We start from the raw sequence: 141916 nt of genomic DNA on the forward strand, positions 1-141916 counted from the left end.
ATTAGCCAGCTTCATACAGACACCGTATTATTTATACCTAATGTTGCTTGGCCACTTAGTATGTATCTGCCACTGAGCTCAAAATTTATATCCTTACCTTAGTTTAACCCTCATGACAGCTCCAAGAGGCAGGCATTCATTTTAGGGAACCGAGGAACGTGAGGTCCGAGAGATAGTGGCCTGTGCAGCATCATCCTGGGGGTCAGCAGCAGGGTTGTGTTTTGGACCCAGGCTTGCTCCTTCTCCAAGTCCAGCCATGTAACCGCTTCTCTATGCTGCTTGCCCTCACCTTCCTTGTCCCTCTCCCACTGATGGGGAGGAGGAAAAAGAGACACCTGGGCCCCGCTAAGCCCCGGGGTGGGAGGAAGGCAGGAGCATGCTGGGAAAGCCGGGGCTGTCTTTCAGGTGTGCCCGCTGCGTCAGGCGGCTTGCTAGAACTGAAGTCCATGATTGAGAAGGTGACGGGGAAGAACGCCCTGATGAACTATGGCTTCTACGGCTGTTACTGTGGCTGGGGCGGTCGAGGGACGCCCAAGGATGTTACTGATTGGTGAGCTGATTATCATGACTGCCCTTCATGCTCCGGGCTCTGCACCCACATTCCTCCTCTCATTCCATGTCATTTCTGGAACTGAAGCACCATTTTACAGATAAGAAAACTGAGTGTCAGAGAAGTTAACTGACTTGCCCACGCTACATCTAGTAACTCCAAATCTCAGTGGCCTAATGTATCGGATGGTCTATTGCTACATAACAACCATCCTAGAATGTAGTGGCTTAAAGCAACAATGGCCATTGATTTGTTAAGAATCTGCCATTTGGGCCGAAACCGGTTTGGCTCAGTGGATAGAGCGTCGGCCTGCGGACTGAAAGGTCCCAGGTTCGATTCCGGTCAAGGGCATGTACCTTGGTTGCGGGCACATCCCCAGTAGGAGGTGTGCAGGAGGCAGCTGATCGATGTTTCTCTCTCATCGATGTTTCTAGCTCTCTATCCCTCACCTCTCTCTTCCTCTCTGTAAAATATCAATAAAATATATTTAAAAAAAAAAAAAGAATCTGCCATTTGGGCAGGGCTTGGTGGGGTGGCTTGTCTCTGTGCCACCCAGCTTCAGCTTGGGCGCCTTGACTGAGGCTGGATGAGTCATTATCCAGATGGTGCACTCCCATAGCTGGCACGTGGTCGCTGGCTGCTGGCTGGGAGCTCAGATGGGGCTGGGGGCCTCAGTTCCTCTCACCCAGGCCTCCCCAAGATTGTTTGGACTTCCTCACAGCACGGTGACTCTTGGGTTCTAAGAGTGAGTGCCCCAAGACTGCAAGACACAAGAGTATAGCATTTTTATGACTAAGCCTCAGGAATTTCATGCTGGTCCTTCGTTTTGGCCGAGGCAGTCATAATGGCTTTAAGAGGGAGGGGACCTAGTTTCCACATCTTGATTGGGAAGTGTAGAAGTTCCAGAACAGGGGGGGATGGGAGAAATTGTTCTTTGGAAAATGCCACCTGCTGGGTTAACAATTCTGAGACTGCTAGACATGGATGATGGAGTGAGGCAATTCAGGGAATGGATGGCAGATGGTTGGAGCCGAGTTCCTCGCTGCTGGAGGGGGAGTTTGCAGACAAGCTAGGACAGGAAGCTAGAATGATCTATGTGGTGGTGGATTAGAGTTGGAGACATCAATATGAACTCCAGTTTAGCTTAATACAGATGCAGATGGTTACATATAGAAATATGTACACATGTGTATATACATGGGGTTAATATAGACACACAAACACACACATGCATATATAACATATATACATATATACATATATACACATATACACATATACACATATACACATATACACACACACTATCTGCTGAGAGGACCTACAAGAAACAACCCCTCAGTAGCAATAAGCAACACCTAGCGTCCAGATCTGGTTTCTAATACCATTCTCCCAGGAACCAAGGTTCCTTAGAGAAATGGCTGATGCTAGGACTAGTGCAGGAAATATACGGGGTGAGCCTGGAGCTTCTTATACTGTAAATCAGAAAGGAAGGAAGTGCTCAAACAAAACAAAACAAACCCCAAACAGACACCACATTGATGGAAATGCCCACCAGCACAGGAACCAACCCAAAGAGCTCCCAATGGCCAAAGCTGGGACAATTTGAGGAAAAAAAGAAACACATAATATGAGACAAATGTCAGAGAAATCCCAATAGTAGGGCATCCTAAAATACTTGACCAGTACTCCTCAAAACTGTCAAGGTCATCAAAAACAAGGAAAGAGTGAGAAACTGCCCCTGGTCAAGAGGAGTCTAAAGAGACATGACGACTCAGTGTCATGTGGGGTCCCGGACGGGATCCTGGAACATAAAAGAGGACCTTACGTAAAAACTAAGGAGATCTGAAAACGCTATGAACTTTTACAATTAATGAATCAATAATTGTATATTATTATTTAGTAATTAGTTAATATTGGTCTGTTACTTCTAACACATGTATCATATTTTTAAATTAAATTAAATTTTTTTAAATTTTATTGTTTAAGGTATTACAAATAGTAGTACATATGTCTCTTTCTTTTTTTTCCCCCCACTGACCTCCCCCAGCCTCCCCCTCACCTCCCCCGGCACTTACCCTCGTCCCCCCGCCCCCAATGTCTTGCATCTGTTGGTTGTGCTTATATGCATGCATACAAGTCCTTCGGTTGATCTCTTAACCCCCCAACCCTCCCCTACCTTCCCGCTTTAGTTTGACAGTCTGTTTGATGCTTCTTTGTCTCTGTCTATTTTTGTTCAACACACATGTATCATGTTAATATAAGATGTTACTAATAGAAGAAACTGGATGTGGGGTAAATGGGAATACTGTGTACAATGTTCTCAACTTTTCTGTAAGTAAAAAAAATTAATGCAACCTGCTATACCTAGCATACTGGAAGTTTATTTTTTGATCTTATAACAGTTCAATCAAACATGTTGATTTTGGGACCCAGGTCCCTTCCATCTTGTGGCTCTGCTATCCCCAATGGCCTCAGAGTCCTAGGCTGGATCTCCTTCATTCAGCTGAGGTGGAGCAAGAAAGAGAGTGGAGGATAACATGTGAGGTTTTTCTGGGTAGGTCTGAAAGCAGTGTACATCACTTCTGCTCAGTTTCCTCTGGCTGGAACCTAGTCATGTGACTACTTGTACCTGCAAGGGAGATTGGGAAATGTAGTCTCACCATGAGCTTAGGAGGAAAAAACAGAGCTGCTAGCCAAAGACAGGCAGCCCTAGAGGAAGGGCATATTCTTATTAAATTCTTTCTCTGCCAGACCACACCCACCGATGTGGCCTCTGCTTAAATGGCATGCCCCTTCCACTCAGGATGGAAGTGTGTTGCATTGACAGGTGCTGTTGGATACATGACCACTGTTATGGGCTGCTGGAGGAGAAAGGCTGTCACATCCGGACACAGTCCTACCAATACAGAGTCTCACGGGGCCTGGTCACCTGTGGTAAGGCTGGGGCTTCCCATTCAGGCCACTGGAAGAGCCTGGGTCTCTGCTGGCTCTGAGTTCAGCTGCCCCTAGAGGTCAGCCAGCCTATATCTTGGGGGGCGGGGAGAGGGAAGAACTGGAGGTAAGAAGGGCCAGAATATTGCAGCTGTATCTGATGTCTTAGATTGAGTATTCAATAGGTGCCAAATGTTTGCATCCTTCCTTTTACTAGCTCCCTGAAAATACCCCATGAGTAGGTTTAGTCTCCCCATTTACAGATGAGGAAACTGAAACACAAAGGCTTGCCAGTACACACAGCTAGAGTTGGGATTCAAGTTCAGGTCCATCGAGTTCAAAGTTAAGTCTGAATGTGGTGTCTCTATGAAAAGTGGGGTTCCTCCAGGGCAGGAGCTGTCCCCGCCATCAGCTGAGGGAGCGTGTGTCCTTGATGAGACTGGAGCTCCCAGGGCAGGAGTTGTGTCTCTCTAGGCTGCAGTCTCACCCCGGACAGTTGGGCCTTTCCCATCAGATGATGCATTCCCCCGGTGTAGACGCTGTGCCTCCCTCACAGACTGCGTGCTCCAGCAGAGCAGGAAGCAGACGGGGAGTCTGATCAGTCTAGAAGCAAGTCCTGACTGAAGCAAGCCTGGGAGTCAATGTCCGTACAGGGTATCTTCCTCATTCTGCATTTGGCGTCCTGTTTGCAGAGCTGGGGGCCCCCTGCCAGATGAAGCTCTGCTCCTGTGACCGGAAGCTCGCCTACTGCCTGAAGAGAAACCTAAAGAGCTACAACCCTAGTTACCAATACTTTCCCAACATCTTCTGCACCTAGCGGCCCTCAGTGAGCGCCTCCAGACCATGACTTTTGCCCCCTTCTCCTGCCACACGGGACTCACGGATTCTGCTGGGCTCCCGAGAGGGCTCCCAGGTCCTGCTCCTGGTTCTTTCCTGATGGTCCACTGGGCTTGGAGGAGCCCCATAGACACTCCTCACCCTCCAGAGAATCCCCAGAGTGACTGGTCATAGGACTTGACAAGGTCAAGGTCCCTGGCTCACTCCTAACACCAGGCCAGCTGTCCTTGCCTCTGAAGATAGTGCCCTGTCTCCAGGAGGAAGACTTTCTGGGATGCATTTCCTCTCCGGTTTCTGCCACCCTCTGGAGAGTCTCACTCAAGGAGAAGCTAAACTGACTCCATAAACCTGCCATGTGTTTATTAAATAGCGTTTCACCTGAAGACTAATAAAAGCCACGCAGGCATATCCCTCTGCTGTGGGACTGCCTCTGCCTCTCTCGCTGCCACTGGGCCGCTAAACGCAAAGTTAGCCGCGTTCTTCAGAGATAGAAGGTGCAGATCAGGAACCAGAAGGTTTTCTGAGATGAGTGTCAAACCTTCTTTGGGGCTCATGTCCTCAAATCTTGGGGGGTCCCCTGGAGCCAAGCATTGGGTCTCATTTTTCCTTGAGGGGTTGGAGAGAAGGTGATTGACAGTTATGCCAGCCTGGGCTTCCAGGCCAGAGAGGGCCATGTTCAAATCCCAGCTACATGGATGTGAGAGAGAAACATCAATAGGCTGCCCCCTGCCCTACCCGGTTTGGCTCAGTGGATAGAGTGTCGGCCTGCAGACTGAAAGGTCCCAAGTTCGATTCCGGTCAAGGGCATGTACCTTGGTTGCGGGCACATCCCCAGTAGGAGGTGTGCAGGAGGCAGCTGATCAATGTTTCTCTCTCATCGATGTTTCTAACTCTATTCCTCTCCCTTCCTCTCTGTAAAAAATCAATAAAATATATTTTTTAAAAAATAGGCTGCCTCCTGCACACACCCCGACCGGGGATCGAGCCCACAACCCGGGCATGTGCCCCAACCAGAATCGAACCGGCCACCTTTTGGTGCACAGACTGATGCTCAACCAACTGAGCCACACTGGCCAGGCTCTGACACTGTTTTTGTTTTGTTTTGTTTTTTTTAAAAAAAAAGAAACCGTAATGTTTCTTGCGATGTAAATTGGGAAGCCCGAAGCCACCTTGATGCTGACGCAGAGGTGCTGAGATTCTGGGATTTCACAGAGAGAACGTTTTCTTACAGAGGGTTCAGCTATGGGGTTTATTTTTACCAAGAAAGGACATTAAGAACCCCAACTTATCTAGTATTTGTAAATGAATACCGAGACAGCAGGAAGAAAGGACATATTTTAAAACAAAGGAGAGTCCCGCCCAAGAAAAGACCTTTGGCTTCTTACCACCGACAAACCCCAAAATAGCCACATGATAAATGGGATCTATATTTAAAAAGTGCCAATGTTCAACATTTTCAAAATAAAATTTGATTTTTTGATTACTCTACATGTACTGGTGTTTCAGAAAAGTGTGATATAGTCTTATGTCTATATTTTACAGGGGTCCTCAAACTACGGCCTGCGGGCCACATGCGGCCCACGGAGGACATTTATACGGCCCACCGGGTGCCGCTGCCTGTCCTGCTTAGCAGCCAACTCGTCCCAAGCCCGCAGTGCGCATAGGAATTTGTTCATAGTTTTTTTTTTAAACTATAGTCCGGCCCTCCAACGGTCTGAGGGACAGTGAACTGGCCCCCTGTTTAAAAAGTTTGAGGACCCCTGTTTTACAACATCATACAGAAAATGGGGCTCAAGTATCCAATTTGCTCATAAAATTTTTTTGATCAAAGCCATTTCCCAAGTCCATTTTAAAACAGGTATGTGGGGGAAATGGGGAACTTCAATCTTGATGCCATTTCTCTTCAATCGCAGTATTCTGGATGATGGAGAAGAGACTCAGCCCAGGCTCCTCCCTTCCCTCAGGGCCAGGGGGCAGGCAAGGTGGTGTCTTGCTGGTAAGTTCTGCTGGAAGGGACTATAAACAGGCCCTTCTCCCTGGGGCATCCCAGCTCAGAGATGCAGGATTCAGACAGGTGCCAACAGGCATCTGTAGACCAGGGATGCTGTGAGGTTTTGAAAGCAACATTACAAGCTGGCGTGGGTTTAAGCTGGCAGGGTCCATGGAGAACCTTCTTTTACCTACCAGGACATTGAGGCTCAGAGAGGTTAGGAGACTTTCCCGAAGTCACACAGCACATCGACAACAGATGCTGGTTCTAAACCACTGTCTTCAACTCCAGCCCACACAGAGAGAAAATGGAACCCGGAGTGGTTCAGGGACTCAGCCACATTGGGGCTTCTCAGGAGCACCCCTGAATTCCACCTGAGAACCAGCTCCCTTCCTTCTCTGCTCTCACTGCCTCCTGGGAGTCTGTCCTGGGCTGGTTAGTCTGGCTGGGGCTCTGGGCTTCATCTTCAGTGGAGGGGACCCCACTGAGATCCTCCAGGCCCACTGCCCTGGATCCACCCTCAGGGCTGTGAACAGCTCGGGCGGAAATGATGAAAGCTAAGTGATGGCTGAAACTCGGGAAGAGGTGGTCTCCTTGACTGTTTTATTGGATTCTGTCTTAGCTGGCAAGAGAACCAGCAGGAAGGTCATCTCTCTCAAAACTACATAGCCCTCCTTTCAACGGAGATGCTGAAATGTACAGGTCAGACCATACATGCCTCCCCGGGTGGGGCTTTACGTAAAAGTAGGCAGACAACACAGACACATAGACATTGAACAGCAGGTTGCCTTAGAAATATGGGTCGTTGACTGGTGTTTGAAACTGATCCTGCCAGGTGGCCTCCTTAGCTTCTCTTGTTGGAGACTTGGATGTGGTGAGAGGCTGAGGGGGTCCCAGGTTGCCCTCAGGGATTCCACAGTTCAGTTTGCCCTGCCACGTAGGCTGTAAGACCTCAGGCAGCAGTACCAGCACAAAAAGAAATAGCCTCTCCTGTCTGGCATGGCTCAGTGGTTGAGCTTTGACCTCTGAACCAGGAGGTCACAGTTCGATTCCCAGTCAGGACACATGCCTGGGTTGCAGGCTCGATCCCCAGTGAGGGGCGTGAGGGAGGCAGCCAATGATTCTCTCTCATCATTGATGTTTCTCTCTCTCTCTCTCCCCCTCTCCCTTCCTCTCTGAAATCAATTAAAAATATTTTTTAAAAAAAGAAAGAAAGAAAGAAATAGCCTCACGCAGACTGTTTTACTGGCTCCCACAATCCTGGAAAATAAAATCACTGTAAAAAAATCCCTTATTTTATACATAGGCATCCCCTAGTAGTTCTGCAAGTACTCAACACGTGTTTGTTGAGTGACTGAGTAATTGAATGAACAAATGAATAGTCCCTGCCCTCAAAGACTTCACAGACCCACCTGGGAGCAGGAACTGAGGGGCTGAGCAGGAAATATGGGGGTCATGGCATTTTGACTTTTCTGGTGGGGCGGTCTGGACAAGCGCTGGGCTCACCCTTTGGCCTCCCAGTCATGGATGTCTCCCTGGTCTGGGCTTGTGCTGGATGAAGGGATGGGCACCCCATTAGACTGCCATGCTAGGCCGTATCCTCAGGGGACCAGGGGAGACAACTCAGTGCCCTAAGGTCCAAAAGGGGGTGTGGACTTCCTCCATGTCTTGCTCCTGAAGATGAGGTTCCAGCCATTGCATGTGCCCAGATGCTGCTCAGACACAAGGACAGCTCTGGTCACCTTGCAGATCTGCTTCTGGCACTTGCTCCGGCACTCGTACCAGCCTGGGAAGGAAACTGGAGCGCTCATGTCTGCTTAGCCAGAGAGACCATCCCACTCACACATCACCCAGAGAGCAAGAGCCTCCCCAGGAACCTCAACAATCCTGCCACCTCCTAGAAACCTCCTCAGCTGTCAAATGGGCTAATAACACCTTTCTCCCTAGATTGTTGGAAATATTTGATGATACTGTGCACACAAACAACCCACTGTAGTGGCTGGCACACAGTAGGCACACAATAAATGGTACCTGCCATAGGAGAGAACCACCAACCGAAGCCCAAGCGTTTTGACTCCAAACCGTTGGCCCTAAACATAAGCCCTGAGGGCCAAGGTCAGTGTCCAGGACAGAAAGTGACCCCTCTTCTCCTACTCTTCCCAGGCTGCCCGTGAAACACTGACCACACTGGGTGTGGCCAGGGGTGACACTGGGGTTGTAGTGGTCCTATTTGGGGAGCTTTGGGGGGCTCTCAGGAGGGAGCAGCAGCACCTGTGGGGAGACCCAAACCAAGCCCAGGACAAGCAGGTGCCACAGCCCGTTCAGAGGCCTCGCGCTGATGCACCTCCAGCCTTTGTTAGTGCGGTGGGTGCCCTGAGCCAGGAATGCCAAACAACTCCCCCCACCCCACCGCCCCCTGCTAGCTAAATCCCTCCTGTCCACCAAGGCCAGGCTCAAATGCTACCTCCAGGTGACATCTTCCCCAGCAGAGGTCATCATCCCTCTCTGGGCTCCCAGATAGTACCCGTTGTTCATTCACGGAAACACCCACCATCAGTCCTTCAACACACATCGATGGAGCCCCTGGCTGGGTCCTGGGGATACGGAGATTGAATAATAACCACAAAATACAAATTTCTTCCTCAGAAATGAGGAAGAAATCAGAGCCTGACAGCCGGGGGAAGGGACTGAGATGTCGGCTGTTCACGCCTGCTTGCCGGCCGCACACCCACTGTGGGTTGCCCTCTGTGTGTGGGGCAATTGGTGGGGTAGAGGCTTTGGCCTGGCACCGCCCACATCCTCTGCCACATACCCCCAGTTCCCTGTTCGTCATCGGGTGATTGGAGCCTGCTGGCTGGGGAAAGGGACCTAAAGGTGGTCAGTGCGCCTCATAGTGACTGGTTGAGCTGTCATTCTGGTTATTCCTCTGTTAGCATCAATTTGTATATTACCCTTTTATTATATAGGATAGAGGCCTGGTGCATGGGTGGGGGCTGGCCGGCCTGCCCTGATGAGGGCCCCAGATTGGGGTGGGGGTCCCCACTGGGGGGGGAAGGCCAGTTGGGGTGAGGGGCCACAGATGATTTTCAGGCTGCCACGCCCCGATTGGGGTGGCAGTCCCCACTGGGGGGCAAGGCCGGCCATGCCCACGATTGGGGTGGGGGTCACCCCTGGGGGGGTGGGGCTGGCCGGGAAGAGGGGCCATGGTCGTTCTGGTCTCTGGTCATTCTGGTCTTTCTGCCATTTCGGTCGCTGGGCTTTTATTATATAGGATATCCGCTGGTACAGCCCAATGACGTCCACAGGGACTGGGCCAACCTGAGGTCATGACCCTCATTTTACACATATCTATATTTGGGACAGTGCACCCAGGGGGGAGTGTAAGAGGTGTGTCCTCCTGATAAATACAAAATTATACATCACCCTTCTCATCCACCTAGCAGATGCACATTTTGTAACTTCCTCTTTTAGTTAAAAATGTATTTAGAACATTTTTTTACATTTTATGATAGAGCATTTTCTTAAATGTATTACTCAGCTGTCTGCTTTTTAAACCAAGCACAGCCCTGTCAACTGACAAAATGTCCTTGACCAAACTTCAGTCAGGGCCTCTGAGCTCTTTTTTTTTTTTTTTTTTACTGGGCCCTCATTGGGTCCTGTCCTCCAGAGCAAGAATCTTGTTCAGCCAGTTTCCGGAGAATCGCCCACCCTGGCTATCTGGTCAAATTCCTCATCCTCACCATCCCCAGGTGGCATCTGGTCACCTGGCCTGCCTTCAGCAGGAATCCTGTGGAGTTAGTTAACATGAAACCCCCTGAGCCCATGACACTTCCTCTCAGTAATTTTCCATCCACTGACCCCCAGCCTGCTCCCTGGCTCTAAATCCCCCCTTGTCCCCGCTGTATTTGGAAATAAGCCCCATCCCAGACTGAGGTCTCTTTCCCCCTGTTGCAATCATTCCTGGTTAAAAATCTGCTTTCCCCACTTAAGCTACTGTCCAGCTCTGTTTTGTTTTTGTTTTTTTTTAATATTTTTTAATTGATTTTTAGAGAGAGTAGGAGGGAGAGGGAGAGAGAGAGAAACAACGATGTGAGAATGGAACATGGTTGGCCGCCTTTGGAAAGCCCCCCACTTGTGATTGTGCCCTGACCAGAAATTGAACCCTCAACATTTCAGTGCATGGGACAACACCCAAGGCCCAACCAACTGAGCCACACGGCCAGGGCCAGCTCTGGTTTTCTTTAATAGTTATGTGCGCGAGACCCAGGTAGGATCCAGGTCATCGCTGGGCCCCCGGACCTCTGACCCAGGACCCTAGGTATGTGCCTGGGAAGCCTTTGTCTTCACTCCTGACTGACACCACAGGGTCCACTGATGAGCAGGACTCCTGAGCCTGCAGCGCGGTGAGGACTGAGTATACTCTAGAATAGGGATCGCCAACTGGTGGTCCGTGAGGTCTGAAAGGTTGGCGACCGCTGCTCTAGAAGCTAGGGTAGAGCCCGAGGCATCTGTGTTTGTAAGAGGCCAGTCTGGGGAAGGAACAATTGCCGGTTAGAGTCTCAAGTGCTCCTGTGGACAAGGTACAGGCACACTAATTCAGAATAAAGGAGCTCTCAGTGCATGGGAAACTCCCTTCTCCAACCCCTGATGACTGTCGGCTCCACCAACTCTGTCTGCTTCCTCTCCTGGTGACATGACTTTCCCAAGGATAATATGGAATCTCAGTGGCCTCTTTGGGAAATGAGATGTCCCCAAACTGGCTCTTCTGAGAACTTTCCTTCCCATCTCCCCTTCTTACCGCTTTAGTTCCCTTGAATCCTTTGACAGGACCCCCTGCAAACCCCTACCTTCTCCATCCCTCTGCCCACCTCTATTAGACCTTTTCCCTGCCCTCTCCAGCCCCTTGGTCACTTGAATATTCAAACCCCTTTACCCCGCTCTGGGGCTCTGAAAGGCCTCAGGGACCCCCAAAAGCTACTGAGGCTGAAAAGGAAAAAGGCGCGTTGGAAACAGACTGGATAGTCATCCATTCACATGGATTTGAAGACATCTAGGCAGCTACTTGTGCGGTCAAGCTGGCGAAGATTGGATAGATTTATTTATACGTTCTTTTAAAAATGAACTTTGATATCAAAAGTACACTGATGCAAAACTAGACTGGTTTTCTCTCTGTTAAAACAACCCAATTTTCTTGGATTATTTATCTGCTGTTAACAGGAGATTGTAAAAGATAATTGGCCTCGGGACCAAGGCCTTGTCTTATCAGAATGATCTCTTGCACAGTATATTAATCTTTATCATGTCCTTGGCTGTTGCAAAGGTCTAAGGTTTTTTACATTGTTGACAATCTAGACTTCCCAAAATCAAATCCTAAGTGAAACCTTCTTGTTCTTGAAGTGACCTTGAGATTTCCCAGAGGACCCCATCCCCACCCCCAAAGGAAGTTGCAAATAATTTGGTTTATTTGATATGTTAGGTTGCATGGACAGCATTGTCAAATAAGAGATATTTAACCTTCCCTAGGTTATATTTGTACATGCAAAATGTTATTTCAGAAATTGTGTGAATTTCTAGAAATGGATCAATGTCCTTGCTGTTCACGGCATATTATGATTTGATGTTATCAGTCATATTTCCAGTTGTTATTTTAAAATGTTGGGTGTCACAGAAATAGCCACATGTTTTTTTTGGGGGGGAGGGGGTCAAATGCACTTGCATCAGATATTTAACCACAGCCATTTTAATCTGATTTATGTGTTTTTTTTTTTACTCTGATTCTTCTCTGAAAACATTTGCAATCAGCCACAGGGCAGAATCCTTCATGATGGAGCAGATTCTAGATGAAGATTAGCCTGCAAAGGTCAATTACCACTCATGCTGCCTTTAAATAATCTATTGAGATCAGAGACTTATTTTGAAAGCAAGAATAGCTTTACTTTTGTTATCTTTTTAAAAATATGTTTTTATTGATTTCAGAGAGAGGAAGGGAGAGGGAGAAAGAGAGAAACATCAGTGATGAGAGATAATCATAGATCAGCTGTCTCCTGCATGCCACCCACTGGGGATCGAGCCTGAAACCTGGGCATGTTCCCTCACCGGGAATTGAACCATGACGTTCTGGCTCACAGGTCAACACTCCATCACTGAGCCACACCTGCCAGGCTACTTTCGTTATCTTTGATCAAAAAAGGAGAGGACTGCAGACAGCAATTTTGTGTTTCAATGGAAAACTACAGTACACCCTGTGGGTTCCCCAATGTCTGGCTACAAGTCTCCAAATTAACGTTTCTCATTATTCTCCTGCCTTCCTGACCTTTGGCCTCACTGAGCACTAAAACCGCCCTTTTCCAGATGTCCAGCAAACAGAAACTGGACGATTTGATGTAAACTTCAGAGAAATCTCCACAAAAGATCATGAATGAGCAATCTTCATGCCTGTTGTGTGGGCCACTCAGAGAGTTCAGTGGAACACCCGATGCCATTGACAATGACCTTGAAACTGCAAAGCAGGAGACATGTTGGATCGCTGCTGCTGTCCTCCCTCCACCATCACCTAAAGATTAATTTATACACTAAAGGCCCAGTGCACGAAATTCGTGCATGGCGGGGCAGGGGGGTGCTGTCCCTCAGCCCAGCCTGCACCCTCTCCAATCTGGGACCACTTGAGGGATGTCCAACTGTCTGTTTAGGCCTGATCCCACCAGGATTGGGTCTAAACAGGCAGTTGGACATCCCTCTCACAATCCAGGACTGCTGGCTCCCAACTACTCACCTGCCTGCCTTCCTGATTGCCCCTAACCACCTCAGCCTGCCAGCCTGATCACCCCCTAACCACTCCCCTGCCAGCCTGATTGATGTCTAACTGCTCCTCTGCCAACCTGTTTGCCCCCACCTTCCCTCCCTTGCAGGCCTGGTCCCTCCCAACTGCCCTCCCCTGCTGGCCCTCTTGTGGTGGCCATCTTGTGTCCACATGGGGGCAGGATCTTTGACCACATGGGGGCAGCCATCTTGTGTGTTGGAGTGATGGTCAATCTGCATATTACTCTTTTATTAGATAGGATAGAGCAGGGGTGGGCAAACTTTTTGACTCGAGGGCCACAATGGGTTCTTAAACTGGACCGGAGGGCCGGAACAAAAGCATGGATGGAGTGTTTGTGTGAACTAATATAAATTCAAAGTAAAGGAGTGGAGGGGAGAGCAAGAGAACCAGATAGAACAGCCGGATCCGGCCCTCGGGCCGTAGTCTGCCCAAGGCTGGGATAGAGGCTTGGTGCACCAGTGGGGGCCAGCTGGTTTGCCCTGAAGGGTGTCGCAGATCAGGGTGGGTGTTCCCTTGGGGCGTGGGGTGGCCTGGGGGAGGGGCCTGTGGTGGTTTGCAGGCCAACCACACACCCCGGCAACCCAAGTGAAGGCCCTGGTATCTGGGATTTATTTATCTTCTACAATTGAAACTTTGTAGCCTGGAGCGGAGCCAAGCCTTCTGCTCCCTCCATGGGAGCAGCCATTTTTTTTTGGATTTATGTATCTTCTATAATTGAAACTTTGTAGCCTTAAGCGAAGGCTTGGGCCGGCCAGGGTGTGCGGAAAGCTTGGCTTCCTCCATTGCCGGGGAAACCCAAGCCTCCCTCCTGCTCTCTCCGTGGCCGCAGCCATCTTGGTCAGGGTTAATTTGCATACTCGCTCCTGATTGGCTAGTGGGCGTGGATTGTGGGCATGGCTTGTGGGTGTAGCGGAGTGATGGTTAATTTGCATATTACTCTTTTATTAGATAGGATTCTTTTAAAAATGAACGTATAGTTCAACAGCTAGTAAGCTTCTCAGCGGGCTGCCCTCTGGGTTTCCAGCTACTAATCTCTGTTTTTCTTTTCTTTTTATAGATATTCTCCCATTAACTAACTGGCTGCTACACTACAGCCAAGTCTCCACGGGTGGTCTAGCTGATCCTTCCTGAGCACAAGGTGACCAAGTGAGAAATGGACTTAAATTGTTCAGAGGAAAGAATGTCCCTTCTTTCCTCGAATAAAAGGGGGACTGACAAGGACTCTTTCCTTGACCAAACTTTAGTCAGGCTCCTCTCAGACCTATTTTTGAGTAGGCCTCGTCCTCAAGAGCAGGAATCCTGTCCTGTTGGTTTAGCCTGAACCCCCACCCTGGATATCTCATCACCATCGATATCTGATCAAATTCTTCACCCCCACCCTCCGAGGTGTCTGATCACCTGGCCTGCCTTCCATAGGAATCCTGTTGAGTTGGTTTAGCCAGAATCCCCTCTGCCCCTGAAACATCCTCTCAGTAATTTTCCATCCACAGACCCCTTGCCTGCTCTGTGGCCCTAAGCCCCCCACCCCACCCCCACCCCCACCCCGCTCCTGTCCCTGCTGTACTGGGAATGGAGCCCAGTTCCACATGAGGTCTCCTTTCCTCTATTGCAGTCGTCCCTGGTTAGAAGCTGCCTTTACTGCTTTAACTACTGTCCGGCTCTCCTTTGACCTTATCCTTTCTGAAAGATTCCCAGCCATTGTGTTAATTCCTCTGCACTGACCTTCCCAGCCGTCCCATTCCTATTCCAGCAAGGAGCTGGGGAGAAAGTGAGATGAATCATATGGAAGAAACATCTCAAACTCACTAATCCATTATTTTCAGAATGACAGAGCCTGGGAGTTGGCCAACAACTCATTTATCAAGTCTGAGAACCCCTGATTTAGAGAATCCAAAACTGTTTCGTTGCCGTGTCTAAAACTCTGTGAGTCATCCGTTCTAAACAGCTGACTTAAAACGCCGGAATGCCGCCCAATTGCTTTTCTAAAACGAAGTGAGCCAGCTGCTGGACGCCGAGATTACTCAGGTTTCAAATAAACGAGCTGGCTGTAAACCTCGAACCGGCTATTATCTTCTGTGAAGATCACTTTATCTAAGACGGGTGCTGTCAGGTCGAGCATCCAGTCGAAGTTCGAACGCGTTCCAGCTTGTAGACTTCCTTCCTATGCAGAACACCCCAGTCCTCATAGTTTATGCTTTTTAAAGTGTTTTAATATCCATGACCCACTATAGCCTCAGCACATCCCATGTTGCAGAGTTCCAGCTTGTAGACTTCCTTCCTATGCAGAACACCCCAGTCCTCATAGTTTATGCTTTTCAAAGTGTTTTAATATCCATGACCCACTATAGCCTCAGCACATCCCATGTTGCAGAGTGGAAAAGTGAGACAGAAAAGCATCTTGCTGAATTAAGATCACACACACGTTAGCGGCGCCGGGACCTGAACAGGTTCGCAGGCCCTGAAGTTCGGGGCCGTCTCCCCAGCCGAACTGGTTCCATATAGCAGCGTCAGAGCTTTTCATGAGAACGGGGACATCCTGAGGATGGGGACGGGGACTCCTTTATGACCCGCACTGCTTGGCCTGGTGCCTGGCTCCTGGAGCAGATCCCAATGTGGACAGCGTCCTCCCATGGTTTCACCGCTTCTCATAGTCACCCGTGAGGGAAGTACTACGAACGGGGATCCCCGTCCTGTGTGTGAAGAGACAGGGGCACAGAGAAGTCAAGGCGTTTGCCCCAGGAACCACAGCAGCGCAAAAGGGTACCAACCCCAGAGCCTACCTCTTTGCCCGGAAAGTGTGCTGAATCAATGTGGCTGCCCTGCTTCAGGTGACGCCCAGGCAAGGTTTCAGTTCAGACCTTGGCAGGCCTGCCTGCTGTCCCAGGAGGGGAGAGTAACTCGTCAGTGGCATCCACAGGCTGCCCCCAGCCCTGCAGGCAGCTGAGGCAGGGCCCCTTCCCCGTGGCCTGCTGGCCTGGGTGAGGGCGAGCCCTCCGGGGAAGGAAGAAAACACAGTGATGCTGGCAAGGCTGATAACATTCATTTAACAACCAGACAGTCCCGACAGCTACCCCGGGATCCGCGGGCTGGTCTCTACATGCCAGGCAGGCCGCTAAGCTGCCCTTCATCTCTCACAACACCTTGTGAAGGTGGTATTAGAACCCCGTGTTATAGTAAAGAAACTGGGCTCAGAGAGGTTCTATAACTTGTCCCCAAGTTTCCTCCCCCAGGAGTCGGGAGAGCCCAGACGGGCAGCCCTTGTGTGCGGGACCCTGAGCCACACTCCTGACTGCTTTGTTAGAACATTTCTCTCACCACCTTTCCTGTGGCTCATTGCCCTCAGAGAGTCAAGAAGAATATACTTACCTTTTATTTCAATCCTCACCCGAGGACATTTTTATTGATTTTTAGAGAGAGGGGAAGGGAGATTGAGAAAGAGAGAGAGGGAGGGAGAGAGAGAAAACAAACATGGATGTGAGAAACTGACTGGCTGCCTCCCACACGCACCTGAAACCTAGGCGTGTGCCTGACCTGGAGTCCGACCTGAGACCTCTGGGTGTTTGGGACGACGCTGCCACCGACTAACCCACCCCCGCCAGGGCTCCTGCTGCTCACCTTGCTGGACTTATTTTCCATAGAACAGGAGCTCTTTCACTCGGGCCCTTGGGTGTTAGTGGGGAATTGCGGGCCAGTGTTGCTGCGGAAAATCTTTCCCTCTGTGCTTAGGTGTGGTGAATGAGGGCCTGGGAAGTGAACGGGCAAAAGACAGATTAACAGGCGAAAAGGCACGTGCCATTTACTGCTATTTACATGCCTGGCAGTTCACAGACAAGCCGTGAAACTCAAAGAAGTGGTTCGACTCGGGCTTATCTACGTTGTGAGCAAAGGAAAGAGGGTTTAGACGTCAAGGGACAATTAATTGGGGAAAAGACTAGGAAATATAGGAGGAAACCCGTGGAAGATAAGGGCTATATTCGTAAAGTCTGTTTATGCAAATTCATCTTGGGGTGGACGCCCCATCTTTGAAGATAAGAGCTGTTCTCCTCTCCCTGGTATGAGGGCAGGGCCAGGGGTGTGGGCGCCTTCTTCAAAGGGAAACTTAGGCCCTTTTAGGTGATAAGGGGAGAACAGAGAACCTTGGGTGTCTGTCAATTCTCAATTGCCTTCGGCTCGAACTCATTATTAGGCCAACCTGGCACATCGTGGGGTGGCACATTCTGGCCCCTCTAGAGGCCACGGAGCAAAGGAGTGACAAGGGGTCTAGTGTGGAGTCTCCTGGCTCTCAGCCCACAGCTCCTTGACTGCCCTGCCCTGCTGCCCGCCGTGTTTTCGCTCCTCAAGAGCAGATCCACGTTCTCCTCCTCCTCTCCCTGGTGGGGGACTTCCCAGAGAAAGAATCCACGTCGCACTGACTCACGGGGCACCTGAGGACAATGTCAGGGTGAAGGCAGTGTCAGCGTGGAGCCGGCTGTCCAGAGCATCTCTGGAGCGCTTGTTAGTTCACCCATCTATTTTTTTTTTTAAATATATTTTTATTGATTTCAGAGAGGAAGGGAGAGGGAGAGAGATAGAAACATCAATGATGAGAGAGAATCATTGATTGGTTGCCTCCTGCACACCCTCTACCGGGGATCAAGCCCACAATCTGGAATCGAACCCGGGACCCTTCAGTCCACCGGCTGACGCTCTATCCACTGAGCCAAACCAGTTAGGGCTACAACCTGCATTTTAAACAACTTCCCCAGGGATTCGTGGGAGGGCGGCTCGGGCATGCAGGCTCTCTGTGGCTTCCCCTCCAGAGCCGGGCCTCTGCCGCTGCTGGCTGAGTGAGTGGCCTCGGGAGTGTTCTCACGGAGCCTGCTTCCTCATCTGTAATGAGGTGCCAAGGAGGAATGGATGTAAGGTTCTTAGCATAGGGAACTGTGCCTTCCCATCTCCCTCTTAGGAAACCAGATGGATTCTTCCTCTTCCTTCTGGATGCGTTTCCAGGACCTGGGGTGCTCAGGGCCAGGGAGGGGCACTTCCCGCAGGCCGTCTGCAGAGCCAAGACCAGCGCCGGCTCATCTCGGGCTGGATCCTTGAGGGGAGTGGAGAGTCTGGGCTTTGGCTTGCCTCAGCCCAACCTAGCTCCTGGAGGGGACTCCGGAGGAGAATGACCTTCAACCCACTTCCAGGGCCTCCTGGGAGAGGGGCAGTGTTCTTGGGAGGGGTGGCTGATTTGTGATTGTTGTGAGGGAGAGGCTGGGAGGCGATAAAATGTGTTTCCTTTCCAATCTGCACACCTGCCCCTTCCACTCTGTCCCAAACCTCTCACCAACCGTAAGGAAGAGGTGAGGGCTGCCCAGCCGGTGTGGCTCAGTGGTTGAGCATCGACCTATAAACCAGGAGGTCACGGTTCAGTTCTGGGTTAGGGCATATGCCCAAGTTTCCAGCTCAATCCCCAAGAGGGGGAGTGCAGGAGGCAGGCGATCGATGATTCTCTCTCATCATTGATGTTTCTCTCTCTCTCTACCTCTCCCTTCCTCTCTGAAATCAATAAAAAGTTAAAAAAAAAAAAAAGGAAACAAAATGGAAGAGGTGAAGGTTTGGTAAAAATTTCCATTCATGGAATTCATAAACAACCCCAAGAGGTAGGTGTGATCACCCCTGTTTATGGATCACAAATTGAGAATCACAGAAGTAGAGTCATTAATCCAAGGTCACACAGCTGGGAAATAGCTCAGTTGAGAGAAATAGAATGAGTTTTCTTATCAATTTCATTCATTCATTCATTCATTCATTCATCCATCCATTCATTCATTCATCCATCCATCCATTCATTCATTCATTCAACAGATATTTTACATGTCTTCAGCTTTGTTCTGGGTGCTGGGTATGCAGTGGTCCCTGCATTGGAGTGTTTGTATTCTAGTTGAGCGCTGGAGTGAGATCAACTGAATGAGTAAGTGATGAAGAAAACCACCAGGAAGTATAAACCAGAGAATTAGGATTAAGGCAGAGAGACAGGGAGTAAGTAAGGGTGATGGTGGTTTGTGGGGGAGGGGGCCATGCTTCCAGTTGGGAGCACAAGGACGTTTCCCTGAGGGAGTAACTGTCAGCTGAACTCTCTTGCAAAGAGCTCTGTAAAGTACCTTCCCCGAGAGGCTCCCAGGTGGGCAAGGCTTGGCCAGGAACCCGAGGCAGAGTGGACAGGGAGGAATCCCGCGGCCTGCCTTCTCAGCTTCAAGTTTTCACAAACTGTTTTCAAATCTCTTCTTTATTTTACGTGAAAAAACTGAAACAAACAAAGAAATCCAGAGCATCCTAAGCTAGAGAGAGCCAGTCAGTCCCTGACTCTGGGTTGTCCAGACTGCCCCAGGGTCAGGCTGGCTCTCGACTGACCTCAGTAGTGAGCGAGGATGCAGGGACCCCAAGTGTAAATGTCCGCAATGACCCTCCAGGGACACTGAAATGTGGTGGAAGGGACAGGAGCCCCAGCCCCGCCAGCACATCACAGGGAGGGGAGGATGTGTGGGGAGTGAGATCCAGCTGGAAAAACAGGTAGAGACGTGGAGAGGCATCAGCCTGGGCCTGGCCCCCATACCCCAGAGACCCTGAATCCGGGTGACCTGTGGGTTGGGTCAGTCAATGGTAGGAAGGGACTCTGTGTGGGAGAAAGTGACCCAAATGTGAGGGCTCTACTTGAGCACTATTGTTATTGTTGGTAAGATTATTACTCACTAGCCCTTTACCCAGGTTTCCTGCCTTGCCACACCCAACCTCACCTCCTGGTCCCTGGGCGTGGCTATTCTCCTCTTAAAGGGGTGCCCAGGGCTGAGTCACCAATTGTCCTAGTAAAGAGTGTGGGAGGTAGGCTGGTGAGACAGGGCTCTGGAGCCAGAGAGACCTGCGTTCAAATCCCAGCCCTGCCACTTATCAGCAAGTGACTCATCCTAAAGTTTCAGTTTCTGCAGCTGGAAAGTGCAGGTGCCCCAAGGGAGTGGAGAGGAGCGGGTAAGTGGGCAGCACAGGTGTTCAATGTCCTTTCTGCCCCTCCCATGGGTGGCCCTTTGCAGAAACTGACCTCAGAGGGACAGGAAGCTCAATGAATGCGTCCTTCTGTCTGTCTCCTACATCCAGGGGTCCATGAGAGAGAGGGACAGACAGAGGTGCCTGTGAGTCTTCTCCAATCCCAGTGATGGGAACCTGGCCCAGAAGGAGAGCTCACAGGTGGGAAGGGCTTGCCTTACTCCAGGGACTCAGTTCTGGTTGCCCTGAGACCCCATCTCTCCTCTTGGTCCAAAGTTCCATGTCTTTACCAACCTGGGATTCATTCATTCATTCATTCATTCATTCAACAAATACCTACTAATACCTACTATGTGATCACCAGGCCCTTCCCTAGGTTCTTAGCTCACAGAGGGAAGCATTATGGACACAGCCCTGCTCCTGACCCAGCCCTGGGATTGCCCACCCAACACCAATCCTATCAATAATCTCCACAGCCCCCATCTTAACTGCTACGCATCCCTTAGAGACATTGACCCGGCCCTGTCTGAGAGGTAAATAAGTCCTGAGTAATCCAAATCAACTTGGGTAATCACTGGGGCCACATGGTTTCGCGTGGCCGGTCCTGAGTGGGAGGGCTGCTGGGTGGTGGTGGTAGGGCTAATTAAAAAGAGACACAGAAGAGACAGCATTTTCTCTGCTGGATGTTGGCATGTCCTGGCTCGAGGTCTGGATCACAGCTGCCGCCTCGGAGCCAGGAGGAGCCATCTGGAAGCCAACCTAACCAACACAGAGAGGGTGGCCAGCCGGGAGCGGGAGAGAAACAAGGTGCTGATAACATCATCAAGCCACTAAAGAGCCACCTTCCCCCTGGACTTACTGTCATGTGAGCTCATAAATGCCCTCATTGTTGAAGCCCATTGAGTCACAGTTTTCTGCTGGAAGCTTCCTGATTAGTATAAACAGGGCGGGGTGCAGGGGGGCAGCGTGGGAAGGGTCTGGGGTGGCATCCTGGCTCTGCCTTTTGCTGGTTGCGGGATCTCCAGCGGTTCCTGTCCCCATTTTGAGCATCAGGTTGTTCAATTTTAAAAGGGGGCTAAATGCCCATTCCTGGCAACATTGACATTGTCAAAGCCACAGAGCCCGGAACATGGGAGATCTGATGGACAGTGGAATCGCCAGCTCTCGACCCTGGATAAAGTGGACATCATGCATGAGGATCGAAGTGAACAGCTGCACCGTCATACAGAGGAAGAGAGGAGTTGGGTGGAAAGAGGGGAACATTGATGAACTATTCTCCTCCTGATTTACTAGTAGCTTGCGGGGGACTGCAGATTTGGTTACTACCTAGTAACGACAAGAACAACAATAATGCAGTTAACATTTAAAGAGGGGTTACCATGTGCAAAGCACTATGCTAAGAGCTCAGGCATTCATCCTGTTGAAAACATTAACCTCATCTGATTTTCCTCTTAATTTCATTTATACTTCACACACAAGGGAAGCAAGATCCCTCCTGGAAAGTCACATGGCTAGCCAGCGGTATAACTAGAACTTGAACTTGGGGCCCATAGTTCTTCATTCCTATTATACTGCCTTGTATGAGGCACTGAGCCTCACACAGAAGGAAAACTGCGTGGCCAGCTATTTCTCACCTGTGTGCCACAGGCTGGAGGTTGTGGGTGGCTCCAGGTGCCTCAGCCCTGCTGCTGGAGACATGGCTACTTACGTATGAATGACAGATTGTGGATCCTTATATGAAAAAGCTATCCATTCATCTATCATCCATCCATCCATCCATCCATCATCCATCCATCCATCCAAACTCAGTTTCCCTAGAAGCCAAGCCTGAGACGAGGATTCTTGGGCAAGCGAAGGATTTATTGAGGGAGTGCTCTCAGGAGAAACCTGTAAGGGAACAAGGGAAACAGGATAGGCCAGGGGACAAAGCAAGCAAAGAGGTGGTTCCAGAAGTCTCCCCTCAGCTGATGCCAGGAGGAGCTCTGGGCATGCACCGTACCACCCAGCTGGTCCCATGCAGACGGCGGTGGGCAATTATACCTTCCCTGGTGTTATACTTCATATGCATTGGCTAGAGGTGGGTGATGTGGAGGGTAGGGGGGATAGGCAAGGTAGTTCCCAGCAGACGAGGTCAATCCTTAAGAGGCAGATGTGAACACTTCACAGCCAACATCTGGCTTAGCTGGGAGTAGGGGAACTGGGCCAGAAGGGGATCTGAAGTGGAGCACTAACAACATCTGCCACAATCTCCATTTGACCCGTTAGCACGAATGGAACACTATTATGTAGAGGAGCAGAGGAAACAAAGATGTGACAGACACAGCCTCCGGCCTCCGGGAGCTCCAGTCTAGTTGGGAGCGATCAGAGAAGTCCAGACGATGATAAGTCGACTCAAGGTACAGCTTGGTAAATTGCAGACCCATAAAGTGCTATGGGAGCTTGGAGGAGGGAGTGAGGCCGGGGAGCCAGGAGGAATCAGCCGGGGGAGACGTCTGTGGGAAGCAACCCTTGGAAGCACGAGGAGCCTGGGGCGGGCTTAGCCACTGGAGACAGCAAGCGGAACATGTCTGCGGAGAGCCCACCTGAGCAGAGGCCTGGGGGCAGGGGAGGAAGGGCCTGGAGGACACGTGGCCTGTGCCCGCGGGCTTTGTCCAGCCCTTCCCTTGACAGGCATTTACGGAGCCCCTTCTTGGCCCTGCTTTGGGTACCAGGGATGCAGTGAGTCATGGGCCCCGCCCACCAGGACCTCAAGCCTAGTGGCGGGAGGGACAGGCGCCAGACAGGGCGGGTCCCAGACTCCTGCGAGAGGCCCTTGCTGGGGTGATGGAGGGCCTAGAACAGTGGTTCTCAACCTTTCTAATGCGACCCTGCTAGCGGTTCTCAACATGTAGGTCGCGACCCACAGGTTGAGAACCGCTGCTGTAGAGCCTAAGACCATCGGAAAACACAGACATTTACATTATGATTCATTAACAGTAGCAAAATTACAGTTATGAAGTAGCAACGAAAATAATTTTATGGTTGGGGGGTCACCACAACATGAGGAAGTGTGTTAAAGGGTCGCGGTGTTGGAAAGGTTGAGAACCACTGGTAGAGGGTTACGGGGTAGAGTCAGGAGGACAGAAAGATGGATGCTGCCCATTAGAGAGGCCACTCGGGTGCAGCTTGGACAGTGTATTAGAGCAGTGAGACCGGGGCGGGGAGGCCTGGTGAGTGAGGGGCAGTGACAGGGAGAACCTGCCTCACCCCGGTCCCCAGGCCCCGGCCCCAACACCTGCTGCTTTGGCCCAAACACCTTCCCTTTGGCTCCCTGGCCTTGGCTTTTCCTAAGTTCTCAATCCACCCTCAAAGGACACAGCTGCTGTTGGGAGATTTATTTCAGAAGGTCCAAGAGGCAAGGCGGGTGGTGGAGGAGAGGCCGACTCTCCTGCTTCCTGGGGGTGTGTTAAGGGAGCCAGGCTGCTTAAGGGGTTAGTTATTTCTGGGACAGGGATGTCAGCAATCCCGAGGGACTTCCGAGGACCCAGGTAGGGAGTGTGGGACAGCCGGGCAGGCTTCTTCTAGCACAGAGGGGTTTGTTCCTTGCAGCGGGACCTGGAGAAACGGGCGAAACGCAGCTTCTTCTGGTAGGTGCACAGCTGACGCTTCAGGCAGAAGGCCACCTCCTTGTCACAGGCGCACAGCTGCTGCTCACACCAGCTCCCTTTGTCAGCTGTGGGGTGCAGGAGGGGGGCTCAGTGTCCGTCCATTCCTGAGACTGAGCCAGGGCTGGGTCTAGGGTCCCTGGAGGGAACCTCTGAAGGCAGTGCTATCCACACTCAGCTTTAGGGTGTCCTTCCAAGCTACTTGTGAAGCATAGTAACCTCGATCTTGGGTAAAAACTGCTGTTTAAAATTTAACCCTGCTATTCTGGCTTCTGTAAACGTCTGCTTGCTTAAATAATAGGGAAAAATAAGACTACTCCCCATTCCAGAGAGGCCATAAACTATGCCCCAGACAGAGTTGTCAGTGCTGGCACCAGGCCAGGCCTTGAGATATGGTCTCACGGCCCTGTCCCAGCACACAGGATTTTTTCTCAGAAGGTCCGGAAGTCTCATTCCAAATTTGGGAGACAAAGAGCAGAAAAACATATAAATAAGGGAGACTTCCACCATATTGGGCCCCAGAATTTGAGAAGCAAGATTTTCCTCTGGGCCCGCTAGTGCTAGCGAAATGAACAGAACTCCAAATAAATTTGGCTTATTGATTAAGGCGTCTTCTGATTTACAATATAACACGTGGACTCTAGCTGCCTGACCTTGGGTATGTACCAAGACCTCCCCGTGTGCCTTTATTTATTTATGCATTCATTCAGTGAACATTTGAGCACCTATTATGTGGCTGGCCCTGGGCGGGAGTTTTTTTTTGGGGGGGGGCGAGAGGAGGAGGCAGGACTGAACACAGCTGACCTCTGAGGTTCACACTCCCGTGGGGCAGCAGGTATTTGAGAACCACAGAAACGAGAATCAAACTGTGCTGTATGGGAGTAAGAAACAACACCAGGGCCACAGGACAGGAAAGCAGTGGGCCCGAGCCATTGGAGCTGAGGTCAGAAGGGTCTCTCTCCCTATGGAAAGCCAGGTGGAGGAGGGGGAGTGCTCCAGGCGGATGGAACAGCCTGTGCAAAGACTCTGAGGCAGGAGGGACTGTGGTACTTCAGTTTCATTATCTGTAAAATGGTGATGATGAGAAGTGCTGCCTCGGGGGGCTGTTGTGAGAATGAAAGTAAGAAGGCAAAGCACTCAGTACAAGTAAGTGCTCAATAAATGCCGGCTATTACTATTAGTGTCATTGTTATTATTATTAAGCCCTCAGTGAACAGGGACAGTGGTGATGTGCCCGTTTGATTCCCAGCCCTGGAACCTGCCACCTGCTTCAAGCATGGACCCAGGGGCCAAGTGACCTGGGATGCAACCCAGGCTCTGCTGCTGGCAGCTGTGTGACTCCAGGCAAACACTTCTTCACTCCATTTCCTGGTCTGTAAAAGGGAGCTCGTCAGGGTGGGGCTGCCTCCTGGCTGGGCTGCTGTGAGGATCAGTGATGATGGAAGTAGAAACGACAAGATCAGTAGCCCATGTCATCTACTGAGCATGCCCTGTGGCAGGCATCTGTGAAGCTCATTCTGTCTGCCCTCATTCTAGTTCCTGGATTAACGCTATGGGGTAGAATAGAATACTGTTCTCGTCCTCAGTTCACAGATGAAGATACTGAGGTTCAGAGAGGTTGAGCAAGGCATTCAAGGTTACACAACTGGTCAGTGGTGGCTCTGGGATCTAAGCAGAGGTCTGCCAGCCTTCCAGATACTAAAGGAGCCAAAGCCCTCATTGGACCTCTCCATACTCCCACCCCTACTCCTGCCTCTCCTCCACCGCCCCACTGTTGCCACTGGGCATGAGAGAGAAACAGAGAGGTTGAGTAGCTTGTGCATCATTGCACAGCGTGTGAAAGCAGAACTCCCTTCCTCAGTCTTCAACTCCAATCCCAGTCCAGACACTCACAGCACTGGATGTCCCCCTGGGAAAAGGTGTAGTTGTAATGGTCCCTGTGGTAATGGCAATGGTGGCGCTTCAGGTGACGATAGCAGCAGTCGTGAGCATGGCAGCACCTGGAGGGAGAGGACAGGAAGTGGGGCAGGGAGCGCAGACACACTGCACCGTCCTTAGCTGGCTCGGTCTCAGGCAGCCCTTGCCCCAGAGGAGAACCCGAGCCTCCCCTTGGAAGAGCCAAGGCCTCCAGGGGGCTAGTCTTCTGCATGCTCATGCTAGCTAACACTTAGAGTGCTTCCTAGGACCCAGGCACCAGCTTTTTCTACAAATTCTCTCTTAATCTTCCCAGCCACCCTACGACAGGGGTATAGGATGATCCTCATGACACAGCTGAGGCAGCTGGGACTCAGGGAGGCCAGGCCGCTTGCCTGAGCTCACACAGCCTGTAGGTGGTGGGTCCGGGAAGTGACCTGGCCTGGCCCAGGCTCACACAGCCTGTAGGTGGTGGGTCCGGAAAGTGACCTGGCCTGGCCCAGGCTCACACAGCCTGTAGGTGGTGGGTCCGGGAAGTGACCTGGCCTGGCCCAGGCTCACACAGCCTGTAGGTGGTGGGTCCGGGAAGTGACCTGGCCTGGCCCAGGCTCTCATCTCTCCTCTGGTCGATTCCCAGGATTGTGGTGAAGATCCAATGAGATAATGGCAAAATGTTGCCAAAACCGGTTTGGCTCAGTGGATAGAGCGTCGGCCTGCGGACTGAAGGGTCCCGGGTTCGATTCCGGTCAAGGGCATGTACCTTGGTTGCGGGCACATCCCTAGTGGGGGGTGTGCAGGAGGCAGCTGATCGATGTTTCTCTCTCATCGATGTTTCTAACTCTCTATCCTTCTTCCTTCCTCTCTGTAAAACATCAATAAAATATATTAAAAAAAATAAAATTAAAAAAAAAAAAAAAAAAAAAAAGAGATAATGGCAAAATGAGGCAGGACCTTTTAAAAGCCCCGTGCAGTGGCAGCGGGCAGTGTGTGTGTGTGTTCTAATGCGATTAGGGGTTGAGAGTGCAAGCGGGGGTTGGGGGGGGGTCTTCGGAGACTTTGGGGAACCCTCTAGAAGGCAGGCTCCAGGAGGGTTGGGGCTGTGTTGAAGCTTAGCAGAGTTCCTAGCACATGGTACAAAACGGATCCACAGGCTGAATGAATAGATGGAGAGGAAGGAGGAGAGTCCTGGGGCGCGGGCAGGACAGGATTGCCGCCCGTGGGCCTGCCTGGGAAGGGTTACCAGTCCGTGGCATCTAGGGGTTGGCCTTTTCCACCAAGTCCACAGTGACAGCCGTAGGGCCAATAGGAGGTGATGGGTGTCTTCCTGGTTATTTGTTTGACCATCTTGTTCAGGTTCAGAATCCCGCTCTGGGTTGGAGTCACACCTGCCAAGGAGCCCAGCAACAAGGAGAGGACATGAATCCCGGGAGAGGCCCGTGCACCCCTGGCTGGCATCTCTGCCCTATCTGGTCCAGACCAATGACCTTGGATAACAAAAGGACAACAACCACTACGTCTATTAAAAAATGTAATGACAGTGAGTGCTTGCCATGGCTTTTCATGTAGCAGTTTATTGACTCCATCTACCCCATGAGAAAAGGACTATTTTTTTTAATAAGTCAACTTAGATTAGAGAAAAGTTGCAAAGATCATACAGAAAGTTCTCACAGAACCCTCACCCACTTTCCTCTAGTGTGGTATCATCTTACATAATTGTGGTGTATTTATGAAAACTAAGAAACCGACAATGAATACTATGTTAAATCCCCAGTTTAGAGAGGAGCAGACTGAGGCTTAGTCACTTGTTCCAGGTCATAGCAGCTGGTAAGTGGAGGAACCTGGATAGAGACCCAAGAATGCTTTCTAAAATCACATATTTTGAGGTGCCAATTTGCTAGCAGCCACATTTTTACATTTGATCTTCTGCTAAAGATCAAATAGAAATCGCCCCACCTCCCACCACCAGTCAACAGAACCCACTTCCCAGGTTCAAGGGAGATCATGAGCATGGATGCGGAGTGCTATTTCTATGCAAATGAGTGTTATTAGTTGGTCGAAAGGACGGAGGGGAACAAGGTGAGGTGAGGAGATCATTTCTGTAATTTTTGTCCAAAGTACCACAGGTGCCAGCTCGGCAGGCCCCTGGATTCTGAACCTTCGGTTCTGACCTTCACGGCAGGCCAGAAGCGCGCCACAGCTTGGCCACCCAGGTCTCTCTGGCCACAGTTACCGTTCTAAGGGACTGGGAGCCGCTGATGGCTCCTTGCAAGGGGCAGAGGATTGAGGGCTTGAGGGGCCAGGGTGGTGGGGATTAGAGCAGCAGCTCAGTCTAGAAAAAAGATAATAGGGCCTACCCCCGTCCCCCCTTCCCTTTCCAGCTGTGGCTCCCGTCCCCACTCACCAGCAAACACCACCAGTACGCACAGCAGGGGGAGTTCCATGATCCCGGCCCAGAGGAGGAGAAGCAGCTGCTGGAAGTCCTTCATGCAGGCAGCCCCTTATATAAGAGGCACCCCTCCCTGCACCAGCTGAGCCTGCCCCTGCCCCTGCCCCTTCCGCTCTAGCTCTCATGGAGACCCCCTCTGCTCCTTCTGTTTCCTCTTTTCTGGCAAGGGGGAATTAAAAATTTTTTATTTTTTATTTTTAGCATCCATATTTTAAACTTTCTGATTGCAAAAGAAGCACATGTTCAGTGTAGAAGATTTGGAAAACATAAACATTAAGAAGAAATTAAAAATCACCTGTGGATTCATTAAGCAGCATTACGGGTTCGGTGTATGTCCTTCTGGTTCCATTGCTCTTTCTCTCTATATATATCTCCACACTTTTCCTGACCAGCTAGGAAGTTGTTATTTGTAGCCTCTCTTTTCACTTACCAATGAAACTTGAACACAGTTCTATGCCATGAAATATTCTTCTGCAGAAACATTTGAAAGGCAGCCTCGTATTCCATGATACAGCTAGGCCACTCATTTAATGAATCCTGTATCGATGGCCATATGGGTTACTGCTCTAGGGTGTACAGTGGTACAGTGAGAGAAACCACGGAGGTGAAATCTCAGTTCATGTCCAGAACTGCTGCTGTGGGATCTATCCCTAAAGTGGACTTGCCGAGTCAAAGCACATACACAATTTGAAGGCAATTGACATGTGTCGACAACTGGCAGAAGGTCCGCCCAGTTCACATATGGGAATCCTAATGAACACATGGTGTGGATCCAGCCTAACGAGGGTGGGGGTGCTGATGGCAGGACACACGGAGGCATCACGAAGAGCTGGTCTGCCACAAAGGCTCCATGGATAACCCTGCAAGGTTTAATGGAGAGCCCATGGGTAGCAGAAATTGGTTTTCTTCTATGCCCACGAGATGGCTGTTCAAGGGCATAGAGCCCAAGCTGACCTCTAGGCTGCCAGCTAACCAGTTCACCCCAAAAAGTGCACCAGCAGGAGTCACTGCTGGGAGCTGTTCCCTCTCTCAACTCTCTTCTACACCTAGTTTTTCCTTTGTTCCTTGCCTCCGTCGCTGAAGGGTCACCTAATGTGTGAGAAAATAATTTGAGACAGAAGGCAAAATCAGTGTCTCTGGCATAGTCTTTGACATGCCTCCCCCAGGTGTGCTCAGTAGTCATTCCTTCTCCTCTTGCCAATGGGGCCTTACCCTACGAGCAGTCTTCTAGATCTGGGCTCCTGACAGGCATGTGGCTACCTCCCAAGCGTCCCCTCATCTGGTATCCTTTGGGTAGGAGCAAAAGTAGGCAGGAACAGAGGCTTTGTTGACTCCAGAAAGCTTTTCCCTCTTGGGAGAGACGCCATGATATTGATGCTGTAAAGGGGCCTCAAAAACATTTTCCCCAGACTCCTCCAGAGGCCCCAAGGCACATCTGGATGGCCGGGTTTGGGATCAGAGGGACCTGGCTCAAACTCTGGCTCCTTCTCTTACCATCTGCGGGACCCAGGGCAAATCACTTTACTTCCATGAGCCTTGGTTTTCACGTTTGCAGGACCGGGACAATATGGGGACAGCAGTCCCTCCTTCCTCTGATTGCTGTGGGGTTCAGGGAGCATTCGGCACACTGCACCAAGCCTCACCCATGGGGAGAATGTCCTACGGCAACCACAAAGGGTTACATGGCGTTTGTGAAGAGGATGAAGAGGTGGGAACCAAAGCCAGACTGCCTGGATTCCAGCTGCTTCGCCTGGAGCAAAGAGCTCAGCAATGAGTCTTTTGTTCCTTCCATGTACAATAGGGGTGATGATAGTACCTACTTCATAGCCTTCTTGTGGGGATTAAATAAGATAATATGTGAACAGGGCTTGGTCCATAGCTAGAGCTTAATAAACGTTAGCTATGGTTACTCCCTTCATCACCATCTTCATCAGCCACGTCATCCCTGCTTATAATAGAACTAGAGGCCCGGTGTACGAAATTTGTGCATGGGTAGGGTCCCTAGGCCTGGCCAGTGATCAGGGCCGATCGATCGGGGCTTTCCGGCTGCCGGCTGGGGCCTTCCTTCTTTCTGTGCCACCCCCTGGTGGTCAGCGCACATCATAGCGAGTGATCAAACTCCTGGTCTCCCGGTTGAACTCCTGAGAGGACACTTTGCATATTAGCCTTTTATATATAGAGATAATCTTTTCCTCTGCAATGTCTAATCTGCTGTTAATCCTATCTACTCTTTCATCTCAGACAGTGTGTTTTTCTCTCTGTAGAAATTTAATCTGGGTCTTTTTATATCTTCTGTGTTTCTACTTAATATGCACAAGCTCTCCTCTATCTTCTTACGCATAGAGAATATGGTTATAATAACTATCTTAATGTCGGTATCTAATAATGCCATCATTAGGGTGATTTCTGGGTCTGTTTCTATTGATTGATTTTTTTCTCATTAGGACTTAAGATCACCACTGCTCATTATTATAGATCACACTATAATAATAAAACTTTGTCTATTTTTAAAGGGTGGTTTCTTTTAAAATATATGTATCTATTTTATTGTTTTCAGATAGGAAGGGAGGAGAGATAGAAACATCAATAATGAGAGAGAGTCATGATTGGTTGCCTCCTGCATGCCCCCTACTGGGGATGGAGCCTGAAACCCAGACAGGTGCCCTGACTGGAAATTGAACCGTGACCTCCTGGTTCATAGGTCAATGCTCAGCTACTGAGCCACCCCAGCTGGACAAGGGTGGTTTCTTTCCAGTAGATTTCCAGAAGTGAAATTGCTGGGTCAGATGATAGAAATGTTTTTAAGCCTCTTCCTTTCTCTGAAATCTGTAGAAATCCAGAACCCCTGCATCTGCCTCCATTGGCAGCATGTGGGTATTCATTGGGCCTGTTGGTTTCTTGAGACTTGTCAGCAAATCTGTGGGTTTTTACATCCGTGGGAACAGTAGGAAAAACACTTGATAATGCACCAAGATCTCCAGGTGGTGGACACAAAGCAGCAGGAGGGGGCTTGGGTGCTGGAGTGCTTATTCGATGAAGAAGAGTTACCATATGCGGAGCCTCTACCGGGCATCAGGCACCGGCTTGTTATGTGATTTTCACATCCACACCACAAGGGAGATACTGCTGCGTCCATTTTACAGGTGAGGAGACGAGCTCAGAAACTTACCCAGCGTCACAAGCAGGTACGAGGCAGAGCTCGGGTTACAACATAGGTCTGCCAGGAGCTGCCCTTACCAGGCACTGTTCTAAGTGATCCCACATAGTAAATGCACGTGGTTACTGCCCTAATCCCCATTTCACAGATGAGTCATTGTACCCAGGGCTCTGCTGTGACTTTCCTGCCCTCCTGATATAGATGGAGGTGGGCATGAGAAGAACTGGCAGAGCCTGCAAGTCTGCTGTCCCCAACCTCACTGCTGAAAAGAAAGAGGAGCCCCATCTCCCAAGGGGTATCCCATGGGTGACCCCACGTCCTCTCAGCCAGGGGCCAGGACCTCGCCTCGACTCATTTCTCCCTGCAAAGCTCCATGTACCAGGATGGTCCCCTGCCTGGACTCTATCCGAGATGAATAGCCAGACGATGTTAGAGACGAAGCTCGGACTTACTGGAGGTTGGCAGGACAAGAGGAAGTGAAAGCTGGGCTTCCCCAGGGGCTTCCAGCAGGAAAAGGGAAGGGAGGGAGAGAGCTGAGTTGCCTTTGGGGGAGAGAGACCCACTTTCCTGCAGCTGCACCAGGGCAGAACCAAAGCAAGCGGAGTAAACAACCAGAGCGCCCAGCCCCCAAGTGTCTGCCTACAGCAGAATGAACACGTTGAGGCAGAGCCGCCCGGGGAAAACATGACCAGGGGCCGAAACTACACACAGCCCATGGAAAAACCTCACACACCTAATGCTGACCCCAAAGAGGACAGACTCTGTGCATATGACCTTCCAACACAGCCAAACTGAATCGTGCTTTTACGAGTCAGGACAGGGTTCCCCGCTGAGGGGGTGGGGACTAGACAGGTGACAGGAGGGCTTCGGGTGCTGCTGCTGCTCTTTCTTTGGCCGGCTGTGGGTTACGTTAGTGTGTTCAAGTTGGGAAAATTCATCCAGCTGTTTTAATTTGTGCATTTTCCTATGTAGATTATACTTCTACAAATTTGAGGGAGCGAATGGGCAGGGGGAGTTACTTCAGATAGCCTTCTAGATGATGAAGTCAGGCTGTGTGGTAGAAAAAAAACCCAGCTTTGACATCAGTCACATCTGGGTTTGAATTCCAATGGCATCACCGTGATTACAGCACATCGGCTCCCTGAGCCTTAGTTCTCCCATCCAAAATATGGGCCCAGTGATGCATCCCCTCAAGGCGTGTTGTCATAATCACAGGTAGAATGATAGGTATACAGTAGGTGGTCAGTAAATGCATGGCACCTGGTGACCCCTCCTCCCAGGAGGAAAGAGTCTAAGGTTCTGACCAAAGCAAAGGGCTGGGCACACTGACCTCTCCCCACACCTCGGGCCCAGCCACTGGTTTCTAATTGATACAGAGCTGGTCACCCACAGCGGGGATTTCCACTTCACCTCTCCGTGCACTCAGAGTGACCCAAGCTCAGGCTAGTGGCCACAGAATCTTCTTTCAAAATCCCGGGACCATTCCCACGCCCAGCAGCTTTGACACGGTCATGGCTTGAAGGTTCTTGCTTTGCCTTCAGACCTGGTGAGACCCCATGCTGCCTGTCTCCAGGCCACATCCCGCTGGGACACAGCAGCGCCTGGGCGGTCAGGAGGAGGCCTGGAGGTCATCCTGACTCCCCGGCTGTTTTCTCACCTGTTAAATGGGGTGGAGGAAAAGGAGAAGGCCCAGCCTGCACAATGGGGTTCTTGTGCAGATGCTGAGACATGGGGCCTATGCCATGCTTGGCTTGCATACCATAAGCGCTCAATGGTGGTAGCTGGTGTTCTCATTATTAGCACTAGCTTATGGAAGACAAGGACTTGCAAGAAATCTCCCAGCCACCCAGCAAATGAAGGGCTTTCCTGAGCACCAACTACATGCTGGCCCCAGGCAGACCCCGCCCCTGTCCGCGAGGGACTTTTGGTGTCCCTGGAGTGAGCAGACACATTTAAGCTGATTGGAAGCTGGGCTGTGCAGACCCCCGGTGGCCCGTCTGGTGGGTGGGGGTGGGGGCCTAATGCGGATTTGCACAAAGTGGGTGGATCTGCCTGAGGAGTCAGAATCGGGGGATGACCGTGGACCCCAAGGTGTTTGTCTGGTTTTACAAATGGGTCTAGGATCCATTTTTAATATTTATTTTAAAATTTTTTGGTAAAATATACTCAACAATATTGACCATGTTAACCACCGCTGAGTGTGCAGGTCAGTGGCATTAGGTGCGCTCACACTGTGGTGAGCCATCACCACCGTCCATCCACAGAACTCTTCATCTTGCAAAACTGAAACTCCGCACCCATGAAACTCTCCGTTTCTCTCTCCCCAGTTCCTGGCAACCACTATTTTACTTCCTGTCTCTATGAACCTGACTCCTCTAAGTTCCTCATCTGAGTGGAATCATGCAGTATTTGTCCTTTTGTGACTGGCTTATTTCATTTATCATAATGGCCTTAAGCTGCATCCATATGATATGTATCAGAATTTTCTTCCTTTTAAATTGTGAATAAAATGTTCCATTAAAAAAAAAAGCTTTACTGAAATATAACTTGCATACCATCCCATTTATTCATTTCTCAGTGTATAAATCGATGTGAGGTTTTTTTTGTATATGCAGTTATGCAACCATCACCACAATCTAATTTTAGAACGTTTTCAACAACCCCCCAAAACTAACCCTACCCATTAACAGTTTCTCCGCATCCACCTCTACCACAGCCTTGGCCAACCACTAATCTACTTTCCATCTCTACAGATTTGCCTATTTGTTTTATATAAGTAAAATCACATAATATGTGGTGGCCTGTATAAGAAGAGGAAATTTGGACTCACAAAGAGACAAGAAGATGGGGCACGCACAGAGGAAAGACCATGTGAGGACGGTGAGAAGGTGGCCATCTGCAAGCCAAGGAGAGAGGCCTCAAAGTGAAACCAAACCTGCCTTCACCTTGACCTTGGGCTTCCAGCCTCCAGAGCGGTGAGAAAGTAAATGTCTATTGTTTAAGCCACCCCGTCTGTGGTATTTTTTACGGCAGCCCCAGCAGTTAACGCAGTATTGTTATTGGGTTGAATTCACTAGTGAAGGCATCTGGACCTGGAGTTCATTTATGAGAAGGTTTTAAGCTACAATTGAACATTAATTTTCTTTAATAGATATAGACTATTTCCAGTTGAGTGAGTTTGTGTCTTTCAAGGAAATTGACTATTCCATCTTAGTGGTATTATCTTACATCCATTTTAATATAGAAAATTACAAGTAATAAAATAAAACCATCAGCTATTCCACTGCCTAAAAAGAACCATTACTAATGTTTTGCTGTATATCCTTCCGATAATTTTTATATATATGCACGCCAATCCTCTCATCCCCCTCCCCTTTTTTGTTTTTACAAAATTGGTATTACCCTTCATATCCAGGATTTTGTTTTTTGTATTATCAAATCTTTAAAAACATTATGGATTATGGATGGCTGATTAATAACTTGCTTAACTAACCCCTAACTTAAGTTGCTCCTGATTTTTGGGGTGCATCATATAAAACACCACAGTCGGTATCTTTTTAATCTTTGCTGGCATCTTCGTTTACAGTTCCCCAAGTGGAAATACTGGGTGGACCAGTTTATTGACTTTGGGTACTGAGCACCCTGTGCTTGGTAAGGGGAGGGCGGGGAGAGGGAGGAGCTGATCCCCCCACTTCAGGGGCTTGCCCTCTGCAGACCAGCCCAACAGGGCTCTTTGGAGGCCTGCAGGGGTCCCCACCCCGGCGGTGGCCTCCTTGGGGCAGATCTAAGTGGCTCTAGGTTACCTACCGGTTGGAGGCTATATCGTCCAGGTGTGGACTGTACTGGCCTTACTTCTTAGTTCTTCTTCCTTCCGAGGCTGTGATACATTACGAGGCAGATACAGAATCAAAGCAAAGACGGAACCAAGCTTTGTGCAGACAAGTGACGGCAGAGCCCAGCCTCCTCCCAGCACTCTCAGTCCTCAGGGAGCTCCCAGCCTGACGAGGCAGGTCCTGTCCTCTGGGAATCCCCGGGCTTTGGAGGAAATAAAGTCTCCTGTTCCCCAGGATGCCCGGTCTGAGTGAAGCGTCAAGATTCACACACCAGAACGTGCACGGGCACCTACGGAGGGATGTGTAAGCAAGTGTAAATGAACACCTTCCCCTGGGCCGGTGTGTGCCTGGATGCAGTGGGGGCGTCCTAGAACTTCTGGGAAGGAGAAGGGCCTGGATCCCTGGAGAGGACGTTGGGCAGAGGCAGGATGGGGGCTGGGAGGAGGGGGGTGACCTGTGGGACAGGCTGGCCAGTTGGTGTGGTAGATTCCTAGGCAGGGAAGCCCCAGGGGGTCCCTTCAGTCCCTCATCAGCCACTTAGGGGGCATTGGGAGAGCAGGGCCAATGCAAAGGTGGGAGGGTTACTCGGAGTTTTAATTTCCAAGAGTACTCTTCCCTCCACCTGTCTTGTTCCCCTTCCCACACCCCAGTTCACCTCAAGACTGGAGAAGGGCCCTAGCTGGTTTGGCTCGGTGCATAGAGCATTGGGCTATGGACTGAAGGGTCCCAGGTTCAATTCTGATCAAGGGCACATCCCTGGATTGCGGGCTCGATCCCCAGTCAGGTGTGTGCAGGAGGCAGCAGATCAATGATTCTCTCTCATCATTGATGTTTCTATCTCTCCATTCCCCTTCCTCTTTAAAATCAATAAAAATATATTAAAAAAAAAAAAAAAAGACTGGAGAAGGAGCTTGGGCTTGGCAGCAATCAGATCCTTCCCTGAGTGCCTACCCCATGCCCACCTGGCATGGCACCTGCCATCTGTCCAACCATCCTCTCTCGGGGAAGCCGGTTACATCCAGTCCACAGCTGAGGACACGGAGGGCAGGGAAGGGAGCTGTGCTGCCAGGGTCTCAGAGCCGAGCTGTGGGGGTGCTGCAGTCGGAGCCCCATCAGTGGGACTGTGCCATCCTCCAGGGGCTCCCAAGCTCCAGGCCCCTCTGCTCCCCTCCTGTCCATCTTTCCCACACACATGCCACCCTCTATCTAGACTCTAGACCAGGGGTGGGCAAACTTTTTGACTTGAGGGCCACAATGGGTTCTTAAACTGGACCGGAGGGCCGGAACAAAAGCATGGATGGAGTGTTTGTGTGAACTAATATAAATTCAAAGTAAAGGAGCGAAGGGGAGAGCAAGAGAACCGGATAGAACAGCCGGATCCGGCCCGCGGGCCGTAGTTTGCCCACGGCTGCTCTAGATTCTAGAGGCACATGGCACCGACTCCCAGGCCACGAGGCTCTCAACCTGAAGCCACTGAGCCCCCTAGGGCACATCTGTGATGTCTGGAGACATTTTGGCTGTCAGACTTGGTGGAGAGGGGGCTCCGACTGGATCTAGTGTGGGGTCAGGGATCTGCTCAGCGCGAGGGGCGTGGGGGGCGCTTGCCCGTGGTGCGGGTGGGGAGCCCTGCCCCGGGTCGGGCTTCCTGCCAGGTGCATGTGCTGTGCCCTCCCGTCTTAGCCAGATGTGGGCACCGACATGCAGCAGATGTGGAGGGAAGCCTACAGACAGGCTCCTAGCCACGTGGAGACCCCGGCGAACACTCTCTGTTTGACCAAATTCCACTCAGCCTCTCCTGCTCTCTTGCTCAACTAGGCCTTGGTTTTCGGGCTTCTGTGTTTGTCTCTGTTTTGTCCAGTTTTAGGAAGAATCCTGTGAAGTCAGTTAAGCCAGAATCCCCATCCTCGATATCTGATCACCCCCAACATCTATCTGATGGGGTTCCCCAGCCTCCTCCCTTCCTTCCCCCTCTCCCGTGTGATGTCTGGTCATCCTTGCCTGCCTTCAGCCAGCATCCCCCTGACCCCTGATGCTTCCTCTCAGTATTTTCCATCCACTGACCCCCACCTTCCTCCTTGGCTATCAATTCCCATTTCTCCTTGCTGGAGTTAAGTTCAATCTCTCTTCCCCAAGGGGAGACCCCATTGTAACGGCTACCTTGAGTAAAGTCTGCCCCACTGTCTTGTAGCAAGTGTCAGTAAATAACTTTAACATCCTTTTCGGATGGGGATGGAGAGGACTTTGGACTAATTTTTTTTTTTCAGATGCCACGGGCGGGGCCAACTCCTGGCCAGGTGCACAAACCCCCACCCTCTGCAGGCCAGAGCACTGGGGGTGGGGACTTCACCAGGCGGCTGTGGGCAGGGTGGAGGTGGTGGTGGGAGGGAGGGGGTGGAGCCTCCTTTTTCTAGGCCATGTATCACCAGCCTCCTGCCCAGGGGCACTGCCCCGGCACGATCCTGCCAGTGTAGGTGGCAGAGAGAAGCTGGGGCCTATTCCCCAGAGCCTTTGGAGCAGATCTCGGACCTTTGGAGCCCTATGTCGCTGGCCCCCCAGAACCCTGAACATGGCAGATGGGGTGCAGGCCTACCCCAAAGAGTTCAGGAAGACGGTGCTGGTTAGACACCCCTCTGGGTGGAGGGGCCCTGATCTTAGGGCCTCTTCTTCGAGGACCTCCAGGTATGTGCCTGCTCCCTGGGGACAGAACTCTCCATGCAGAGCAGCAGGGATGGAGGTGGGAAACTGGCTCCTTAAATCCATGTATCCGGAAGGAGAGCTCCGACTCTCTGAGGGGTGGCTGAGAAATGTCACTGCATTTTCAGCACTAGAAGGGCCTTACGGATCATCTAGTCCATCCTCATGAGGCAATCGAGGCCCAGAGAGGCTAAGAGGTCTATCGGAGGTCACACAGCATTTTAGAAGCAGAGCTGGGACTAGAATCCAAGGATCCAGGTCCCTTGCTCTGAGTGCAAGACCCAGCCACCACGTTGAGTCACATGACTTTCTGGTCCAAATATGGCAAGGGGTTGGTTCTGATCTGCAACAGTGATCCGACCCCATGAGGCAATGAGCCGACTCCTCCGGGTGGGAGTGGAAAGGCTCCTGGTGCCTCCTGGCTCCGCCATTCTGGGGGCTGAGCCTTCAGGAGGCACAGGGCAGGTAGGAGGTGCTCAGATCTTCCTGGAGCTGCTAATCACAGGGATGGGCAGCAGGAACTACGGCATCAATGTCGCCAGGGTCAACAAAGGACAGCATTGAGGGCATCTGTAATGATAATGAGGCCCGGGAGGGAGCAGCAGGCCTGGAATTGCAGGAAGGAGGAATGGCCCAACTCAGGACCTGTGTTTCGTCCTCGCTCAGATCTAGCCTGGCTTTGAAGTTCTTCACCATCGCCATCCTAGCCGGCAGCAGTGAGTAAAGGCTCTGGGGAGATGCCTCCTTCACCCCCACCCCAGGCTTTCTCCCTTGACCTTGGGCATCCTGCTTCTCCATCCACTGAGCAGCAGCAAGACCTTGGGCCTGTCCTTTGTCTTTCTGGGCCCCCAGTTTCCCGCTCAGCCCCTGTCAGGCTTCACCCTCTCTCTGGGGCTGCTCCCTCCTCCACGTGTAAACACACACAAGAGGCAGGGCCCAGAGCTGAGCAAACATCGTAAAGTGGTGGCAATCGCTGGGCGTCTGGGCACCTGGCAAACCCGGGTGTTTGTGTACATTGGAGGTGTGTTTGTGTATGTGTGCACATGTAGACGGAAGCTAATAGTTTATGTGTGGACATACTCATGTGTCTATGTGTGTGTAGGTGTGCCTGATCTTATGATGATGTCCCTGTGTGTACACATTTCAGTAAAGTGTGTGTATTAAGTGAGTTATGTGTGTCTAGAGAGTGTATAGGAACATAGGGGTGCACATTCCTGTATGTGGTATGTATGGAGCAGTGGTGTCTATGTGAGCATATAAAAAGTTGATGGAACAGGTCCGGGGACTTCTTACCCAGGGTGGTAACCCCGGGCATGTGGATCGGGGGCAGCTGAACCCCCACACACCTAGGCGTTCCGGTGGCAGGTGCCTCGGGTCGATGGAAGATGACCTGAACCTCTCACTGGCTTTCCGTGCGGCCTGTTCCCCCTCTCCTGGACGCAGCCCGCATGGAGGAAAAGAGATGCCAGAAGCAAAATAAGGCTCCATGTGGCCGGACATGAGACACTGCTGGGTGAATTCGGGCAAAGTGACTTGTTATTTGGAAAATAACCACTTGAGTTCAGCCCAAACCACTGGCCAGGGACAGACCCTCTGGCCCGACTGAACGCAGACTTTGTGTCTTGCACTTGGAGTGCGGACGTGGCCTCACTTCAGGCCGCGGATTCCACTCTGGGCGCTGCCTGTGGGAGAGTATATTTGTGATGTGTGAATGTGTAAGTTGTGCCTGAGTGTGTAAGGTATTTGTGGGTGAGCGTGCGTATGAGTGTGTTTCATTGACAACCAGGAGAGTGTGCATCTGTGTGTGAGGTGTGAGTGTATAAAGTATGCGTGAGTGTGTGTAGCAGTGTGCAGTGTGTGGAGGAGAGGATGAGGTGGGTGTGTCTGTCTGTGTGGGTCTGTGTGTGCCCACCTTTTGTGTGATGGGCCCTGGGGATGAAGCCACCCGGTGGGGGTAATGCCTGCACAACTAGAGGATGGGTGGGGCAGGAGGTTGGGGCTCAGGTTGAGGAGTGAGCGGCCAGGACCTCACACAGGACCTCAGAGGCTCTGCACAGGGCGCCCTGCAAGGGAATGCCATTATTGGCTGTCGTCAGATTTAGGAATTGAGGTCAAAGAGGTTATGCAACCTGCCGACAGTCTCACAGTGTTAAACCTGTTTGCAAACCCAGTCCATCTGACTCCCAAGCTGCTTGGCACACACATTTTTCTCAAACACCAAGAAGCCAGAAGAGCAGAGGTGAGGGTCGGGGGTGAAGAGCTAACCTTCCCAGACACCCCTCACCCCCTGGCCTTTCAACAGTCTTCGCTGCCAAATCTCTGTGCAGCTCAAGAGACAGGCTCAGGCCCACAGGATGCAGGGTCCTCTCTCTCCCTGTCCCGGGCCCCTGTATAGACACTGATATGGCTCTAAACCGTCCTCTTAAAGACATCTGTCACTTCTCCCTACTTCTTGCCCATGTCCTCTCCTGTTTGCTCCTTATTCTCTGTCATGTCGAAAATCGCAGAGCCAATAGACAGGGAGACTCTGGTGGGGCAGGATTCCCAACATTAGCCCTCTGAGGGGGCAGGGAGGTCCGGCCCAGGGTCCTAACAAGCCCCAGGAGTTGGCGGGTGCCATGCAGGGAGCGAGTGTCTGATTCATGCTGGCTCCAAACAGGGCGCTGCCCCGGGGGAATCCCAGGAGGTCCGTACTAATGTTCCCATTTTACAGATGGGAAAATGGAGCCCCAAGAGCTGTAGTTATGGGCCCCAGTCTGTCTGTGCTCGTCCCACTAAGGCAGGCTGAGATGGTGAGTTTCCTGTCACTAGTGATGTGGGACAACCACGTCTCAAGAATCATGCCCTTTGGGATTCCATCCAGTCTCCAGGTCCTGAAGTTCTTGGCGCCCCCCTCTCCTGGGACAATTCCTATTCAGGCTGTGGAGGAGGGTGGGCAGTGTGGAGAGAGTGGGGACAGGGAGCTGCACTGGGCACCTAGCCCTGGGCCCAGCTGGAGGAGCCCGGGGAGGGGGAGACAGGCAGGAGCGGCCCTGCATGGTGCGGGCATCACAGCTCTGGGGCACACAAACCTGGACTCGTGTCTGGGCTCTGCCACTCCAGGCTCTGAGACCGTCACTGTTCCGAGCCTTCGTTTGCTCATCAGTTGGGGCTAGAGCAGCTCTCTTGCCTGTGTGTGTGTGTTGGGGGGTGGGGTACATTGCCCAGGTGAGTATCTGGTGTTGACTCAGCGGTGAGCCAGGGGGAGATGCAGAGGCAGCACAGGCCAGGAGGCCAGCAGGCAGGGGATCTGGGGAGGAGGGGCTGTTACTGGGGTGGGCCAGCTGCCAGGTGCCAGGAAGCTGATTTTGCTGGTACAGGAAGGGTCATTGCACTATTGCTTCCTGTGAGACCCTGACAAAGGGAAAGGAGTGTGTGTGTGTGTGTGTGTGTGTGTGTATGTTTATGTGTGTGTCTTCATTAAATGACCAGGGCACCCAATTGTCTCTGGATTTATCCTAAGATGCACCAGCCCCAGGACTGTGGTTGGGACGCTGAGTCCCCGCTGGGGACAGCGGAGCCAGGCCAAGCCAGAAGGGCCCAGAATCGAACCCCAGTGTCCTGAAGAGCAGGTCCATGTGCAAAGCCCCTTGCAGTTTCCCAGGCAGTTGGGCCTTGGATTCTCACTGCCTGGGTCCAAATTCTGTCTCTGCCGCTTTTCAATGTGTTCCTGGGCAAGTTACTAAATGCTCTGGGCCTCAGTGATCTCACCTGTAAAATGGGCAGCTACACCACAATAGCCTGTCATCAGGCTGCAGTGAGCACTCGATGAGTTAATGTGCGGACGGGGCCTAGGACAGCGCCTGACAGGCTGCAGCGTCCTCCACATAATGGTAACTATTATTATTTTCTCAGGGCCCCAGGGCTTACTCTAAGAACGTGGGCTCTGCATACTCTGTACGTCGCTTCCTTCCTTCTGCTCTGCCTGCCTGTCCCTCCCCCTCCCCCATTCCCCGGGCCTGGGTGTAGGGAGGACAGCCAGGCGGACAGGGCAGGCTGCGCACAGCGTCCCCTTGTTCTCTTGCAGCCCTGCCTGCAGCGCACAGCAGCCTGTTCAACCTGAAGTCCATGGTGGAAGCCATCACGGGGAAAAATGCCATCCTGTCCTTCGTGGGCTACGGCTGCTACTGCGGGCTGGGGGGGCGTGGCCTGCCCATGGATGAAGTAGACTGGTAGGTTCCAGAACGCCAGGGCTGCTGTCACAACCGGGTGGGGCAGAGGAGGTCAGACTGATCTCCATCTTCGAGAGGTGGGAGAGGCCCTTTCCCCAAACGATGAGGCTTGTTTGATGAGTTAGTGATGACGAGCTGACCTTTGACCCGTGTCCTTTCCAAACATGGTGGACACACTCTATTGTCCATCTCAAAGGTCTCGGGCAGGCATTTGAACTCCCACTCTCGCCAGGAAGGAACCTCTGACCTCCCCCAAGCACACGCTCATGCTTGACAAAGGCAAGGGCTGTGACCCCTACCCCCATCAGATTGCAGGCTCTGAAGGTCAGGGCTGCGTGCGCTTCCTCCCTCCGACAGGGAGTCCGGAAGTCATGGCTTGTCTTCCACTCCTGTCTCCCCAAAAGCAGCCAGCACCAAGTCTGGTATCACCGGGAGTTTAATAAATGCATGTTGACTAACTGTTTTCCCTCCACCAGAGGGGATAGAAACAGTCACCCCACAATTGCTTCCTGTCCCCCACCCCTCACACCCCACCCCAGCCTTCAGACCTTGGTTCTGGGCACCATGCACAGCCAGGTATGGCCTCTGCATATAGTCAGTGTGTAACCCTAACCCTCCCTCCCACCTGACCACCTTGCCGGACCACCTGCAGCCAGGCCTCCAAGAGGGGAAGCGGGAGCCCTGGGCACGGACAGAGACATAATCATGGACAAGAACCTGGGCACCGGCCTGCTTTTCCTGGCTGTGTGACCTTAGGAACGTAACTACCCCTCTCTGGGCCTCAGTCTGAAGGTCTGACCAGGGAGGAAATGGAACAGATGATCAGGGTCTCTGCTGGTAGGAGATGGGCCTAGCCGGGCGATGCGGGCCTGTTCTCCTCTACCCGCCCCTAGGTGCTGCCATGCCCATGACTGCTGCTACCAGAAGCTCTTTGACCAGGGCTGCCACACCTACGTGGACCATTATGAGTACAGCATCGAGAATAAAACTACGATTGTCTGCAGTGAGTCCCTCCCCGACACCTGCCCCAGCCTGTGCTGGGGCCCTGTGCAGGGCTGCCAGATGAAATACAGGACGCCCAGTTAAATGTGAAGTTCAGATAAACAACGAAAAATGTTTACGCATAAGTAGATCGTAAACATTTCATAGGATATACTTATACTAAAAATTTAATATTAGCATAACGCCAGTTAGTGTTAGTGTAGAATTTAAGAATTAGCATAAGTATGTCCCATGCAATATGTGGGATATACTTATACTAAAAACATTTGTTTGTCTGAAATTCAAATTAACCAGGCCGCTTGTGTTTGTTGTTTGTTAAATCTAACAACCCTCGCTGTGACTCTGGCACATCTCTCTGGTATGTTCTGATCCCCAAGCCTGACGTGGTCCCATTTCTCTCGTCCTGGAGATTCTGCAGCTTTGTAGATTCTGATTCAGTGGGTATCGGCGGGGCTCAGGAATCGCTTAGGTCAGTGGTCGGCAAACTGCGGTTCGCGAGCCACCGTTTGCCGCTCTGTTGACTAGTGAGTTTGCCGACCACTGCTGTAAGGCATTACCCTTACCCAGAAGTTTTGACTTCAGGTTAAAGACATTAGTACATTATTAAAATGTTTTTTAACTGTTTTTCCCTAAGGCAGTGGTCGGCAAACTCATTAGTCAACAGAGCCGCAGTTTGCCGACCACTGTCAGGTGATTGTGAGACTTCCTGACACTGGCCTGGGAGCCGGGGGTGGGGGTTTAAAGCCGGGTTCTGCCAGCACCTCCTGGCCCTGTGGCCCTGGGCCGGGCCCTTCCTGACCTGGCTTCAGTCTCCCCATGGGTACATGAAGGGGTTTGGTTCCCTTTCAGTTCTGTCACTGGGACCCCACCAAAAGGTGGCGCCATCCCAGGACCCTCAGAGTTTCCAGATAAGCTATTGGAGTCAGGCCCAATGGAATTTCCTCCTTTATCGGGACTCCCCATGGTCTTCCCCCAACGGGTGCGGTATCCAAGCTAATGGCCCAGGTGTCCCTGCCCTGCCTCCCCTTCGCGCCCCTCCCTGGGGCAGCAGGTGCCCCCGATCCAGTGCTGTGGGCAGCCTGAGCTCCCTTTGTCTCCTTTCTTAACCAGGCTGTGCTCCTTGTCCCCCACTAACAGCTCACCAGCAACCCCAGCTTTGCAAAGAAACTCATCTCCTGGTTCTCTGGGAAAGAGTCTGGAGCGAGGGGGGACTGGGTGCACCTGGGGCCCTTGGGAACTTGGGACTCTGTGGGCCTCATATTCTGCTGTTCAAACATGGGGCAGAGGGGCTGGCTTGAAAGAGGGGGTGTCCCTTCATTTAACCCCCAAGCAGTGGTTTTCATGATAACTTCTGGGGATTCCTAGGGCAGGGGGAATAGCTGCTGTGAGAGGTGATGGGGGGGGGGGGGCGGGGGAGAGGGTGTCCCTGAGTGGCCCAGCTGGCTCTTTAATGTATATTACAGTTTAAGAGGCTTCTCTTTCAGCTGTTTGATGTGTTAGCCTTCGGCAAAGAGTTTCATTTAAGAGAAAGGATTCTGCTGATGGAAAGGTTGAAATATTTGCAAACCATTGGCTAGTGGGTGGTTCTCAAAAGGGGGTTCCCCAACCTGGGGCATCGGCATCACCAGGGCACTTGTCAGAAATGCAGATTACCAGGCCCACCTGACCTACTGAATCCGAAGCTCTAGGGGTGGAGCTGGGCAGTCAGTTTTAACAAGCCTGCCAGCTGATTCAGTGCACACCTCAGGTGGGGGATTATTGGGGTAAATGATTTCTGGAGGCTAATATTAATAACAGCAGCAGCAGTTACCATGCGTTAGGCATTTGCTTCGTGGGAGGAAGTGTTTTCCTCATTGGATCCTTAGCACGAACCCCTCCAGGGTGGGTGCTCTGCAATTCTGTGATGGGAGAGAGTTCCTGACACTTGCGTTCTCGTCCCAGCTCTGCCTTGGGTTTGTTGGTGACTTAGGTAAACCCACCCCGCTCTGAGCCTCTGTTTCCCAACGATGCAATGACATGCTGGACTTGAGTGGCTCTCCGAGTTTAGCATGCACCAGAGCCACCTGGAGGGCTGTTAACGCAGGCTGCCCAGCCCAGCGCTTCGGAGCTCACAGGCCTGGGGTGGGCCTGGCGGGGGGTGCTGGTGCAGCTGGCCCTGGACCACTGGACCCTCAGAGTGCATGCACTCCCCTCCCCATAGGAGATCGCAACCAGACGGACTGTGACAGGCAGACCTGCGAGTGCGACAAGAGCGTGGCTCTCTGCTTCCAGAGGCAGAGGTACAATGAGAAGCATCGCAACTACCTCAACATCTACTGCCAGGGCACCACCCCCAACTGCAGCATCTATGAGCGGCCCAAGAAAGAGACCTGTAGCCCCACCTCCTCGCCACCCCCTGCACTGCCCTAGTGCCCTCTGGGGGCTGACAAAGAAGAAGGGTGGCAGTTCCTGCTCTGGGGACCAGACACATGGAACAGGCAGAGGTGGGGGTGGATCTGGAGCCTACGGGCTACCCTGCCACCTTCTCCCTGGAGCCCTCCAGCACGGCTGGTCCCCAGAGGACTCAGGAAGGCCTGGGCCCTGACTGTGGCCACCAGGGTCCTCCAGCCCAGTACTGGGCATGTCCGTGTCCTGCTGTTGGTCCTGGACTTGGCAGGGAACGTGTGGCTTGTTGGGGTCACTCCTGAGTGTGGAAGATGAGACCTGAGAGAGAGGCCCCAGGTCTCTGACAAACACAGGAGAAGCAGGGCCCAGCCCTCACCCTCTCCCCCTGCACCTCCCCTCATGCAGAAGCCAGGCCAGTGGGTGGAAAGACCTTAGCCCTGAGCGAGGAAAGGCTGAGGGCTGGGACCCACCTGGGTGAAAAGGGAAACGAAGGCCTGGGCGGGAAGCTGAGCAGAAGATTCAGGGAGGCAGGGAGGGAGCAGCCTGGGGAAGAGGTAAGGGTGGGGAGAAGGTGAGAGAGAGGTGAGACGGGGTGAGGGTCAGATGTCTAGACCAGAGGTGTGGAGCTGGGCTGAAGAGTCTGAAGGTGGACAGGAGGAGTGACATTTTTTGAGGAAGGGGCTCCTGCAATCTAGAGGTTCTCTCCTTCCTTACCACTCCTTTCAGGTTATGAGATCTTTTATGCTAAGGTTTGTGGACGGGGCTGCACTTGCTTTACATTGGTCTAGGAGCCGCCATGGCCAAAGGTGTTCTCCTCGGCCAATCTTGACTCAGGCTCTTGAGACCTCTTATCAGCCTTTGGGTTTCCATGTCCATCTCAGCATCACCTAGCTTGAACAAGAATCCTGCCTTGTCATTTTTGCAAGAATCCCCACCCACCATCAATGTCTGACCAGATTCCATAACCTCCATCGTCTGATCACCCTGGCCTGCCTTCAGCAAGAATCCTATTAGGTCAGTTTAGCAAGAATTGTCTTACCCTCTTAGCAATTTTCCATCCCCAACCCACCTCCGGCTCCTATAAATCCCCACTTAAGAAAAATGTGGTTTTGCAATTGTTGTATAAGAATTGAGCCCAGTGCTATACTGCCCCCTGTTGCAAGAGTCTTGAATAAAATCTGTTTCTACCACTTAACCTACTGTCCAGCTTCTGGTTTTCTCAAGGCCGTGGTGCCGTGACTTGGGGGATATCTGATTCATCATTGGACCCCAGACCTCTCATCCAGGACCCCAAGTGTGCACCTTGGAAGCCTTTGCCTGATGGATCAGGGTCCATTGGTGAGTCCAACTCCTGAGCCAGGGCTGTGGATTAGTGCCTGCTACAGTGTGGTGAGGACAGGCTTTGATTCCTAAGGTTCGAGTTTCTCTCTGAAGCTGGTTAGAATTCCAGGGTGATTTGTCTGAAAAGTGCCTACTGGGCTGGAAGTCATTCTTCCTGGCTCTTTCTTTTGAGTAGGGATGCATTCCCTAACTCTCTAGGCTGGGCATTTTTTACTGGCTCTTTGGGAAGCTTCTCTGTTCTCCCTATTTGATCCTGCTCCTCCCAAAGGAACTTCCTAGTCAACTGAAACCCCACTTCTCAAACCCCTGCTGAATTTGGACCTTCGCTGGCTTCTTTGGGAAACCTGAGACCTCCACAAACTGGTTCCTCTAAGGCCTCTTCCTTCCCATCTCCTTCTCTTACCGCCTTTGGTCTTCCCTTCAGTACCCATGAATCTGTTAATAGGACATCCTTTAAATCTCTACCTTCTCATCCCTCTGTCCACCCCACCATCCCCTTTCCCTGCCCACTCTAGCCCCTCAACTTCCTACAGTCACTTGAATCACTTCTGCAAACCACCTATCCTAGCCTATGAAGGGGCCCCAACAGGACTCAGGGGTCCCCTAAAGCAACTCCTAAAGCTAAAAAGGAAAAGGGCTCATTGGAAACAGACTGGATATTTTGTCCATTCAGACGGGCCTTGGGGACATCCAGATGACTGCTTGATGCCCCCTGAGTCTCTTGCCTAAAATGCAGTCCACAGCCTTTATAAGATGACATATTGGGACACATGAAAACATTAAAAGTCCTTTCCACAAATATTGGTACAAAGCATTAGCCCTCATGTTGAATAAGTAACCTCAGTTTGGCTCATCTGCCAAAAACATAATTTGGATAAGTAATATAAAATGGAACAAAGATAAGACCTATTTTATTTAAACCAATGACTCTGTATCACTATGTTTTACTTAATCATGGCGAAATTTTTAGAATGAAACCTATTAAGATCTCTGTTTGTATCATCAGTATGTGTGTATGTGAGTACGTAATGTATGTGTAATATTTTCCTACTCAAGATGGTATTACCAAATTCATTTATAAAGCTTCCATTCAAAATAACTTTGAGATAAACAAGCACTTACATACATTCAATATTCCTAAAATACTCAAAAATAGAAACTAACTCAAATATTTTTAAGCCCATGTTCAAAGATTTGAGCAAATCTTTGATAAATAAGACCAGTTTAATATCACTGGTTTACCAAAAACAGCCATGTCTTCAGGGTTATCAGCAGTAAAGTATAATATGAGCATACACTTTATTCTACTCATGTTTACTAGTTAAAGAGGGTAACATATCTACTAGATGTTTATAATTATCTATATATCTATATATATAAAAGCCTAAGTGACTGTTACAGCAGAATGACCGGAACGACCGGTTGTTATGATGCGCACTGGCCACCAGGGGGCAGACGCTCAACGCAGGAGCTGCCCCTGGTGGCCAGTGCACTCCCACAGGGGGAGCGCCGCTCAGCACTGCTACATCCCCTGAAGGGTCCCGGACTGCGAGAGGGATGTCCAACTGCCGGCTTAGGCCTGATCCCAATGCTGTTCTCTGTAGAAGGCAGTCAGTCTGAACAACTCAGTGACTCAGAGAAGCGCAGGGAACTCAGGGTGAGCCTTCCTCTGCTCTTGACTCACCCACTCAATGGTGTTCACAGGACAGACCGTAATGGCCCAACCCATGCATGTGCAGCAGCTGCTGAAGCTCAAGCAGCAAGCCATGCAGCAGCAGGAGGCCATGCAGCCACAAGCCAGCAGTCAGACATCCCCTGAGAGGTCCCAGACTATGAGAGGGTGCAGGCCAGACTGGGGGACACCCTTCGCCCCCAGGGCACAAATTTCGTGCACCAAGCCTCTAGTAAATATTATAAATTCAACGTAACAACAAATGCACAAGTAAAGATGCAGCAAGAATGAACTCTCTGATTCTACTACTTCATGTAGACCAAACAGCGCAATAAACCAAGAAACCCATGTCTTTAAGCTTTTTAGAGTTTGGCTTTTATGGTACTTGTCTAACATGCATGGGCTGTAAAAACAGTTAGCAGGGAAATAACCTGAGATGAGGCTAGCTTTGTTTAATGGTATAAGATGTTCACCTAAAAACAGTTTCCAAAATCTTTTTAGTAATCTGTAACCTCAGAGTTATATAAAATGAAATTAAGTGATCAATATGTAGATCATTTCTAAGTAAGTTAAACTACTGAACATGAATTACTAAGCATAATTTTAAGCTTATATACTTTTGGCTTCTTTTTATATGGGATAGAGAAATATATTTGGGTCCCTTAATAAACATAAAAAGTTATACTAGAGAAAATTGTGAGATGGTATACTTATAAAATTTGCTAATTTACTGTAGAATGTTGCTATATGGAAGCCAGTTAACAATGATCTATTTCCTTGTTAATTTCCACTGGAAATTAAGTTACTAAGGGTTAAGAATTCTAATTAATATATATATATATTTATTTATTTTCATTTCAATAAATCTTTATTGTTCAGATTATTACAATTGTTCTTCTTTTTTCCCCCCATAGCTCCCCTCCACCTGGTTCCCACCCCACCCTCTGCCCTTACCCCCACCCACTGTCCTCATCCATAGGTGTACGATTTTTGTCCAGTCTCTTCCTGCACCCCCCACACCCCTTTCCCTCTGAGAATTGTCAGTCCACTCCCTTTCTATGCCCCTGATTCTATTATATCCACCAGTTTATTCTGTTCATCAGATTTTTTTTATTCACTTGATTTTTAGATTCACTTGTTGATAGATATGTATTTGTTGTTCATAATTTTTATTTTTACCTTTTTCTTCTTCCTCTTCCTCTTCTTAAAGAATACCTTTCAGCATTTCATATAATACTGGTTTGGTGGTGATGAACTCCTTCAGCTTTTTCTTATCTGTGAAGCTCTTTATCTGCCCTTCAATTCTGAATGATAGCTTTGCTGGGTAGAGTAGTCTTGGTTGTAGGTTCTTGCTATTCATCACTTTGAATATTTCTTGCCACTCCTGTCTGGCATGCATAGTTTCTGTTGAGAAATTAGCTGACAATCGTATGGGTGTTCCCTTGTAGGTAACTAACTGCTTTTCTCTTGCTGCTTTTAATAGTCTCTCTTTGTCTTTTGCTCTTGGCATTTTAATTATGATGTGTCTTGGTGTGGTCCTCTTTGGATTCCTTTTGTTTGGGGTTCTCTGCACTTCCTGGACTTGTAAGTCTATTTCTTTCACCAGGTGGGGGAAGTTTTCGGTCGTTATTTCTTCAAATAGGTTTTCAGTATCTTGCTCTCTCTCTTCTTCTGGCACCCCCATAATTCTGATGTTGGTACGCTTAAAGTTGTCCCAGAGGCTCCTTACACTATCTTCATATTTTTGGATTCTTTTTTCTTTTTGCTTTTCTGGTTGGGTGTTTTTTGCTTCTTTGTATTTCAAATCTTTGACTTGATTCTTGCGTTCCTCTAGTCTGCTGTTGGATCTCTGTATAATATTTTTTATTTCAGTCAATGTATGCTTAATTTCTAGTTGGTCCTTTTTCATATCCTCGAGGGTCTCACTAAATTTATCGGCCTTTTCTAGAAAATTCTTGAAAAACCTTATAACCGTGGTTTTGAATTCTATATCCAGTCATTTGCTTTTCTCCATTTCTTTCATTTGTGACCTGTTTCTTTGTCTCCGCATTTGGCTGCTTCCCTGAGTTGATAGAGTGGCTTTGAGTGCTAGGTGTTCTATAGGGCCCAGTGGCTCAGCCTCCCCAGTTACCTGAGGTGGACACTCTTGGTGCACCCTTTTGTGGGCTGTGTGCACAGTCTTGTTGTAGTTAAGCCTTGATTGTTGTTGGTATCACTCGGAGGAATTGACCTCCAGGCCAGTTGGCTGTGAAGATTAGCTGTGTCTACGATGGGAGAACTTCTGTGCTGGAGACACCCTTATGAGGCAAGACTTGCTTCAGTGGGGCTTTGGTGCTCACTGAGTCTTCCCCTGAGTGTGTCCCTTATGGATCTGAGGAGTTGTAATCTGGATGGTCCTACTCTGACCCCTGGGTACACTGGCTCTTGGATCTCCAAGGAGGTGCTAATTTAGCCTCTGCCTGAAGCCACCCAGCAGGAGCTACGGAGAGATCTGCAGATTCCTCTTCTTTGTTTGGGTTTTGGAGGTGCCCAGATGAGGCCCAACTGTGAAGCAATGCAAGCTGCTGTGGGGCCTTGGGCCTTCTTTTGGATGTTCTGGGTCTCACTGACTCAGCTGCAGTTTGTTAGGTAAGTTTAGTTTTCAAAGGACCAGGCCATTCTTATGCAAAAGCCTCTGCGCACAGCTTGGATGGGGCAGAATCTCAGGGCGGAGCAAACAGCAATGGCTTCCCGTCAGCCCTGCCCTAATTGTCTCTGTGTCCCTCGGTAATTGCTGCAAGCACCTCTGAGAGAAAGCCACCCCCGAGTTCTGCCCGCCGCCAGACAGTCCAGTTTCTCTCCGTATGAGTCTGGGTCCCCAGAGTCTTGCCCAGAACTGGAGTTCAGAGCAGTCAGGAGCTTTTGTCTCCCTCCCGCTTGAAAAAGACAGCCGCGTAATCAGTTGCCAGCCCTCTCTGCGCGTGCGCCTTCGTACCTCTGCCTTTACTTCTGCAGCTCCTCTGAGTCTCAGTGTGCTTTTCTTTTTCCTTCTAGTTGTAGAATTTCTACTCAGCCCGCCTTCCTATGGTTCTGGATGATGTCCGTTTTGTCTTTTAGTTGTAGTTTTGAAGTTGTTGTGCGAGGCAGCAGTTCAGGTGTTTACCTATGCCGCCATCTTGGTTTCTCCCCTCTAATTAATATATTTAAACAAAACTACTAAGAATAATAAGGATGAAGAAAAAACTGTAAGCAAAATATGCAAGAATGTAGGATACATTTTTGTTTTTTAAAAAAGAGTAGTTTGTTTTAAAGCAGTTGTTCAGAGGGTGTTTAAAAACTGCTACAGAATGAGAAAGACAAATAAATATAGGACAAAACAATTTTTGAGTGATATAGAAAGTTGTAAAGGGTTTGTGGAGAAGGAATTTTATAGGCAGTCAAGTTGGCTAAGATCGAACTGATTTATTTATAAGGTTTTTAAAAATGAGCACAACCAATATATGAATGCAAAACTAGAATTTGGTTTTCTCAGTTAAAACAGCCAAGTTTTCTTAGATTATTGGTCTGCTCTTTACAAGAGATTGTAAAAGATTTTTCTTTACCTCTTGAGTAAACTGCACAGGAAACAAAGATTTTGTGTTTTATTGGAGTTGATATTTTTAAGAGAGCCCAGATGACTCACGTTTAAAAGAGCAAAGGGTTTTTTTTTGTTTGTTTGCTTGTTTTTATATTTTTGACAATTTTGCTTTTTCAAAATCAAGTCCTAAATGAAATCTTGATCTCAAACTGGCCCTTTCAGAGGGCCTGGAACATCTCAAAGGACTTGTTCTTCCACCTTGTGAAAAGAGAGATGCTAAAAATAACTTGGTTTATTTGACAAGTGAAATTGCATGACAGGCATCAAATAAGAGATGCTTTAGCTTTTTCTAAGTTATATTTGTATGGGTAAATATTTTAAAGTAATATAAATATTTTTAAAAATGTATGATGTTCAGCCCTGGTTGGTGGCTCAGTTGGTTGAGTGTCGTCCCATGCACCAAAAGCAGTTGTGGGTTCCGTTCCCAGTCAGGGCACATACCTAGGTTGTGGTTCAGTCCCAGGTCAGGGTGCATACAGAAAGCAACTGATAGATGTTTCTCTTTCACATCAATGTTTCTCCCGTTTTCTCTCTTTCCCTCTTTCTCTTCTGCTCACTCTAAAAAAAATTAATAAACAAATCCTTGGCTGATGGTTAAAAAAATGTATGAAGTTCATGTAAATTTGTCAATGACCTTGCTGTCCATATGTCCTGGTACAATGTTATCAGTCATGATTCTATTTATTATCTGAATATGTTGCATTTTCCAGAGGCAACCATGTTTCCTTGTCAATTGGATTATAATACACTAGAGGCCCAGTGCACGAAATCATGAGGGTAGAGTCCATAGACTTAGCCTGCGATTAGGGCCATCTTCTGCCCGTTCGCCAGTCCCCAGGCTGAACGCCACCTCCGCTGCCGGGGCAGGTAGGTCACAGGCGTGCCCTACAACTTCCATCAGCGCCACAAGCCCCAGCAGTGGCGGTGGTGGCGGGGGCGGTGGCAGCAGCGCCCGTGTGAGTGGCCCTGAGTGGGCAGCATGTTCCATCAGCAGCCAGCCCGGCCTACGCACATGGAGGTGATGTCGTCGACACCTGCTTTCCCACCGGCCTGAGCCCCTGAGCAGCCGGGGACGAGCTGGGGATCCCAATGGCCTGACAGCCAGCCCGGTCCTCCCACCACCCACCCTCGTTCCTCTGTTCACCATTGCTGATCCATCGGAGCCTGTGGGCTGGGGGGAGGGACCAAGAGGTCAGCCGTTCTGCCCGCTCACCAGTCCCCAGTCCTTCCCCGCCACCACCCACCCACTTCCCCGTGGTTCCCCATTTGCCTGTGGGCAGGGGTGGGGGCATGGGGGAGGTGGGGGATGGGAGGGACTGAGAGGTGGTCAATGCACCTCATGGCAACTGGTCGAGCATTCATTCTGGTCATTACGCTTATGGTCCCTGGCTTTTTATTATATAGGATTCTCATAGTTATTGTTTTTCTCTGATGCTTTCCTGAAAGCCTTTGCAATCAGTTAGTAGCCAAAATACTTAGACTGCATCCGAAAGGACTATTTCTGAGACCCAAGGAAAGGACTGTGACAGGTACTCTGGGGAACAAGCTTCTGATGACATTGAGCAACTTTGAGATCATACCAGTGGGTTGGGTAAGGATGTCCAGTACTAGCAGAGAAGCTGACGGCATCATAAAGCTGCTAACCCAAGATCAAGCCAACACAAATGAATTACATGGGATTGCGTTAACCAATGACAGATGACTACAGTGTTGTTTGGAACATTTCTGCTTCTTTATTTAATGTTGTTTTTTTTTTATTTATTTAAGGAACTCCTTTCCCTTTTATATTAAGTTACCTATAACTCAGGACCATTTAGTAGAGTATACTTCCATAAGCAGAAATGAAACACTTATCTTTTCTCCCTGCCTGATCCCTTCAGAATTTGGAAACCCTTATTGAGTATTCTTGTTTTCATGACAACATAAATATTTGCATAAGTGCAATAAGAATCTGCTTCCTTAGAACATAATTGGAGACATTGGTTCCATTACCAAGGCTTGACTGGAATATCCTATTTGAGAGCGATGTGTGCAGAGGCTATGATTTAAAGAACTGGAGATGACTGTAGGGAGCCAATGCTTGCAAAGCCCTCTAGGAAAAACCAGGCTGGTACCTGTAAAGATGAGTAAGGAAGCCAATTCCTGGCAGACCCAGGAGACAGGAAGTCTTGGAGGCCTTGAGAGGAGAGGACTTCACCCATAGCTATAGGGACTGCAAGAAAAATCTGGTGGTGAGTTCCTGGCTTCACTTCCTAGCCTTTTAGGCTTTTAAAAATCTAGTCAGATTCGTTATGAAAGGTTTCAGGCACACAAACTCAAAAGGCCTACGTGGTCAATTACCATTCTTGCTGCCCTTCTGTAAATAATCTAAAGAGATCAGACTTATTTTGTAAACACTGATCAAAAAAAGGGAGGGATTTCCCTAGCCGATTTGGCTCAGTAGATAGAGTGTCGGCCTGCTGATTGAAGGGTGAACGCTTTGATTCTGATCAAGGGCACATGCCCGGGTTATGGGCTCGATCCCCAGTAGGGGGCATGCAGGAGGCAGCTGATCAATGGTTCTCTCTTATCATTGATGCTTCCATCTCTCTCTCCCTCTACCTTCCTCTCTGAAATCAATAAAAAAATAATTTTTTTTAAAGGAGTGAGCGATTACTATAGAGATACACAGCAAAACCTCATGGGCTATTAAATTATAGTCATGTTCATTGTCCTTGAGCTAGTTTTTTGACTCTGGGTTAAATTACATTTCCCATTCTAGCTTGTTATCCACCTGTATAGGCAGGAATGTGCCCTGGATTCTGCCATTTTGCACCTTCTGTCAATTCTTCTAGTTTCCTTCAAGATCTGGTTACAACTTTCCATTAAGAACATTTCTAGTTTTCTTCCCCTCTTCTGGACTTGGAGTCACAGAGAAGTAAAACCCAACTGCCCAGATCCTCACTGGGACGATCTGAAGCTGGATGCTCCATGCCATGACTTTGACACTGAGGACTGTGCCATCATCAAAGACATTCAAATGACAAAACCCTGGAGCGCCACTGCCGACCTCACTTCATCCGCAAAGATGCTTCAAGCCAACATCTAGAAAGCTCAGTGGCTGCCCTCTGGACTCAGAAACAGGGTTTGTTGGTCCCAACCATTACCTTTGTTTTTCTTCTGTTTCTACAGAAAGTCCCCTCATTTCAATGCTGGGGGGTCACACCACCCAGCGAATACCCTCTGCAACCAAATCTCGGCAGATGGCTCCAGGTCCCTAGTGAACCAAAGTGCCCAGCAGAAAGGGACTGTTCAGAAGAGGGACTGATAGAATCGCCCTGACCACACGTTAGTCGGGCCCCTCTGAGATGTCTTCTCAACCAGGCCTCCACCTTTGGGTTTCGGTGTCCATCTTTGCATCTGCCCGGTTTTAGCAACATCCCTGCTATGTCAGTTTAGTGAGACTCCCCACCCACCCTCAGTATCTGATCAAATTCCTCGCCCTCCAGCCTCCACATCCTCCGGGTGCTATCTGATCATCCTGGCCCACGAATCCTGCTAGGTCAGTTTAGCAAGAATTCCCCTACCCTCTGAGTCATTTTCTACCCACCGACCTCTGACCCTGCTCCTTAGCTATAAGTACCCACTTTTCTTTGTGCTTTTTGGAATTAAGCCCTATTCAGGTTTCTACTCCCCCATTGCAATAGTTCTTGAATAAAATCTGTGTTTACCACTTTAACTTCTGTCCGGCTCTGATTTGCTGCCACACCATCTCAGCCCAGACCTCCACCACTCTTCTCCATTCGCTGGGAATCAATGCCCCTCCCCTCCAGCCCTCCAGGGAGGGCTGCCAACACTTCTCTAGAACTCGGGTGGCACCTAGTGGTGATGATAGGTCACCACAGCCAGGTGCTCCCCACTCCTGCCCTTCTGCTTCTGGACCCTGCTCCAGACCAGCAACGCCCAGCAGAGCACAGGAGAGGGTGAGCACTTCCAACCTCCACCATCATATCATTGCCACTCACACCTCCTCATGAAGAAGAGATGGGTGCACCCCGGGCTCTGCCACGTAAGGACCACGTGGTCCTGGGCACATCACTTGACACACTCCCCAGTCTCCATTTCCCTCTTCTGTAAACTGTGGGTAATGATGGAGAGCACATCATGGATTTGCAGCCACGGGTAAGAGTAGCCCCTAGCACAGGGCCTGGCGTGGAGAACAGAAACGGTCAGTGCTGGCCACTGGCATGTTGGACCAAAGGTCCCAGGGCCTGATTGGCACACAGCCATGGGTAGAAGGAAGGAGGAGCTGATGGAACTTTCATGGGGACAATCTATCCAAACGGAAACCTGGCAGAAGGCAAGCTGTGATTTAACAAGAAAATCGAGGTGTGAGGGGGAAAAGAAGAAGAAGGTTCTGTGGACATTTACTGTCCCAAACCCACAGCCAGGCACCTGGAGCCTGCCCAGCCTTGGTCTCGGCTGGGCTAGGAGCCCCCACTCCCTCACGCTCAGGACTGACCATGAATGCAGACTGGCAGCCCTTCCCTCCGGCCACCCCCCCCCCCCCCCGCCAACTCCCACCTCCCAGATTGGCACTGCCCGTGCTGGCTGTCAGCTTTCCCAGCTGACACCACCAACTGTGACAACAGCCAAAGCTGGGCATCAGCGGCAGGGTGTACAGTACAAAGGCACAGGCACATGGCCCGGCCGCAGCCGCCTCTGCAGCACCCACGCTCAGCCTGGGCAGGCGCACCCTGTCTCAGATGTCAGGGCCCAGGAAGCAGGGTGGGAATTACTGAGCTCACTGTATGCCGAGCACTGTGCTCAGGCTTTGTGTGTGGCGGCTCCTTTAACCCTCTTAGCAGCTCTATGAGGCGGAGCTATGAATAGCCTTGTTAATAAGAGGAGGAAACTGAGGCCCAGAGAAGCTCAAGGTCCTGCAGTGGGAGCAGGCCTTGAACCCTGACTCCCAGAGCTTAGCCTCAGAGAGCACCCCGTCAGCCCCCTCATTTTGAGAAAGGGGACGGGAAACGAGGTTTAGACTCAGGACACAAAGGTTCCCATTCCAGCCCCCCTGCCCTCTCGGAGCCTCTGTTTTTATCTGCAAACAGGGGATGCTCACAGATCCTAGGATCTGGCTGAAGATCAAGGACAATGAATGAGAAAGAGCCTCATGGGGTTCTTATTGGAATGAGGAACCTGAGGCCTGGAAAGAGGAGGGGCTTGTGCAGTCTTTCTCACCCAAGCCTCCTTCACTGAGGCCTCTTTCCACCTCTCTCTCCCTCGCTCCCTCCTGGCCTTTGCTCAGGCTGTTCCCTCTGCCCGGAGCACACTCCCCTCCTCTCTGCCTTGCCTGGCTGACTCCCACTTAATCTTTCCAGGACCAGAATCCTTTGTGGACCAGCAGGTCTGGATGGATGGCTCCAGGTGTGCCTGCACGCTCCCCGCTCCCCCAACTCCTCCCAGTCCTATTATTTCCTGTTTACCTGTCTGTCTCCACCTGGGCTGTGAGCTGCATGCGGAGGAGACCTCCTACTCCCACCTAATCTATGGTGCCCAGTCTCAAACACTGGATATTCGTGCAGTAGATGTATGAATGGATGAATGAAACCGCACAACCATTCAGTGGCTTAGCCAGACGCAGGGCATATTTAAGCCCTTGGAGCAGCCTCCTTGGTTACACTGCCTCACCCTCCTCTCTCCAAGACTGGATTCCCTCTGGGACAAGCCCGTGGAGGAGAAGCTCAGGGCGGGAGCATCAGTGCTGGGCTCAAGTCCCCCGCTCTGCCACATGCCAGCTGTGTGGCCTTGAGCCTCAGGACACTGGGATGTTAACAGCATCTGCCTGAAGATGGGCCGAGTGTTCTGTGGATGAAGGGAGCCCTGGGCCTAGACAAGGTCAGTGCTCAGTACCTGGAGGCTCCTCAGTCCAGTGACAAGGCTTTGGGGACAGTCTGGACTCCCCTTCCCCCCTCTCAGTGCCTGGGGCCACACTCCATCCGTTCTCTTCGTTCTCACATCTGGATGTGACTCTGCTCCTTAGTGAGCTCAGTAATGCCTGGCCTATCCCACCAGCCGCCAGCTATTCACGCACGCACTGTCCCAAAAACCCAGTCACCTCAGTCCCTGCCACCCCCAGCCCGCCGCCCCCTCTTGGGCCTGCAGCCACACTCACACTGCCATAGGCCACAGTCCCACACCTGCTGGTCCCCATGCCCTTCACAGTTCTGCAGACACCCCAGGAGTGGGAATGGGGGACAGCGGCTTCACCAGCCACAGCTGACCAACACTCAGCACACAGTCATCCTAAAGCAGCGACACGGCTCCCCGTGGGGTACAGTCCCCAGCAGGCCCTTGGTAGAGGGTGCGACTACCACTCCACCTCCAGGACTGGCTAATGGCTTCAGCCAGACAGCAAGAATCACGGCCGGTCAAACTTGACAGAGGCTGCTGTAAAAAGACACCCACCTTCCACGTCGGTCCCCTTTGAGGCAGGGAGCTCCTCCCACAACAGAGCTGAGTGGTGAAGGGAATGAACGTTACCGAGTCCCTGCCATGGCCACGCACAGCCTCGCACCAGCCACCGGTTTGCCCACGAGGACACTGGGGCTAAAGGAGGGAGCTGCCCACGTTCTCACAGGTGGAGAGTGGTGGGTTGCTCACATTGGACACCCTGCTCCCAGACTTCTCCACGTGACCACAGGCTCTCCCTGGCCCAGCCCTGCCCACCTCATCTCTTTCTCTCCAACAACCACCCCCACAGCCCATGCTCCCCACGCTGGGCTACTTGCAATTCCTTCACATTCCACATTCTCTCTTGACCTCGTGTCATTCAACACATACATCAGTAATTTTTTTAAAAAAGGGGACAAAGGTCCTTGCCCTCGTGAGCTGATATTCTAGTGAGTAGACAGACAATGAACAATGGCTGTCAGTGAATGTATATAGCACATCAAGTGGCAGAGAAGACTGGGAGGGCAGGACAAAGAGATGGGAAGTGACAGTGGGGAGAGAGCGGTATTAAGAAGGGTGGTCAGCATAAGCCTTAGGAAGGTTCCAGCAAAGACTTGAAGGAGGAGGGGGTGAGTCCTGTGGGAAGCACCTTCCAGGCAGAGGGAACAGCTGGGCAGGTCCTCAGGAGGGAGCGTACCTGGTGCCTTCAGGAGCGGCATGGAGGCCGGGTGGAGGGAGAGACAGAGAGGGTACAGGAGGTGGAGTCAAGGGGTGGTAGAAATGATCATGGGGGACATCAGGGCACTTAGAGGGAGATGGGGAGCCTTGGGTGGGGTGAGGAGAAGAGGGACAGGGTCGGATGCCAGACACTGGGCTGAGGACGGTGGAACAGAGAGAATGAGAGGGTCAGTTGTAGTAACTCAGGCACGAGGTGATGGTGGCTCAGACCAAAACCGCAGCCCTGAAGGTGGTGAGAAGTGGTCAAATTCTAGATTTTTCCTTCTCGTTTTATTTTTTAATGTGTATGTTTTACTGAAGTATTTTATAAATACAGGATGCAGATGCATTTTGAAGACAGTGCCAACAGATGGGATGTGGGATGTGAGATACGAGATAAAGAATTCAGCACACAGGTTTTTGGCCTGGGGAGGGGGGCAAAGATGGAGGAGGCCCTACCTCGCTCCTCCCAGAGTTGGGGCAGCGACGCTGAGTGGGCCTGGATACAGTCACAGGCCCATGTCCTCTGCTTACAGATCAGGAGGCGAGCCAGGAGTAGAGGATGGCCTGGGTCCCTCACTAGAACCCCTGTCCTCCATGCCGAGCCCCGCCCTGGCCCCTCTTCCTCCTTTGTGGCAGATGGCCAGACACCTTCGGTCCTGAGCTGGACTCTGCTGTAGTCAGGAACCCCCAAGGAAGGAGGTGCCTGGCTGGGGCCCGGTCCCCCTGGTTCCACACCTGCCCTTCTGCAACCACTTCGCTCAGAGACCTTGAAGACCCACTCTGATGGAATGAACCTCAAGCAATTACTACAGCACATGCGGGCAGAGCAAATGGGAAGAACAGACCAATTTCCCATGTGACCGTGACAGTGACCGTGTGAGCTGAATCAGGCAGAGCCGAGGAGCCCTCTGCAGACCACCTGCCTTGGGCTTTCCTTTCTGTCTTCATACCAATGATGTATCTGACCTTGAACTTCTAATAGCTGCTATGGCTCCTAATGTCCTCCCAGACCTGATTCTGTTTGTTTGTTTTAAATCTCTGAATTCCTACTGCCCAACACTATGCATGGCCCAGAGCAGGAGCTCAATAAATGTTTGTTGGGTGACCAAGTGATCACATCCCTCTGTGTGTTCCCCATCATTACATGAGCAAGGCCTTTCTCCTCCCAACCTACCAGGTAAGGGGCAGGGGCCATGCTCCCAATGTTTCTAGGGCCCCCAAGCACAGCACAGTGCCGGGAACCCAGGAGTCTCAGTGAATGAAGACCAATTACGCAGTAAGCTATGCTGCATAGCAAGCCACACCAAAAACGAGTGACTTAAAACAGCAGCCTTTATTTAGCTCTCGATTCTGCGAGTTGGCAATTCGGTCTGGGCTCAGCCGGGCGGCTGTTTGGTCTTGGCTAGATTCCCGCGTGTGTCTGTGGTCAGCTATGGGTTGATCTTCACCAAGCATTCTCATGTGTCTGAGGACTCAGTGGAGATGACTGGGCTGATGACTGGTCCAGGTGGGCTCCCAGCCTCTGGCAGGCCAGCCAGGCTTTTCCTCATGGTGGAGGCAGGGATCCTGAGAGAGTCTAATGCACTAGGCCTAACGCTTAGACTGGGGAACCGGCAGACCATCAGTCCCACTACATCCTATCGACCAATGAAAGTCACAAGCCCAGTTCAGAGTTTAGATTCCAGGGGTGGGGAAAACACTCTACTTCGTGATGGGAAAAGCAGAGTGTCACATCGTGAGAGGTGAGGATACAGAGAGGCGAGAACACTGGTGCTGCTTGTTGATGCTCTCCTGCTCTGTCTCCTGAGAGGTGACAATGGCATCAATGTTCTCTCCCTTGAGCCTTTTCAGAAGGCAGAACTCGAGCCAATGAGAGACAAGCTCTGAGTGTGCCTCAAGGATCCGTGACGTGTGCACCAAGACCTTGCTCTGCTCACAGCTAGATCTGGACTGTGGGCCCATTCCCCAAGTCCACCCTGAATCCTGATCTGGGGTAAGGGTGGGGCGGGGGGAGGGGGACTTTAGGGAAGATCCTGGGGCCTCTTCCCTCCTGGGAACTTCCTGGAGTGGGTATTGGGGACATCTCTCTATGCTATCCCCTTGTTTCATTGCCTCCCACCCCCTACTGCCATGGGAATGTGTCACTGATTTGTGTATACACGTATGGTCTGTCTCCCTCCATTGAATGCCAGGATGTTGTCTTTGTTCTCCAGCCCTCTGGTGCTGAATGACAAAGGAGTACCCCCCAGCTGGATTCTGGTGGGTAAACTGCACCGATTGGAGCCTGTTGGGATGATGGGAGAGGGCTTCCCAGAAGCGATCCTAGAGCAGATGCTGACGGACAAGACTTCCCGTGCCCCCCCTAGCACTGGAGTTTACGCCTGCCACACCGGGGCCGGCTCAGGAAGAACTGCTTGAAGTTTTTCTCATAGGTGGGCAGGTTCTCTTTGAAGCAGTATGCAGATTGCTTGTCGCACTCGCAGGCCCTCAACCCACAGAGGCAGCCGACACCAGGACCGGGGGCACACTCACCTGCAGAGAGAAAGAGGGTCACTGGGAGCTCCCAGCTCACTCCCGGGGTTTGGGTCTAAGGTTTGGAAAATAGAGAGCTCGCTGTAAGGGGTCAGGGGTTGAACACAGAAAAGGGAAGTCACTTGGAGGCCTTTTCCTTCGGACCCAAGGCCTGATCACACCTGGACATGTCACAAGTACTGGCATAAGGAGCAGTCTAGAAGGAAACAAGAGACGTGGGGGAGTGGGGGTTGCATGGAGGGGCGCCCTGAGTTGGTGCACCTGGGCCAAGGTAATGGGACCCATTTCCTCAAAACTCATCTCATATTTCCAACCCCTTGCTTGACATCTCACATGGATCTCTCAGGCATCAACAACTTAAGATGCCCAAAGTGAATTCACACTGTAAGTGCTCCCTCCGCCCACCAAGCCCGCCTTCTCCCACACTCCGGGCTCAGTAAATGGCACCACCTCCTACTCCAGCCGGAAAGCTAGCAGTCAACCTTGGTCCCTCCCCTCCTCTGATTTTTCACATCTAGTCCACCAGCAAGTTCCATCAATTTCCCGTGTTTAAAATGTCACGCTCTGCCCGCTTCTGTCTTCTCAGCCACCACCCCAATCCCTGTCATCAACAGCTCTCCCCGCCCCCGCCCCCCCAATGGAAGGAAACAAGCAGGAACCTTCTTCAAATGGAGCCTGGATTAGGTTCACTCTCCTGCTTAAAGTCCTGCTGTGGGTTTCCACTATTGGGGAAAGACGTTCCAAATCCTTTCCACGGACTCCAAAGCAGACTTGCCATGATCCGGCCCTCGCCAACCCCTCCATCCTCACTGTCCCTTGCTCTGCCACTGTCACTCTTCTCCAGGCACACCGGTCTCTTTACGGCACGTGTCCTGCTCTGTCTTGTCCCAGGGCCTTGCCACTCGCTGTCCTCTTGGTCTAAAACAGTTCCCTCCAGGATCTTGCTAGATCCATCCCCATCCTTTGGGTCTTGGTCAAATTTGCCCTCGTCAGAGAGCTCTCCGTGACCACCGACCTGAGGCTCTCTCCAGCCACTCTCCCTCAAATCCCTGCTTGTTTCATTGGCTCTATTTTCATACCTGGTACTCCTCTTATTTATTTACTTGCTTGTGTCTGCCTCTCCTCAACGGAGTGTGAGCTCTGGGAGGCTGGGACTTTGTCTGTCCTGCCCATCACAGTGTCCCCGGCATTCAGAATAAATGCTGGCGCAGAGGAGGTGCTCAGCGAGCAGTCATTGACTAAATGAATGAAGCCTCCATGGGCCTCTGGAATCAAGTGTCTGCCCTTTGGCTGAATTCACCGCTGGATGGAGATCTTCTGTTTATTAGTCAGACCTGTAGTGCTGTGTGTGTGTGTGTGTGTGTGTGTGAGAGAGAGAGAGAGAGAGAGAGAGAGAGAGAGAGAGAGGAAGAGAGAGAGGGAGAGAGGAAGAGAGAGAGAGAGGAAGAGAGAGAGAGAGAGAGGAAGAGAGAGAGAGAAAGAGAGAGGAAGAGAGAGAGAGAAGAGAGAGAGAGAGAGGTGAGAGAGAGAGAGAGGAAGAGAGAGAGAGAAAGAGAGAGGAAGAGAGAGAGAGAAGAGAAAGAGAGAGAGAGGTGAGAGAGAGAGAGAGGAAGAGAGAGAGAGAGGAAGAGAGAGAGAGAGAGAGGAAGAGAGAGAGAGGAAGAGAGAGAGAGAGAGGAAGAGAGAGAGAGGAAGAGAGAGAGAGGAAGAGAGAGAGAGAGGAAGAGAGAGAGAGAGGAAGAGAGAGAGAGAGGAAGAGAGAGAGAAAGAGAGAGAGAGGAAGAGAGAGAGAGGAAGAGAGAGAGAGAGGAAGAGAGAGAGAGGAAGAGAGAGAGAGGAAGAGAGAGAGAGAGAGAGAGAGAGAGAGAGAGAGAGAGGAAGAGAGAGAGAGAGAGAGAGAGAGAGAGAGAGAGAGAAGGGGGGGTGGTAAGGCACAGATTTCTCTTTCTAGATAACCCCACCCAGTTCTACTCTCTCTTTTAAGGGAAACATGGAACTGACAGCTTCAGGATAGTCTTTCTCATTCCGTGAAATATGCTTTCACAAATGAGACAGAGCAAGAAGATCCGCATTCCTGCCCGGGGCTCACCAGGCCGCCTGCCAGGCCTCTAATGCCTGCACCAGGCCTCGGCCCGTCTCTGAGTCCCCTCCCTGAGCGCTCTTGTTCAGTCTCAGGGCTTTAACTACCATCTGAGCACGGACGACTCTCCTGCTCTCAGCCCAGCCCAGAGGGCTCCCTCGACCTCTGGACTCCAATACGCGACGTCCCTCTTGGTGTCTGACATGCATCTTGAACTCCACATGGCGCATGACAAGCTCTTCCTGTGTCTCCGGAGTCCGCTCTTCCCCCATCTGCACAAGCTAGAAGATGACACCGTTCTCCACGGCTGCTCAGGCCGAGAACCTCGGTTCAGCCTCTTTCCTTCCCTCCCCACATCCAACCCATCAGCAGGTCCTGTCAATTTACCTCCAAAACACACCCAGCACCTGACACTTCTCTTCGCCTCCATGTTGTCACCCTGATCCAAGCTGTGGTGACTCTCTAGTGCTACTGAAACAGTCCACGAGCAGTTCCCCCTTTTCTCCCCTGGCTCCCCAACTTCTCTGCAGTGGCCACAGCGATCTTTCTAAAGCAAAATTAGTGCAGATCACTCCCTTCCTCAAAGGATCCAACAGCTTCCCCTGCAACAGAAGTGGAAGGTGAACTCCTTGCCCTGTCCCCACGCCTCATCTCCCCTCCTTCCTGTCTCCTCTGCTCCCACCACCCTGGCCAAACGCCACGTCCTCAGAGAGGTCTTCCTCAGCCACCTAAAGCAGCCATCCTTCCTCCCCCTGCCTTCGTCATTCTTTACCTCGTTGCCTTGTTTTAGATGCTTCGTAGCACTTGTCACTGCCTGAATGTACCTTTACTTCAGACTGTTTTATGATCTGTCTACCTCCTTAAAGGCAAGCTCTTTCCAGGCAGGGAGCATATCTTATCCTTGCAGACCTTCAGCCCTGAACATGCGTAAACATGCCATCACTCCTGCTGCTGCCTCACTGGCTGGACTTATACAACCTGTGGGGCAGCAAAAGGACCCCATCCCAGGGAACAGGAAGCCAGGTTCTCGGTCCTAACCTGCTGCCCGCATGCTCTAAGGTCTCGGGTGCTTCTCTCCAAGCCTGTTCCTCAGCTTTCACATGGGGCTAAGGATACCTGCATAGACTAACGTTTTTTCATTCATTCACTCATCGAACAAGCAGGGATTGATTTTCTACCATGTGTCTGGCCTTTATCTAGGATCTGGGTGTACAGGTCTGAGCGAGCAGACCCCACCGTGCACAACTCTGGGGCATCCTTCTCCGTGGACTCTGAGAATGAGTGTCCTCAAACAAGACACGCTGGTTCCCTGCTCTCCGGGAACTCACATGCTCTTGGGGGGAAAGTTGACGCAAAAGTAAACAAGAGAATTTCAGATGGAGACAATTGCTAGGAGAGAAAAATGGTGATGTGTCAGGGAATGGAAGGGTGGTGAGGAATTAACTCAGTAGTAAAGGAGGAAGACCTTTGCAAACAACACATCCCAATGGCTACCAAGTTCACCTTTCCCCCTTTGGCAGAGGGAGAAGTCCCCTTGGCTGCAACTGGTCTCTGGTCTCTGCCTCCCACGGCCAGGTTCCTCCTTGCACAACATATGCATGCATGTGTGGGTGAAGGGGGCTGTCACCAGGGCTGATCTTCAAGTCCCTTGCAAATGCCAAGTACTTATGTAAGCCCACTCAGAGGAGGCATAACCACCGGGCAAATCAGCCCCAGGGCTCTGGTTACAGGCCTATCTCTGCACTGATCTCCTAGTGACATTTAGAGACACGGACAGAGCAAGTTGTTTTTCTCCTTTCCCTCCCCTGCTCTCCAACTGCATCCCAGAGCAGCCACTGGTTGCTAGGCAACCTGGGACTGGGCTTGGGGCAGGATTTCAGAACTGGAGGCTGGGGAGCGATTAACCCTTGGAGGGCAGCTCTTTGAACTACAGTGTAACTGGGGTTGGGGGGGTGCTTTTATTCTATAGAGGGTTCATGGCTTTAGCTCAAGGAGATGCTTCAAAGAAGTCTCTCAATAGTAATAGAGAAAATCCCACAAAGTAAAGGGGAAAAGAAAACGGAGGTGAGAAAAGCAACTTCTAAAAGGAAGGGCACCTGCTGTGGGCCAGAGCCTTTAGTTGGGTTACTTCAGTCACTCCTTCCAGGGACCGCATGAAGTGCGTATTATCGGCTCCATTTTACAGATGAGGAGCCTAAGGCCCAGGTTTTGCAATTATCCAGCCAGAAGGGGTGACGCTGGGATTCGGACCCAGCTCTGCCTCGCTCCAAAGCATTACTCTCCCCGGGCCTCTTAGCCGGGCGCACAGAGCTAGAACAGAACGATCTGGGGCATCGGCCTTTCTTTGCCCCCTGGGCCAGGGCTGGGCATCCCGATGAGTCAGCAAGACGCATTTGTGTGGTCTCCAACCAAGTGCACCCATCACCCTCCCGACAGCCCCCTGCCACTGGGGAGGGCAGTGTGAGGCAGGAGCACCAGCTCTGGGGTCAGAGGACCTGGGTCCAAAGCCCAACTTTTCTTTTTCTGGCTGTGTGACCTTGGCCATCTCACTTAACCTCTCTGAGCCTCGGGGTCCTCCTCGATAATGGGGAGAATAATGCCCACCTCAAAGGTTTGTCATGGGGGTTCCAGGTGCTGTCACAGACGCAGTTGTTATGATACCTATTTTATGGATGAGGAGACAGGCCCAGAAAACCCAGGCCAAGCAGTGTGTTCCAGAGCCTGGGAAAACTCAGGACACAGGTATTATAACCCTGCCCGGGGCTTGGATCAAGCCTTTCTCCTCTCTGGCCTCAGCCTCCCTGTCACTACTATGAAGGGTTGGTCTGGATCAGCCGCGGGCAAACTACGGCCCGCGGGCCGGATCCGGCTGTTCTATCCGGTTCTCTTGCTCTCCCCTCCGCTCCTTTACTTTGAATTTATATTAGTTCACACAAACACTCCATCCATGCTTTTGTTCCGGCCCTCGGTCCAATTTAAGAACCCATTGTGGCCCTCGAGTCAAAAAGTTTGCCCACCCCTGGTCTGGATGGTCCCTAAGGGCACCTTCAGCCCCAGAGAATACCAAGAGATCAGGGCCTGAGGCTGCCTTGCTCAGTGCCCCTGGTCCCTGGCACAGTGCTGGGCCTGGGCGGGCACTCAGTCATCACAGGGCAAGTGAATGAAGGTCCATGGGTCTCCCTTAAAGTCTCAACACCTATAGCAACAGACCCAGGACTAGAACCCAGATCACCCAGGTCTCAGCCCTGTCCCAGGAATCAGGGCCTTGGCAAGGTGGGGGGGACGAGATGGGGTCAGACTGGTACTCACTGGCTGGTCAGCTGAGGAGGGGGATGCTGACATCCTGGTAGTGACAGGGAAGTGTCCCTGCATGAGAATTCTCTGAGCAGGGCTCTGTCCTCTGGGAGCCCTGATCAAGTTTCAGGAACAACTGTCCAGCTCCCAGCCCCTGCCTGCACCTCCTGTCATCACTCAGCATGTGCCAAGCAGAGGACAGTTCGGCATGCCACCACCTGGGGCTCCAGCCTCCGTTCCCACTCTCCTCTATCTCCTCCGCCTCCTGGGGTCCTGGGCTGTGGCTCGGATCCCCACACAGGAGGCAAAGAGGGTTGCTAAGGGAGCTTCGCCAGGTGTGGAGTGCCCAGGCCAGCCCTCGTGGGCACAGCCAGCCCACAGCAGCCCAGGGAAGAGGCGTGGTCTAGGCCTGGAACTGATCAGGGGGAGGGGGGTCCTTTGCAGCTACTGATGTTCCATTTCCCTCCCCAGGGCACCTTTCCCTCTTCCTCAGTCCCTGTGCTTTATCGGGACATCAGAGGAGAGGGCTCCTTGAGTACGTGTTCTCTAAAACTGATGCCTTTCCAGCCATTTGAGATAACATTTGACATGACAGATGGTAAGATCAAGATGAAAAGAGGAGAGGAGAAACCAGTGAGAAGACAGACAGCAAGACAGCGAGCCAGGCTGAGAAAAGAGCTAGGGGGCGTCTTTGTGGTGTGCTCCTCCCTCACCAACCAGCTGCCAGGCTTCTCCCCAACCCTGCCCTACATCCCTAGGTGGGGCCCAGAGGGGTGGGAGGAGGTGGTCAGAAACTTGGTCTGGCCTCCAGAGGGCATCAGAAGCCACAGCAAACGATACTTTGGGGGCAACCTTCTCCCGCTCCCCCTCCCCTGCCCTTGCGTGAGGCCTAATCCCTTCCCATCTCCTTGGACATGACCTTGGGGTCTCACAGAAGGGACACTTTGCTTTAGGCCCGAGGGTGGTCATGGCCAGACAGCCCCTACCCAGGAAGTCTCCTTAAACTCACATGGAAAAAAGGGGGTTCTCTCCCCATTGACCATGTGCCTGGGGACAGGTGCTATGGAGGCCCAGAAGCAGATGGAACTGAAGCTGGCCCTCCCGAGGCAGGGGTCTGAGCTCTCAGCCCACTGCGTTTCATGTCTCACCACCGGGACTGGGGAGACTGCACAGTCTCAGTCCATCTTGGTGTGTCCTGAGCCAGAACTCTGGCTGGGGGTACTGAACACGCCCTATAAGTGGGGAGATGAGGGCAAGAGAAATAGTGGTTCCCTGACCCCAGAAGGAGACACGAACTTGAAGACACGCTCACAGCTGTGAAGAAACATGCAAGGGAAGGAAAGGAGTCCTGCTACCCCACAGGCCAAGCAGGAGGCGCGTCGCACACGCGCAGGGGCGGTCACACAGTGAGTGGCATTCACGAGGAGGCTATGGCCCAGGGCTTCCCAGGGTGCTGCTCTTTAGACTGAACTTGCCCTACACATAGCCACGCCCCAGCAGCCCCAGAACATCCCCCGAGAGATCAGGGCCACTCCCCACGTGCTGGACACTCAGTACTTGCCCTCCTCCTTGAATGGCCTCGACGACATTTGAGTTCCCTTCCCCCAACCCTCCTATTTACTTTTGCGTCGCCCATGGCACCTATCACAGTGCTTGGCATGCCATAGCCCTTACCAAATATCTGTTCCACTGAAAGACAGCTGAGCTGCTTCATTCACTCAGGACAGACACAAGGAGGAAGTTCTCAGCAGCAACAGTGGCAAAAGCCAACATGAGCTCAAGTCAACAGCTGCGTATTGAGCGTATACTACATGCACTGGCTCCGCGCTCCCAGAGGGCGCTGGGTGTAGCCGTGGGCAGGAGCAGCCAGGAGAAACACAGCAAGGACTCCCAGGAAGCTCTGGTTCTCGGACTTGCCACTTGCATCTCAAAGCACTTGGAAACGTCTCACTCCCTAAATGTTCTCTGGGTCCACGAGGAGGCGGCCACGAAGGGAAGGCTCAGGTTCAAAGACATTCCCCACGGAGAGGCTACTCACAGACCACGGTGCTGTTGACGACGTGGAACTGGTAGCCGCTCAACAAGGGCTGGCAGCCCAGCTGCTTCAGCTTCTCGTAGCAGCAGTCGTGGGCCAGGCAGCACCTGGGGGCCAGACCAGAGGGGGGAGGGGCCTTACCGTGGGTGGGCCCTGGGGGGTCAGCTGGAGGCCCTTGGTGCAAAGGACTCACCTGCCTCCTCCCCCCGGGACAAGAAGGCGCTGAAGATAAGGAGGTAGACGAATGATAATATTAAAGATAATATAAGTAACCACTAACCATTAGTGAGCCCTGTCCGGTACCTCGCTCATTGGCTCCTCACACTAACCCTAGGAAGGGCCATCACTGTCCCCATTTCACAGGGGGAGGAAATGAGATTCGGAGGTGAATTTCCCAAAAGACACCGCTGGAAATGACAGCTCCGGACTCAACTTTAGTTCTATGTACTCATTCATTCATGTAATCATTTTTTATGAGCACCTACTATATGCCAAGCACTGTGGTAGTCTGAGGAGGCAGTTGTCAGCAAAAACACATAATGCTTTAGCGCTTGCTTTCATGGTGCTCAAAGTGATGGGGCGGGGGGTTTGAGGGGGGCAGAAAGGGAGGACATTTGAGGTGAGGAAAAAGCTGGGGAGCGGCTCACTTCTTCAACCAGTGTATGAGGGGCAGGGATGCAGAGACCTGGGACGGATCTAAGACATGGAAAAGGGAATACTTCTGCTGATGCCCTGGACCAGACGCTTCCGTCTTCCCCTCTCCCCATCCCTGCCCACAAGCAGGCTCTCAGCCACCTGTCATCTTTGGCTAATAGTGTTATTTCTCATCTGCCTTTGAACTTGGACAAGGAGGGCACAGAACTTCAAAGGGCCCAGACTTTAAAACAGGCAAATTCCTGTCCAAATCCTGACTTTTCCAAACTGGTCCTCGGATGCTCTCTCCTGGAATATGGAATTAGGATTGGGAGACAGTGGGTCAGTCTTGCTGCACCCATAATCCTAAAAACTGGGGAGCTGAGAGAAGAGCACGTTTGCGGAGAGAATTGAAAATGTTTCTAGAACTCTGAGCAGGACTGACTCCGTAATTTGCAAGACCTGGTGCCAAATGAAAACACTGGAATTTCCAGATGGTGCAGGTCCTTGGGAATCTTGAGATCGTCCTCCAATGCCCATTCCACTTTTTTCTCACCCTCACCTGAACTGGTTTCTGTTACTTGCAATGCAAGAGCCCTGATACACGCCCTCCTTCAAACACAGATTTCAATGCAAATGAAATGCCGGGGGGCCTTGGCGCGTCTGCACTCACCTGTCAGTGTCGTCCACGGGGGTCCCCTTGCCCCCGAGCCCACAGTAGCAGCCATATCCATAGTAGGAGAAGAAGGCACTCCGCCCTGTGATGTGCTTGACCATCCTCTGAAACTGCCAGAAGCTGCTGTGGGTGGGGGCTACCACTGCCAAGGAGAAAATCAGGAAGAAGAAACAATGCCACGAGAGCCTGGCATTTGGGGAATCAAGAGCCCCTGCGTGTGGCGCATCGGCACGCTGGGACCGTCGGCCCCTTTAATGGGGAAGAAGACAGGATCAGATCGACCGCAGCACACAGCTGGTTTCTTGCTAGTCCAGGATGAGAACCCAGTTTCCGTGATGTTGAGAACAACATTGACAACTCCAGTCTTCCCCCAAAGTAAAAAAACCACCTCCTCCCCCCCACCCAACCCCGCAGAAACACCCTCAGGCCTGACGTTCAACATTAGCGGAAAGTTCAAGGCCAGAAATGCCAATCCCTACAGATATCATAGAGCATCTACAATCTCACAGAAGAAGCAAAAGACTTAAGCAGAAAAGATAACCTCATTCATTTTTTTAATGGCAAATACACATGGACCCAGCAATTTTTACTTCTAAAAGTAGAGGAAAGTGTGTGTATGTGTGTGTTTGCTGCAGCATTATCTGTGATATCAAAAAACAGGAAGCTGCCCTGCCTAGAGTGGCTCACAGGAAGCTGCCCTGCCTGGAGCGTCATCCTGTACACCAATAGGTGGCGGGTTTGATTCCCAGTCAGGGCACACATATCCAGGCTGCAGGTCCCATCCCAGGTCAGGGAGGGTGTGGGAAGCATGTGGTGGATGTTTCTCTCTCACACCCATGTTTCTCTCTCTCTCTCTCATTAATAATAATAATAAAAGGAAACTACCCACATATCCACTGACAGGGGATAATAACTATACAATGTCTTGAAAACATACTACTTACAAAAAAATTTTTTTTATTGATTTCAGAGAGGAAGGGAGAGGGTTAGTGAGATAGAAACATCAATGATGAGAGAGAATAATTGATCAGCTGTCTCCTGCACGCCCCTCACTGGGGATCAAGCCCGCAATCCGGGCAGATGCCCTGACCGGGAATCAAACTATGACCTCCCTCCCCCTCGCCCCCAGGTTCATAGGTCAATGTTCAACCACTGAGCCACACCAGCCGGGCAAGAACATACTACTTTTAGTAGCAATACCTCTAGGCAACGGGATTGAGGAGGTAGGTGGAGAGAAAAACAGGCAACATTTTATTTTATATATTCTAGAGTGCATTTTAACTTTTATGCTCTATGATTCTCTTTTATGATACGCATGTCTTACTTTTCTGTTAAAATGTTAAATGTGTGTGTGCAAAATCCTGGAGGATAGATACCTAACTCTTACAAATGGTTGATCTGGGGGTAGGAGAAGGCTTGGGGTCTGGGAGGCATGAGAAGGGGCTTTACTTTGTTACTCTCCACTCACTTAATTTACTTTTTAATTACATGCATATCTTAATTTTGCCATAAAAATAAAGCATGAACTTGAAGAAGAAAAACAGAGAGAGAGGGTTTGGGGAAATTTTCCCAGGAGCCTTCCCATCTCATACTGAGATTTTGGATATCTTGTCACAAAGCACCAAAGAGGGGCTGAAGCCTGGGGGTGGTCACTGCTGTCCAAACGGCCCCCACAGAGAGGGCGGAACCTTCTGGGCACACCACGGGGTGCGGAAGTGGCACTGCCGGCACATGGGTCCCCCCACACCGGGATCTTGAAAACTGTAAAGTCCACCGCTAAGAGAAAATGAGAACCCCCTTTTGACATTTTGACTTAGGGACCCAAAAGTTATTGCTCCGCAGCTGAAACAGACAGGAAAACGGATTTAGACAAATCTTTACACAACTAATCCAGGAGTCGAAGAGTTTCCAATAGAACCGCGCTGTTTCCTGCACATTCTCGCACGTTGCAGAGGTGTGCAATCTGACCCGCTGAGAGTGATGACTCATGGTTACCAGCTACTCCCTAAGGCACCAGAAGAATGCCTTTCGGATGGAAAAGAGTTGTTCCTAAATTAGCTAGCTGGACGTCTGCGGTTTTGTTCCAGGAGCCACGCGATCTGAAATAAAGGCAACTAGCATCCTGAGGAAAGACTCCTGAAGGGGTACGTGTGGTAAGACAGAGTCCAGCACCCTCTTGCTTAGCAAATGGTTGCAACCTTTGATTTCCCAGAAGTTCTGGGAGATCCCAACACTGGGATCAAGCAGGAGGACTTTGGTGGGAGCCTGCTCCGCCCCTGATTCTCTTTTGAGCGACATCTGATTTCCCCTCGCCCAATGGGACCGCCCCATCAGGAGGGACCACCCCACAGACACAGACACACAGGCCCGGGCCTGGGGGACAGCGCCCCGAAACTCACCCGCTGCTCACTACTTACAGCAGGACGTGAAGACCACGAGCACCCCGAGGACCTTCATTCCCGAGGGGACCAGGGGGTCCGAGGCGCCGCTATCACAGCTTCCTCGGGTCGCCAGGGGGCAGCTAGGTGAGCGTCTGTTCGGGAAAGGAGGAAATGACCAAATGAGGCGAGTCCATGTGGGCGCCAAAACCCCAGCTGCAGGGCCGACCTTGGAAGGCCTCAGAGGAGAGCCCAGAGCAGAGAGAGCTCTTTCAACCTAACCATCTCTAAACATGACACTCTTTCTGGTAGTGAGACGCTAGTAAATATAGAGATAAAGGAGGCTTCAGTTGTTTAAAAAGCGCACGTTTTGTGGTTTTTTAAACATGTCTTTGTTTGGCAACACTATCCCTTCATCTTGTTTTTCTTTTTCTTTTTCTCTTGAGGAGTCGGTATTTCTTCCATTCCCAAGTTTAAAGGCATGTATGTGGTCCATGATGGAGAACCAGCTTGGGAAAGTCTAGCCCCGTTTGCAAGGTAGATAACCCCCACCCCCGACACACACACACACACACACACACACACACACACACACACCCACACACACACACACACACACACACACACACACGTTTACCTTCCTTGATGCCCAGGTATCTTATTCATAAACTTAGCCCTTAGGTTTCCTCTTCTTAAAGTGAGACTAAAAATGCCTATCGATCATCTCCAACATTTATGAAGAAATTACTAAATGCCGGTGCTGTTTTCTTGGAAGGCTCCCTGGGTATCCCATTATTTAATCCTCAGAAAACCCTGAGCAGCTTCACCATCATTTTAGAGATGGAGAAACGGAGGCCCAGAGAATTTGAACAACGTCCTTGCTCTCCCAAGGCCCCTGACTGCACAGACTCATGGGGATCAACTGAAATAATGCAGTAAACCTGCTTTGTATTATGAAATGCTGTGACAGGTAGCCACGCCCTTCCTATTGCTATTAGCAGTGGTGATGGTGCCCACACTCGGCAATCTTCCCACAGGACAGCAGAGAGAATGGGGGCTCAGTGTCCCACCTCGTCACATGGAGCCCCTGATCAGTCAACAGCTCTCTTTAAGTACAAGTGGTCTCTCTGCACCCATCATAAATCAAGCTAAGTCTGATAACGTCAGCACTAGGAGTATGAACAATGGCTCGGGTGAGCCTAGGGGACTGGGTAGGTGCAGACCTAGACTTACACTCCGTGGCGAGGTTTGCCAGGAAAACTCCTAAACGAGGGTCCTGCTGTGGAGCCTGGGAGGGAATCAGTCTGCTATGCTTGCCCTCTTCGGCAAAATTCTGGGGGGTGCTGCAGGCCTTGGCTAGGCCTGGTCCCAACCAGCCTTCATCGCAAATACTATGCAGGATGTTCCAGCTCTACGGGCTGGCTTCCTTTTTCTGTTTTGAGTCTTAAAAAATAATTGTGTGATGGTTTAGTCCATGAGGAAGGGGCTGACATTTTCAAATGAGCAGGTGATGGCAAGGGAACAGCACCAACTATGTGCTTTTCTAGTGACATAGGGTTCTGGCCCACGCAAGGCTGCTGAGCTGGTTGGAGAGACCAAGTGGGTAAATACAGACCAAAAGCCCGATGTGGGGAGAAATTCTGTGTTTGGGTCTCCATTGTTTCTGGAATGCTTAGCCCAATCTTTTCAGGGCTGGGACCTGCCCCTGACACTCCCACTCCCTGAGAAATGCCTCTGCTGTAGGGAACTGTCTGGTTCAAGGTTATGACCCCTCCTGGTGAGGGGGTACAAGTAACCTTTCGCCAATGCCTAGCTCAGGTGATGATTTAAAGGGCCGTCCCTTGCCTCCTTCAGGACAGCTCTAAAAGGCCATCCCAGCTCCAGAGCTCCCCAGAAGACAAGCTGAGGCCTCAGCAACTGCCCTCTGTGCGTCAGCTTCTCCCTCTATGGTCAGCTTCTCCCTCTGTAGGTCAGCTTCTCCCTCTGTGGGTCAGCTTCTCCCTCTATGGTCAGCTTCTCCCTCTGTAGGTCAGCTTCTCCCTCTGTGGGTCAGCTTCTCCCTCTATGGTCAGCTTCTCCTTCTGTAGGTCAGCTTCTCCCTCTGTGGGTCAGCTTCTACCTCTGTGGGTTAGCTTCTCCCTCTGTGGGTCAGCTTCTTCCTCTCTCTCCCCAGTCTTGCCTTGCTCACTTCCCAGCTGGTGTGTCTCCTGGTTGTATCCCAGCAATGCACTTCTCCATCCCATCATCTGTGTCCAGGGAGGCTGATCTAAGCCTGGGTAGAGTGTTGAGCACTGCTCTGTGGATTGTACAATAAATGCCTTTGAGCTCAGAGGTGGGAAAAGTGAATCCACCTTCACAAGGAGGTGGCATTTGAGGGGGCCTGGATTTACCTTAAATTTGCATCCTGCTCCTATACACTCCTCACTACAACCCCACCCATCTGGCAGTTGAGAAACCAGGGCACAGCGAGAAGTGACCTGGAAAAGATCCACATAGCTACCAAGCGACAGGGCTTACCCTCTGATCACTGACTCCACCCAGTGCTTTTTGCACCTCACCAGACCCCTGACTAGACCTCTTGTTTGCGTAGCATTTTGAAGGTCTCACAGCATCTTCACAGACACTGACCTTCACAGCTGTGACTTAGGCAGGACAGACATGGTTCTCTCCATCTGAGGAATCATTGCGGGAGTTTTGGCTTGTGCTGAAACAAAACCAAGAGGCCTACAGCCTTGATGAAGGGCGAGAGCATAGTAGGGAGCATGCATAGCCTCCTTTGCCAGCCTCTAGGGCAACAGCCAGCAAGTTGGCAAGTGCTTAAGAGCTACCCTCTCAGACCCATCAATTCATCTTACATAGACAGTGATAAAACGTTGGTTGGCTTTTTCCCCATGGAGAAGATAAGGAGGAAGGAGCCGGAAAGATCTGCAAGTCAAGGCTCATTCCAATTTGTTCATCTTTTTATCCCTAGAATCTAAGTAGCACAGTGCCAAGGACAAACCAGCAATAACGGTAAGGGTGGGTCACATTTGCATCACGCTCGTTTTACACCTTGTACACTTTCCGAGCACTTCACACATATCTACTCATTACATCCTCACTCCCCCAGCTAGGTAAGTACTATTATTTTCCTCATTCTGCAGATAAGGAAACTAGGCACAGAGAGATGTGCAGTAAATAAATATTTGGGGAATGAATGAATGGATGATCCGAGTAGAATCATGCTTCAAGTTACAGAAATAAAAACAAAACTACACCCTACTGAGGACCAGCATAAGGCTAAGCATCATTGGATTATCTGATTGAATCCACTTGGAATAGTCCCAAGGAGGCACAGACAATCAACCCCAGCTTATTGATAAGGAAATAGAGCTGGGTTAGGTGCTTTGCCCTGCAAACTGATGGAGCCAGTACTTAACCCAGGTGTGTCTGACTCCAAAGGTGGCACCCCTACCCCTTGGCAGTTCTCCTGTTTACCTGTGGGTCACTGAGCGAAGGGCCATATCTATCCAAAACACTGAGAACACAACCAAATGGCCAAGCATCCAAGCAGCTGCCACAACGCTCTCCTCTCAGACACAGTTCTAGCAATGCATCACCAGCCTCTCTTTGCTCAGACACGGAAGTTAAATGGGGATGTAGGTCGAGTGGCTCCTCTTAGCAGGAAGGCAAAGAAGAAGAAGAAATGCTTAAAACGCTAACTGATAAAGCCGGTGAGCCTGGAGACATTGAGTATAGGGGCAGATGGCTCTAGCCACATCAACAGTACTGTTCCAGGAGCACAATTATGGACTTTGTGTCACCCAGAAAAGGTTTCATTTTGCCAGTGACTGCAAAGGTGGAAAGCACATAAGCTCCTGCCTTCAGCCCAGCCCGGGGGGAGGTCATTTAGACTGCAAGCAGCCAGATATCCTTGGGGGGATACCAACTGGTGACTTGCTAGATCTCTCAAGGGGAAAGCCAGCCATGGGGTTGGCATCACCATCGTTATTAATTTAATTCTCATTTGCCAAACACCTATTTTCATCATCTCCACACAGCAATCCTATTCTTATCATCTCCATTCTACAGATGTGGAAACGGAGACCCATAGAAGTTACACCAGTTACCCCAGGTTCTCAGCTAGCAAGTGGTGCAGCCAAGATTCAAACTTGACCGCAGAGTCCATGCCTGCAACACCTGTGATGGTCCCATCGGTGGATCCAGATAAAGTGCCAGGCATGAAGATGAGAGGAGCTAATCTAATGGTGAGGGTGCACGGTGCCATCTTGGTTGGGCATGTTCTACTGGACCAAAAGGGACCCAAAAAGGCCCATGAGGTTTGAAGAGAGAGAAGGTGTTCCAGAAAAGCCTGCATGAAAGAGGTGACTTTTCAGATGAGCCTTGAAGGGATCAGCACATTTGGATTAACTTCAAGGAAGGGGGCAGGGTGGGGTAGGCATGAGCAAAGACCCTAGAGATGAAAAATCTGAGGGCCCAGGTTTCCCTTTGGCTGGAGCTCAGGGAGAGAGCTGGGGAGTAGCGGGAACCATGGCTGGGAAGGAGAGAGAGTCTACACGGAGCTGGCATGGCAGTGGCCTCTGGCCACGTTACTGAGAATCCACTTCGCAGGTGTGCACTACAGGGTCCATCCTTCGCGGACACCGTCTTTAAAGAAAGATGGGAGAGAGAGGCAGCAGAGGCAGCTCTCTGCTGAAAGAGCAGGCAGGCACAGCAATTGCCTGGCCAGCTGCCTTTCCTTCCCTCCAGCCTCCCTCTCATTTCATGCTGTGCATTACATGACACCAGGAAGCAAAAGACACTGCAAACATTAAACAGACCTAGGCACAAGCACCATTTCACTGCCTGCCCGCGTGGGCATGTGTGTGCGCGCACACACACACACTCAAAGGGGGCGAGAAGCCAATTTGGTTTTCCAAAAGATTGCATAATTCCTAGCTGATATTAAAATAGCTGATGAAGAATTCACTTTAATCTTTCCTGGGTGGGTGTTGCAGGGCTGAAGCGCATTGCTTAGCTATTTCTGATAGAATCATATACAGGAAATAAGCCACCAGCCCAGAGTTGCAAACCTTTATCAGCTCCTAAAACTGCCACCTCCTGCACCTTCTTGGGGCCTCAGCTCCCTCCCTGAGTGTCCAGGATGGGTGATGAGGTGACCATAGCAGGAAGTCTGCCCAGCCCAGGCCCTCACCTCCCACTTGAGGCGCTTCCTGAGATGGGCAGAAACACCACTGCTGAAATGATTACCTCCTTCGCAGCCCCAAAGACCTTCTGTCGGTGCCAAGCACTTAGCACATAATCATGTCCAGCCTGTGCCTGCTCTTCCACACTTGGCTCCAACTGTATTGAAAATAATCTGGTTTGTCACTCTCTGGGGATCTTCTCGACCCAATGTAAACGTCTTGAGGAGGGTTGGAGTCACGCTCATATAGCAAATATTTTGCCACCATGCTGGGTAATGAATCCTAATTCTTTCCTCTGGTATGGTTCTTGAGTATCTACTAACAATACCTTTTAATATTATAGTCACTAAGTTATTCACCTGCATATTCCAAGAGTCTAGAACAGTGCCTGGCAGACCATAGCCCAGTTAGGACTCCTTCTGAAGCTATCTTAATTTCATCGTGGAACAAAGACGACTTCACCCATTGAGTTCTGAAGGGTACGTGAGCGTTAGGTAAAGGAAAGGAAGGAGGGGGTTGGGGAGCTTGGAGAAGAATCTTCTAAGCAGAGGGGACAGCAGAAGCAAAGTCCTGCATTGTGGTGAGGGTGTGCATTCGTGTGGCCTGTGACAGAGAACAGGCTTCTGGGAAGTCCGGGAGGAGCAGTCAGTTTTGGACAGAATCAGAGGATGGATCCCCTGCGTTAAAACAGGAGGGAGAGGGGAAAGCGGGGAGACAGAAGCAGACAAGTTGGTAGGGCTGATGGCAGAGAGCTGAGAACCGTTCCACCTGATGGCTTCTATTGTCTCTCTGAAGAGAGAAGTACGTTTACCTTCTGAGTGGGAGGAGGGAAGGAGAGAGGTGGGAGCTTTCAGGAGAGAGAACAGGTTTGAAATAGCCACTGAGCAGAAAGGAGACAGGACTGAGCTGGGGAAAGTGGAATGATTTCTGCGTAGGTTGAGGCTTCCGTGGAGGTTGGAGATCATTCCATTATTCAATGTAATGTGGCTGGTCAAGATCTCTTCAGTACCCAGGTGTCAGTGGGCTGACTGGGGTTTCGCGGAGTGGGAGGAATGGAGAGACAGCAGACAGGGCCTAGAGGATTCTTGCAAGAAAACGGCTGAGGGGATGGACCAGGGAAGGAGCAGGTTGTTAGGCAGGAAGAAAGCAGAGAGGGCAATGGGCGGGAGCCTCAATGACGTGGAAAGACAAATGCAATAGGAGTTGCTGGAAGTGTAAGAGGTCATGATCAGGAAGGTCAAAGCAAGGGTCAATGTCGTTGAAAACAAGGTCCCAGATGGGATGTGGAAATGAGGGGGTCGGGGATCTGGTATTGAAAGAGTTGCACCGAGGACAGGTAAGGCAGACAAGTGCTCCCCAACTCAAACCGATGCCTTAAGAGCAGCCACTCAGATTCTAGGGTCACCAGAAATCAGTTAGTGCAGCAGCTTCATCTAAAAACTGGAGACACTGGCAGGGTCAGGCCTGACCCAAGGTCACAAACCGGGGCTAGAGGCGGCGGGCTGCTCCGCACGGCCAGCCCAGGGCAGAGCCAGGCGCTCTCCGCGGAGATGGGAACCAGGCAGGGAGGCAGGTGAGATCCGCCAGGTCTGCCTACCCCGCCTCTGCCCTGCACCCGGCCCCCACCCCTTTCACCCCCTCATCAGGGCCTGGCCTATTCCGGGGCCAGACCGGAAGCACGTGGCCCCCCCACCAGCTCGGTTGCCTGGGAGACCGGGGCTGTTTACCAGCGGGACTGAGCCCGCGACTGAGCGGATGGAGCGGAGAGGCAAGGTGAGCATGGCCCCCTCTGGCCCAGAGAGTCAGCGCACAGCCCCCTGTGGCTTGAAAGGGACCGGGAGAGGCCAGACCCGAGCCCCCCACACGTCACCCAGGCGGGCGAACCCTGGGAAATAGGATAGGGGCCCTGAGAGTGGTGGCTACTCCCCAGTGCCAAAGCCAGCCCGGCCAGAGCTCACCGTTGCTGGAATAGGACAGCTCCGGGGCTCTGCGGCAGCCGAGGGGCCTAGGGAACCGCTGGGCCATGCCCTCCTGGTTGGGCAGTATAGACAGGACACAGATCCAGAGGGACAAAAGGACATCCCGTCACATGCAGAGGCCGGAACCAGCTCTGAGCCTCCCCCAGACCAGTGCTCTTTCACCCAAGTCAGCTCTCACTTTCTACAAGTTCTTTCTTGCCCCTCCCCAACCCCTCTTCCAGCTGCTGAGGCTGGTTTCCCTCTGGAGCTGCCAGTTCTTGGGGGCAATTGAGCCGTCCCCCTCCACCTACCCATTCCCCTGGGAGTCATTCCCAATTCCTTTTCCAAACCTTTGATCACTTGGTGGCTTGTGGTCCAATTTCTCCACGCCCCCTTTACACGTGGCACTCTGCACAGGACAGTGTATTCCAATCATGAGTCCTGGTGAGAACTGGGAATAGTACCAAAGCTTTCTCATGCTCAGGCCAACTGCCATCGCCTGCTGGTTCTTCTGAGCGGTTTCATCCTGAAAGCATCGCGAGGAGGGGTGGGAATTGGCAGGGGGATAGTATTAACTGATAAATATTTTTAAAAGACCAATTCACATGTATGCACCCTTAAGTACATCCCAGCAGACGGTATGTGGGTGGTCATATTTTATTGCATTTACAGTCCATTTAGATTTGGGCTGTGAGTGCAAGAGGGTGGTCTGACCCTGCGGTGGTGGGAGGCGGGCCCTGGGAAAGCAGGAATGTGGCGATAGCTTCTCCTGTCGCGTCGCCTTTTCTTTCTATCTGGTTGACTTGGCGATTAATCTTCAGGAATGCGCACCTGCCCTTTTGGCAGCTCCTTGGAAGCTGTTCTCGGTGTTTGTTTCCTGACTCTTAGCAGCCTCTGGGCCAGACGGTATGTTTAAGTAAACAGGCCACTTGCCGATTCAGCCGGCAGCTTGATGGATGCCTACGCCTAGATCTTGTCAAGTCACTTTGTGGTTGTGTCTGCCAGGCCTAGAGGTGGTGAAATGAGCTGAGCAGGGATAATGACAGGTGCCCGCACAAGCCTTTCTTGACTGAGCGGGGCAGGCAGCGGTTCTGGACCCAAGGTGTGAATATAAAGGCATGAAGTTGGCCCCGGTCCCCACACACCTGCTTACCCCACCTCCCCTCTCCATGTTCTAGATGCCGGGGAGAGTTGGTGTTCCCGCCACGTAGCAGATGGTCCCTGCACTTGGGAGGAGGCAGCGGGTTATGAAAGCAGGTTCGATGGAATGGTTTTACCTGAAGGAGGTGTTAGTCTCTAAATAACCATGAGTGGGCTTATAGGAATTAGTCACAACTGAGGTTGTGCTCTGAGATAGCTCGCAGTCATGTTAGCTTATGACCAGCGTGTCTTGACTATGACACTCTCTGAACATGGATAATTATACGGTGCCAAGAGGTATAGAAAGTGCATGCACAGACTCAAGCTTTACTGTTAAAAATAATCCAGCAGAGCGCCCGGGAGGACGCATGACTCTGCTCGTCCAAGTTGTTAAGGAAGAGGTTTCTAAGTTACCAAGCTCCCTGACAGTAAAACCTTCCCCAGGCATGTGTGGGAGCTGGAAGCCAAGCCTGTGATAACTCCGGGGAAGCTGTGGCAAATTAATAGCCATTCCGCAAGGGGGAGGGTGGGCAGAGAGGGGGAGTGATGTGCCTGTTGAACTTATCTTTGGCAGAACAGTTGGACAATTATGACCTCCTCATGCTGCCCTGAGTTAAAGACGTTAGAACTAAACTAAAAGGGGTGGGGGGGGGACCCAACACATTCTTCACAGTTGATCAGAAAATAGATTAAATTACGGAGAAGGGCAGGCTGTTTTGATGCCAAGGAGAAGGCTCCTGAACTCCCAGCCGCCAGATTGGGTGTGAAAGACGAGTGAGAAGTGGAAAATGGGAGTGTTTTGAAGATGGGGTCTGTGAGCAGAATGGAGAAGAGACAGAGGCTGTTAAGTAGAGAGAGAGAGCGGGTAGCTTTGCTCAAGACTTTGCACTGAGTAGGACTTCAGGAAAATCCAGGGATAGCATGTTTTGTCCGGTTGTGGTTTTAATGGAGAGGAAGAGGGACTCCCTAAAATTAGGCAACCATGGCAGTGCTCACAGAATGCACTTGGTTGCTCAGGGTTTCGTGATGAAGGTAGCTTGGAGTAAGTGAAGTTGAGGTGTTTAAGATTAGAGCATGGAGTTAGAAGGGATTTATTAGAAAGCATTGATCTCATATTTTTGAGGCAATTTCAATAGGTGGTAGCCCACTGAAATCCACCTTCTGGCATTTCTGCGCAGTGGGCGGGGCAGCCACAAGTCCACCGATTCACCCAGCTGGTTAGAGATGACTGCACCCCGGGGAAGATCCCTGAAGCAACAGGCAAGGCATTGGGACCTAAAATAATAAAGGCACTAAACAAACAGGAAACCCCTTAATCATCTAATTAAATCTTCACTTTGCACCAAGCCTGGTGGTCACCTTATTTCGTGTTACTAGCTTCATGTTTCAGACAAAGAGGCTGATCCAGGGGTATTTAAATAATGCCTTCAGGGTCATTTAGCTCATTCCATCGATGAGGAAAGTGACATACTCGCAAGATGGCGCCACTGCCTGTGGTCACATCGCCAGCTCGAGACAGCGCCTGAAATAGAACCCTGGTCTTAGGACTCCAGGGCGCATGTCCTGTGCACCCAAACATGCTGCTGCTTAGGGGCCATGAGGCACCGGGAAGTTGCCAGGTCTATTTTATTTATTTATTTTTTATTTTTTTAATTGTTTGAAGTATTACAAATAGTAGTACATATGTCTCCTTTTTTTTTTTCCCCATTGACCTCCCCCCGGCCTCCCCTTCCCCCCAGTACACGCCTTTACCTGCCCCCCCCCCCCCAGTGTCTTGTATCCATTGGTTATGCTTATATGCATGCGTACAAGTCCTTCGGTTGATCTCTTACAGCGCCCCCCTCCCCCCCCCGGCAACCTCCCTTGCCTTCCTGCTGTAGTTTGACAGTCTGTTCAATGCTTCTTTGCCTCTGTATCTATTTTTTCTCCATTTCTTTCCTTTAAAAAATCTTGCTTCTGCAGACTAGAAATAAACATATAATAACAAAAAATGTTTGAGTCCCAATTTCAATGTCCAACAGTTCTGAGTCCCCGTTTCAATGTCAAACAGTTCCTTAAGTGTACATGTCAGCAATGATATCTGGATGGTGGGCACATGGTGGCAATGCAGGTCCGACCCTCTCTGGTTTGGTCCTAAAGTTGCCAGGTCTTTAGAGGGCTGGTCAGCCTGTGGGCGGAGAGAACAGCAGTCACAGTGGTGGTCAGGATCCGGAGGGAGGCAGGAGCCCAAGACCTAGCAGTGTCCTGGGAAGATGTGACCGGGGACCAGCAGGAGGAGGTGGCTGTAACAGTGCTAGCGAAAGGGCTGCCAAGATGGCCAGGAAAGAAGGGGAAATCTGATTTGGCGGTTGCGGGCCAGCACAGGGAAATGCTCTCGCCTCCCACCATGCGTGGGGGCCCTGCTCCTGTGAGCTTTCACGGGCACTCCTGAGCACCCAGGTGCCAGAGACAAACACGAGGCCCTCTACGTGTTTGCGAGGTAGCTGGGGAGACAGGAACGCTAACAGCAAGAGACAGAATGTGGTCAGTGCTGCGGGCGACGCCCAGCCTGGTCCTCAAAACAGGACCCGTGTCACAGACCTGGGTTCTGTTTCAGGCGCTGCCGCTCGCTGGCTGTGACCCCAGGGCAGTGGCTCCGCCTTTCTGGCTCACCTGTCAGTAGGAATAGCATGCGCCCAGAGTCCCCTTTGCAATTGGTCTAGGACAGTGTTTGTTAATGACGGCCTGCGGGCCAAATCCGGCCCACCACCACGTTTTTGTGTGGCTCGTGATCCAAGAAGAGCTTTTAGACTTTTAAGTGGTTGGGGAAAAAAAACATACAAAAGAAGAATACTATTCTGTGTCACATGAGAACTAGCTGAAATTCAAATTTCTGTGTCCGTACATGAAGGTTTATTTGAATACAGCCACACCCGTTCATTTGCATACCGTCTGTGCCAGCTTTCACGCCAAAGGGCGGAGTTGGGTACTTGTGACAGACAGTCTGAAAATGTTTACTATCTGCCCATTTACAGAAGAGGTTTGCTGGGCCCTAGTCTAGAACCCAAGGATGCCTCTGTAAGTTCTGGCCCATGGGCGGGTCAGCAATGGGGTGGCCCCGTCCTCTCCCTCCGCCCCTGCTGACAAGGGTTGGGGGGGTGGAGGGACACTGCACTGGACCATCTGAATGGCTGAATGACAAGACGGTAGGAAGGAAAAGCAGTGGGCAGATTGGTCAAGAGGAAAAGGACTGAGGGAGAAAGGGAAGTGGAGGTCACAGAGGGTGGCTCGTCCACAGTGAATACTGGACCAGCGCTAACTGCTGACCCCTGTGTCAGGACGCCCTCTAACGGCGTGCAGGGGAAGTGTGCTGGTCTGCCCCTCAGCTCTTGCGTGAAGCTGAGCCTGGCTCTCCTGGGCGGTGACTTAACAGGGTTACATCTGCTCTTTAGAGCACAGGCAGCTCCTGGTATCGCTGCTTCACATAATCGTGTGAGGCTGATTCTATGCTACAATGGCAGGGCTGAGGAGCGGGGACAGAGACCCTGTGGTTCCCAAAGCCGGAAGTATTGATGGAAAAAGGTAGCCCACCCCTGGTCTAGGTTGTAACATGGCCTGTTCTTTCTCATCATGGTCTCTCAGCTTAAAGCCCCGCACCCCAATTAAGAATCAGAATTAGTCCCCACCCTAGTCACTCTCCAATGAAATACTTTATCGTCTTCATTGCAGTTATTACTCTTTGAAAATATCTATTTACGTATAGGTTTAACACTTGTCTTTTCTCACTTGCCTTAATAATGTAAGTTGCAGCCAAAACCGGTTTGGCTCAGTGGATAGAGCATCAGCCTGCGGACTGAAAGGTCCCAGGTTCTATTCCGGTCAAGGGCATGTAACTTGGTTGCGGGCACATCCCCAGTGGGAGGTGTGCAAGAGGCAGCTGGTCGATGTTTCTCTCTCATCGATGTTTCTGACTATCTATCACTCTTCCTTCCTCTCTGTAAAAAATCAATAAAATATATTTTTAAAAAAAAATAATGTAAGTTGCAAGGATTTTGGTTCACTGATATAGTCCAATACCTAGAATGAATGAATAAATGAATGAGGGAGTGAATGAATGAATTGCAGCTGGTGCCCCTCTCCTTTATGGCCAGTTGGCTTATTCTGGCACCTGGGGAGTGAGTGGATCCAGAAGTGCCAGGACGTTTAATCCATGGCCTCCTCTCTTCTCCTGCTTCCTTAGGGGTCTTGAGAAGCAATGGCCATAGAAGCCCCTGTGAATAGAGCCCTCCCTGAATGCAGCACTGTCGTCAGCACAGCAGCCGACCGCTTCATTTGGCAGCCAAACTCGCTGAACATGCACGTCATAAGGCCCAAGTCCGCCAAGGGACGCACTCGGCCGAGGCTACACAAACCCCAGGACGCGGGGGTGTGCTCTCACCGCACACCATCTTCTCCGCCTCCAGCCATTCCCAGCGAGTCGCCAAGCAGCCAGAAACCAGGAGCCTGTGCGCCCAGGTCCCCCAACCAGGGCGCTCCCCATGAGGTCCCCGAGCTGCTGCAGCAGGTGCCCATGGGTGCTTCCTCCTCCCTCAATAAGTACCCGGTCCTTCCTTCCATCAACAGGAAGACCCTGGGGGAGGGAGGCGTGGAAACAGTAGCTCAAAGGGCCGGCTCCCTGCAACTGAGCAGCATCCAGGCTCTTTACCAAGAGGAGACCTGCACCATGAAGACCAGCCAAGAAGATTCCAGAGCTGCAGCTCGTTTCCTGGAGAGAAAGCTCGTCATCCAAACCAGGAGACAGAGCTCCTCCAGGGCTGGAGACCTGGAGGAACCATCAGATCAAGAGCCAAGGCTGCTGCTTGCCGTCAGATCACCGTCAGGCCGAAGGTTCGTTCGCCATTTCCGGCCAACGGATGACTTGCAAACCATTGTGGCCGTGGCCGAGCACAAGAACAAGGCCACCTACCGACACTGCAGCATTGAAACGATGGAGGTGCCCAGGAGACGTTTCTCCGACCTCACCAAGTCTCTGCAGGAGTGCAGGATCCCTCACAAGTCGGTGCTGGGCATCTCACAGGAAGACGGGGAGCGCTGGGTCTGAGTCCACAGCCACCCAGCCGGGGTCCTGGGTCTCTGAGCAAGGAGCATGCTCAGGTGCCAGGGCCTCCCGGGCAGGTGGTCCCAAGTGCCACGTGAGCCTCGTGCAGCGATGATTCTTGGGACTCTCGTCTTCACAGCACCTCCTTTTAAGCAGTGAAATCTGCACCTGCACCGAGTGCGCCAAGAAGATTCTCTCCGGTTGTTAAATTCCCTCCACCCCTGGAGTGGACTGGTCAGTGACCAGGGCGGTTCCTGCAACAGCTGTGGCCAGGCCTTCTCCTTCCCAGCGTTTTGGGACCTTCCTGGAGCACCTGCTCGCCTTTACAATGATCTCTCTCTCTCTCTTTCTCTCAACCTCTCTCTCTCTCAGCCAATGGTTTGCCCTTCTGTATTTGATGCAGGATTAAACACTTCCCAGAGAGGATTCCAGTCTGGTAAATAACCAGGGTTCAGGAACTGTCCAGCTGGCATTTGTATTTCTTGCAAGTATTTTCAGAAACAGGTGGTGACCCTGTGTTGAAAGCAGCCCCTTCGCTGGGCTCCGGAGGCTAGACGCTCCCCGGGGTTTCGGTTTGTGTGAGGTGGCTGCAGAGGAAAGAACGGGTCTTCGGCTAGTACAAATCTCCCACTACATCAGTTGTCTCCAGGGGTCCTCAAACTTTTTAAACAGGGGGCCAGTTCACTGTCCCTCAGACCGTTGGAGGGCCGGACTATAGTTTAAAAAAAAAACAAATTCCTATGCGCACTGCTGGGCCCGGGACGAGTTGGCTGCTAAGCAGGACAGGCAGCGGCACCCGGAGGGCCAGACAAATGTCCTCGGCGGGTTGCATGTGGCCCGCGGGCCGTAGTTTGAGGACCCCTGGAACAGCCTGAGAGTTGGAAAGCAAATCGCCAGTAGCTTAGCCGGTAGCTACCTTGAAACAGAGACTGACCAGGGTTAACATCTTTTGGCAGCTACTCTGAGTGCAAAATTCTTCCATAACTGAAAAAAGCCAGTGTGATCTGATTTTCTTAGTCAGTAATGAGTCTTAGGTTTTGTAATGGTATAAACCTACCAGTCTACAAGTTTGTACTAACCCGCACCCGCCCTCCCCTGTTTATCGGGTGTGGATGCACTGTTTTATCCCCCAGTTTCAGTGTCTCACCTTCTTCAAACAGAGGCTCCAGTGGTGCCCCTGTTCTCTGACTTAGAATCCCCCGCAGGGGGTGGGCACCTGGGTTGCGTGTCACATGCTGTGCCTGTGCGGAGAGACCGTGTGTCCCAGTGTCTGGCTGACTGGCATGAAGCACTTCTGATCGCCTTAGCCTGTAGCTGTGTTAAAGCCACAAAGTCTTATTTTTCCAACTCTGAGTGGTGACATGGACAATTTGCCAAAGTTCTCTGGTATTGCTAGTTTAGCAAGACTCCCACGTCTCATCTGGGTCCCCTTGGGCCAGATCACTCCTCAGAGTAGGGAAACTTGTCCCCCGTCCCCAACCCTCACACCACCCCCCGCCCCGGCCTGGCCACCGTGAAGCCCTGAGAACTGACATGCACACACAGAAGGCAGGAGTTCTAGAAGCATGTCCTTGCTGCTGCTTCCACAACAAGGGCTTCTTGGGCATAGAGAAGAAATGTGGTTGGAAACGTGACCTCCAGCAAACTGATACTTAGCCGCTGAGATCAGCACCATCATCACTTCTGCCAAAGAAGGCTCTCCTTGTCCTAACTGCACCCCACACCACCCGAACAATCTAGAATAGGTGGCAACATTTCTTAAGACCATCAGGGTTTGGTCAGCAGCTCCTCTGACTGCAAAGGTCTGCAGTGCCTGAGGCAGCCCGTGCAACTGGCCGGGTCTCCCAATTACCGACCAGTGGCTCGAGCCTGGTGCCTGCAGTCCAGGAGTTTCACCCCCCACCCAGGACTCCAGTACATAACTGTGCCTTTGATCTAGCAGGCGGGCGGGGCGGAGTGGGGCGGCGGGGGTGGAAGCGCCTCCCGCCTCCCATGAAATCACACCTACTCTATGGTAAGAATAAAATGCCACCCACCTGGGACTCGGTAATTTCTCCAGGCAGGAAATCATGAGAAGACTTCAGTGGAACGGGGCATGCTCGAAGCAGTTAGAGCCTTCCGCATTTAGGGGTTTGCTGCTGCTGTTTAGCTTAGAGTTTTTTGGGGTGGTGAAAAATATGGAAGGCAGGAAGCATAGAAATATTTTAAGATATATGAATGAAGCTAGATTTGAACCAGCTTAATAAACTTTTGTTTTGGACAAACAATGATGATTCTAACAATAAAACCGATTTGTGTGAAACTGAGTTGATGGAGAAGCGCATCTTATATTTTAGCCCAAGACTCCGGTTGCCATACTCTGGTGGACAAAGGGCTTTGTAAACCTGACCTTCCGTTTTCTCCTTGGTAAAGCACTTGGCTCTGCTCCAAGTCCTCATCCCCAGCGCCCCCCCCCCCCACCCCGCCCCCAGGTGCTCCCAAAGCTCTTGCTGTCAGCTTCTATCACAGCACGAAGCCTGTCTGCATGGAGGATCTATGAGTTTCTCCTGGAAATCATCCCACACTCTCCTTGAGGTTGGTGAGAGCAGACTACCTCAGACTTTCAGAGTCCTTGTTGGCTCTGCGTGTGGCATTGCCAATTAGGGGCTGTGGCAGGGGTGGGCAAACTTTTTGACTCGAGGGCCACAATGGGTTCTTAAACTGGACCGGAGGGCCGGAACAAAAGCATGGATGGAGTGTGTGTGTGAACTAATATAAATTCAAAGTAAAGGAGCGGAGGGGAGAGCAAGAGAACCGGATAGAACAGCCGGATCCGGCCCGCGGGCCGTAGTTTGCCCAAGGCTGGGCTGTGGCCTAAGGGGCTAAGCCGGGCCCAGTGCACTCCTCTTGGTGGCCCTGGGTAGGTCTGCCTTGCCCACCTTAATCCCAGACCCTAGCCATTCATTTAACCAACAGTGCTGGAGGGTTAGGCCACACTTGGTGACTGGCCATTGGCACCCTAGCAAGAGACCATGGGCAAGAAAACGTGGAACCACCCCTAGACTCTGAAGTCGGCCGCTTGGGCTTTCTCCCTGAAGGACCCAAGTGAGACTCGGGCTGGATGGCCGCTGGGTCCTCTCCCCACCTCGTGGAAATGCAAAGACCACTCTCGCCACGGTTTCCAGCGGTGGCGCTAGGAAGACGGCTCCTGAGGGAAGTGAACCTTGCATAGGACAAAGCTTCATGGCAAGGTCTGCCAGTATATCCCCCGATGGAGTCCAAGAGGCAAATTAGTCCCGGCAGCAGAAGGAACAGCAGGAGAAATGAGTGACTCATCATTTAGAATCCAAAACATTTTCACCGACAGATGGCAGGTGGTTCTAACAACAGTCCTTGCCCTGAAAGTACCTGGGGACCCAGCCAACAGCCGTCAGGGCCAGAGCAGCCCTGCCGAAGAGGCGGCCTGTGAACATGACCGTGGGCCAACAGCCACCCAGAGCTCCCACGTAGAGTACTGCACAGACAAAGAGGCCCGGACAAGCCCCAAAGCCAGCGGTCTGGTGACTGATCCCTATCGGGCAGGACAAAGGCAGGCATCCCTCAAACGAAACTGCTTTGGTTCATGCGCTTTTCTGCCATTTTCAGTGGGTTTCAATGTCAAATACAGCCCTGTCCCAAGAGGCAAAAAGAGTTCCTCTCTCCCGAATGTTTTATATTAAATTGAGGTATAAAGGCCTTCGTAATACATTGAGATAAAAGGGTGCACAGCTTCCCGCGCTTCGGGATATATTTTAGAGGAGCCTTTTACATGATAAGAGGATCTACTCTTCTACCTTTTGAACAGAAGTGGCGAGAAAACGAGATTATTTCACTCGAGCATGAGTTTGGAAATCATTCCGAGAGCAAAGCAGGAGCATTGGTTTTCTTGGTTCACCGGGGCAACACACCACCACACGATGAGAAGTTTGGGAGCCTGTTTCCCTGAAACCAGACCCAGCCAACCCCCGCCGTATCCGCAGAGGAGGGCAGAGGCCACTGCGGGGGAGTTCGCAATCGGAGTGGAGCAGACTTTCGGTGACTCATCGACGTACAAGACAGTCGCTCACATTATAAAAATAAAATTGGCTGTTTTATTTTGTGTCTCCGCTGGGGATGACATTTTCCTTTCCTGATTTGGGCAGTTTCTACCAGTCCTTTCTGACGCCCCTCTGCGTTCCTCCACCTTCAAACAGCTCGGGAAGCAGCGGCGCTCCTGAGCGGCCGTGGTGGAAGAACAGAGCTCCGCAGGTCTTTTTTGGAGCCACTTAAATCCTCTCCGAAGAGGCTGAACCACTGACGTGACAGCCACCAACCGGTATGACTAAGCAAGCCTCGTTCTGCGACCCTGCTGCCGTGCCCAGTGGGCTGTGGGGTCAGAGTGGAAGATGGAAGACCAATTGCTGCGTGGACAGTAACCAGGGAGATGCTGGTGGCAGGAGCCAGGGTGGGAGTCGTAGATGTCATGGGACATAGAATTTTCTTTTCCTTTCTTTTTTTAAAAAATATATTTTTATTGATTTCAGAGAAGAAGGGAGAGAGAGAGAGAGAAACATCAATGATGAGAGAGAATCATTGATTGGCTGCCTCCTGCACACTGGGGTCCCACACTGGGGATCGAGCCCACAACCCAGGCATGTGCCCTGCCGGGGAATCACACCGTGACCTCCTGGTTCATACATAGGTCGACGTTCAACCGCTGACCACGCCAGCCAGGAGAACCTGTTTTCTTAAGGGGGAAAGAAGAGCAAGGAGTTTGAAGAGGTGGGATGTACTCAAGTGGACTCAGCTGACCACGTCACCAGGGTGGACTGTTTCTGCAAAAACAAACGAAAACACGACAGAAACCAGACACACACGGTGGGCGGGGAGAGGCACTCCCCAGGAGTTTCCCTTCACAGAAAGGAAATGCATGAATGAGCTTGGACAAGGCACACAGAGAATCCCAAAGCTACTCATCGCTTTAAGAAGAGATGCAACTAAAAAGGTCGCTGTTGCACTTAATGTGTAGGTTAAACAAAATCAATTACCGTCTCCCTCTCCCGTATGAGTACTGACCAAGGTCACTTGAAAAGAAATCCTTGTTCCAGTGAATTGACACATTGTTTATATCTCCCTCTCCCCTCCTCCCCTGCCTCCCTTCTTTCTAGTCATTCCAACCCAGCAGCCGATTTCAGATGCATTTTTTTTTCCGTTGGAGGACAAACAAAACCACTGTCCTTTGGCCTAACAAAGCTCCTAGTTTCATAATTGTCATGCCCACCAGTTCTTTACAATGAGGACATCTGTGCAGTCGGGCCGTGGTCCTGTTTGTGACCGGCTGAGAACCGCCTCTGACAGAGAGGTGGGGATCACGGGTCCACTCTGGTTGGAGTACCGACAGGCAGCCTGTGTCTGCTCTGGTCCCAGCCCTGAGAACAGCAGTGGGCAGCCTCCTGCAGACATGCCATGGGTGCATGGAGGCAACTCTCACGCTCCCAACTGGGAAATACAGACTGGAAATTGCCTGCATCAGCCCTGGGATACTGCAGTGTCAGAACAGACCAGCCTGCTCTGACTGGTTTGGCTCGGTGGATAGAGCATCGGCCTGCCGACTGAAGGGTCCCAGGTTTGATTCTGGTCCAGGGCAACATACCTTGGTTGCAGGCACATCCCCAGTAGGGGGTGTGCAGGAGGCAGCTGATCGATGTTTCTCGCTCATCGATGTTTTTAACTCTCCCTCTCCCTTCCTCTCTGTAAAAAATTAATAAAAAATATATATGTAAAAAAAAAAAAACACAACAACAAATAAACAGACCATCCCTAGCTGGTTTGGCTCAGTAGATAGAGCGTCAGCCTGTGGACTGAAGGGTCCCCGGTTTGATTCCGGTCAGAGGCACGTGCCAAGGTTGTGTGCTCAATCCCCAGTAGGGGGCGTGCAGGAGGCAGCCGATCAATGATGTTTTTCTATCTCTCTCTCTCCCTCCCCTTTTCTCTCTGAAATCAATAAAAAATATATTTAAAAAAACAAACAAAAAACAGACCAGGCGTCAATGGTTCCAGACTTTAGAGGGTTTGTTTGTTTCCCAAACCCAGGCCTGGGCCTCAGCTCGCTCTTTTCCTTCTTAACGGAGTCCCCAGCAGGCCCTCACCTGATTCAAATCATCTGTAACAAATCCATTCAACAAATTCATATTTAGCACCTATATGCCAGGCTCACGTGAGGTCTATCAGTGAACAAAGCTGGCCCCAGATCCCTGCCTACATGGAGGTCATATTCTAATGTGGGGAGACAGGAAAGAAACACCACACATAATGAAGAACATGGTGGGAGCGAAAGGGATACATGCAAAGCCAAACAGACACGCAGAGCCTGCAAGGGGGATCTGGAGAGCGTGGGGGCAGGTGGAGCAGGAGGAGATCTTCCCTGGGTGGTGGAGGCAGACCTAATTGACAAAGTAACATCTGAGTGCAGAACCTGAGGCAGGTCAGAGAGGCAGCTGTGTGGAGGCGGGGCTGGGGGTGGGGAGGGGAGTGGGTCCCTGGCAGAGGGGATGCAAAGGTCCTAAGGGGGGAGCACATCTGGCCTATTAGCAGAGAGGCGGGTGGCCAGTGGCTGGAGCTAGGGAGGGTGGGGCTGTCAGAGGTGGGGGCGGGGAGACAGGTTACATGCCTTTTAGGCACCAATGGGGAGCTGCTGCAGGGTGCCCACATGTGTGCCCACATCAGCACTCTGGCTGCTGTGCTGAGAACAGGCAGGGGTAGGGGATGGGAGACCAAGCAGAAGCTCTTACTTCTATAATCCAAGTGAGAGGCACAGACCAGAGTGCCCGCCACAGATGGCGTGAGAAGCGGTCAGCTTCTGGGTCTATAATTCATTTATGTTAAAAAAAAGCAATACCTCATTTAACTATAAAATAGTGTTAAAGTAAATGCTAACCCGTAATATGCATCATCATCACAGATTGCTTTTCCAGGCAGAAGAGGCTCGCGCTTACAGATTGCACTATAATCTGCCCCATAAACCAAATACATTCTTTTTTCATTCAAATGGAAAATATAGAGAAGATTGAAGAGGAAAATAAAAATCGTCCATAGTCCTTTCAGTCAGAGATCGCCGTCGTTAATACTTTGGCATATATTATTTCATTCTGAAAGATTAAGTTTATTTTCCACATGGCTTTCTTGCAAGGAGGCACACACGCCTATTTTTAACATTTGTCATCCTAGCAAACACAGCAGTTTTATATTCTTTTTCCAAATTTCTACAGTCTTCATAATTTTTTAAGACAGTAATTTTTCAACATGTTATACTGTAATTTATTAAACTATTCCCCTTTTATGGCACATTTAGATGTTTCTGGCTTTTTTTGCTATAAAAATCAATGCTGAAATCTAAATTTATGTAGCTTTTTGCATCTTTGAATTATTTCTTTAGGACAATTTGCAAGGATAGGATAGGTAGGTCAAATGAAATAAAACACGTTGTGGATTTTGCTTTGCTTTTCAAAGAATTATGTAGCAAACAGTCCCATTGCAGCATCTTCAGTTTGGAGGTTGCTGCCTGTTATAATTTTCCTTTTGTTGGTGGGAAATAGAAAGTGAAAGTGTGTTTTTGCATGTCTTTGATTGCTATTAAATATTAACATTTTTACATGTCTTTTTACATATTTTAAATATTAAAATAAAAAGCTCAAGGTGCAGTTAATTTGCTGTCATAACCTGGGACACTCTATTCCACTTAAAGCCAAGGAAAAGTGGGGACTAATGGGGGTCTGAGAGATAAATGTCTTTGTCTTCATATTCATATGTGTTGATGTATGCATCATAATCGATACAAGCATTGCATTTTAAAAATACGTATGGTCATGAACTGAACTGTATGCATGTGGGATTTTTATGAATCAAGTCTTACTTAAATATATATCATTTTATTGAGCCAGCAAACTGAACAAGTACAGGCACCAGAAATGGGGCATAAAGATGAATCAGATAGGTCTTTGCTTTCAAGCAATTTCCAATCTAGTGGGAAGAGGCATGTAAATAAAAAAACACCATATGTGGTAAGTATTCTGCTTGTCTTTTACCTCATTTGACAAAAGTCTGAAACCAACTAAGCACAATAGTGGCAGAACATACTCCTATTGATCTACAACAAGCAGTCTTGGGAGGTTGTCTGAAGGCTCACTTCAGAGAGTCTGGTCAAAGCCACACTCATTTAGTCTGGGCACCTGGGCCACCACGTCATGCCTTTTCATTGGGGTGTAAGAAGCGGGTGGAGTAGCGACAAGAGGCAGATTGAGGCAAAAGCCAGTCTGGGAGCATAGGAAATCGGGCCACTCTGCAGAGAGCATTTGCCACCAATGACATTTACTCGAAAGGGGCCATTGAGGAGACACTGAGCGCTGGGCTTGCGGAAGCGCTCTTGGCCTTGGTCCTGGCCCTTCAGGCTGTGCTGCGCTGCTCAAATCATCCCCCACTAGGCTGGGCCAGCCAAGGCCTCTGTACCAACCAGTCTAGATTCCTCAGTCCCACCTCCAGGAAGTCCAAGGTGGGGGCCATCTGCTCAAGAGAGAATAAATCACCGTACACTGGAGCAGTCAACCCCAAAGGCTGTCTCTTCAGTTTGGGACAGAGTGGGAAGACCAGTGTGCAAAAGGGGGATGGGGGCAGGGTGTGCAGATGGCCGACGAGGACAAGGCTGCAAGCACTGGGGGAAACACAGCCTATCAGGGACAAATCTTTGACTCAGCACAGCCAGTAATGCCTCCCAAATGGCTTTGAACTCTAAGACTGTGTCCAATAGGCAAAAATTGAATAATTTTTCTAAAGGGGACCTCAGCATCCAAAATTCTCTGGAGCTTTTTAAGAAGCTCTGCCCCCGTGTCTGGGGTTGGAGCCTGGGAACTGCCGCTTTAGATCTCGCCTGAAACTCTAAGCGTCAGCCAGGCTAGGAACTGCTGGGCTGGGCTAGGTCATGTCAGGGTCCCTCCCAACACCCGTGGTCTGTGAGTCTCTTCATCTCAGTCTCAACAGGGAAGACCAGTGGCTGCCCTGGGTTCTCAAATCTCTGCTTAAACTTCCTCTTTGCCAACCTCAGCCCTGCTGTCAGTTCCAGCTTCAGGCCCAGTCTCTCGGGTGACCTCTTCCTTCCCCAGGTTTCCCCAACTCATCATTCCCTCCAGTTCCCATAGAAGAAACACTCTTGTGTAGAAGCCAGAGAGCATGGGATTTGGCAACCAAGTCCCATGTTCTATACCTGGTGGGACATGCTTTGCCCAAGCCTCAGGCCTCCTGCCTGCAAATGGAAGTGACTGCTTCAACAGGGGGTGTAGTGACGAGTCAGATGAAGAAGTCCTGTCTATGAAGGATGTTTTGACACCTGCATATATACACTGAGTGGCCAGATTATTATGATCTCTGAATGCATAATAATCTGGCCACTCGGTATATATATATATATATATATATATATATATATATATATATATATATATATGTGTGTGTGTGTGTGTGTGTGTGTGTGTGTGTGTGTGTGTATATATATTAGAGGCCCAGTACATAAATTCATGCATGGGTGGGGTCCGGCCAGCGTGGCCAGGGGGAGGGGACATGGGCAGTTGGCCTGCCTGCCTGCTAGTCAAACTCCTGGTTGAGGGGACAATTTGAATATTAGCCTTTTATTATATAGGATATACACTAAGTGGCCAGATGATTATGTGTTCAGAGATCATCATCATCTGGCCACTCAGTGTATGTATAAATGCTAATTTTTATTTGAGGAACTACCCATCTTATATTGTTGTCATTTCTCTCCCTTCATTTGTTCCGCAGACATTTATTGAGCAGCTGCTTAGTGCAGGCACTAGGAATGTGCTCGCTGCCCACAGGAGCTTCCCGTCCCATGCAGGGAGGCAGACTGGCACAGAAAAGTATCGGGAGATTAGCACAGCTGTCTAAACAGTGCCTGGCACATGGTAGGCGCTCAAGTAAGTGTTTGTGGAATGAGTGAATACATTAAAGGATATTATGGAGTCACAGATCGAGGAAGCTTCTGGAAAGTAATGCAGGAGCTGAGGCTCCGAGGGCTGGGTAGGAGGGAACCAGCGCACAGCTGCACTGCATGGCCCTTCAACAGCAGCCCATGACACGTTCATCTTTGTGGTCCCCTGGGTGCCTAGCAATGGGCCCTGCATGTGATAGGTGCCAACTTCCCTGTAATGAAACTGTTAAAGATCCTACTTTCAAAACAAAACAAAGCAATTACTTAGTAGGAGGTGTGCAGGAGGCAGCCAATCAATGTTTCACTCTTACATCGATGTTTCTCTCCCTCTCCCTTCCTCTCTCTCTAAAAGTCAATAAAAATATTTTTTTAAAAGCTATAATTATGTGCCCTAATTGGTTTGGCTCAGTGGATAGAGCATCGGCCTGCGGACTGAAGGTTCCCAGGTTCGATTCCGGTCAAGGGCATGTACCTTGGTTGTGTGCATATCCCCAGTAGGGGGTGTGCAGGAGGCGGCTGATTGATGTTTCTCTCTCATCTATGTTTCTAACTCTCTATACCTCTCCCTTCCTCTCTGTAAGAAATCAATAAAATATATATTTTTTAAAAAAGCTATAATGATAGAAGGGTCCTTGAAAAGAAGGCAGAAACAGTACAGAATCATCGGAACCCTGAAATCCAATGCATTGCATCATCCCTGACATTTCCCCTCTATAATGGGGACCTGAAGAGTGCCTGGGAAGCCGTGTTATGCCGAGCATTTACTGCATGAGACAATATTGGGGGGCGGGGTGTGTGCAGTATACGCTACATTAAGTCCCACTGGTTGGAGAGGAGTCCAAGTAGGATTCTGCTGGTATTCATTTAGGAAGACAACTCAGCTGGCAACTTTTAAGGAACTCTAAACAACTGCTTTTGCAAACTTTCTCATGTGCCATTTGAAGAAATGCTACATGACTATCTGTCAGCAGGTGTTTGTCATGGGAGGAGGCTGATGTTGCTAAGTCGAGGATGATAGTTCTTTGTTGTTCTAAGAAGAGACCAGCAGAAAGTCTAGCAAAGCTCCCCACGCAGTGCCTGAGAAGGAGAGGACCTTGGGTTTGGTCAACATGTGCACGTGATTCAGAGGCCAAGTGTGTCAGGGAGGAAAAGGCCTCAGAACCAAGCTGCACCAGGGTGGGGACCAGAGAGCAGAGCCCAGAGCCCTGGGCACACACGGCTGCTGCCCTGGGAAGACGTGGATGATGAGCAGAGACAGCTTCCTCTCAGGTCCTGATGAAGTAGATTCAGGAACTGCCTAGAAAAATGCCTGTCGGGGTTCTGGGGCTCCGGCCTCTAAGGAGAAGTGGTACCCAGGGGCTAAGCTCTCCTACCACGCCAGATGTCAGGGCCAGCCTCTGTGAGACACCAGTAGACATAATGTAGTTCCTAGAATAAGGTTGCCAAGAGATATAGGAAACCTGCTTTCATGAGCATCAATGCCCTGTCTGGCCCAGGGCCTTGGAGGACACCCCAACACACCACAGTGGGTGGGGGTGCAGGGAGACCCCTGACCTCAGCATTAGGAGACCGTCTCCAGTCTTTTATATACATACTAGAGGCCCAGCGCACAAAATCGTATGAGACCCAGACCCGCTGTGCCTGCGGGAATCCAGGCCTCACCGCACGGAGCCGCGGGCCCCGCCTCCGCCATGTAGCTCTGACCCATTGTTTGGTCGTGACACTGTTAGCGCGTCATGGCCACAGGTCTTTTATAATATAGGATATTTTTTAATTGATTTCAGAGAGGAAGGGAGAGAGAGAAAAACATCAACAATGAGAGAGAATCATTGATCAGCTGCCTCCTGCATGCCCCACACTGGGGATCGAGCCCACAACCCAGGCATGTGCCCTGACCGGGAATTGAACTATGACCTCCTGGTTCATAGGTTGAGCCACACTGGGAGGACTGTCCTCCACACCCGGAGCTTCTTTGAGCCTCAGTTTCCTTCTCTACAAAGCAGAGATGTTAACAGCTGGCCTGATAGCTTTCCAAAGCTGTTCTGAGGAACCACGAAGAGAATAAAGGTAGACACACTGTACACTGTCAACGCCTGTGACCATGTTGGGTAAGGAGGCTTAACATCACAGTGGCTCTTACACACCTGTGCCTCTGGGTGTGGGCACCGAGGGCTTGTGGGGATCCATTTCATACCCAACTGGATCTGAAATTGGGGGTTCATATCCAGTTGGGTATGAAATGGATCCCCACAGAACTCCCGAGTCTCCATTTCTGCTCTACCAAGTTCCCACCAGAAGCATCCTTAAAGCTCGGATGATGATCCTAATTTCAGGGTGCCCTGGAGACTCATCTAGAGGAGGCGAATCTTCACAAGCACCATTGAGTGAGTACCCCTTCAAACAAACAAACACAAAAACACACAAAAGAACCTACCACACCTGCTCCAGGAAATACCCCGTGTCCTCCAAATGCTCCCTGCCTGGCCCCAGTTTATAAAGCAGAATCTAGCTCTCTCTCTCTCTCTCTCTGATGATCATCAACCAGAAGGTCAATGTGAGAAGGCCCCTGAGCCGCTTTCTTTTGCAGGGGAGGGGGGAGCCGAGACCAGCTGTCTCAGAGACTTTGGAGAGATCCACGGCAACCAGGTGGCCATCCACCAAAGATAGAAAGCAAACCCTTAGCTAGATGCGGCTGCCAGAAGGGAACGGCACTCGCACTTGTAGCACTATTTCCTGGCTGAGAGCTGACCTACATTGCAGTCCCTGCCCACGCTGGTAATTGTTTACCGCGGGGTGCCTGTTCTTTGGCCGCCGTCCTTTCTCTGGTGTTCAGCCTGTTAATTGGTTTCCAGGGGTTCTGTTGCACCAACTGTACTGAACCCCTCCCTGTGACCTGTCTGCTGGCTTTCTTGAGCACGCCCAGGGGAGCAGATGCCCTCAAAGACATCACCGTGACCCCCAAAGAATGTGCCACTCACAACAAACATCTTTGAAGAAGGGAGTTTGTGACCACATGGGCATGAAGAGAGGAGGGGACAGGGGAATAAGAGGGGAAGGTGGGCAGGTTAGCCTGATGGAGAGTTGCTCTCTCTTCTTTCTTTGTTAAGACCAAAGAATAATCAAAGCAGAAAAGAATTGCGAGGGCAGAGAGGGATGTGGTGTGAATGCCCCACTTAAGGAGAGGCAGGGAGCAGTGAGCTCTAGGCTCTTGGCCAGGAAGCCAAGGATTCGAGTATAAGGAGAGTACCAAATCAAAGCACCTTTAGATGGTCGCAGGTAGGGACTCAAGTGAGGAGACTGGATCAGAGAGGGAGAAGTGATTTAGCTGTGAGTGGAAGCATCTAGAACAGCTCCTCAGACTCCCTGCCTCCTGAGACAATGGTCTCTCTACTCATGTTTATCTGTTGGATTCCACTCTATCCTGAGTGCCTGGCACATAGAAATCAATCAGTGCCTTTGGAATAAGTGCATGCCCTACACAGTGACCCTTTCCCCTTAAGGCAGAATGCATTGGGTTCTATACAGGCTGTTTTGGGGCTCAGACCCATAAGTGCATTTTGTAGGGGTTTTCTTTACATGCTAACCACAGTCCTATTTCAACAATGGGGGTGCTGTTTTGATGATCTGGGGAGCTGCACGCCACAGTTTGGGAAACCTCTGTGTGGGGGCCGGAGGGAGAGGGGACATATGAAAATGTTTGACGGTCTTTTAGTTAAAGGAATTCAGTGAGAAAAGCAGAAGCGCCAGCCAGAGTGGAGCAACTGGGGGACTAACGGCCTCAGATCAAGGCCAGGAGGGGACGGCCAGGGCTCCAGCAGGTGTGCCCGGGAGGGACAGTGCGGCCTGGGAACACTGAGTGATGAGCAGAGGCCCTGCCAGAATCAAGCGAAGGCTCGTCAGAGATGTGCCTCGGGCAGATGATTAGAGAGGTCTGGGGACATGCTGGCTTTTATGAAGTGTTGCTGGATGTCACTGTGATTCACTTGGTGCCAGGTCTCCAGTTAGAAATGCAACCCAATTATAACAGCTCCTGTGGGAGGATCTGGTCTATGTTGTGAAGATGCTGTTTCTGGTCCCCTCTCCAGGGACAGGTTGGGCTGAAAGGCAGGGCCTTCTGTGCCTCTACAGCTCAACAGACCCCTGGGCACACGGACAAAGCCCTGTGCTAACCATGTGCTTTGAAGGAGAAAGAATGTTGGAGAGCAAGCCAGGGCCGTGGAAGGGCCGTGGAGGGGCTGTGCAGGGGCTGTGGGAGCAGGAAGCAGGGCCTGGCCTGGGGCGGGCTCTCTGATTGGGGTGCCAGTTACAGGCCTTCGGTGCTGGGCTGGGCAGGCTGTTCTGCCACCAGGGAGCGCAGACCGTGTGCCTGGGGAAAACCAGCCCACGTGACGCTGCTCTGACTCAGCCAGTGCCCTGGGCACCGAAGGTTTCGTCAAACCTTCGCCAGTTCAGGACATTCCAGTCCACAAAGTCCCCGAGTCAGATTCCCTGGGTAGAAAAACAGATGGTGCTAACGGTGCCCCTTCCTCTAATCAGCATTCAAGAAATTCAACGAAAGGGGAGTTTAACGGTTCACAGCACATCCTTCATAGTCACATTCACGGCTTTGACTCTGCCAGCGACCTCCGTGTAAGGCAGGACGTCTGGCCCTTCCTGCAGGAACGACGGTCTAGGGGCCGAGGGGGGGCCGGCTCTGAAGGAAGGAACAAGCCCATAAATCCTTTCACTGCTGTAGGAGGTCCACGAGAAACGAGACCAAGGTGTATCCCAAAGCACAGGCATAGGCTGCGAGTCGACATTTAGGATTTTATTTCGGGGGCTGAAGGCAAGCGCTGGCCCCCGCCTTTCCCTCCAGCCCTCACACCGACACTGAATAATGCAGCGTGCGTTCCCCCCACAGCCTGGGTAACAGACTGCTCCGTGGAAATGCCTCGCAGCTGCAGACTGGCTGCGCAGCCCTTTAATCAAGGTCACAGCAGGCTCTAGAGTACAGAAAACAAGGGTGCTGCTCCCCGCACCCCACCCCTACCTCTTCGGGGATCTGGGGATCCTGGGGACCTGGAAGGACCAGGATGTACCTGGGGACCAGGAAGGTGCAAAATTTTCCTTAGCTCTAAACGAGTAGGGGAAAGGCCGGGGCTGGCAAGCTCTCTTCTCTCCCCTCAGGGCACAGGGGACCCATGGCATCTCCTGCTTGTAACCCAGTGTGATGTACGTGGCCAGCACATTTGCAGGGGGGGCGGCGGAGAAGATAGACGACTGAATGTGCTCTGGCCTTGCACATGGCAGAGGGTTTCTCTGCTGTGGTGTAGCGCAAAGAACACTGAGCCGAGGCTCGGGTGACGAGGTTCTGTCGTGTCAAGGCTGTGTGACCGTCAGGAAACCCATTTCCCTCTCTGATTCTCAAGCTCCTTTGGTATGGAAGAGGACAGTTGATTCTTTGGTCTCTTTCAATGGTTCTCCACTCATTAAAATATTTTAAAAGTAATAGGGGGCTTTTCTCTCTTCTCCACTAGATGGCACTGTGTCTCCAACTGCAGGGCCAGGGCCTGCAGCAATCCTGTGGCTGTTTGTTCCGTGGTTCCACTTGGCCCAGCACAGCCCAGGCCAGGCTGGCTGCTGCCCTTCCAGCAGTGGGCTCAGATGGTGCAATCCGGCTCTGCAGGTCGAATCCGGGCAGAACAGGAAATGGTCAGGAGCTTACACTTCAAAAAGGCATTTGGATTTAAAAGGGTAAAGCTCTGGTGAAGGTTGGACAGACCAGGTCGTTTCCTGGAGGCAGGGCCTGGACTTGAACCCCACAGCATCGCCCTACATATGTGCATCCTCTTTTCACCAGGACACGTCGTCACCAGAGAATCGTGGCACAGACTCTGCTAGACCTCCATTTTCGGCTCCGTTTTCTAGAATGTCAGCCTCACAGATCAAAGGCTCTGCAGCATTAGAGAGAAGCCCAGGGCAAATGCCCGCTGCTGCAGCATCCCTGTCTCCCGTGACCTGCACCTTTCCGCGTGTCTGTTCAAGTCCAAGATGAAAAGACTGACATCTCTTTCAGCTATAATCTCCATATTGTTTTCTTTTAAGAGAAGATCAAATAGTTCAAGTCAACAAATGTTCCAGAATCATCATGTTTTAAAATGTAGTCAGTAAACTCTTTTTTGAGCCTTTAAAACAATACAGTATTGGGTAAAAATACTTAGAGTCTTTTGCGGAGGGGAAATGGCATGAATGTCTCTAAAGCTGAGTTAAATTCTGTGAGCCAATATTAGAGTATAAGGAACAAATGAAAAATGGTTTGGTTTGTGGCATTTGTGTGATGGGGGAATTTTTCTTCCTTAAATTTAAAGTGTTCATTTTGCTCTGATGTTTGAAAAATAACAATAACAATAGCAAATTCCCGATGACCAGGATCTACGGACTCCTAAAGAGCTTCCTGTATTCCCCTAACATGTGTTTCAGTTTTAAAACCCCTTTCAAGTTCTCTGCCCAAAGGTCAGAATTTCCATCAAGTGTGACTGTTCCTGAGTTATTTTTAAAGATTCCCTTTCTGAACCTCACCATTGATGTTTTTTCCACTGATTTTTTTAAATGTAATGTTTTGGATGTAACAGAATACTTATTTGTTCTTTTCTCTTTAAATTGAAGGTGGTATAATACTGAAAAAATTTTATAGAAAATGAATTCATAATGTCACCACTGCCAAATAACTACCTTCATCATGCATATTCCCACTTGGATGCTGGCCACATATATAGGCATTTTTTGTTTAGTTATAATCATAGAATACACACTATTTTGAAGAACACTTTTTTTTTTATTGTCTAAAGTGTTACATTTGTCTCCTTTTTCCCCGATTGACACCCCCCATCCCGCCCCCAGCCGTTCCCACTGGGGGCAAGCCCCCACCACCCCAGTGTCTGTGTCCATTGGTTATGCTAATATGCATGCATACGAGTCCTTTGGTTGCTCTCTAACCGCCCCCTCCCCTGCCATTTGTCTCTGAATCTATTCTTGTTCATCAAATTATGTTGATCATTATATCCCACATATGAGTGAGATCATGTGATATTTATCTTTCTTTGACTAGCTTATTTCGCTTAGCATAATGCTCTCCAGTGAAGAACACTTTTTTAAAAAATATATATTTTATTGATTTTTACAGAGAGGAAGGGAGAGGGATAGAAACATCTATGAGAGAGAAACATCAATCAGCTGCCTCCTGCACACCCCCCACTGGGGATGTGCCCGCAACCAAGGTACATGCCCTTGACCGGAATCGAACTCGGGACCCCTCAGTCCACAGGCCGACGCTCTATCCACTGAGCCAAACCGGTTAGGGCTATTTTTAAAGACTTGCCAAAAATTTATCCAATATCCACTGATGTAATTTCCAATGACAAAAGTGTCAATACCTAATCCAGAGATCCTATAGAACGATATTTAGTTAAAGCTAAAGGGATACTGGGGAATTACATTACTCACCCGACCTATTTAGTTCCTAGGAACAGTAATACCTGTGGACTCTGATTGGTATGAAAGGACTAGGAGGCATCCACATACTGACTCAGCATCCTTAGGCCATCCTCCAATTTATTTGCCCTTTTCTTTTGCAACCCCTGGGGCATCTCCATTTAGCGCGCTTGAAAGTCTATCTTCCTTAGTTTATTATTTATCTACTGGTGTGTGGTGGAGCTGGGCAGTGTCTCCTTCCTTATCTTTCTATCTCTGCCCAAGTGTAAGCACAGCGCCTCACACCTGAGGTTGAATGAATGAGAGATTGGGCGGGGCATGGTTTTTGTCAGAGACGGGAGACAATGGGCTGCAATCTATAGTGGAAATGGGGCTTCTGAAAGAAGGTAAGAAAAAAAAAAAATCAAATGGAGCTATGCGTCCACTCCCAGTGATAGGAAGAGTTAGAAATACTTGTCAAGTACAAGACTCTGCCTTCCATCCTTCCATTTCCCACCCGCAAGGAGGGGGGGCACCAGCCACCACAGGCACATAGGCTTAGGTGCCCCAGGAATCACCCCAGTCCTCCTGCAAACTCGGTGCTATCCTTCACTGGTCTGTGCAAATCGAGAGACTCCAAACCAGTTCATTTTCTCAGGGGGGTGCTCATTCACCTGCCATCAGGCTGTCTCCGGCTGCCGCCTGCGTTTCCTGAGAAAGGGCAGGAGCCATATCAACGAACTCACGGCAGGAAAGACACTGGGGAGTCACCTCAACGCCAAATTTATTTCTGGCTACACTTTACAGCACGGTCCTTTTGCTTTAACTACCTACAGAGCAGGCCGAGATCACTGCTAATGTTTAATTACAACAAATACAAGATAAACTCCGGTGGTGTCCTGAAACTTTGCTCAGATCCGCCTTGCAGACACCAGTAATGAGACATGGCAGGCCGGTAATTAAAATGTAGACTTCGCTTTCATGCCATTACGGGGTAAGAATGAGCATGACTTGCTAAAATACTTCCATATGATGACAATTACTTGGTAATTCTCTGCAAGGTTATATTAAGGTATTTCATGCAGCCCTAGATGCCATCACAAAAAAAGATGCCTTTTAATAAAGCTCTATCACAGAATCATCTATTCATACCCTGCGTTGACTCAGAAAGGATTTGAGGTAGCCGACAACAACAGGAATAGAAATAGCTGCCATTCGTGGGTGACTGCTACTCCTCAGACACTGCCGACCAGGGGTTTTATTGACTTTGCCTATAATTTTACAGAAATCCCTGCAGGAGAGATACTATCAGGGAGGCAGCAGAGGTTAAGAACTCAGGCTCTGGAGTCAGACTATTTGGTTTTAAATCCTGGCTCCATCACTAACTAGATGTGAGACTTTGGCAAGTTTTGCCCAACCTCTCTGTGGCTCCGTTTGTCATCTGTGTAATGGAGATAGCAGCAACTACTTCGTAAGGTTTAGGGGTAAGTGGGGTCAGCATCTAAAATGCCTACCACCCAGAAAAGAATTACTGTTAGGAATGAGGCAGACAGTCAGTGCTCACTCAGTAGCCCACGTGTTCTCCTCGACATCCACTCCCCGCCGCGGTGAAGCAAACTCGTGTGGCTAGTTTGGCTTCTGCCTTCCATCCTTCCACCTCCCACCCGGCAAGAAGGGGTGGCCCCAGCCACCAAAGGCACATAGGCTTAGGTGCCCCAGGAATCACCCCAGTGTGATGTGAGTGGAAGAGACACATGTCATTTCTGAACACAACATTTAGGAATCAGTGCATGGCTTTTTAGCCTCTCTTCCTTGACTCAGGGGCCCTAGAAGCCACATGTTGAGATGACAGAAACTCTGGAAGGAAGGTACCTGCATCCGAGAGTCACCAGGTGCAGGAGGACCCAGATGATGCACATCAGATTTTGCATGAGCGAAGCATCCATTTTTGCTGGACTAAGCTTCTGATAGTTCCAGATTTACTTGTTACTGCAACATGGCATGCCCTACCCTGACTAGCAGCCAATATTATGTTAGTCTCATCACTTCTTTTTACATTTGAAGAAGCTGAGGGTGAACTAGCCAGAGACAGAACCTCCATTCAAACCCAGGTACCTACTGAACTTCCAAAGCAGCATCAATAGCTAACATTTGCCTCTTTCTGTAATCCCTGCCAACTCTTGGGTGCTATGAAAAACGTTCCTCCTCAGCGAAGCACTGATGAGAATGTCAGAGATGGTGACTGTTGGGGGCCACATGTATTTGTGTAGAAACAAAATGCAATGTTCACTCTATATCTTTCTCTCCACCCTCCGCCCCCGGCCCCACAAATTCATTACAATTCCTGCTGCCTACCACACAGGGATGGCATGGAAATGAGCTTTGTTGCTATAAAGCACCTTAAAAGCCTCCCATGAGATGTTATATAAGTGCTAATATTAATCTCCAACAGCTGCCATTTAAACATTCCACCACTCTCACCTCCACGCACCTATGAGATTTTGTCTTTACTTTTGTTAGATAACACGTTTACTTACATTGGAGTTCTTCATGTGTACTGTGAAAAATTAGAAAGTACGGGAAAATATAAGGAATAAAATAAAAATCACAGTCCGACTCCCAGGTAACAACTCTTGTACAATTATCAGCTTGGCACACTTCCTTTTAGTCTTCGTCTATGTATCTTTTTGAATTTAAGTCCAGATCAGGTTCAAACACATACAATTTTGTGTCTTACTTTTACATGAGATTATAAGCATTTTTCCATGTCTTCCATTAAAAATTTTACAGCCCTGGTGAGTGAGGATCAGTTGGTTAAGCATTGTCCCATGAAAGGTCGCTGGTTCGATTACAGGTCAGGGCACAAGGTTATGCCCAGGTTGTGAGCTCAATCTCTGGTTGAGGTGTGTGCAGGAGACAACTGATCAATGTATGTTTCTCTCTCTCTCTCTCTCTCTCTCTCTCTCCTCTCTCCCTCTTCCTTCCTCTCTCTCTAAAAACAAAATAAAATTATCCATAAATGCAATTTTTAATAACTGTATAAAACTTCCTCTTATGGTGTTTTCTAATCTCCTTAACCACATCTTCATTGCTGGATATTTCAGGTCTTTCCAATGTTTTCCCACTGTGAGTAATGCTGAGATGAATTTCTTAAGCTTTTATTCCTGTGTGTGTGTGCCTAATTATTTCCTTAGGGTATATTCTAACGTGCAACTAGTTTATACTAAAACTGTTCCCAGCAAATACTCAATGTTGCAAAAAAAAAAAAAAAAAGAGTTCAGAATCCAGTCACTGTTGTTGATGGAACCAATGGCCTCGTCAAGTAGCAGAACTCCTTCAGGGAGGGCTCTTGAATAGAAAAATGATCGTTTTGGAAAAAAGATGCAAAGAGAGTAATTGTTCAGGTTACTCTTAATCTAGGGTTAAGATCCTGTTGTATGGCCCCTCTTAACCAGAGAGCTATTAAATCAAAAGCAGACATTACTTTAAAAGTATAATATTGCTATTCATGGGAAAGAACGTGGCCGCCCACTCGTCCTTGTAATTCACCAGGCTCTCTAAAAAGCACATATTGCCTGCAGACAGGAGCTGACAGACAGGAGAGCTTTGAAAGCATAACCTCTGGGTGTCCTCCCCCTGAAAGCAGAGCTCTGGGAAGCTCAGCTCTGGCCTAAACAGTTGCCAAGGATACCCCAAGTAGCTACAGAATCCAGACTCAGTTAGTCCAAGTGTCCCTACTGGTTAAACGCTTTTTATTTTGACAGATTAATCTGTATTTTTCAAACATAAAACAGGCAAAATACATAACGCAATCTGGGTTTCTTTCTTTCTTTTTTTCAGCTACAAAGAACTACTTATCCTGCAAGGATTTATCTTTCAAAGAGGCATCCCATCAGCGAGCATCACTACAGTGATGTCAGCAGCAGCAATACTTAGAGCGGCAAACTGCTCATTGCACCAGACATGAAGACAGCTTGGGATGTGCAAGCAGGACTAAAGCAAGTAAAACGAATAACTTCCTCTTCAAAAGCTGGCTTATTAACAACCCACGTTTATTAGGGGACTCCTCGCACCACGCACTCTGCCAGGGGGCTTTATACATTTTCGCCCATCCCTCACAACTACTAGTACGGAGGGGCGATTAGTCCCATTCTACAGAGGAGGAAACTGAGGCTCACAGACTGAGGGGCAGGTTGCACACTGGTCAGCGGTGGAGCTGGGCTTTGAACGCGGCGAGGAGCCAGGTTCTCAGGCTTTCAGCCGGTTCCTTCTCGATCGGGGGTCATGCACAATCGAGAAGGAACCGCTTGTGGTGGAAAAGAGGTGTGTGCAGCTTTCATTCTCAAGGATGCCTCTTGAGAACCCCTCTCCAACTGGTCTCCCAAAAGAGCACCGTTACTCTGACTCCGGGGAAGACGGGTCCCTTTGACTTGCGTCCCCAAGGAGTGACCTAACCCTTATGCGCACAAGGAAGCCCCGGAGCCTTTCCATCGGAGCCGTTCTTGGGCCAAACCCTGCCAGAGGAGATTAAAAAAAAGCATTTCCACTGGAAAATGTGAGAAGTGGCTCGCTTTTGAAGGTAAAAATTAAAAGTGACGGGGATTCTGGGAAGGAGCCAGAATCGTGACAGGTGGCGAGGACAAGTAGGAGAGACCGTCTCCCTTCTGCTTATGAAAAATGGCTCCAAAGAAAGTCGCCTTCTGCCGTGGGCCTGGTGGGGGACACGGAGGCAGTGCCATCTAAGCCAGCTACAGCCACCTACAGCTTGAGTCTGGGAGTGTTGCTCTCCACATTTACATATTTACTCAGGGCTGTCGACTCTTGAGCACCGAAGAAAGCATCCTAAGAAACTAAGACGGGAAATCCAATTTCTGATTCCAGAACCAGATGTGCCAAATAGTCATGAACTGCAGCTCATCCTCACCTTCAGATCTCAGAAGGGAGGACTGCAGCCCTAACTGGTTTGGCTCAGTGGATAGAGCGTCGGCCTGCGGACTGAAGGTCCCAGGTTCGATTCCAGTCAAGGGCATGTACTTGGTTGCAGGCACATCCCCAGTAGGGAGTGTGCAGGAGGCAGCTGATGGATGTTTCTCTCTCATCGATGTTTCTAACTCTCTATCCCTCTCCCTTCCTCTCTGTAAAAAGCAATAAAATATATTTTTTTAAAAAAAGAAATTGCCCTACAAAAAAAAAAAAAAAAGGAGGACTGAGGACTGCAGACGACCTGAGGGCCCCTACGAGGGTGGTTCGGTGTAACTGCATCCAACCGGGCAAACATTCGCCCAGCACCCATACCGTGCCAGGCCTCCTGGCCTCAAGACATAAAGTGCTAGTCCCTGTCCTGGAGAAACTCAGCGTCTGGCAGAGGGGAGGGTGTGTAAATAACCCGTCCTAGGAGTCGTGAGATGAGTTCATGGACAGGAGCACAGGGAGGCGCCATCTGCTCTGAACTGGGGGCTGGAGGAAGGCTCGTGCGGTACCGGATGTCTGAGCTGGGTTGGGAAGGGTTATGAGACATCTGTTAGGGGGAGAAAGGAGGGGTCTGGTAACACCGCCAGCCCCGCCCTCACATACTTCCTAACCTGGAGCGATGCAGACGTGGGATTTCTGTGAGCTCCCTGGTGCCGGTGCCAGGTCCTGGGGTGGTGCGCAGGGCAGTGTGGCACACAGCCTGGGAGAGGATGCAGGGTGACTCTTCTAGGAGTAGCAGCTCTAAACTCAGGGTGCCACGTGGGTATTCTCTCGGGCAGGGCTGCTCCAACACCCTTCCTCGGAGCCTTGGGGTTCGGAGGTGGGAGGTGGGGTGACAAGAGGAAGGCTGAGTGAGCAGGGCCTCGCCATGCCAGGTGTCACCTCTGTGAGATTTACTCGGGCGGGTTCTGCTGCTTGAATGTCTTTGGAAAGCAATGCTCTGGGGCCGGGCATGGTGATAGTTCCCAGCGATCTCCTCACAGAAAGCCTCGAACATGAAGACGATCTCAACAGAGGTCCTCTCCATGTCTGCTCTGGTCTCTGGCAGCTCCTTCTCGGTTGCCTTGGCCAATTCCCGAGTCCTCCTCTGCTAAGAGACCTTCACTGCTGGATTCCTCGGGGCTCTGCTCTGGATTTGAGGCTCCGCTCGGAGGGGCAGCTTCCTCCCCTGCAAGGGGCTTGGGTGGAGCGCGTGGACTCATGGTTCCCTTTTGGCGGAGGGCTCCACATGTCCACCCGTCCAACTCCACACCCACCAGCGCCACTGTCGTCCTTGATGCCTCCAACTAAATATGGGCCAGACCTGAATTACAACTGCCCCTCCCACCCCAGTTCTACCCTCCCCCAGCACTCCGGGTCCCACTGGATACCCTTTGCTCCAGCCATACTTTTAGGAACCATTCTTGGCTACTCCCTCTTCCTCACCCCCAATTCCTGCTCATCTATCTTCTAACGGACTCTCAAGTCTCCCCACTTCTCCCCATCGTCACTGTCAGCACCCTACTTCCGGCCACCAAGGATCTTCACTTGGACCATGGTGAGAAACCTCCTGGATGACCCCACCCCCACATCTCATCCGAACCCCTTCTGGTCAGTTCCCCACACAGCTGCTGGGATATTTCAAGAACACAATCTGATCCTCAGGATCCTCTCCTTAAAACCTTTTAATGCCTTCCTCACAGTCCCTTCCTATCTCACATTCTTCCTGTGGCATAAAAGGTTTGTGCTTGACTGGGCACTGCTCCAGCCTCAACTCATGAAACCCTTCCCTTCTCTGGGCTCTTGTCTCAGCGCCTACAATAAAACCTGCCCTCTCCCTCCCACTTCCCTACGCCATGTCTGCAATGGGAACTCTATTCTGGCCCCTCTGCCCAGCCACCTCTAACTTGACCTTCACTTCTCAGCTTAACCTTCATTGCTCGGGGAAGTCTGCAGTGTCCGCAGAGGACATGCCCACAGCGCTCGGGTTTATCTTCTGCAGCACTTGCCATGTTTTATTTACAGTCATTTGTTTACTGTCTGTCTTGCAAAAGGGTCAGGTTTTGCTCATTACTCTATAACTCATGCTCAGCATGCGGTTTAAAAATAGTTAGTTAAACCACTGTACATCTCTTCTCTTCTGCAGTAGGCACACACTGCCCACAGATCCCACCCCTCCCTCTCCTCCAGCTCTGCTCTCCTCTTCCGGTCTGCTTCCGGTCATCAGGCCCTTCTGTTCTATTCACATGCTCAGCTTTTTTTTTTTTTTTTTTTTTTTTTTTTTTTTTTTTTTTTTTTTTAGTATCTTTATTGATTTCAGAGAGAAAGGGTGAGGGAGAGCAAGATAGACACATCAGTGATCAAGGAGGATCATTGATTGGCTGCCTCCTGCACGCCCCACACTGGGGATCGAGCCTGCAACCTGGACATGTGCTCTGACCGGGAATCGAACCATGACCTCCTGGTTCATAAGTCGACACTCAATCACTGAGCCACGCCGGCCGGGCCCACCTGCCCAGCTTTACAACAACCCTCACACATTGTGTGAGATGACTGCCATCGAGAGAGCCCCTTTATTTTCTACTGAGTGATGCCTGTTTTGCCACTATCCACCCACTATTGTTATTTCTACAAAAACAGACATCAAAATTCTATTAGAGTTCTATGTCTAGAGTCTAGCACCCGGTTAGCACAGAAAAAAAGAAGAAATATTATTTTAAACATGTGTTTGGTTTCAATTCTCATTGCTACTTTTTCAGGTAGATGCATATATACTACTAGAGGCCCAGTGCACGAAATTTGTGCATTCAGGGGGGGTTCCTCAGACCAGCCTGGGCCCTCTTGCAGTCCAGGAGCCCTCGGGGGCTGTCCAACTGCCACCGAAGCAGGAGAGACTCCCGCCACCTCCACTGCGCTCGCCAGCCATGAGCCCGTTTTCTGGTTGAGTGGCACTCCCCCTGTGGGAGCACACTGACCACCAGGGATCAGCTCCTGCATTGAGCATTTGCCCCCTGGTGGTCAGTGCACATCATAGCAACCAGTCGTTACACCGTTGGGTCGATTTGCATATTAGCCTTTTATTATTTAGGAGGATGGGGGATGTGCTGGTGAAACAATCATTCAGCTTAGTAGATATTCATAGCTAGAATCTTAGAATGTCAGTGGTCAGGAGCAGGACAAGTGGGCAGAGCAGTCCCTTAGACCTGTCGGATTTACAAAGCATCGGGCACAGAGAAAAGAGAAACCTCACTTTTCCATGGCTGAGGGCCTCTCTCCTGCTGCAGTGCCAGCGGGCCACGTGACCAGGAGCCAAACATCAATGACAGGCTGATTTGTTCAGCAAAGCCAGTTTCAAAGCAATTCAAAAGGGACTGTCATCCTGTAGAGCCCGCAAACAAAAGGCCAGGGATGCTTTTCCCTTTCTTAATTGATCTGAGCTGTCAACTACTTCATTAGCAGCTAGATTAGCTTGGAATTAGCACCCTAATTAAGTGCTTTTAAATCAGAACCTGAGAGGTGTGAACGGGAAGTGAAGTCGGGGGAAGGGTGGACAGGACCACTTGTGAGAAATGGGGAAATGGGTTTCTTAACCTGAGGCACAAACTTGAGTCTTGCAGGTGGATTTCCAGATGGAGGGCGGGCTATGCAGATTTTATTTCTGAGGCAAGTGGCTCAAACCCTTACTTAGAACATCTAGGCAGTAAAGCACAGAGAGCCGCTTGCTTACAAATAGCATGGGAAAGTAATCCTATATAATAAAAGGCTAATATGCAAATTGTCCCCTCTGGAGTTCAACCGGGAGACCGGGAGTTTGATCGCTCACTATGACGTGTGCTGACCACCAGGGGGTGGCGCAGAACATGGCGGGTGACCAACAGCAGCGGAGGGGCACTGAGGGAGTGAGGGAAGGAGGAGGCAGGGAGGCAGGGAGGCGGGGAGGCGGGGAACCTGATCGGCCCTTATTGCCAGCCAGGCCTAGGGACCCTACTCATGCACAGATTTCGTGCACTGGGCCTCTAGTTGGAAAATATTTCACAGGCAGGAATAAAGGGAGAATGCAAACTTGACGCTGTTGGCTCAGTCTTTCCCTATAGGTTCTCTGGAATGACTAGCTTTGACCTTGTGAAACCCTTGGACCCTCGGCAACTCAGAGGAACCTCTCAACCCTAAGATTCATGAAAACAGAGCATCATTCCTACGATATGACAATGATGGCAAGCGTAGAACTTAATACGCACTGCACGTTAAAAGTATTTCACTTTGAGAGGTTTGTTCTGAGGTGGAAGCAGCTGTTTATCAGCTTTATGTTACTTTTTAGGAAATTGATTTTTAGAGAGGAATTGGAGGAGGGAGAGAGAGAGAGAGAAACATTGATGGGTTGCCTCCTGTACATGCCCCAAGTGGGAATCGAACCCACACCTAGGTATGTGCCCTGCCTGGGAATCAAACCTGCAACCTTTTGGTGCAGGGGACAATGCTCCAAGCAACAGCCACCCGGCCAGGGCAGCTGCATGTTACTTTTAACTGCCAGTACTGAGAGTCCCAACCATGCCAAGCTGAGCAGACGGTGGGACAGAAGCCAGGACTGAGGCCAAAAAAGTCCAACATAAAGGCTTGGGGATTTTATTCTTCAAAGCAAGTACCAAATTTCAACTGCTAAGATTTTCTTTTTAATCCAGCACAGAGGAAAGGAAAGGAAACATCTTTATTTCTTTCTGAAAGTCTCTCCTTTGGAATACTGTCTCCTACTTTTCCTGTCTTTGCCGCAATCATGAAAGGGCCTCGGATAAGAAATCCTTTGGTATGGCTCCTCCTCTAAGCAAGACTTCTTCACACGCATGTGATGAAAGAATTTCACGAGCTCATTGGCACAAGGCCTGTTCTTAGTACCCAGGTAGTATGACCCTAGCCTGACTCTGGAATTGTCTGCTTCTGGAAATTTCCAAGCTCAGAAAGTAGATTGAAAGCAGGTTCGATCCATTTGGCTACAAGGAATTGAGCCACAGATAGTATGAGAATTAACAAAACCGAAGCTCTCCAAAAGACTTCTGAATTAAGGGGAGTGTATGGATTGTGTGGAGGTTGAGGAGGGAATAGAGGGTGTTGAACTAGAGGGACAGGAGGTGTGAATTCATCATAAAACTTGCATTAGTTGGCCTTATAAACAAATCAAGATCACTTCTTAGGACTGTCTTGTTTAGTCATGACCTTGTAGCACCGTCCCTGTGAGTCAGAAGGGTGACGGTAGAACTTGAAGTTGACTAAAGATCATCTTGAAGTTAGGACTTCGACGTGTCCTGTTCCTACACCAGTTAGCCCTCCCCCTACACCAGTTAGCCCTCCCAGCGGGGTGGGGTGTTCAGGATAGGAACTCAGGGTCAGATCCTGAGTGTGGCCTGAGGAAGGGTTGTTACCTGTTCCGAGCCTGGTTTCCTCATCTGTAAAATGGACAGACAGACTCCTCCCTTACAGAGGCTTTATGAATATTAAATAAGAAAACACATGTCAAGCACTGAGCACACGGCAATGACTAATAGGTGCTAGTTACCTTCTCCCCTTTCTCTCCTCACCTTTTCCTGCAGTTATCTTTTCCTCTCTCAGGTCTCCCTCCTCTCCTCCTCCTCCTAGAACCACATATTTGAAGTCAGAAAATGTTTTCCTGTAGATCAATTGAATCCAAAACACAGGCCTTCAGCACAATTTCTGGCATATCATTTTCATGGGTTTCATGCATTCCTATAAGTCTTGTCATCCATATGCAAACAATCGAAATGTCAGGTGCTTATCAAAACAGTCTAGACCTGAAGCCCTAAGAATAATGGCTTATTGTCCTCATTGTTCCAGGCCTTTCACCCTATCTCTTGTCACAGAACTTCGAATGGTAGTCACCTCCCCCCCCCAACCCCGCCTCCTCCTGCCTCTACTTTATGACAATAGCGCTATTGCAAGACATGCAGTGCCCTTACTCAAGGGCATAAGTTGCAAACAAATTCACTAATACCATTCAAAAACTCCAGACTGACTTTTGGAGCAGCCAAAAGGGGAAATGCTCTGGTTATTCTCCCTTCAGACTTCACGCAGCCCTGTTCAAGGGCTATTCGCTGCATGCAGGGCTTGCAGGCCACTTCCGCAGGTGGGAGGCGGGGGTGGGGGTGGTGAGGGCAGGGGAGTGGCATTGGAGAGAACACAGAAAACAACAGAAAGCAGAAGCAGCGGGACAGGGACACGACCTGAAGAATATCCAGATTAGAAGATGGCAGGAGGAAGAAGAGCCAGCAAAGCAAACAGAAGACAAACGGTGACAATAATGGGTAAACCAGAAGAGTGTGATTTCCAGGAAACCGAGGACTCGGTGGGGGGGGGGGGAAACAAAGGTGTTTTCAGCAGCATTTGCTACTACTGATGCTCAACACTTTCTGCCCGTCACTATAAGCCGGGCTCCATTCTACTAGTAAATGCAGGACAGAAGTTATCTCAGTGGCCACAGTGGATGCGGCAGATACTATTATTATTATGCTCGTAATACCAATAACAAAGCTGAGGTTCTGAGAAGGCTCATCAGTCTGGAAGATCACACCACTGTAAGTGGTGGAGTGTGGGATTCTAACCCAGGCCACAGGGCTCCCAAGCCACTCTCTGTCTCCTGGTAGGAGGGTAGAGGATTATGCACCAAATTCTGGGACACTAGAATACGGGCATTTCCACCAAATATACTTCCGCTCAAGGCAGGATTTCCTGAGCAACAGATCCTGAGACAGAGATTCATACAAGAAAGTTTATTGGAGAAAATGCTCAGATCACAGCTGGGGGAGAGTGAAGGCCATAGGAACAGGCAGAAAGAGAAACAGAACTGCGATGAGGTCACAGCTAAAGCCTCAGCTATCACATCAGGTGGCCCTGCAGAGCTATGCTGCCCTGAGGAGGGGACTCAGCTCAGAGCTGTCAGCCACCAACACTGCCCGCAGCTGGAGAAAAGAGAGTTTCAGTCCTAGGGGTCTGGGGAGAGTCCCGGGCGGTTCACCCCAGAATCCAAGAAGGAAAGGATGGTTCCTAACACAGCAGCCAGTGCCAAGGAGTTGGCCAGTGCCAGGGTTCACTTCCCAGCTCAGTCGCCGGTTGGATGTGTAATCTTAGTAACTTGCTGAACTTCCTGCCTCTCCATGTCTCCATCCATTAAAAAAAGGTGATAAAGCCTTTTTCACAGGATTGTTGAAGAAGTAGATGAAACAATGTATACAAGTCCCTGCTGCTAAATACACGTTTCCTCCCCAGTTTTGTAGAAACCTAACGCTCCATAGAGAAGGAATGAGGTGAAGGTCAAGCTGCAAGGGGCCAGAAAGGGCAAGACCAGGTTTGGGCCATACAACCTTGAGGTCTGCATCATGAGAAACAATGACTTCCTTCAGTCAGGGTCCCTTCCTGCATTGCCAGGCAGAACACAGAATGGGAGCGGGGAGGAGGGATAGGGCAGGTGACCCCAACAATTCCTGGAGTGGACCTACACCGACTTTCCAAAGCACAGGAAAGCTGGTCTGAGAATACAGCCGGAGAGACCCAAGATGCCGTGTGGGACAGCACAGCGGCCTCCGCGAACATCAGATGCGCTGATGTCTTCCCTTGTTGGAATAGCAGCCGGCAGAAAGCCCAGAGGGTTCTTAAAGGGAAAAACAAACAGACAAACCTCACCAGGCTATGAACCACAACTTGTTGGAGAATATGAGTGACTACAAACGATGAAGCACTTCTAATATGTGAAAGAGATTACATTCCCACCACCTAGCCCCAGTACACACTGGTCTCCATCCATGTCCTCAGGCTCTATCCGTTTTCAGTAGGTGGGGCTGGGAGGGGAAGGAGGAGTTAAGGTGGCGTATATGTGTCAAGTTGGGGAGGAGGAGAGAAAAGAGAAAATTGTCATTTAAGGAGCAGTCAGCATGTTGCTGGATATTCAAGCTTTAGCTCATTTCATCTTCAAAACAAGCCTGCCAGGGGGGATTGGTATCATCTTATTTCTCAGATTAGGAAACTGAGGTGCAGACAGGTATTTTCCTAAGTTTACTCTGCTGAGTAATTAATGGACTAATTGGGATATGAACCCAGGCTTCTCCTCTTCCCACTACTTCAGTCAATGACCCCAGCATGCCCAGGACAGCCTCGGGTCCTGACACCCTTCTACCACCTTCACTCCCCACAACAGGCCCAGCACAGCCCCAGCTCAGTGTCAAATGGATCAAGCTGTAGTGGGCACATGGTGCCCTCCTGCCCAATTCCAGGCACCTGGACCACCCTCCGCCCCAAGGGTGGCAGGGTTTCTCAGGCTGTTGAGAATGTCAGCCTTCAGGGAGTTCGATGACCATGAACTTGCAACAGAAAACCCAAGCAAACCCTCCGGTGCTGCTGGGTGGGCCCTTCATCAAGCCTGTTGGAGTTGGATGCATTTCCCTTGTTTCCCTGAGAAAGACCTTGGCTCTAACCCCCGCTTATTAGATGCCTGACCTTGGGTGAAGGGTGGACCTCTGAGCTTCAGCCATCATCTGTACTGGGGGCTAAGGACTCCCTGCGAGCTTGTCACGTGGCAGTGTTTCCCTCGGCAGGAAATGGAGACACGTGACTTTACTAGGTGGCCTGTTGACAGGGCATTCAAGAACACGGAATCACAGAGAGAAAGTTATTCTTCCCTCGGTTCTCTTCATTGACCCAGCAAAGGCCAGAAGCAATACCTGTTTGGTTCTAGGTTGTCTTTTAGTCTCTCTAACGCCTGCTGATCTCCCTTTTTAACAGAGAACAGGCCTCAGGTCCAGACCGTGATCCGGCTGGACCCTGACAACACTGCTTTGTCTTCGTTGTGTTTCTTATCCTGGTCACCTTCTATTTACGATAAATGATGTGGGCTTTCTACTTACAGTAGTAACAACAATTCTCCTTATGAACTACAATTTCAGTAACAATGCAAGTCAATGTTAGAGAAAATTCAGTGGAGTAACCATCTAGGTGGCACACAGAAATGGCAGAAATTGTGAAGACAGAACACAGTTGACTGCATCTTGGAGAACACTGTTAAAAAGGTCAGAGGTCGCTGCCATCGGCCAGTGCAGACCTGCCTTACAGTGGGAGTCAGTAGGTGGTAGCTCTCATGTTATAATTTTTATGTTATTGGCCTTGGAGTTTAACTGCACAGCTCTCTGCCGAAGGGGCCAGACGTTCCCATTTCTTCTTCACAGTTGCTCTGGCACGGACACAGCATTTTTTCTAATAAAAAAGGAGAGGAAGAAAAGGAAATAGACCCAAAACATTTGAATTCACAGCTCAGTTCCATCACTTACCCTGTGTATCACCATGGATAAGTCTAGTAAACTGGCCAAGTTTAAACTCTCCATGATAATAGCCACCCTCCCCTGCCCCCTGCTTTTTTTTAAGCACATATTACGTGCCAAGGCACGGTGATAAGGGATTTACCTCAACCATCCTGCTTAAATCTCACAATAATCCTATGGACGGGGGATTATTATCTTCATTCTACAGATTCGGAAATAAAACTCAGAGAGGTCACCTGAGGTACTTCAGGTCTCACAGCTGGTGAGTGGTGGGCCGGCATCCAAACCCAGGTATTTCTGACTCCTTACCTACCTCCCAGAGTTGATATGAGGATTGCAAAATACAGCAGAGAGGGTATGCCTTCTGCATAGTAGACATAAATGGCTGCAGCTCAATCCACTTAGAACATTCCTGGCCACGGCACCAAAGGAATGTTATTTTCTCTAACTGGGTCCCAGCGACGCACAGGAGGAGAGAGGGGCCCCAGCTGCGGCTTAGCATTTGCAGCAGGACTGGAGCTTGCCCTGCCCTGGGGATCTGCCTTGAAGAAAGACGGCTAATGAGGACGAGCGAGGGTGGGCTCAGCAGCACATCTGCTCCTGCCAACCACGCTTGCGCTTGAAATGCTCAGGGAGCGCTGCAGGGAAGAATTACCCACACCCAAGCCAAGACAGGGGCCCACATGCGAAGGCCGCACAGCGCTGGGGGGCTAGCCAAGGCTGGGGGCTGGCTGAGGCCACGAGATGGCTGCGGCCAGAGGTCCATGTCCCTAAAGAGCAATGACAAACGTGCATACAATGCGGTTAAGAGGGAAAACTGAACCCAGCCGGCGTGGCTCAGTGGTTGAACGTCTACCTATGAACCAGGAAGTCACAGTTTGATTCCCAGTCAGGGCACATGCCTGGATTGTGGGCTTGATCCCCAGTAGGGGGCGAGCAGGAGGCAGCCAATCAATGATTCTCTCTCATCATTGATGTTTTTATCTCTCCCTCTCCCTACCTTTCTGAAATCAATAAAATATATATATATATATATATTATATATATATATATATATATATATTTTTTTTTTTTTTTTTTTTTTTTTCAAAGAGGGAGAACTGAGTTGGTGCCATTCACTGTTGTCTACACACAACAGACAGGTTGAGACTGCTGGTCCCACACGTCAGTCAGGTGCTTGCGCTGCACAGCCGATTACAGTCATTATTAGGATTAAATGTGTACCTTTATAAAAATCACCATAAAAAGAATGCCTTCAAACTGCCACACGCTGGAGACGACTTTTTAATGTTCCTGAACACTAAGCTCTGAGAGGCAGAAAGAACATGGTCACTGGAGGGGCAGCCGGCCCAAGTGGATGGGACTCTGAAGGAGGAGTAGGAAGGCCAGGAGGTCAGGCAGCAAGCGTCGTGTTCCCTCTGCTTAGCTGGGAGGAAGGATAGGAGTATCTTCATGGGAACAGGAAAGGAGAGGGACCTGGGTGACGGGAGGAGGCTTTGTGTCCGAGAGACGACGGGAAAAAGACAATTCCATGGAAGCATTTGTGAAATTGCTGCATTAATTTGACAGAGCATGAGCTGATAAATGCTGATTTTACTAGCTGGTCTGAGTATTATGCAAATGAACCCACGGGGGACAGAGACTGCTTCAAGGTTACCACCTGTCATATTCTGGTCCCGGGCATTTTGAAGAGGGTTAAGGATAGATGACTCAGTCCTTCAAATACCTGAGTGGGAGTCAACAGCTCTGAACACCATTATTGCAGATCTGACTCACTGCGGACAACATTAATTTCCTATTTACAGAAACCTCATTCTGCACATGATAGACCCTACTTATTCAATTTGCCGCCTCCACACCCATTAGAGAGATGCTATGATATCCAGAGGCTCTGCAAAGACCAGTCTTCCCCACACATTTGGGAAAGCTATGCTCTTTCAATTACGGTCTTAAAACAGTAGCATTGGATGTTTGTCTCAATCACATTAAATCAATAGATGAGCCATGATTCATTAGAAGACTTAAAAGTGCAGGGGGGAAATCCTGTATCAAAGTAGGTCGGTCCATTAGATAACAATCTTATGGAAAGGCCGTCCCACACCAGCCAACCCCCCTTCTCAGCCACAACAGAATGATTCATCCCCTTGCTCACAAATATGTATGTAATGCTCTCTTGGTTCTATGGAGTTTTCGGAAAGTTGAGAATTCAGTGACCCAGCCACCTCTCGGGAGATTGAACTAGAAGACAGGAAATGGTTTAGAAGTTGCATTTCCTTCACATATAAGACTATGTGGTAGAAGAAACACCTATGGGGTAAGTGAACAGTATACAGAGTCCTTTCTTTAGCCCCACGTTCCTCAAGCTTCTTCACTTTAAATTGGATGAATAAGGATGGTAGCTTGTCTTGTCTAGCCAATACTTATTAAAATAGTCAACAGAGCTACGTTGGACTTTGTATCAATGTACCTCTTGGTGCTATTACAGAATGAGTTGTGTGTTTTTTGACAAGTCCACATTTAGAGGATACAAGATAAATTGAAGACAATATTTACACATCTGCCAAGGGCTGTCTGTCTCTTTCAGATGACATTGACAGCAGCCTACTATTTCCTCCCCTTTTTTCTTCCTTTATTGCTGTTAGGATGTTATCTGTGCAATAAATAAAAAACCACGAGAAAACTAAAAAAGAATCTGATCTTTTTTTAACCCGTTTTTATAACAACAAATTCAGGAAGAATTATATCACCAGAAACTTAGACAGATTTACAATCCTGCCAAGCAAGGTAGCAGCCTTTCCCTCCCAGACACACTGTCACAACAGCTACTATAATGAAACAATAGGAGTCTTTTTGTTAAATGGCAGAATGTGACCAGTTTATGACAATGTAATAGGTGTGGTCTCCAGGGCACCTTGTACCCATCCTAATTCCATCCTCCCCTTCTGATTGATCTCTATGGAGACAATTCAGGAGACCTACAGGGACCTTGGCAAGCAGAGCATTGTTAGATGGTTGCAGAGAACTGTGTTCAATGCTCTCAGGACACTGCAGGGGACAGAAGAATGAGCAACCTCAGCAGTGGCTGCTCCTTGCTTCAGTCTGCTCCCTGCACTGCCAGGCCGCCCCTCCTTCCTGTTACCGTTTGGGGCCCAGCCTCCAAGAACCAGCAACAATCTCGCTTTCATTTAGAAATTCACTCCTTCCCTGCTCTCATTCCATGTGGTTTGGTCAGGGCTGACCCACCCTGAGCTGAAGAACGCAGGCTGTGAATTCGAACCAGGCCTAAGCCACTTGGCACACTGCATTCCTCTGGTATCAAATACTGGTCCCGAGAGGTGCACAGGAACCAAACGAGGCTGTGCCAGCCATCTAGACTCAATTCTAAGAAAAGTTATCTCTTTTTCCTAGACTTCAGCCTTGAGAGACGTGATCCCGGAGCTGTTGCAATCAACCATCCCATCACCATGTGGGAAAGCCTGCCAGAGAAAGGTGCCTGCCCAAAGGATGCAGAGTAGAGAGATTCAGAAAGAAACCAGTTACATCACTGGAGCTGTCGGATCAAACTATGCCTAAAGTAAGGTCTATCCCTGGATGTTCCAGTTGCCTTAGCCAATACATTCCCTTTTTGCTTAAGCCTGTCTGAGACGGGTTTCTCTTGCTGGCAGCTGAGAGTGCCAGAAGATATGTTCCTCATAGCACTAATTTGCAAATGTTACCATTCATGCTCAAAAAAAAAAAAAAAAAAAAATCAATGGCTTCCCATTATCTATAGAATAAAATTTAAATTCCTTAGCCTAGTGCCCAAGGCCTTCCACAAGATGGTCTCAACTTACTTCCCCACTTTATTTTTAATTGCTACTTTCGATGAAACTCGCCTGTCAAACTGGTATACTTTTTGTCCTCTGAATATTAATCACCCATAGCCACCTTTGAAAAGAGTCTTGTTTTTCTCTAAGAAATAACTCCAGTGTCACCCACCCTTGGCCCTAGTCATCTCTCCTTTCTCGGAATTCTTATTATATTCACTATTTTGAACTTTGCTTTGGTCCTTGACATAAGCTATCCTACTGCTCTCATTCTTTCAACCATATTTGAGGGGCATCTGTGTATGCCAGGCATAATGCTGGGTGCTGAGGAGAGATGATATCTATTCTCAAGGAGCTTGATGACTGATGGGCAAATCAATGACCAAATATTTATTCAGAGTACTATATAATTTCAATTAAGAGAAATAGTACCGAAAAAGGTCAGGGTTTCTCAAGAAGGCATATTAAGGGAACCAATCTAAATAGCGGGAAGCAGGAAAAACTTCCCTGAAAAAGTGACCATTGAGACACAAAGAAAATATCCGTGTGATTGGGAGGAGGCAACTGGGTGGGGAGTAGTAGGAGCTGGAGTTACAGAAGTCAGCAGAGGCAACTTATGTGGACTGTCAAAGATCTTGGCATTTTGAATGACTCTAAATCTTAATCTACCAGCAAAGGCACAGGGGGGTTTTCAGCAGGGAAGTAGCCTCATCAGCTCTGTACTTAAAAAGATCACTTGGTTGCCACGTGGAACATGGATTAGAGGAGAGCTAAGGGGCAGCTGTTACCGTGTTACAGGGGACAGATGATGGCGGCTTGAACTTTGGCAATATTAATGGAGATGGAGAGAACTAAGTGGATTCAGTTATATCTTGAAGGCAGATGCCCTATGATTTAGTGATTTGGATGTGGGCAAGGAGATATAAGAAACAGGAGACGCCAAGGCTGACTCCTGGGTCCCTGGCTTCAGCCACTCAATGAAGATGAGAAACACTAGAAGTAGAGCAGGTTTGGAGGAGGAGGAGGCTTGTTTTAGATCAATTGTTTGATTTGGAGTAGCTGTGGAACATATGCATTTGTTAAGTGGACAGTTACATATACATGTTTGAAGTTGAAAAGTCTAACTTTAGATATAAATTTGGGGGTCTCTGGCATGTGGCAGGTAAAGCCATGGAGGTGGATGAGTTTGCCCAAGGAGAGGGTAAAGCTAAAAGGTGACCTGGACCATAGCCCAGAGAACTCCATATTTCAGGGGTTAGTGGTTGGAATAGAGGTGACACAGATAAGCGATAGCTAGCCCTAGCTTCCCACATAGACAGAGACTTCTTGAGAACAGGAATCCTACCTCGTCTATTTCTAAGAAGAGATGGTGCTTCAGACTTAATATGCGTAATGTATACTACAGAAATACTCATGGTGGATTACACCAGGTAGTGGACAGAATATCAGAATATGTATATTCTAAAATTTTATTATTCTGCGTGAGAGGAAACCTTTAATCCACATTCATAATTTAACTGTATGTAACTGGCACTCATTCATACAACTAGTATTAAGTAGAGACTATAGAGACACTGTATAGGGATGGGATCAGAAAATATAAAGGGGAGAAAGAAGGAAAGAGAGGTGTTTCCCATCTTATTTAATCCTCACTACATGCCTGAGTAACAATCCTGCAGAGCATGATTGAGGTTCTGAAAAAAACTGAGGTTCACAAATTTTCAGTCACACAGCCAGTAAGCAGTGGGGCAAGAATTCAAACTCAAATCATTTTATCTACAAAGCCTGTGCTGTTTCATCTACTGTACATTGTCCCCAAATCCCTGCTCAATGACACACACTTTATAATGAAAGTTAACTAACAATGCAAAGCGGTTTATGATTAAATGTCAAGATAAGAGCAGCGGATTGTGAATGCTACAGTTTAAAGAAAGGGAAGATCAATGTGATACAGATGGTTGGGACAGTGTGGTAGACTAGCTGTACCTTGAAAAAAAGGATAAGAAAGGTTAATGGTCAGGAATGCACGCTGGTGGGACAGGGCAGCAAATCCCAGAGCCACAACACTAACAAGAGAAGCAAAAATGAAGCCTCAGAAAGTCTCCTTTCATGTGCCTCACACAGGTCCTTTGAGAATATGTTCCCAGAGTCGGTGGCATGTCTGTGATCACGTGTAGTGGACAGGAGCAGGTAAAGAACTTAAACTCATTTTCATGACAAATAAGGGGCTAGAAAAGCATGTGATTTTGGCTCTAAACAGCATTCACTGAAAGACATAATGTCGATCATGAGTAAAATAAAACCAGAGGCTTTAATGAAATAATGACGGTTGTCTGTGAGATTCCCATTTAGTCCTAGTTTAACTCTACTTGTACGAGGTTCTCCCGCCACATTCCCTCCTCTCAATACTGCAAGCTCCTTGGGAGCAGGAACCAAACATGGTCACTTTCTCATGTCTAGAGGGCTTGGCACACAATGCATTGTCCAAATTAGTTACTGTATAAACATGTTTTAAGCTACTTGAAAATAAATGTTATTATATACTAGAGGCCCAGTGCACGAAATCATGCATGGGTAGGGTCCCTAGCAGCTGCTGGCTGCTGGCCGGGGCCTCGCTTCACCAGCTGCCAGCCGGGGCCTCCCTTCCATGGCTGCCCGATGCTGGCCGGGGCCTTCCTTCATGCCACGCCTCCCCCAGGTGGTCAGCGCACATTATAGCGAGTGATCGAACTCCCGGTTGGTTGGTCTCCTGAGAGGACACTTTGCATATTAGGCTTTTATATATGAAGATATTATATAATACAAATGGAACACTCAGCCTTGTGAATGAAAAAGAGGAAGCAATGAGCATGCCAATGGTGTTTTTCCTGTTACTGGGGGAAGGAAGGGAAGTGGGAGCTAAGTGTTGCATTTCAACATCAACACTTTCAAACCTCCCAAATTAATTAGGAGGTTGAAATATATTCCGAACTTGCCAGAAAATTACACGTGGTACAGTTACCAGTTACCCACTCACTTTAATCCCTTTGAAGGAGGGGCAAAGGTGTACTGCAAAGAAAGGGCAACACCATAGTCATCTATCTGCTCGAGCCAAGCACTGTTCTCAACTCCTCTAGTGACTAATTGGATCCATTTACAAGAAATCTGTCCAGGAAGAGTGGGGTGAACTGAGGCCAGGACACAGCAAGGCTTAGCTCTTTCTTCATAAACATGAGCTATGAACATAAATGCGAGTTCTTAAGAACTCTCACATTTATAACATGCTTTCACTTTCATCTTTTGTTTTCCCCATAATAATCTCGTGAATACGTAGCGCTTAGCGCAGTGCCTGGTAAGAGCGTAATCAGTATTCACTGAACGAACAGAGGCAGGCAGAAACTGTTGGTCCCATTTCACAGATGTGAATCCCAGGCTCAGAAAAAAAAAGTGAAAGCTAAGTTCTCTCCCAGAGCTCCCAGAGGGGACAGTTTGACCATCTGTGCAATGTGTGCATGTGCTGAGATGGTTCTGTCTAAGGTCTGGTCCATCCCACGCCGACTGGGAAAGTCTACACAGCCACCTGCAAGCCCCAGAGCGTCAGCCACTCTGCACCCAGGGCCCTTCTGGGTTTCTCATTGGCTCTGGGTCCCTCCATTTCTGGTCTCCTCCCCAAACCTGTCTACCTGCCTGTGGGTGGTGGGAGGGCGGCCTAACCCTCTGGCTGTGTCCCCTTTCCCATCCCTCCCCCTGGACCCCTAGCTACTCTAGGCTGGTGCAGACTGGGCAGTTGTGCTGACTAAACCACTGTGCCTGCGCAAGAGGCTCCCTTGGCCTTCTGGTCCCAGCCAAACTCTCTGGGCCGCCTTCTCTAACCCTAAAGAGAAAGAGCAACCTCTGTAACAGATAGACCTTTAGATGACTATTCCCAACTGCTAGTTACAAAAAGGAAGTTAATCTCTCAGCAAACTAGTAGCTCCTGGAGAGGCAGGTTAAGAGCCAGGCTGCCTGGGTATAAATGTGAACTCCACCACTGACTGCCTAGGTGACCATGGGCCTCAGTTTCCTCATCTGTAAATGTGGCTTTTAAATGTGCTAATCGATATAAATCACCTACACTAGACAGTGTCTGGAATGCAGTAAACATAAAAGTTTTATTATCCCAAATAGTTTACTGGACAAGCAGGTTATCAATACTACCCTTGAAATGGCCTTTTTGATGTTGTTAACATATGACTAAAAGATTTGCCCTCCCCTCTCTTAATTACCAAGAAATCTTCCCTTATTTGCCTGAATATTTCACCATCCCTCCTAATTTGCTGGCCACAAGGCATTGTTCCCAACGAAGGGTGTCTGAGGTAATGCTTACATATAAAAGAAAGTCTATAATTTGGATGTATTAAGACACTGAAGTGCCATTGTCACTCAACATTTGGCTAGTGATTGTTCTCCCAATATTTCTTTCCTTTGTACAGATTTTTCAATACACACAAAAAAACGCGTACTTCGACTTACAAGTCTATGATCTTACTTTCCACAGTACCCATAGTAGATTGCAGAAGTCCTCCAATCCCTGTAGGCATTCCCCTTGCAATATGTGTTTGCTGCGTTTCCCATCGAGACATGGAGTCCACTTCTCTACCCCTTTGAAACTGGGCTCCTCTTGTGACAGTCTTTGACAAATAGAATGCAACAGAAGTCTCACTGTGGAATTTGTAAGGCTAGACCTCAGAGGACTGGTAACTTCCACTCTCGTTCTTTCTTGTTGCTAGGGTGACCAATCATCCTGATGTTTTCCCAGGCCTGAGGAGTTTCCTATGACATGGTACTTACATTGCTAAAAGCAAGATAGTCCCAGGCAAAGTAGTATGGCTGGTCACCCCACTTGCTGCCCTGAGCTACCTTGAGGATGAAAGATCCTTGAGGATGAAAGATCCTATGGAGTGAATAATCCAGTCAACATTCATCACCACCAGCCTTTGGCTCTTCCAGTCCTAGTCTAGTTGACAGATCCCAGTAAGGGTCATAGACTCATAGATGACTTGATCACTCCTTTTGCTCTGCCCATGGATTCTCTCCATCCTATATAAGAAAGCTTTTTCCCACTTTCTTACTAAAACAACAAATAATTAGTTCACTAACTTCTGGGTTGTACCTCTTTGAGCGTTCTTCAGCACTATTTAAGCATCTGATCATGCGTTCATCAGCAAATATGTTTTGTGCATCTATACCTGTGTCAGGCACAATCCTAGGATACAGTCATGAACAAGATAAAGTCCCTAGTGGAAGAGACATATCAAAGCAACAACTCTGTAAATGTAACATCAGATAGTATTAAATTCCATGAGGAAACAAAAAGCTCAATATGAAAGTAGAGAGTGATGGGTAAAAGAGAGGGGTCTTTTACCAAAGGACTAATTACCAAAAAAGAGAAGTTTAGGAGACACTGGGGAGCTGTTCTTTCAGCACCTCCCACATTAGCTGAACTCCGCTGTTCACCTGAAATACTGGGCATTTACTGTGATGGGGAATGTTGCTCTGAGAGAGTGAGAAGAGACAAAGGTTACTAGATCATGGACTCTTTCACCAAGGGAATTATAGCTGACACATCACAGAAATGCACAATGCAACAGCACATTAATTTTGCTTAGTGCCATGCCAGAGAAGGGAAGCATACGGGTCCATTTCCTCGCCAGCACTCTTCCATCACACTGGTCACCTTTGTACCCCTAGAAACACCAAATTTCCTTCAGTTTATCAACTGTTCATGTCCTTCCTGCCTCAGGACCTTGGCTCATCTTTCAGCTTGGAATGCTCCTTTTCCTCGTTCACTCACTTAGCTTTCACTGAGATGCCATTTCTGCAGTGCATCCTGCCATAACCTACTCAGACTAAGTCAGTGTATCAGTTAACTATAAATAATAATTCTGCATATACCCCCAGCAATCTTAGCAGCTTACATAGGCATTTATTGAACTCACCAGTGTGCAGGTTAGCTAGAGTTCAGCTAACTTGGGTCGGGGTTGGCGGCCAGCTCTGCTGATCTTAGCTGAGCTCTCTCACTCAGAGGCCAGCTAATCTTGGCTCTGCTTCATCTGGGGTGACTCTGCTCCATGTGTCTTTCAGCCTCCTCACTGGGCCAGAGCTAACTGAGGCCTATTCCAAGGTGATAGCTGAGGCACAAAAGGGAAACACACTAAGACCTGTCAAAGGCCTGCACTTGACAGTGGCTCACTGTCACCTCTGCTTCATCTTACTAGCCAAAGCAAGTCACACGGCCAAGCCAAAGGTCAACTGGGTGTGGAAATAGACTCTGCTATTAGGAAAGGAACTTCAAAGTCACACAAGGTTGAAACTACAAGGAGAGGCAAGGAACTGGAACCAATGATGCAATCTGCCACAGTCAGGTTTCCCATCACATCCTCTCCCAGCAGCCTCAACGTCATGGGCTCGCCGGGTCTAAAATCATGTGACAGTGTATGCATTGTTTTGTTTGATGTGTTATTCACCCACTAGACAATAACCTCCACAAGGGCAAAGAACCGGTCAGGATTGTTTATTTCTGTATCTCACCCTGAGCTTGGCACATGATAGGTGCTCAATACATATGTGCTGATTAAACGCATGTGAGTGGTAGAAACCATCATGGGAATGGTTCACAGAAGGAGAAATAATTTCTGAACGAGTTGAGCATGGCAAGCTTCTTAAAGGAAGGGGCTATGAGTTAAGAATCAAATAAATTTTTCTCTGGCTCATTTCTACTCCCTCTGGCTGGTTTTGAAGCAGAGGTTGGACTTCAAACTAATTCATTCCAAAGAGCAGGGGGCTTGCTATTTCCCCACCCTGTCCCTTTGTGGGTGGTGGTCAGGCCTTCGGGAGGCGCCAGGTGCATAGCTGAGAATACCCTGGACTAGAAACCTCTGGGTTCCAGCACTAGGTTTCCCATTCACTCTCCATCTGTCTCTCTGCCTTCAGCATCCCAGCCCCGCAATCCTTCCTCCACGTGGTGAGCAAACTGATTTTGTTTAAGCCTCAGCATCAGAAGTCCTCTGACAGCTTCTCCTTTCCCTCAGGGCAGTGGTCGGCAAACTCATTAGTCAGCAGAGCCCAATATCAACAGTACAACGACTGAAATTTCTTTTGAGAGCCGAAAACCGACTTCTGCGCATGGGCCACGAAGTTTCAATCGCACCCTACGTGTGCGCCCGCACGTGGTATTTTGTGGATGAGCCACACACAAGGGGCCAAAGAGCCGCATGTGGCTCGCGAGCCGCAGTTTGCCGACCACTGCCTTAGGGTAATGTCTGAAGCCCAGGTGCCGCTGACTGTATCCTTGGAATGGCACCTCTGCCTCCCTTTTCAGCTCCATCTCTTGACCGGCCCCTGCTTTTCATCACCTACGCTCCAGCAGTACTATAACATTACCTTCAATTTCCAGAAAACACCAAGCCAATTTCCTGCCTGGGACTTAGTTCACACAGCCTCCTCTGCCTAAAACGCCTCACTCCACTCTGCCCCACAGCTCTCCATCCCCCAAAACTGAGCACATCCCTCTCTGCCTTCCATTTACTACATTCTCTGGCAAGTCTTTCCTGACACATCTGTAAAACTGGTCTCTCCCTCTGTCATTCCTGCCTGTCTTCCTCGTACAGCACGTGAAATACTGTTTGAGACTGTTGGTCTATAGGACTTGGTGGTTGAGATCATTTGTAGGAAATGACGGTCCCTTCTTCGTGGTGTGTGAGTTAAATAGACTAAAGGCACTTGGAACATTGCTGGCACAGGAATGAATCATCATTCAATGTTAGCCATTGTTTCATTCTCGTCTTCCTCCCTTTTTAGCATGCTTCCTGCCTCAGCTGCTAGGGAGCTCTGAGAAAATGATAGTGATGGTCAAAAACACCTATTATCTCCTCCTTGGGGGAGCTTTTTGACCGGTGAGGGGATAGACATTACATACTTGTATATAACTGCTGTGTAACAATTTCACACCTAAGCAGTGAACTGCAATGTTGACAGGCAGTGAGAATAAGGAATCCGCACCAAGCAGTTCTCTAAGCATTCAGCTTAGAGAAATTGAACTGCATGAGGGTGGAAGGACTAGATATACGGTAGGGACTGGTTTATATCATTTTTAAGGACACACATATGTACTCATATATTCATCCAAAATCCATGGAAAGACACACAGAAGTCTGTGGCGTAGACCGGGGAGGAGCAAAGAAAATAAAAGCTTTTTACTCTCTTTCTGTATTTGAAATTATTGACCTGGTGAGTGATATTGTCTAAGTAAAAGGCTAGTATTTAACTGTTTCTAATAAATGCTATAAACAATGAAAAACAACCTGCATGAGGGGCGGTGTGAATATGTTACTTTACGTGGCAAAGGGGACTGGGCGGTGTGGTTACATGAAGGGTTTTGAGGTATGGAGATTATTCTGGATTATCCAGGCTGGCCCCAGGGAATCACACCGTCATAAGTGAAGGAGGGAGGCAGGAGGGTCCGAGTCACAGTGGTGCTGATGAGAGACTTGACTGTCCATCGCTGGCTTTGGAGGCGGAGGAAGGGGCCATGAGCTAAGGAAGGCAGGCCCCCTCTAGGAGGTGGAAAAGGCAAAGATTCTCCCCAGAATCCCCCAGAGGGCACCTAGCCCTGCTGCCCGCTTGCGCTCAGCCCAGGGAGACCCGCTCTGAACTGCTGGCCTGCAGAACTACAAGATGATAAATGTGTGTCGTTTTAAGCCACTGTGGTCATTTGTTATAGCAGCCACCGGAAACTCACACAGGTGGTCAGCTTAACACATTCTTGGAAGGAAAAGAAAGGAGATGGGAAGGAAAGAAGAAAGGGGAGAGTGTGGACCAAGAGAGGCTGAGCCAGTTAAAGAAGACGGTCCCTGGGGTTCCTTTCAGCCGAACTCCTCTGATGCTCTTTGTGGGAAGAAAAGCCGGGGAAGCTGGCATTTACCAAGGAGGCGTCTTCGTTGCTGAGCTACCACTTACCTGCTTTATTGCAAGTCACCTTTAGCCTTCATTTTAAACACTCAGCATCAAACACTGCTTGGCCCCAGAGCACTCGCGAGCATATGGACTGGAGATCCCCATGGACGCAATGGGAGCATTGGAAATGCAGATTGATGTTTTACTATGAGCCTGGCTGCAGCGCAGTAATCCTCCGTGATGCATGCAGACCATGGCAGCTGCGATCGTGTGGCGGGATTGCCCAGGCATCTCTGTGCACAGAGGAGCCAGCGGTGTCCTGCACCGCTCGAAGCTGGCTGAGACAGGCCGGACCCAGGCCGAACCCAAACTTTGCTCCTGGGCAGGCCAGCAAAGAAGGGAGAAATAGAGTCCAAGTACAGGGACAGTGTGACACGCTGGCCTGGCAGATGGCACTCCCTGATGAGGCTTGTTTAATCCGGTTTTTAAAATTTCTCGCCAATGAAAACAAACATATCTCCCCCAAATCTCTCTTTCTCTCTCTCTCTCTCTCTCTCTCTCTCTCTCTCTCTCTCTCTCTCTCTCTGCATCAGCAAAAGTTGCTCTCTGGCTGAAAACACCTGATTGTTTATGTTTGCCCACATTTCCTCTGCCAGGAATCCTCCCCCGCAAACAGGTAGTCAATAGGCTGATTCCTCTGACTCCTTCGGTGTCAGCTTTCAAATCTCCTCCTCAGAGAGGCCAGCCCTGGCCCATCTGACTTGGGCAGGGAGAGTGTGGTGCGCTGGGTGACCGTGTCAGCCATCACGACCCTGGACAGCCAGGGAGAGAGCAGGACGCAGTTAGCAGGAACCCAGAGGAAGAGAACATTCTGTGGAGAGAGGGCTGCCGGAGTGGAAGCATGGCCTCTGAGGACCAGCCAGCTGGCAGGGAAAGAAACACCCACCTACTCTCTTTCCTCCTTCACCAGCCAAGACTCAAAAAATGGCAGAACTCACGCATGTGGTCCATGTGGTCCATGTGGCCCGGCCTTCTGGGGCAGAGAGCAGGGTGGAGGGTGGGCCTAAAGGGCCAAGTGGAAGATTTCGGCACAATAGCGTCTTCCCTCTATTGCTGTGGGAGCCTTTCTCTTCTGCTTGCTGACTCCCGCAGAGACATGAAGAATGCCATTTCCATCCTTAGCCCCTGCAGGCCGGGAGCGTCATTTCTAAACAACGCTCTCAGTACTGAATCCACGGCAGACCCCCAAGTGAGTCCATTGGTGGCGTCTCGCCTGTGCTCCATTGAGACCATGTCTGAGGAGGGCAGCACAGTCTCAGTCCCACGTCACATGGAGACCAGCCCCTATACATTTACTCTACGGGCTTTTGGGTTCCCCCAATATGAAGATTGTCCTCCCCAGTCTTTCTCAGGCAGGAATTATCTTCTGCAAGTGTCATATGAGTAGGGTGCTTCAAAAATGCTAACTTATCAATGCCCGGAAGACTCAAAAATAGAAAGAGTGGGTGGCTAACATACACTGAATACCCAGCAAGTGTCAGACTGTTAAGTAGCTTAATCCTTACAAGAACCATGAAGTGGTATTATTATCTCAGCTTTACAGATGAGAGAGCAAGACTCAGAGAAGCGACTTGTCCAAGGTCACAGGGCCAGCAAGTTCGCAGCTCTGGGATCACAGCTCTGGGATTGCAACTCTGGGAAAGTTCCCTCCAGTGTCTGCGTCCTTCCCACTATGCCAGGTGCTTTCCAACGAAAGGAAATCGCTCACTAAAAAATAAAATAAGAGCCAACAGGTGAATAAGGAGCTCAGAGCAACAATAACGCGGACACATGTTGAGTATTTACCATCTGCCTGGGCACTTTGATTCACGTGAATTATCCCCTTAAATTCTCGAAGCCACCCTAATATGATTTGTGTGCTTGTCTTCTCCATTTTGAAGATAGACCGTGAGTCTTTGAGGAGTTAAGTAATTGTCACAATTGGAACCCTGAGCAGCCTGGCTCTGGAGGCCAGGCTCTTCAGAATTAAAATCATGAAGAATGGAATTGAGATGAACAAATACGTAGGTGATCGGCAGAGAAGTGGCAAACACAACCAGCCCAGGGTAACTCCACTGCTTTGCTGAGTCAAGAGTGGGAGGGGGACGTGCAGGGAGAGCTTCCCAGGGAATCTTCCAGAAAGAACCTGCTTTCTCAGTGTTAGGAAGACCAAAGGAGACTAACTTGAACCCGGGCTTCTCAGCCCCAGCACTACTGACTTTTCGGGTGGGATACTTGTTTGTTGTGGGGGGCTGCCCTGGCCTCTCCCTCTACATGCCAGCCCACCTGCCCAGTTGTGACAACCAAAAATGTCTCTAGACTCTTCAGATGCCAGCTGGGGAGTGAAATCAGCCCCCTTCCCCTCCCCCGAGCTGGAGCCACTGCTGACTCAGAATGCCGGTGAAGGTAGACGGGAAGCTCAAGGTAGAAGCTCTGCTTCTGGAATACCCCGAAGTCAGTCCTCTAAATGGAAGGGCTGACCTCCAGAAACCAGGGAGAAGCCAGGACAGGGAGCGCCCCTGAGAAGACCTCACGGTTTGATGGAAGGGGCATGGGCCTTAACATTGGACGGGCAGGACTCAAACCCAGGTGTGTCACTTATTACTATGCAATGGTGGACAAATTGCTTCACTTTGTGGAGTTCCGGTTTCCCACGCCATAAGAGGTATATAACAATATCCACCACGTAGGGTTGTTTTGGGGATCAGATGATGTATCTAGTGTTCCCTCATGTGATCGTGGTTGGGGTGGGAGTTCACAAAGTGTTGGTTTCCCCTTTTCCTTCATTCCTAAGACCAGCACAGCCAAGTTCTGCAGAAGGGCCGTGTGACCACTATACATCTGCTTGCATACATCTCCCTCCCATGAAGTCCTTTCTCGCCCTCCAAACAGCTGGCCAAGGATGAGTCACCACCACAGAAGAGCCATACCCCAGAGAAGGAAGGGGGAGGGACATTCCAGGCAGAAAAATACAGCCTGTGCACAGAGGGAAGGGCACAGAGAAATAAACGATGGAATATGTGGGAAGGGCAAGTTGCCTGGGGGGCTCTGAAGCCTGCAGAGCGCAGTAATCCCAAGAGCTGAGGCTGAAAGAAAGATTGGAACCAGATTTTGAAGGCCAGGCTCTCACTGTTTATCAGCTGAACTCCTACTCATCCTTCAAGACCCGCCTCAAAGTAGAAAAAACAGAGCTAGTTGTATGTGGATCTAACGCACTCAGAAGGAAGCAATCACAGGAGCTGGGGCTAACGGGGAGTTTGAGAGCAGGGAGGTCTGGCGCTCGCTCTATTTACATGGCAAACCATTGTCTCATTGTCCTCTATCCCAAATGCCAAAACGTCATCTTTGTGATACTCCAGCTCCTCCAGGTAATCCACTGACTCTCTCCTTCCTTGTCTGTACCCCACCACTCCTCTAACAACATGTATGTTCTGGTGTGAAAGTTGTTTTCCTCGACCAGGCAGCATGTCCCATGTGGGAGGGGCCATACGTCTTTACATTCCGCATGCCTAGGACAGAGCCTATCTGACAGATGCTGCCAGTGGCCTATCAATGTCCATCCTTCCCACCTTCCTTTCTAACAGAATCCCACTGGGAAACATGCTATCCACCCTGCAGGCTCCCTGAAGCTCAGGTGCCCTGTGACTCAGCTTGGACCAATGAGATGCAAACTGAAATCTGTAGGGGGAGTCTAGAAAAGACATTGCTTTCCTGATAAAGGATTAGACCCAGCTGGCTCTTTGCCTGTGGCCCTTTATTTCCACTTACCCTCACCCCTCTTTCCGCCTGGAACCTGGGAGTCCATGCCTGGAGGTGAAGTAGCCATCTTGTGACCATGAGGACGGAAGATCACACCGGGACAACAGAGCAGGCATCGGGAAGGATCCCAAGTTGTCGGTGGAATTCCTTGAGGATCTGTGAGGACCTGGCACTTCCCTCTTCTGGACTGGTTTTCAGATTAAAAACAAACAATCAAACCCCAATTTGGTTAATCTACTGGATAGGCTTCTGCTACATGCAGCTAAATGCAATCCTAAATGCTGCAACCTGGCACATAAGTAACGCTTAGTGGATTTCAATGATCCAATCGAATGGCCAGATCTCTCCCCACTCAGCTCAGGCCTCTTACGTAGCCTCCGCTGAGCCAATAAAAACGCATAAAGGATGCACAACTGTGATAGAATCCTTACAATTTTTCTTCTTGGGTTAAAAATTCCCAGGGGTTCCCCAAATCCTTAATATTGCAAGGACCCCAGGGCTTCCTCTTTCTGGGGAACCCTCTTATCTTAGAAGAAGCTAGTTTTGGAGATCATTCCCAATTAGTTGATGTAAGTTTTTGGGAAATCTGTCAGATTGTACGTGGATATAAACATTGATTTTGAATGTTTATATCTTTCAACATTTAGTGAGAGGCTTGTCTGCCATATGGTAGGCACTAGGCTGAGAACTGGGGATATAGGAGGATTGAGTAAAAACAGTGCCCCCTCAAGGAGCTTGCAGTCTAGTGGGAGAGACAGAGCCTCATTAAATAACAGCATGATGAATACTTAAATATAAAGGGACATAAGTAACACATAGCGAATGCTGGAGCATATAAAAGAATCTGTTCTGGCCTGTCTGGTATTCAAGGGAGGCTTCCTGGTGAAGGTGGCACTCCATTCTATCACTTGCTAGCTGACCTACGCTGGGCAAATCATTTAACCCTTCCAGGCCTCCATTTCCATAATTGAAACATAAGATTTCTAATATTTCCCACTTATATTTGTGAGGCATAAAATGAAATAATATTCACAGTGCCTGGCCCATGGAAGCACATCTTAGGTAGTTGCTCTTATAATATGCTTTCAGTCCAAGCCCTCAGTCTGTTCCTGTCTGAAGTCAGTGTGCTCGGCACCAGTACTCACGGTGGATCAGACACTGTCAACTGCACCAGTTCCAACCTGTGAGGACTCACTCAGGAAATCACGTGTTTGGGGAGGATGAGAAGAAAGGCTCAGGCTGAAGGATAATTAAGTCCCCAGGGCTGATCCCTGGAGTCCCAAATTACCTCAAGGCTTTGCTGATGCCAACCTGGGTAGAGGGATGGGGGGATCATGGGGACCTTCCCATGTGATGTCCTGGAGAGATTCAGAGATACTGGGCTGTGAGGGGGCTGCATAGAGCAGGACCAGCTCCCCAAGTTCCTGGCATCACTTCCCATACTCCTGCCTGGAGGGCTGTGGGGCGGGGCCACACATGATGGAGAAACTCAGGTCAATCCACTTCCCTTATCTGCAAAACAGGTAATTAGATGAAATTTGTGGTTCTCAAACTTTGCTGCAAGTTAGAATCATCTGGGGGAGATTCTAAAAACCCAGATACCCAGCTACATCCCAAACCAACTCGGAACCTCCAGGTGGGACCTAGACTCCCCAGCTGATTCCAATGTGCCGGCAGGGCTGAGACCCAGTGGGCCAGAAGGGGTCTAAGGGTCTTTCCAGCTGCTACTTCCAGCTATGTGACCTCAGAGTCATGAGTTAAAAGTCTCAGCCTCCCTGTCCTCATCAGTAAAGAAAGGGTAATAACAGCATGTCCCTCATCGAGGTGTTATGAGGATTAAGTGGATTAATTTCTATAATTAAGTGATTGGGAGGAAGAGGGGGAGGAGGAAGAAGGGACTCTGTCAGGCCCTTACCTCTGTCCCTTCTCCCCACCATGCCCATGCTTCTCTCAGCAATAGGACACATTCAACTCTCATCCTGAAAACCCTAGGAGGTGGGAAGCATTGGCATTTGAGAATGCCCCATTGGTTGGAGAAAGGATGAATGAATACAGAGAGCCAATCAGCTGGGACCTTGATGTTGCACTTCCTAGCATCTCTGGAGAACTGCTGGAAGGGATCGTAGACATTCCTTGGTCCTAACTCCTCATTTAATCAATGAAGACTCAGGGGCACAGAGAGGTTAAGTAATTCACACAAGGTCACACAGCCTTGGGCCTAACCAGGTCTCAAATCCAGGTGTGTGTGTTTTTTCCCTTAACTTTAGGCTGGAAGTCATTAAAAAAATTAATAGTAACACACAGCTGCCCCCTCTCAGAGGACAAACTCCATCAGCAGCAATCCGTCTTTTCACTCCGGCAGGGAGGCCTTATCTCTTCCTTCTAAGCAGACGCAGTGCCTGCCGGCAAAAGAGCAATCGCGATAATTAATACTAATATTTTGCATTTGGAATTTTCCCCTGGCAGCAGCTGCTCCGAAAGCATCTACTCATTCAGCCACACGGTGTCAGCCAATCCATCATTCTGTGGGAGCTCATGGCATCTGCTGCAGCCTCTCGGCCTGTGCTGGGTGCTTGGAGGGGCCCAGCAGCACAGGAAACAGCTCCAGCACTCAAGAGCGTGGGGAGGAGAACGAAACCCCAACAAGAGGCCATCACTGACCGAGGCCTCTGCAACATCCATTTCCACAGCATGGTGGTAAAAGGCAGGTACCACGATAGCAGCTTCCTTTTTAATCTGCCACTCCGTTCCCTTCATCTGGAACCATGCCTGAAGTTCATTGGCCAAAGGTAACTATCATTCATTCAGGAATAATGCCAGATAGCACCTACTACACCGGGAGGGTTAAATGAGGTAAAGCATGTAGAGCTTTTAGAACAAGGCCACACAGATGGTCAGCACTCCAAATGCTAGTCATTATTGGTGTTGGTGTCTGCATCAGCCATGGTCCCATTCAGGAAACAGATGCAATGCCCAAAGATTGACTGGGGTCTTTCCAACTTGCTGGTCACGATGGCTCCCGCAAAGAAGGGTGGCGAGAAGAAGGGCCGCTCCGCCATCAATGAGGTGGTGACCATCAACATCCACAAGCGCATCCATGGCGTGGGTTTCAAGAAGTGTGCCCCCCGAGCATTCAAGGAGATCCGGAAATTTGCCATGAAGGAGATGGGGACTCCAGACGTGTGTATTGACACCAGGCTCAAGAAAGCTGTCTGGGCCAAAGGAATAAGGAATGTCCCATATCGTATCCGGGTACATTTGTCTAGAAAACGTAATGAGGATGAAGATTCACCAAACAAGCTATATACATTGGTCACCTATGTGCCTGTCACCACTTTCAAAAATCTACAGACTGTTAATGTGGACGAGAACTAATGCTGATGGTCGAATAAAGTTATACAACTGCCAAAAAAACAAAAAACAAAAAAAACAAAAAAACAAAGATTGACTGGGGAGGCAGTGTGATAAAGAGACTACTTATAAGGTGGGCAGGGTGAAGGAAGGCTATGAAGGAAGGTGAAGCACCCAAGGGGCCAGCAATGGCCAAAAGCCATTACCATTGACCTTGAGGGACAAGGAAAGGGCTGGCTGCTGGTGAGAGCTGGGGCCAAGGAAGAGGGAGCTCCATGGGGGCTGCGGCCACAGAGAAAAGTGGCCACTGTGAGGCCCACTGTAGCTGTGCAGGAGAGCGTGGGCAGAACAGAGGCCCCATCTCTCTGCCTTCCTGCCTCCCAACCTCCTTTTGGTACCACCAACTGGAAACCAGAGGCCAAGGGCAGCTGGCTGGTGGGGTGTGCAGTGGTCAGTTGCTTGGGACACAGAGAGACCAGAGAACAGCAGGTAACCAACCCAGCAAGGGGCACTAGAGGTGGGGAGAGGGCAAAGAGATTAACCAAAGTCAACACAACCAATAATTCAATATGGTGGCGAAGCTTTGGCATGATGATACTTTCGTGCCATTAGCCCTGAAATGTTACGATTACATTCTCAGATGTTCCCTACACCTCAGTTCTTCCTTGAATGTTTTGACTTTTCAGGAGAAAAAGAAACTGAGTTAACCCTATCTCATTTTCCAGATGGGATCCCAGGTCATTCCCCATAGGAATGGCAGCCCTTAGTGGGCAAGAACCTTGTACCTCGTTGTCTTGACTCCCTTAAACACCATTTGTCATCTTTCCCTCCCTCCTCCATCTTCACCCCTTGGGGAAACCATGGGCTATACTCTCCCATGCTGTCTATGCTCATACAAACATAGACACATGTAGGGGGGGTTCCCATTTTTCCCACAAAAATGAGTTTATACTATACCGTTATTCTGTTTGCATGCTCTCTCATTTACCTCCACACCTCAACCCTCCCCCACAATGCCTCCTTTTCTTCCTTTCAATTTTACCCTTCTGAAAGAAATTTTCTTCTTGCTCTCAATAAACCCTCCAGAAGCAACCCTATCTAGACTCCCTGATCACTCCCCCCCCACATACCCTCCCCACTGAGTGACCTAGCTCATTGGTGAGCCTTAAGGATGGCAGCCCACCACCTTCCTCCCCATTCTTTCTTGGGAGTGAGCTGCCCACAGGGAGCCAGGTTCTGCTTGGTTCCTCCAATTCCCACTGTGGCCCAAAGCTGCCTACACCTGGGTGGGCGAGTCTGCCTATTCTGGGTGCAACATAAGGCGGCCCACGTCCCTGCAGCTAGAGCCACACTCACTAATAGCAGCTTTATCTTTAGTAAAGGTGGTGTTTGGGGGCTCCATCTGCCTTTCTCTTGTTCTTATTTCTCAGTTGTTGCAGAATGTGGGTGGGGAAACAAGGGTATTGTTTATTAGCTCCTGTTGACATGCAGCACTTACGATATGTCTTAGACCTGCAGACCTGGCTCATTTTAAATGGCTGCTTCTGTTAGGATGCTTTTGCAAACAACAGATGGTCCGACTAAAAGTAGCTTGAACAATAAGGGGGCTGTTATCTCACATGGTAAGAATTCTGCAGGCAGATCTCATTGCCAATCTCCTGATCTTGGGCTCCTTCCCTTTCTCAAAGTGGGGCCCGGCTCTGGGTCACCTTTCTCATCATTGTGCATCCACTAATGGTAGAAGGGATGGGAGAAGTTAGACCATTGGGTCCCAATGTCTGTTGTACTATTTCCTATCTGTGGATCCTGGGGCAAGTGACCTAAACTCTCTGACACTTAGTCTCATCCTCTGTGCAATGAGCATAACAAGATCTTCCTCCTAAGAGTGCAGTGGAGATGACATTAAAGCATGGAGAGCACCTAGCACAGTCTTTGACACATAGCAGGACTCTATACCTGATAGGTCATTTCCCCCACTCTGACCTCCTCAGGTAAGGAGAGGAACTTAAATAAGCACTTAGAAATACTTCCCAGCCGTAAGAGAGCATTTTTCTTCCTAGAGGCCATCTGCCAACACACATATAATAGGCACTGGACAGAAGTGCTGTATCCGTTTGCTGGGGCTGCTGTAAAAAAAGTATCACATGCTGAGTGATACTTTATGGAGATTTATTATCTCGCAGTTCTGGAGGTGAGAAGTCCACGAGCAAGGTGTCAGCGGGGCCACGCTCCCCCTAAAGAACCTGTCCCAGGCCCCTCTCCCGGTGCCTGCTAGTTCCTTGGCTAGCGGAGACATAACTCCAGTCTTCACATGGCGTCCTCCCCATGCGTGTGTCTCAGTGTCCAAATCCCTCTTTATAGGGACACTGACGATATTGGATTAGAGGCCCACTCTACTCCAGTATGACCTGATCTTGGCCAATTACATCTGCAACAACCCTATTTCTACACAAATTTACATTCTGAAGTTCATGGGTTAGGACTTCAACATATAATTGGGTGGGGGCAGGACACAATTCAGCCCAAACATACCCTGTGCTTCAGCGATGGCATCCTCCAAACACATCCCACTCTTCTTTCTCTGTGGTCTTGCCCAGGACCTGAGATGCCCTTTCCCTTCCATTTCTGCCAAACTCCTACCCAACCTTGAAGGCCCTTTCAAACCATCTCCTCTACACAGTCTTCCTTCTACCCTCTGGTCAGGAGTAGTCCTCCCTCCTCTGTCCTCTCATGCATGCCCTTTTTACTGTCATGATGGTTGTAGAATGACACTGAGTTCCTGCGGGGAAATGCAGGAATAAGCGTGTCAGGGCCACCTGCTCTATGTTGGGATCTTCTTGAAATCAAATGTTGGCCCCACATTTTATTTCACTGTGTGACTGTGGGTTCAGATCCCAGATGGGCCACTGTCCAGCAGGATGACTTAGGACCTCTCTATTCCAGTGTGGTCCCCAGGCCAGCAGCATCCACATCACCCGGGAGCTTATTAGAAATACAGTCTCAGATGTCACACTGCTGAATCGGAATAACCTGGGGTAGAATAAAATCATCAGCTATTTTCTATGTGCACTAGGGTGTGAGAAGCCCTCACCCAGCACAAGGAGCTGAGCCTCAGTTTCCTCACTGTAATATGTATAGCAATGGGTATCTGCCTCATAGGGTTGTTGGGGAAATAATTGAGAAAATGTGGGTAATGCAGTGCCTGGAGCAGGGTAGGTATATATAATGGTAATTACAATCATTATTATTAGTATAAACTCTTAAAAAGCAAAGGTCAATATTAAATAAAGTCATGCACATAAGCCTTAGAATGGCCATGCTAAGAACTCAATCAATGCTGGCTATTATTACTGCTGCTAATCTTTGTGACCCACCCCACCTTTTCCTACCCAACCACCTTGGGCCAGGGCCCTGCTCGAACATTGCCCATTAGTGCTTGTAGAGAGGAGGGCAATGACCGAGTTAACAGGCTCATATGGAGAAGGAACCATGGGCCCCATCAGTACTAATTGCATTCACTCACCAATGCCAAGGCCCTCCTCCCAGGCTGCTGTCACTCAGCCAGCTGCCCCTTGCCCCAGTTCCACTCCCAGCCAAGAGCTCTGGTCTCACTATGCAATAGTCTTCTGTCTTGGTGGAGAGAGAGAGAGAATGGAAGGAGTAAGGAGAGGAGAGGAGAGGAAGGGAGCAGAGGGGAGGGGAGGGGAGGAGGGGAGCGGAGGGGAGGGGAGGAGAGGGGAGGAGGGGAGGGGAGGGGAGTGGAGGAGGGGAGGGAAGAGGATGCACTGGAATTACCATTGAGGGTGAAGGGAGGTTGTAGAATGTAGTGTTGGCACATGGGACACTGAGTTCCTGCTGAGAAGGGCAGGGACAAAGGTTCCAGGGCCACCTGCTCTGTGTTGGGACCCTTTGGACCATTTTACATTCCTCATCTCATGTACTCCCCATGAGAACCCATACGAAGTTGTTATTTTTATTCCCATTTTGTAGATGAGGAAATTGGGGCACATAGATATTAAAGAACTTATGTGAGGCCACCAGGCTGGTTAGTGGCAGCTGAGCTTCCAATACAGGTTTCTGATTCTACACCCACTGCCCTGAGACAGAGGGGAGAAAGGGGAAATGGGAGGGGACATAACA

At 50.0% G+C, this 141916-nt stretch overlaps 6 protein-coding genes across 6 annotated transcripts in view; 4 read left to right on the forward strand and 2 right to left on the reverse strand.

The window, feature by feature from the left end:
* The window catches only part of PLA2G5 (phospholipase A2 group V), a gene marked incomplete at both ends in the record, with an annotated part of 5465 nt that extends 1164 nt beyond the window's left edge, over nt 1-4301 (forward strand). The window contains 3 exons of the mRNA XM_080654766.1: nt 406-550; nt 3381-3487; nt 4177-4301. Coding sequence (XP_080510892.1) covers nt 406-550; nt 3381-3487; nt 4177-4301 — 377 coding nt within the window. The remainder of the gene's footprint in view (nt 1-405; nt 551-3380; nt 3488-4176) is intronic.
* Nucleotides 4302-23699: 19398 nt separating this feature from the next.
* Nucleotides 23700-28183, reverse strand: PLA2G2D (phospholipase A2 group IID; the record flags this gene model as incomplete). The annotated part of the gene is made up of 4 exons (XM_080654765.1): nt 23700-23851; nt 25677-25783; nt 26938-27082; nt 28099-28183. 4 exons carry the CDS (start codon nt 28181-28183, stop codon nt 23700-23702), a joined length of 489 nt encoding a protein of 162 aa, XP_080510891.1.
* A 9364-nt stretch (nt 28184-37547) lies between these two features.
* PLA2G2F (phospholipase A2 group IIF) lies at nt 37548-45449 on the forward strand (the record flags this gene model as incomplete). Its single annotated transcript, XM_080657095.1, has 6 exons — nt 37548-37600; nt 37690-37812; nt 38494-38543; nt 41894-42038; nt 42932-43041; nt 45241-45449. The coding sequence occupies 6 exons, from the start codon at nt 37548-37550 to the stop codon at nt 45447-45449; spliced, it is 690 nt and encodes a 229-aa protein (XP_080513221.1).
* A 15075-nt stretch (nt 45450-60524) lies between these two features.
* Nucleotides 60525-80374, reverse strand: PLA2G2C (phospholipase A2 group IIC). Its single transcript, XM_080654764.1, has 5 exons — nt 80332-80374; nt 72877-72992; nt 70457-70601; nt 69154-69257; nt 60525-61741 (listed from the first exon to the last, which is right to left on the reverse strand). The coding sequence occupies exons 2-5, from the start codon at nt 72914-72916 to the stop codon at nt 61572-61574; spliced, it is 459 nt and encodes a 152-aa protein (XP_080510890.1). The 5' UTR covers nt 72917-72992; nt 80332-80374; the 3' UTR covers nt 60525-61571.
* On the forward strand, nt 79755-86848 carry UBXN10 (UBX domain protein 10). Its single transcript, XM_080654762.1, has 2 exons — nt 79755-79796; nt 85341-86848. The coding sequence occupies exon 2, from the start codon at nt 85356-85358 to the stop codon at nt 86199-86201; it is 846 nt and encodes a 281-aa protein (XP_080510888.1). The 5' UTR covers nt 79755-79796; nt 85341-85355; the 3' UTR covers nt 86202-86848.
* Nucleotides 86849-137437: 50589 nt separating this feature from the next.
* Nucleotides 137438-137800, forward strand: LOC308241560 (large ribosomal subunit protein eL31-like; the record flags this gene model as incomplete). The annotated part of the gene is made up of 1 exon (XM_080655072.1): nt 137438-137800. The coding sequence occupies one exon, from the start codon at nt 137438-137440 to the stop codon at nt 137798-137800; it is 363 nt and encodes a 120-aa protein (XP_080511198.1).
* Nucleotides 137801-141916: the final 4116 nt, after the last annotated feature.

This window comes from Plecotus auritus (assembly GCF_963455305.1).
Source record: "Plecotus auritus genome assembly, chromosome: 2".
NCBI lineage: Eukaryota > Metazoa > Chordata > Mammalia > Chiroptera > Vespertilionidae > Plecotus > Plecotus auritus.

Excerpts from the sequence above, each read along its gene's own strand:
- PLA2G2C (XM_080654764.1), bottom strand. The coding sequence starts at position 72,916 with ATGAAGGTCCTCGGGGTGCTCGTGGTCTTCACGTCCTGCT. Across the intron at positions 70,602-72,876 it reads CGTGGTCTTCACGTCCTGCT|TGGTAGCCCCCACCCACAGC; the intron begins GTAAGTAGTGAG and ends TCTCCTTGGCAG. Across the intron at positions 61,742-69,153 it reads CGTCAACAGCACCGTGGTCT|GTGAGTGTGCCCCCGGTCCT; the intron begins GTGAGTAGCCTC and ends TTCTCTCTGCAG.
- UBXN10 (XM_080654762.1), top strand. The coding sequence starts at position 85,356 with ATGGCCATAGAAGCCCCTGTGAATAGAGCCCTCCCTGAATGCAGCACT.